Source organism: Hyaena hyaena, unplaced genomic scaffold (assembly GCF_003009895.1).
Source record: "Hyaena hyaena isolate Hyena2069 unplaced genomic scaffold, ASM300989v1 scaffold_1154, whole genome shotgun sequence".
Classification (NCBI taxonomy): domain Eukaryota; kingdom Metazoa; phylum Chordata; class Mammalia; order Carnivora; family Hyaenidae; genus Hyaena; species Hyaena hyaena.
The window spans coordinates 345,499-489,677 of NW_024081788.1; the positions used below are offsets into that span (position 1 = coordinate 345,499).

A 144,179-nucleotide genomic window follows, 5' to 3' on the forward strand; every position below is an offset into this window, starting at 1 on the left:
GCACCAACTTAAATTCCAACCAAGAGTGCACAAATGTTCCCTATTGGCTACATCATCACCAACACTTGTTACCCGTTATCTTTTTGATAAAAGCCATTCTAACAGATGTGAGGTCATATCTCATTGTGCTTTTCATTTACATTCCTCTGACAATTTCATGTACCTGTTGCTTACTTGTATGTCTTCTTTGGGAAACTGTCTATTCAGATCCTCTGCCTATTTTTTATTCAGATTGTTTTGTGCTGTGAAATTGTATGCGTTCTTTATATATTTTAGATATTAGCTACTTACCAAATATATGATTTGCAAATATTTCCTCCCACATTTAGGTTGTCTTTTCATCTTATTGATAGTCTTTGCTGTGCAGAAACATTTTAATATAATGTAGTCCTACCATTTATTTTTGCTTTTGCTTTGGGCATCAAATCCAAAAATTCCTTACCAAAACTTATGTCAAAGAGTTTGCTCTCTCTGTTTTCTTCTGGAGTTTTATGGTTTTAGGTGTTATGTTAAAGTCTTTAGTCCATTTTTAGTTGATTTTTGCTAATGGTTTAAGATAAAGATCCAGTTTCATTCTTTTTCATGTGGCGGATCAGTTTTCCCAGCACCATTTACTGAAGAAACTATCCTTTCCTCATTGTGTGTTTTTGGCTCATTTGTTGTAAATTAGTTGGCATAAATGCAGGGGCTTATTTATAGGCTCTTTATTTTGTCTCATTAATTTATGTATCTATTTTTATGCCAATACTATACAGTTTTGGTTACTAAAGTTTTGTAATATAGTTTGAAATCATAAAGTGCAATACTTCTAGCTTTGCTCTTCTTTATCAAGGTTACTTTGGCTATTTGAGGTCTTTTCTGGTTCCACGCAAACATTAGGATTGTTTTGCTTCTATTTCTGTGAAAAATGCCATTGAAATTTTAATATGCATTGCATTGACTCTCTAGATTGCTTTGGGTGGTAAGGACATTTTAACAATATTAATCCCTCCAATCATAAAAATGGAATATTTTTCCTTTTAGATTATATTCTTTAATTTATTTCATCAGTGTCATAGTTTTCAGAGTACAGTCCTTCACCTACATGGCTAAATTCATCCTAGGTGTTTTATTCTTTTCTATGCAGTTGTAACTAGAATCATTTTCTTAATTTCTCTTTCTAATACTCCATTGTTACTATATAGAAATGCAAAAGAAATTTTTTTAAATGCAATTGATGTTTGTACATTAATTTTGTATTCTGCAATTTTACTGAATTCATTTTTTAGTTCCAACATTTTTATTCTTTTGTAGAGCCTTTAGAGTCATATCATCTGCAAATAGAAAGTTTTCCTATTGCTTTCTGGTTTTGATGTCTTTTACTTCTTTTTCTTGCCAATTGCTCTGGCTAGGATTTCCACTATTATGTTGAATAAAAGTAATAAGAGTGGGTATCCTTGCCTTGTTCCTGATCTTAGAGGAAAAGCTTTCATCATTTTACTTTTGAAAATGATGTTAGCTGTGGATTTATCATAAAATGGCCTTTATCGTGTTGAGGCACTTTCCCTCTATACTCAGTTTTGTGAGAGTTTTTACTGTGCATGGATGTTGAATTTTATTAAATGCCTTTTCTGGACCTAAAATAAACATGTGATTTTTACCCTTCATTTCATCGATGTAGTGTATCACATTGATTGATATTTAAGTGATGGATTATTTTGTATTCCTGGAATAAATCTCACTTGATCACAGCATATAATCCTTTTAATGCATTGTTGAATTTGACTTGCTAATATTTTGTTGAAGGTTTTTTAAACTATGCTCATCAGGGATGTTGGTTTGTAGACTTTTTTGTTTTGGTTTGGTTTTTTTATTTTTTTTCTTATAATGTCTTTGTCTGGTTTTAGTACCAGTGTAACAGTGGTCTAATAAAATGAATTTGGAAAAAATCAAAAGACAAATCAAAAATATCTTGAGACAAATGAAAATGAAAATACAAACACCAAAACCTATAAAATGCAGCAAAAGCAGTTCTAAGAGAGAAGTTCATAGTAATAAACACTTATATTTAAAAACTTAAAAAAAGAGTTCAACTTAAAAAAAACTAACTTTATACCTCAAGGAGTTAGAAGAAGAAGAACAAATGAAGATCAAAGTTAGTAGAAAGGGGGAAATAATAAAAGTCATAGTGGAAATAATAGAAATAGCAACTAAAAAGACAACAACAAAAAACCCCAATAAAACTACGAGCTATAAAACACAGAGCCCGGTGCGGGGCTCGAATTCACTGACCAGGGGAAAGTGACCTGAGTGGAAGTCGGACGCTTAACCGACTGAACCACCCAGGCGCCCCATAGAGCTAGTTTAAAAAAAATTAATAAGTAAATAAACAAAATTCACAAAACTTTAGCTAGACTTACCAAGGGAAAAAAAAAAAAGAGGACTCAAACACATAAATTAGAAATGACAGAGGAGGGGCGCCTGGGTGGCTCAGTTGGTTAAGCGTGTGACTTCGGCTCAGGCCATGATCACAGGGTTCGTGGGTTTGAGCCCCACATCTGGCTCTGTGCTGACAGCTCAGAGCCTGGAGCCTGCTTCAGATTCTGTGTCTCCTTCTCTTTGACCCTCCCCTGCTCGCTCTCTCTATCTCTCTCTCTCTCTCCCTCCCTCTCTCTCTCTCAGAAATAAATAAAACATTAAAAAAAAAAAAAGAAATGACAGCAGAGACACTACAACTGAAAACACAGAAATAAAAGAAATCATAAGAGACTACTATGAGCAATTACAGTGCCAACAAAATGGACAACCTATAAGAAATGAAAAAATTCCTAAATTCATATAGGACAACCTATAAGAAATGAAAAATTCCTATAACCTATCAAGACTAAATCATGAAGAAATAGAAAATCTGACCAAATCAATTACCAGTAAGGAAATTGAATCAGTAATCAAAAACTTCGTAACAAAGAAAAGTCCAGAAACAGACATCTTTATTGGTAAATTCTACCACATTTAGGAAATAATTAATACCAATTAATCTGCAACTCTGACTAAGATCATTTGATGAGGATAGACCAAGAATAGATTCTTCAACCTCAAGAAAAGGTGGGTTCTAGTGTTGGTGACCTTATGGAACAAAAAACATAATTCAAAGCCCTTGCCTATGCCAGGGAAGGTACTATTGCTTCTCAATTGCTTCAGCTTTTACACATCATATTACAAAGCCAGAATCCCTCAAGGAATAGCTTCACATACTGCACAACTTTATTAGGGTGCACTGCTCTTGAGTGCAATAGACAGAAAAAATATGCATATTTGCTACTGTTCTTTTCTCTGTGAGCTTCTGTGAACACTGAAAGTGAACCCTGTTCTAGGCCTAATGTGTGTGTGCTGCATTGATAGTTGTCTTGTTTAATAAACATCTGACTCTGCTTAAAATTAGGCAGTCTTCTCACAAAATTTCCTGGGGTTGAAGAGAAGAATGTAATTTCTGATTTCAACCCTTACTATAAAGCTATAAACCTAGGTAAAGGGAGAGATCAACAAAACACAATTGATATACAAAAATAAACCCTCAAGTATATGTCAATTAATTTAAGACAAAGAACAAAACTGTTTCAATGGAGAATGTATAATCTTTTTCTAAAAAAGTGCTGGAATAATTGGATATATATATATGAAATAAATGAATATGTAATTAAGACCTCAATTCATATCTCTCTCAATATAGAATAATTCAAAATGAATCAGAGACATAGGTGTAAACCTAAAACTATAAATCATCTAGAAGAAGATATAGGAGAGATCTTCTAGACCTTAGATTAGGCAAAAATTTCTTAGCTTTCTTGATACCAAGAGCACAATCCATTTAAAACATATAAATTGGATTTCTTCTACTAAAAATCCTCAATTCTTTGGAAGACACCATTAAGAAAATAAAATATCAAGCCACAGATTGGGAAGAAATACTTGCAAAACATATTTAACAAAGAATTTTATCCAAAATATATAAAGAATTCAAAATTTAATAATAGGAAAACAACTAACCAATTAAAAAATAGGTTTGAGTACATGCAAAATGAAAGATGATATGTGGATGGAAAACACCACATGTAATAATGTTTAGCATTATTAGACATTAGCAAAAGTCATGTACATGTTAAGAACTGTATATGAATATTTATAGCTGATATATTCATAATTGCCAAAAAATTATGAACACCTCAAATATACTTTAACCTAGTGAATGGTTAAACAAACTGTGTACCTCATTCAATGGAATACTACTCAGCAATAAAAAAGAATAAACTATACACAACATCATGGACAGATCACAAATGCATTAAGCTAGGTGAAAGAAGCCAAACTTAAAAGACCTACATACTATCATTCTAGAAAAGACAAAACTATAGGAACAGAAAACAGATCAATGGTTTCCAGGGGCTGGAAGTAAGAGAGTAACTGACTATGAAGTGACAAGAGGAAATTCTTGGGGGTGTTGGCAATGTTTCATATCTTAATATGGTGGTAACATGGTAGTATGTGTTTATGAAAAGTCATAGAATTCCACACACAAAAAAGGATAAATTTCACAGTATAGTAATTATGCCTCAAGAAAAATAAAGCTGTAAGAGTTTGCCAACATAACAATTTGCCACCGAAGGACTGACCAAAAGAAATTCTTAAAGGTTTACTTCAGGCAGAAACAAAAGGGCTGATAGAAGAGTCTGAGCTGCAAGAAAAAACTGAAGATTTAGAAAGTTATATAATTGAAACTAAAATTAAATGAACATGACTGTATAACAATATATTTTGTGGGATTAAAGACTTCTAATGAAGGTGCATACCAACAATAATATAACATTTGAGACAAGTTAATGGAAAAGTCAACATAATCTTCTCAGGGAAGGGTAAGGAAGAAAATTTAGATTTTAACAACTTATGTATGTTTTAATTTCTATTCTACACACAAAAAGAATAATAAGAAATCTATAACTTCAGAACTTGTTAAAGAATCAAAATGACAAGAAAAATTATACAATCTGTTCAAAAGGAAAAAAATAGAAAAAGCAATACATAGAAGTAGAGGTTTACTTTTAGCAAAATATAGGATAACACAAATAATTGTTCCCACTGTAGCAAATAAACTAAATAGCAGGGGGCAGGAGGATGGGTAGGAAAATACAAAACTAAATGACTAGAATTTAGTAGCTATACCCTTCACTGTGAACACTGGATATTAATAAGCAGAGCAGAGAATTGATGTATAACGGGGCAAGCTGAATTACTCTGCTGAATCAAGGAATTACTAGCCAGAGTTTTTAATGACAGTATGAGTCAATAGAATGGACTGGAATTTGTAGAAACTGAAAATACACAGCCATTTCCACCATCCCACTGATTCTCCCCAGTAGAACTTTTACTAAGAGTGTGAGAAAAATTGAATGGAAAGAAAACATTAGATGTTTATAACAAGTAAATATTATTTTCCTGATTTTATATGGATATATTATGTTTTTATAGGGGAATATCCTTGTATAGAAAATACATACTAAAGTATTGGGGCATGATAGGAAGTCATGTGAGCAACATATTCTATAATGTCTTTTCGAAGTTCATTATTTTGTTCTTATCATTTTTTGTAAGGTTTAGATTGTACCAAAATAAAATTTAATATTTTTAATTCATTGGATGAGTTAAGAGCTGAAAAAAGCTCTAAGGTAGTTCAATAGAAATTATCCAAAAGGAATCACAAAAAGGAAAAAAGAATGAAAACTCAGAACACCAGAGATCAGTAGAACAATATAGAATGGTGTGATATAGAGACCCAGAAGAAAAAATAATGAGAATAAAACAGAAGAACTATCAGGAGAAATAACAGCTAAGTGTTTTCCAAAATTAATGAAAGCCATCAAGCTCCAAACCTTCAAGAAATTCCGCAAATCCGCTACAGGATTAAAAACACACATGTGGTCATTATTATAAAACTGCTGATAACCAAGATAAAGTGAAACAAAAAAAAAAAGACCTTACATTCAGAGAAGCAAAATTAAGATTAATAGTAAAAATAGTAGAAGGCAAAAGACAAGATAACAACATCATGAAAGTACTGGGGGGAAAAAGGCCCAAGCCAAAATTCAATGTCCAATAAAAAATATAATTTAGAAATAAACTGTAAAAACATAATGATAGTGATATGTCAATGGGACAAAGGAACCAAATGAAATCGTACCCAGTGACAAAAGCTAGAATAATTTCAGCAAAAAAATTAATGTTTGGGGTTATAAGCAAAGTATAAAATAAGTCCCTATGAGTCCATACTGATATAAATAAAGGGTTAAATAGGTAAACAGAAAAGACAAATCTTCCACATGGAAGTATTCTCCCATACAGAAGATTCCAAATAATTTGGAACATAGAACTGTTCCAAACTGTGACTTTGGTGAGGTACGAGAAAACTCTCTAATCCTTTATGTTCCTGTGCAGTTTTTGCCCTAATAGAAAACTTAGAAAAAGAAGGTTTTAAGAATGAACTTTGATTACTAGAGTTATGGAGATATACTTCAGACATATTCTTTCCTTCACTGTCATTCTAAATTTTCCTCCCCTTAGCTATTACATTGGCAGTTTTAGTTTACTTATCTGCAGGTAGAAAGCAAGCCTTCATTCCTGCAGGGTCTGAACCCTTGCAATCACATGCTTCTCTGGCCTAGGTTGCTACATGTATTTGGTCACAATGACAATGGGCCAAGGTGGTACCAAAAGACACTCACGTAGATCATCCAAGTAAGTGCACATGGATTCCTCTCTGTCCACAATGTATAAAAACAATCCTACCAACCTCTGTTGATCAGAGTCAATTACTCAAATCAGAATGGTGCCTCTTGTTGTCTGCTGTTCAGTACATACTAAAAGTCCAAAGTTCCCTGGGAAGCCACAGCTTGTGGATAAATGGTTACTTACATTTTCTGGGCAGTGTTCTCCTTAGGAACCAGTATGTTCAACCCTCAAAAGCCCAGAGTTGCAGGGATGAAAAACAAAAGGGGCCTGATCACTCTTACCTTTGATTGCAGCCCTATGTATTGGAATCACAGGATCATATTAGAAGCCTCTGATTCAATTCATGCACCACTTTCTAAAGGATAATACCCCATTCTCTAAAGGTGTTGCCTTCAGGTGATTTTTCAGGTGTGACTTTAAAAGGCTTTTCCAGAATTCTGTGAGGCCAGCTACTTCTGAATAGTGTGGTATAGTGTGGTATGTGATAATGACCAATGGAGCCTACGGTCATGGATCCACTCTTATACCTCCTTCAGTGTGAGTGGGTCCCCTGGTTGAGTGGTGTGCTCTATGGGATTACATACTTGTAGATTAAGCATTCCATGCACCCCAGATAACAGTGTTGGCTAATGCTTTGTGTAAGATGAGGGAAAGTCATACTTGACATATGGATCTATTCCTGAAAGGAAAAACTGCTCACCTTTCTAAGATAGAAGTGCCTCATATAGCCAACTTGTTCCAAGTGGTTGGTTCAACTTCCCTAGATATAGTGCTGTATCAGAGGCAGCCCTCGGGTTGAACAGTTAGAGGTTGATTAGCCTTGGCAAATGAAAATCTATGCTGTTGAATCCATAATCTCTAACTCTTCCACTGTGGCCCCTATGTTCATGTGCCCATAATGTCAGATACAGAGTAACTTGTAATAAACACTGGCTAAATTTAACAAACTCCATCATTCTGTTAACTAGTTCATTAAGTATCTCTCTTATAATATGTATACCTTATTAGAATGACATTAAGAGAAATTAATTTATATGTTAGATTTAGCTTATAAAATAAATATCATAATTTTGGAATAGAGAAATGATTTAAGTATATATTAAATGTTAATAACCTTATAGACAGAATCTTATGTTATTTTTATTTTTTACAGAATCATAATCTTGTTGTAAAAATAGGCAATGCATGTATGATTCACAGGTTCATTAGAGCTACATTTTTGAAAAAAGTATATTCTCTAATACTTACCTAAGATTTGCAAAATGTTTTGGGTTATTAAGTTAGTCTTATGCAGGTTATTAAAAGCAAAGATGAATATGATCATTACAGGCAACATTCAATACTGATAAGATACAGACGCATGCCTCATCTTGGCTAGCTCTGCTACTTATCTCATCCTGTGGTCACTCACTTTAGTACAAGTATTGTTCAAGTTGATAAGTGATCTTTGGAATCTGCTAAGAAGATTAAAGCAAAGATGGCTGCGGGTTTGGTCTTACACCAAACATTTATTTTGTTTTCAAAAAAAATTACACTTATTTGGCCAATTAATACACACAGATACATAAATCAAAGTGTGGCCATATGCTTTTGTGAATGGTACCATTCAGAGTTTTTTCATTAATAAACAACTTCCATAAAAGAGGATCACTTTGTTTTTGTTTGAATTGTAATTAAAACATATATATATATACACACACACACACATATATATATATATATACACTTTATTTTTCACTAATACTCTGTGTGACTTTTAAAATACACAAAGAAATATAAGGAATAATTTAACAACTTACATGAACTCACTAAATTATCTTAAAATATAAAATATTACAAATAAAGCCTTGTATATTCTACTCTAATCTCATTTTTCTCCTTCTCAATACATATAGAACTTCTTAATTTTTCTCATAACCTTATATTACTTTGTGATTTTACTACAACGCAAATATACTTAAGAATTTGTTGTAATGTTTGACTGAATGCTACTATTACATAAATTATATCATTGCATGTCATCTTCACATCTTCAACTTGCTTTCTTTTTTTTTACTTTGTATATACTAGTGATTTGGTTCATTCCTCTGCAATGTACTTTAATGTTCAGTTAACCATATTGCAATATATTTATTTTACTCATCTGGTAGATATTTATTTTATTTCCATTTTTTGAGATTACAAACATCAATGCTTTAAACATTCTTAAAAATACCTGTTTGAATAGTACAGTAGTCTTTCCATGGTATATGTCAAAGTCAGTCCTTCTTACGTCAAAGGATATGTGCACCTTCAAATTTATTAGTCTTTTCCAAATTTTACCAGGAGGGCATAAAAAATTTTTGTTGCTCTTTGTTTTCAACAACACTTGGTATTGAAAGAGATTTTAAACTGTAGCTAACCTGATGAATCTGAATGTAAACTGTTGTGGTTTAAATTTGCATTTCTCTGATTAGGATGGTGTAGTGCATTTTTTCACACTTTATGGCAATTTATGTATTTTCTTTAGTGACATATCAATAGTTATGTTTTCATAGTTTAATATTGTAATTTTGTATACAATGCATAAAATATTTGTCATACTTTTGTGTTGAAAACAATTGGCTTTCCAGTATAGTTTTGTTTGTTTAATTCTTAACAATGTCTTTTGATGAACATGAGTTTTTGGTTTTTTTTTTAATTTGAGAGAGAGAGCATGAGTGGGTGAGAAGAGCAGATGGAGAGAATCTTAAGCAGGCTCCATGCTCAGCACAGAGACCAATGCAGGGCTCAATCCCACGACCCTGAAATCATGACCTAAGCCAAAATCAAGAGTAAGACATTCAAATGACTGAGCCACCCAGGATACCAATGAATCTCTCTCTTTTTTTTTAATATATTAAGATTTATCAAATATTTACTTAAGGGTTTGTGCCTTTGTGTAATGTCCTTTCCCCATTCCAAGGCCATGAAGATAATTTCGTATAGTTTCTTATACAAGTCAAAAAGCTCTGTCACACTTAAACTTTAATCCATTAAGCACTGATTTTTTTTAATGTTTATTTTTGAGAGAGAAAAAGAGAAAGAGAGGAATGGGTAGATAGAGAGGGGTACAGAGGATCTGAAGTGGGCTCTGTACTGACAGCAAAGAGCCCCATGCAGGGCTCAGACTCAAAAACCATGAGATCATGACCTGAGCCTAAGTCAGATGCTTAACCAACTGAGCCACTCAGGCATCCCAAGAACTGATTTTTTTTCCACAAATATTATCCCAGTACTATTTATAGTAAGATTTGCCTTTTGTGTACCATGTGCAATGCTATCTCTGTTACATATTACATTTCCATATCTGCATAGGTCTATATCTAGGCTATCCTGCGTTATTGGATTGTCTATAACTGTATGAATAACACTCCTATATGTTTAAAACAGGTCTTGAAATCTTTGAAATAAATCCCATTTTATCTGACTCTCTATCTTGTTCTTTACTCTTCTACTAGAATCAGCATTAGAATTACTCATCATTAGAAATTTGACCACACACACAGACACATAGAAACATATGAATTTTAAATGAAATTGGTTAAATTTTTAGTTCCTTTTGGGCAAATTTGATATTTTAATGGGATCCAAGTCCACAAACATGGCATATTCTCACATTTAATTATGTCTCCTTGATTATCTTCTAATAAGAATTTTAAATTAACTCATTAAATATTTTATAAATTTTGTTAGGGTTATTCCTAAATATCTTATATTTTCCATGCTTATTATTAATAGTATATTTAAAATTTTAAATTTCAGGTTCTTTACTTCTTTCATACAGTAATGTCATAAATCTTTTATATTGTTCCTACTAATAAAAATAGTTAACAATTATATAATGCCTACTACATGCAGGTACAATTTTAGATTCTTTACTCAGATTAAATCATTTAAGTCTTAGCAACATTTATATCATTATTATCTACCTTTTTTAAAAAGTAAGCTCTATGCCTAACATGAAGTTTGAACTTATGACCCCAAGATCAAGAGTTGCATGCACTACTGCCTGAGCCAGCCAGTAGCTCATATCTATATTTTTAATTACAAACTTAAAATGGAGAATTTAAATAATTTCCCCAATGCCACCATTATACCTGTGTTGCCTTTCACCTCACAATCAGTAATTACAGTGAACTTATTTACTCTAATAATTTGTTAGTTTCTCTGGGTTTTATTTCAGATAATTATATTATATATTCATAACATTTTTCTTTCAAATCTTCATACCTTCTATTTATATCTTCTTGCCTTATGATATTTGTTTAGCACCTCTACTACAAAGTTAAATAAAAATGGTGACTGTAGATTTCCTTATCTCATTTTACATGTAAGTTTTCATTTTTTTGATGAAAGTTCATTTCTATTCCTAGTTGCTAAAATTTTGTTTTTAATCACTAAGCTTTAGTGATATTTTTGTATATTTAGAAAGTATTTTTAGAGGCAAATGAAAATGGAAATATATTTCAAAATCTATAGAATGTAGCAAAAGTGGTTTTAACAAGGTAGTTCATAACATTATAGGTGTACCTCAAGAAACAAGAAGAATATCAAACAAACTATTCAACTTTACACCTAAGAGAACTAGGAAAAAAACCCAACAAACAACAAACAAAGCCCAGAATTAGCAGAAAGAAGGAAATAATAAGATCAGAATGGAACTAAATAAAATAGAGATGAAAAATAAAAAGGATCAATGAAACTAAGAGTTGGTTCTTTGAAAAAAATAAAATTGGTAAATTTTTAGCTAAACTCACCAAGAAAAGGAAGGGGAGGGGCTAAAATAAATAAATTAAAAATGAAAGAGATGTTAGAACTGATACCACAGATATACAAAGGATCAAAAGAGACTACTAAGAACAATCATACACCAACAAACTGGACAAGCTAGAAGAAATGGACAAATTCCTAGAAAAAGAAACCTTCCAAGATTAAATCCTGAAAAAATAAGAAATTTGAATCAATCAATTAGTAGTAAGGAGACTGAATCTTCCTAACTCTTCCAACAAAGAAATTTCAGGACCAAATGGCTTCACTGGTGAATTCTACCAAACATATAAAGAAAAATATATGTATCCTTTCAAACCTTCTAAAATATACGTATCCTTCTCAAACCTTCTAAAAAAACTAAAAAGAAGGGAATGATTCCAAATTCGTTTTATGAGGCCAGCATTACCTTGATACCAAAACCAAACAAGGACATTAAAAGAAAATAAAACTACAGGTCAATATCCCTGATGAACATAGATATAAAAGTCCTCAACAAAATATTAACAAATCAAATTCAACAAAGCATTAAAAGGATCATACACCATGATCAAGTGGGATTATTCCAGGGATGCAAGAATTTTTCAACATTGACAAATCAATCAATGTGATACATCATATTAACAAAATGAAGGATAAAAATCATATAGTCATCTCAATATATGATGAAAAGGCATTTGACAAAATTCAACATCCATTCATGATAAAACCTCTCAAAATTTGGGTATAAAGGGAACATACCTTAACATAATAAAGACGATATATAGCAAGCTCACAGCTAACATCAGACTCAACAATGAAAAGCTGAATGTTTCGCTCTAAAATGAAAAACAATACAAGGATGCCCAATGTTACCACCTTTGCTCAACATGATATTAGAGGCCCTAAACAGAACAATTAGGCAAGAAAAAATAAATAAATGGCACCCAAATTGTTAAGGAATAAGTAAAACTGTAACTATTTAAAAATGACATGATTAGGGGCGCCTGGGTGGCTTAGTTGGTTAAGCGTCCGACTTTCGCTTAGGTCATGATCTCACGGTTCGTGGGTTCGAGCCCCGCGTCAGGCTCTGTGCTGACAGCAAAAAAAAAGCCTGGAGCCTGTTTCAGTCTGTGACTCCCTCTCTCTCTGACCCTCCCCTGCTCACGCTCTCTCTCTCTAGAAATAAATTTAAAAAACCTTAAAAAAAAATTAAAAAAAAAATAAAGATGACATGATTATATATATAATATATATAATATAATATAACATAATATATTTATATATATATAAAGACCACCTAAAATCTGTTAAAACTACAAAAGGCATTCAGTAAAGTTGCAGAGTACAAAATCAATATACAAAGATCAATTGCACTTCCACACACTAACAATATCACAAAGAGAACTTATGAAAACAATCCCACTTACAAATTGCCATATTTCTAGGGATAAAATACCTAGAAATAAATTTTACCAAGAAGGTGAAAGACCTGTACACTGAAAACTATAAGACACTGATGGAAGAAATTGAAGAGGACACAAGTAAATAGAATGATATCCCATGATTATGAAGTGGAAGAATTAATATTTTTGTAATTTCCATATTACTCACAACAAAATACAGATTCAATGCAATCTCTATCTAAATGTCAATGGCATTTTTAACAAAAATAGAATGAATAATTCCAAAATTTGTATGGAATCACAAAAGACCCTGAATAGACAAAGAAATCTTAAGGAAAAAAATCTGGAGACATCATGATCCCTTATTTCAAACTATATTATAAAGCTCTAGTAATCAAAACAGTATACGACTGGCACAGAAACAGCCACATAGATCAATAGAACAGAGAGCCCATAAATAAATCCATGCATATATATTTAATTAATTTATGACAAAGGAGGCAAAGAATATACAATGAGGAAAGGTCCTTCTCTTTCTTGGGAAAAACTGATAGTATTTGGAAAACTGGACAGCCACATGCAAAAGTATCAAACTACTTCCATATCTAACACCATACACAAAAACTAACTCAAAATGAATTAGACTTGAATCTACGACATGAAACCATAACATGCCTAGAATAAAACAGGGGGTAAGGTCCTTGACATCATTTTTGGCAATGATTTTTTTTATATGATTCCATAAGCAAAAGCAACAAAAACAAAAACAAACAAGTAGGAATGCATCTAATTAAAAAAACTTCTACACAGCAAAGGAAACATTAACAGAATGAAACAGCCACCTACTGACTGAGAAAAAAATATTGCAAATCACATATGCTATAAGTGGTAATGTCCAAATATATATTAAAAAAACAACAACTCAATAGCAAAAGAAAAAAAAATCTGATTAAAAGCTGAAGAGAAGAGGAATAGATATTTTTGCAAAGAAAATATACAGAAAGTCAATTAGGCACAGGAAAAACTGCTCAACATCACTTATGAGATGATGCCTTTCTCTCCTCTACTTCTAAAATTCTCATTATGCATATGTTGGCATGTTGATGGTATCCCACAGTTTCTTATGCTCTGTTCAATTTTCTCAATTCTTTTCTTTTTCTATATGCAGATTGGATAATTTCATTTGACCTATCTTCAAGTTCACTTTCTTCTACCTGTTCTTATCTGTTATTGACTCCACTAGTGAATTTTTTATTTCAGCTATTGTATTTTTTCATCTTCAGAATTTCTGATTCTTTTTTTATATAATTTTTCTGTCCTTATTTATATTCTTTATTGGTGAGATACCATTATCTTGATTTCATATAGTTCTTTTTTTCATGATATTTTTTAGCTTTCTTAGCAAATTTAAAACTGTTGTTTTAAAGTCCTAGTCTAGCACGTGCAATATCCATACTTCCTCTAGGACAATTTCTGTTCATTTTTTCTGATAATGGGCAATATGCTTTTTTTCTTTGCAAACTTAAAAAAGGCATGTTTTGTTGAAAACTGGGCTTTTAAATATTATCATGTACAAAAGTGAATTTAATTTAAAAAAGATAATGAATAGGTCATTGAAGCTCGACTCTGGGTTGGGGGGACTCTTTTAACACTTGGCCAAGCATTTGCAACTCTGTCTTGGCCTTCACTTCCTGAATGTGCTGAAACTCAAACAAAGCCAGCAATCCGTTTACAGTCTTTTTAAAGCATGCATCCCACCCTGGACATATGTATGACTTTCTAATTTCTCTGATATATTGAGCAAAACCCTTAGTCCCTAAAGATTCTTGCTATCCAAATTTTTCTACAGCTTTCAGTGCTCCCTAACTTATTTTGTGCCCACATGAAAGAAGCTTGTTCATTTGACTTCCAACGTTTCCACAGAACATCTGTGTAGTAGTAGTTATTCTATCTTTTTTTGCCCCTGAGAAAGTTCCAAATTAGTAAAAACAAAGGAAGGCTATGCCAGTCCTTCAGGGAACCCACAGACAGGACAAAACAGTCAAACATAACCCTTGGGTATAATGTCTGCTCTGCTTCCTCAAGGATGAAATACCTACACTGAGAATGTGAAATGCCATTTTTTTCTTTTTTTTTTTAATGTTTACTTATTTTGAAAGAGAGAAAGAGATCACACAGGTAGAGGAGAGACAGAGAGAGAGGAGAGAGAGAGAAAGAGAGAGAGAGAGAGAGAGAGAGAAAGAGAATCCCAAGGAGGCTCTGCATTGTCAGCACAGAGCCCATTGCTGGGCTCAAACTCACAAACTGTAAGTTCATGACTGAGCCAAATTGAGTCAGATGTTTAACCATCTGAGCCACCCAGGCACCCTGATGCCATTTTCAAGACTGTCACTGTTGTGACACTTAAGGACACCTTAAGTGTCCAGGTTAAACATTCACTTGATTGCTATAAATCTTTGTCTTTCAGAATTCTGATAGCGTTAAATCTCTACTGAATTGTTTCAAATAGTCTTTTTCCTTTACTAGTAAAACTTAACACTGCTTTTATCTTTCATCTGTTAATGTGGGAATTACATTGTTATATTGTTTTTCCTAATGCAAAACCATTCTTTTATTCCAAAGATACATTCAATTTGACCTCTCGAGTTTCCATTTTACTTACTGCTGATTACCTTATATATTCTTTTGCATAATGGGACCTACATTAATGATTAATTGTGGACTACATTTTTTTAGTTCTCATGCTCTTTGTATATAGTTGTGTAGCAAGGTAATATTGGGCTTGTAAAACACATGAAAGTGCTTCTACTTCTTAAATTCTGTGGAATTTAAAGCAATTTTTGGATTACATTGTATATTCTGAGTTTCTGGATTTTTTGATCTTCCTTTAATAATATTAAACTTTCTTAATCAGGCAGTTAATGAAAAGGCAATCTATTAAAAGGGAGAAGGTGTTTTTAGGTTAAGTATGACCCTTTCAAGATTAGTTTTTTAGCTTTGTTAGGGAGGGTGAAACATAGCTGCCTTTACAATTGGGCCAGTTTATCACTACTACAAAAGTTTGACCTTATGAAGGTTCAAAATGCACCTTCAGAAAGAAACAGAGTATTTTTCAGGGCTCAAATCATTTGTTTCCCTTTTTTCAAGAAGAAAAGTCTTTTGATATCTATTGCCCAATATCTGAAAACAATTGTCTCATATATTTTGTGTGATTTTCTAGTTTTCTTTTTTAATAGAAAGGTATATCTAGTGCCAATCACTCCAACATGCCAGAAGGAGAAATTCTCTGTTTTGTTTCATTTTTATTGTTGTTCTTTTTCTTTCTTCTATTCATTATATTTGTTGTGTTTTCTTTTTTTCTAATGGTAGATGCTTATCTTCTAGGTTTTGAATACTTTTTCCCATCCTACATATGCATTTAAGATTAATTATTTCCGTTGTTGTACTATTTTGGCTACATCCAAGTGTTCCAATAAGTGGATTTTCAATATACTTTTTGTTTTGCCAATACATAACAGAAATTATTTTTTTTTTACTTTAAATTCTTTTTTCAAATTCCAGTTAGTTAACATACAGTGCAATATTAGCTTCAGGTGTACAATATAAGTGGGGTGACACTTCCATACAACACCTGGTGCTCATCACAACAAGTGCACTCCTTAATCTCCTTCACCTATTTAACCCATCCCTACAACCACCACCCCTCTGGTAACCATCAGTTTGTTCCCTATAGTTAAGAGTCTATTTCTTGGTTTGCCTCTCTCTCCCCCTCCATGTTCTTTTGTTTTGTTTCTTAAATTCCACATACGAGTGAAATCATATGGAATTTTCTTTCTCTGACTTATTTCGCTTATTTAGCATAATATTCTCTAGCTCCAACCACTTTGTTGCAAATGGCAAGATTTCATTCTTTTTGAGGGTGAGTAATATTCCATTGTGTGTGTATATATATATATACCACATCTTTATCCATTCATCCATCAATCATTCACCATGACCAAGTGGGATTTATTCCTGGGTATCAAGGGTGGTTCAATATTTGAAATTAATCAACATTATATACCAGATTAATAAAAGAAAGGGAAAGAACCATATGATCATTTCAATATTCTTCTATGTTATCATGTGCATTAGAAATTCTTCTTTGCAATGTAAGGCATTTGGATATGTATTATCTTTAACATAGGAAGTTTCAATCAACTGAATTATAGTCAGAATACATCTGTATGGTTACTGGTTTTTGAAATTTTTGAGGCTTCACTTATGGCATATTAATCATTCAATTTGGTAAATATTTCATGAATACTTAAGAAGGATATGAGCTGTTCAAATTATAATTACACTGTATCTACTTTATCAAGCTTATTAATTTTGTTCTATATCCTTATTAATGTGTGCTTGACTCATCAATTATTTAGATAGGTATGTTGAAATCTCACATGATGATAGTTAATTTGCACACCAATGTTCATAGTTATTCGAATTTATTCTCAAATAATCTGAGATTATGCTATTATAAGCTTAATGTTCAGAAGTAAATTATGTTCATGGAAGCCTGAACCTGTTGAGATTGCAGTTTGACCTTTCCTTAATACCCTTTGCTATAAAACATATTTTATTTTTATATAGTGATACAAATATTATTTTAGTGATGAAAAACATAAAATATTAAGTAGTACTAACTTTTTCTCACCTACTCACCAGTTCAAGCCTTATATAAAGCCTGATTAGGAGAGACTATGACTGTATTATTTAAGAGTAGAAAGAGACTATTTTCCACTATAAATATTGTATCCTCAAATGTCAGACTCTTTTGTATCCTCCATCTTAGTATTGAACCAAGGAATATTTATGAAGAATTGACAGAAATGTATATACATAGAGTAAGAAACTCATCAAAACACCAATTAAAAATATCTTAAAAAAGCAAAAAAGGATCTATTTGTATTTCAGTTAAATATCAGAAAATATGTCACATCTGTGGTCAAATATTCAGTAGATTGGTATGTATTTGGTTATATTCAATAACACCCATGATCTGTTGATTATCTGCCATACATCAGACATTAAGCTATACATTATACATGTATGATCTCAGTAAGTGTGTACACTTCAGTAGGTTATTTGGCATTTATCTCTGGCCCTATTTCCTCATCTTTAAAAGAACACAGTAATATCAATTTGTTTTCAGGGTTGCTTTTTGGTATTAAAAATTCATTAAAAATACCATTTTCTGTGAGTTTTCCTGACGGGCAGAAGAGAAGCCTGTGTAACTTAAAACAAACAAACAAACAAACAAACCCTAAGTCCTGTAATACTGTACAAAAGGCACGTGAATCAATAAGGAGAAAAAGTAAGCCTTCAATAGGTAGATTTTTTCTTTAAAAAAAAATAGTCCATGCACGTACACAAACATACACATACACATACAGAGCTAACAATTTTCTCTTTAAAATTGTTTCCAAGTAATGAGCACACTGATAAAAGAGCAATTTAATAACAACAGTAACTGATGAGCTTCTAGCCAGAATTTTATTGATCTACTTGACTACAAAAGTAAATTTCCCTTCACGGTACTAGTCTGTTTATGTTTTATTACAGTACTTACAAAGTTTTTCTCCTTTCTAAATGTTTTTATATATAAATAATTAAATGTTTGCCTTTACTTAGTTCTAGATTTAAAACAGCCATGTAATTCATGAGGACTTTATAATATTAGAAATAGAATATAGCCTCTATTAAATAAAAATATAAGTATTAAGCTTACTGTTTTTCATTGTCTGTATCTTATGATTGTACAAAGTATAGCCTTTGAGTTTCACTTTTAATTAAGCTTTGTATATTTTTCAGACTCTTCAGTGAGGAAAGAAAGAGCAATCATACCACTGGTAAGAGTCAGCATATACAGCACACCAGGCTTGAAATTAGTGGTGACAAAGATAATTAACAGATAATGTCAATGCAATGAAGTGTTGTCACAAGATAATGGTCTCCTGCTGCTATATAAATGTTGAAGTGGAGCCAATTTTTCAAAAACAAATGTCAAAGTTGAGACAGGAATTTTTATCTCATAAAATAATAACCTTTAAACAATGTTTTATTACAATAATTTATTTTAGTTACATTATACCTTGCTCTAAAAACACTAGAAAAAGTAATTATTTTATAATAGGGATGCTATAATTGTGTCCTGACAGTTATTTATTATGTTCAATGTCATGGTTATTCAAAGTCTGACATCTTTATTTTTAACAATTTAGTAGTGTTTATTTCAGGTATTTCTCAGCACAACTATTTTACTTCTTACACAGTTACCCTGTATAAGCTCTCCTTGAAAAAAAAGATTTACACCTGCGAGTCTAAATAAAAAATTATGTACTAATTTATTATCAATAAACATGTTGTACTGATAATGTTTTCAAATTCATTGTTATGTTTTTATTTAAAACCTTCAGTTGAATATTATAATTTAATTGCCTATTTTTTAACTAACTTACATTTTTTCCTAAGGAATATACTTTCCAATTCTTACATGACTGGAAGTAATATCACAAACTCAAATCACAACTAAGTAATCACATATGAATTATTACATGACTCATGAATTAATAATGGAGGCTACTGCCAAAGTTAGAGACCTTTGTGTAACTTATTTGATCTAAACTTGGTTTGTTAAAATAATTTTGTGCCAATTAACAATTTATTTTTTCTCAGCTGAAAAATCTTTTTACTTCCTCCAATCGTGAAAGCAATGTGACCTTATAAACAGTGTCCTTTGCCAGGTTGCACATATTAAGCTTTGTTAGTGCTGAGTGCTGAAGGGACCCGGCAGAGGAACTGTCTTTTCTGGGCTTCAGGATGTTCCTCCTGGTAAACTCCTGCATGCACAACAGCCAACAGCACTTCTAGGGCAGTTTCCCCAGCAGGCAGTTTTCCAATTCACATCCTTGCAGGAGGATTACCAGTAAGTTCTATGGCCCAGGACCTTAGTGAACATTTTCACCATTGTATGAGCTACTGCTACACCCTCTCCAACAAGCTTCAAGGTCTCAGCATTGGGAAGAAGTTTCTTCCTTCAGGGCTGTCTCAGCCAAAAAGGTAGAGGCCCCTCCTTATGTCTGTTCTTCTATTCTTCAGACTTCTCCTTTCCCATTCGTAGCTAATCTGTTGTAATTCTTTATATGAAACCTTCCCTGCTAAAATTACTATGCAGTTTCTATCTTTTGACTAGACCCTGACTAGCACACCTTTCAGTTTTTTCTCATTTAAAAAAATAGGTACCATAATATAATGGATTTTTTATTTTCTTATTGAGGTGCAATTTATTTAATATGGAATTAACCATTTAAGAATATATCATTCAGTGCAGTTAATACATTCACAGTATTGCTCAAACACCACATACCTCTAGTTCCAAGATATTTTTATCAACCCCAAAAGAAAACTCTATTCTCATTAAGTGGTTACTCCCCATTTCCCCTTTGCCTCATTCCTAGAAAGAACCAATCTGCTTTCTGTTGTTATATAAGTTTACCTATGCTGATTATTTCATTTAAATGGAATATATGTGACCTTTTGCATCTAGCTTCATTCACATAATGTTTTCAAGCTTCAGCCACATAAAAGCATGTATTAGTACTTCATTCTTTTTCAAGCTAACATTTCATTTCATTCTGTGTATACACCACATTTGCTTATCCATACATCTACTGAAAGACATTTGTGTTAGTTGTACCTTTTAGCTATTGTAAATACTGCTACTATGAGTATTCATATGCAAGAATTGATATGAGTCTCTGTTTTTAATTATTTCAGATATATACCTACAGGTACAAATATTGACCATACGGTAATCCTCTATTTAAACTTTTTGACGAACCACCAAACTGTTTTCCATTGTGGCTGCACCATTTTATATTCCCACCAGAAATATACAGTGGTTCCAGTTTCTCCATATTCTTTCCATTTGTTGCTTTCACTTATGTTTAAATTTTTTCAATGTTTATTTATTTTTGAGAGAGAGAGACAGAGACAGAGTGAGAGAGAGAGAGACAGAGCATGAGTGGGGGAGGGGTAGAGAGAGAAAGAGACAAAGAATCCAAAGCAGGCTCCAGGCTCCAAGCTATCAGCACAGAGTCCAACATGGGGCTCAGACTCACAAACTGTGAGATAATGACCTGAGTTGAAGTCAAACACTAACCAACTGAGCCACCCAGGCACCCATTTTTCATTTTTTTTAAATTTATAGCCTTCCTAATCGGTGTTAAGCAGTATCTCATAGTGGCTCCAATTTGGATTTTCCTAATGATGTTGACCATCTTACATGTTTCTTGGCCATTATATATCTGTTCTGGAGAAATGTCTATTAAAGTCCTTTGCTCATTTGGTTTGAAGATTTCTTTTTATATTCTGGATAATAAACTTTCATCAGGTAAATGATTTACAAATATTTTCTCCTATTATGTAGGTTTTCTTCTTACTTTCTTGATAATGTCTTTTGGTGCACACAAGTTTTACATTTTTATGTAGTCCAATTTATCTAGTTTCTCCTGTGTTGCTTATGCTTCAGTGTCATACTGAAGAATCCATTGCCATATCCAACATCATGATTTTTCCCTGTTTTCTTGTAAGAGTCTTATAACTTTAGCTGTTATATTTACATAACTAATCCAGTTTGAGTTAACTTTTTGTGCACTGTGTGAAATCAGTATTAACTTCATTCTTTTTCATATAGATAATCAGTTGTGCCAGGACCATTTATTAAAAGGACTATTTCCTCATTGAATGGATTTGCCACACTTGTCAAAAATCAACAGCCTGGTTAGCTTAGTTGGTAGAGCCTGCAACCCTTGATATCAGGGTCCTGAGTTCAAGCCCCATGTTGGGCACAGAACTTACTTTAAAAAATCAATTGCACACAATTGTATGGGTTTAATTCAGGACTTTCAATTGTATTCCATCTATCAGTCTATTCTAATACTGGTACCACACTGCTTTGATTAACTGCAGTTTATACTAAGTTTTGAAATCAGAAAATATGAGCTCTAATTTTTTCCTTTTGCCTTGTTGTTTTGGCTAGTCAGAACTCCTTGCAATTCCAGATGAATTTGAGAATTGGCATTTCTAAATTCTGCAAAAAAGGATGTCAACTTTTTAGGGGTTGCCTTCAATCTGTAGACCACTTTGGGTAATAGAATGGTGTTGAATTTTGTCATATGCTTTCTCTGAGTCAACTGAGATAATCATCTTTTTTTTCTTTTTGTTCTATGACTGGGGTTTCTCATTTTGACTTTCTCATGTTGAACCACCCTTGCACCCTAGGATTAACCCCACTCTCATGGTGTATTGTCCTTTTCCATTTGCTTTTGGATTTGCTTTGCTAGTGTTCTATTGGCATTTTTGCATATTTATTCATAAGGGATGTTAATCTGTGGTTTTCTCTCTGGTGTCTTTGGCTTTGATAAGATAATGCTGGCTACATAGGTTACAAAATATTCCTCTCTCTTCTAGTTTTTGGAAGCATTTGAGAAGGACTGGTGTTAACTCTTCTTTAAATGTTTGGCAGAATTCACCAGTAAAGCCATCTGGTCCTGGCCCTTTTTTTTTTTTTTTTTTTTTTTTTTTTTTTTTTTTTTTTTTTTTTTTTTTTTTTTTTTTTTTTTTTTTTTTTTTTTTTTTTTTTTTTTTTTTTTTTTTTTTTTTTTTTTTTTTTTTTTTTTTTTTTTTTTTTTGGCAGGGAGGTTTTGACTACTGATTGAATCTCTTTATATTTTCCTGGATCTGTTCAGATTTGTTACTGCTTTTTCAGTCAGCGTTGATAATTTGTTATGTTTCTGGGTACTTGCCCATTTCGTCTTATCTAATTTGTTGATGTACAGTTGTTTATAGTATTCCCTTCTAACACTTTTAATTTCTGTAAGGTTAGTAGTAATGTCTACTCTTTCATTTCTGATTTTAGTTACTTTCAGGTTCTCTGTTTTTCTTCCCCTTAGTCAATCTAGCTAAAGTTTGATCAATCTTGTTATTCTTTTTCAAGGAACTTATTTTGTGTTTCATTGATTCTACTTTTTTTCTATTTAGTTGATTTCCACTTTAATTTTAGTTGATTTCCACTTTAATTTTTGTCCTTCCCATCTTGTTTGCTTTCTTTTTTCTAATGCCTTATGGTATAGAATTGGGTTGCTGATTTGAGGCCTTTATTGTTTTTTAAAGTACTCATTTAAATGTATAAATTTTCCGCAGAATACAGCTTTCACCGCATGCTATAAGTTTTGGTATATTGTGTTTTTGCTTTCATTCATCTCTAAATATTTTCTACTCTCTCTCATGATTCCTTCTTTGACTAATTAGTGAAGAGTGTATTTCCAGATATTTACAAATGTTTTAGTGTTCCTTCTATTTGATTTCTAGTTTCATTCCATACAGTCAGAGAAGATACTTTGTATGATTTCAATCTTTTAAATTTGTTAAAACATGTTTGGTAGCCTTTTATATAATATATCCTAGACAGTGTTCTATATACCCTTGAGAAGAATATGTACTCTGATGTTTTTAGATAAAGTGTTCTATTTGTCTGGTAAGGCTAGTTGTTTTATAGTACTGTTCAAGTCCTACACTTTCTTATTATTCTTCCATCTAAATGTTATATCCATTACTAAAAGTGGAGTTTTGAAATTTCCAATAATTATTGTACAATTGCCTATTTTTCCCTTCAATTCTGCCAGTGTTTGCTTCATATATTTTAAGGCTCTGTTGTTTGGTATATATTTATAATTTTTATATCTTCTTTATTAATTTTGACATAAACTCTCCTTTTCTCATAATAGCTACCTTGGCTCTGTTGTTGTTCCTATTTGCATCCTTTTTCCATCCCTTACCTATGAGTCTATTTGTGTCTTTGAATCTAAAGTGAGTTTCCTGGGTCATGTTTTGGTTTTTGGATCTATTCTGTCAATCTCTATCTTGAATTGGTAAATTTAATCCATTTACATTTGAAGTGATTAGTGATGATAAGTAAGAACTTCTCTATTTTGAAATACGTTTTCTGTATGTCTTAATATTTATTGTTTTATAATTTCTCTAATACTACTTTCTTTTCTGTTTGATTATTTCTGGTGTTATCATTTTGATTTCCTCCTCATTTTATTTTCTGTATACTCTCAGTAATTTTCTTAATGATTTCCTTGGAAATTATGATTAGCAACATAAGTTAGAAGAGTCTACTCTGAATTAATTCCAACTCAGCTTCAGTAGCATTGACAAACTGTTTCTATTTAGCTCCATGCCTCCTTTATGTTATTATTATCAAAAATTACATCTTTGTACATTGTCTGTCTCTGTTAAAGATTATAATGACTGTTTTATAAATTTATCTTTCAAATCATATGTGAAAAGAAAGAGGTGTTACAAACTAAGAATACCATAATACCTACTTTATATCAACCTGTGTAGTTACCTTTAATGGAGTACTTTATTTCTGTGTATGCCTTCAAGTTATTTTCTACTATCTTTTCATTTCACCATAAAGATAGAAATGTCTATCTTGGGGCGCCTGGGTGGCTTAGTCGGTTAAGCGTCCAACTTTCGCTTGGGTCATGATCTCGCGGTTCGTGGATTCGAGCCCCGCGTCGGGCTCTGTGCTGACTGCCAGCTCAGAGCCTGGAGCCTGTTTCAGTCTGTGACTCCCTCTCTCTCTGATCCTCCCCTGCTCACGCTGTCTCTCTCTCTCTCTCTCCTAGAAATAAATAAAACATTAAAAAAAAAAATAAAAAAAAAAAGTCTATCTTAACTTAGATATGTCACCCGTTGTCTGCTGGACTCTATGATTTCTAATGGTAATTCAGTTATTAATCTTATTCAGGATCACTTGTAGATGATAAGTCATTTCTCTCTTGCTGCTTACAAGATTCTGTCTTTGGTTTTTGATAGTTTTATTATAATGTGTCTCAATGTTAATATCTGAGTTCATTCTATTGAAGTTTGTTGTATTTGTAGATTCACTTCTTTCATCAAATTTGTGAGGTTTTTAGCCATTATTTCCTCATATATTCTCCTTAACTCTCTCTTCTTCCTGGGCTCCCATGATGCTGTGCCCTAAAGATTTCTTAGGCCCTGTTCATTTTACTTTTTTTTTTTCCCTCACAGTGGATAATTTCTATTGTCCTATATTTGAGTTTAATGATTTTTTTCGTCTACCTACTCAAATATATTATACCCTTCTAGTGAATCTTTTATTTCAGATATTATAATTTTTTCTGCTCCAAAATTTCTATCTGATCCCTTTCTTATAATTTGTATGTCCTTATTGATATTATCTATTTCACGAGACATCAGCCTTCAGGATTCATTTAATTCTTTCAATGGCTTCTTTTAGCTCTTTGAGAAAATTAAGACAGTTGATTTAAAGTATTGTCTTATAAGTCCAATGTCTAGGCTTGTTCAGTTATGGTTTTTGACTCCTCTCTCCTTTTTTCCAGGAAAAGACCATACTCTCCTGCTTCTTTGTTTGCTTTGAATTTTGTTTGCTGAAAAGTTGACATTTTGAATATTCTAATGTGTGAACCCCAGAAATCATATTTTTCTCCTTTCTCTCTCCCCTACCCCCAAGGTTTGTTGTTGTTGCTTGTTGAGGGCTGCACCTGTCCACTCATTTAATGACTTTCCCCAGCCATTTTTCCAAAAATTATTTTCTTTGTTGTGTATAGTCACTCATTCTCTGTTCCATTATCTAAAGGGTTAGTCAGTGACCTGACAGAGATTTCTTTAAATGCTTAAATTTAGTAGCATTTTTCTTCATTAAGACTTCCCTGATTGATGTACATTTTTCATAAATTTCTAGATTTCTAAAAAGTTTATTCTGTTTTTGACAGCTTAATGAGTTTCAGTAGAGTGAGCTCCGTACGCTTTTCCATATTGACACTTTTATTAAAATGTATTTTTATGTTTACCCAAAAAAATGACAAACTACTTAGAATTCATGAATTACAAATGTAAATTATTATCTTACTTGAATTCATAACTTACTTATGAACATATTCTCTATAGGACCTAGATAATTGACAAGTTTTGCTAAATCTTTGAATCCTATATTTTTCTATGCTTGCTATATTGACGGTAGCCATTATGGCTTCTGAAGATCTTATTAGTAGAATTTAAAAGTAGTAACATTTCTTGAGCAGGTGTATTTTAAAGAGATCTTATTCCAAGTAATTTTATCAGAATTCAAGGATACAGTATTATATAACATTTAAAAATTATAATTACATAAATATTGCAAGAATATTTTAAAGGAGGTCGCCATTTTCTATGCTTTTAATATAATGATGAATATAAATTTTTCCCTGGTGGGACCAAGACCACATATCTTAAATATCTGGTGATTGTAAACATCTGAATTCTCCCCTAAAGAATCATGCTGCATCCCAAAAATGAGAAATGCACCTAAAGAACAATAATGTCACACTGCTAAGACTAATATGCCAGGTAGTTTTTTCCTCTACACTTAATTTCACTTAAAATGAGAAATAAGCTCAAGAAGAGAACTTATAATAAATTTTAAAATCTTAATTCCATTTTTGTCTATACTGTTCTTCAAATATTAATTAGAAAATTGCACATATACAGCAAACACAATTTTGTCCATTTACCAACATTCACATTACAAATTTTAAAAAAGAGAGACATGTTTGAATATTATACACAACAAAATAAAAAGGCAATGCAAAAATAATTATATACGTGTATAAAATGAGAATATTAGAATGGGTGTGCTTCTTGAATTTGACTCTGCACAGCTGATTTTTCAATGCTCTTCCAAAATTCAGCTAATGGAAAATCAGCCATTTGTATTTGTTCTCAAAATGCTGTTTGTTTTTTTCCTCCAAGGAAGCAAGCAAACAAATTGATTCAAGGAAAAAATCTAGATACTAACACATTTGTATGCATATAATATGAGTGAACACTTTATTAAAATAATTTTTAAAACAAAATATATTCACCAAACCAGAAATGATTTATGCCAGAGCTTTTACAAAGTTCTTAAGCAAAGTAATCCTTTAAGAATCAAAGAAAATATTCCCATCACTCTGGAAGAGTGGAGTTATATAGAAAGTCCAAAATTAAATTGGTGGCAAAGTGAACCTACTAAAACTGAATAGGAATGTATGTGTAGGGGTGCCTGGGTGGCTCATCTGGTTAAGCCTCCAACTTCAGTTTAAGGTCATAATCTCACAGTTAGTGGGTTCAAGCCATGCATCAGGCTCTCTGCTGTCAGCATGGAGTCCACTTCAGATTCTCTGTCCCCCTTTCTCTCTCCCCCTTGATGTGCCCACATGCTAGTTCTCTCTCTCATTCTCTCCCCTTCTCTCTCTCAGAAATAAACATTAAGAAAAAAGGAATGTGTATGTAGAATGGGAAATTAGGCTCATAAGAGGGAGCTGGGTAGAAAATCAAGTGATTTAATTAATTAACTGATGCAAAGTTTAAAGTTTCTCTTTTCTGACCTCTGTAGTTTTTAACACTAGATCAAAGCCACCTGTAGCAATTTGTAAAAATGCAGGTTTCTCAAATCCCCCTCTAAGATTTAACTCATGAGTCTGTGGTATAACCCAGGCATAAGTATTTTAGGAAGCCCTGGAGGCAACTCTGATGAATAGCCAGAGGTGCATATTGCTAATTTATCCTGTAGATGTTTAATGAAAAAATATATATTTAATATCTTTACTTTTATATATCTGTGCCCCATTTTATTAGGGAAAAGTCTAGTCTCTACTCATTGAAACTCCATAATGGTAATATATGCATGAATTTAAATAAATTTATTTCGTGGTCTACTTAAATTTTATTCAATGATCAAATAAAAGTAGTAACCGGGAGACATTTTATAGCCCTACAGAAGAGTAAATGCATCTCTTCAAGCCCTAAAATTCAGTAACTACTCAATGTAAACTACCAAGTTTGCCCTAACCTCAGAGTCTTTGCCCAGAAAGTCAAATAAAACTTATGGGTATTTAATTCATTTCCAATTATGTCTGACATGTAAGCAGAAATGTCTATGGCCTTTCTCATGGCCTGTTGTGGCCACTTAGTACAATGTCATCACAAGCACCAGGATTTTTGTTTCTTCTGATACCAAACAAGATTATAAATGTGAAAGAAAAATTGAGTTTTGACTCTGTTAACAGCTTGAGTGTAGCCACTTTGTATATAAAAAGGCGACCTTAATTCTAGGCCTGAAAGAATAGTCGGATAGTAAGGTAATAACCAGTCTCTCTTAGTACATTGTGACTGTAAGTCTTAGGCTGTCTCACCCAAGAAAAGATTTTCAAGGAAATGCTACCCATATCTATCACTGTTAAAAAACTGAACTATTGTTCACGTAGTGAAAACTTCACATACTTTAGCATCTGAATAAACTACATTTAAATTCTAGCCCCACTAGGTCCTAGCTGGGTAAGCATCTGGAGTATCCAATGGCAATATCTGCATTTCTATAGCCATGGAGTGCCATGGGCTATCAGGGTTCTCTTTACTTCTCAAAACAGTCATTAACACCTTTAAATCTAACGAAATTACAGAATCAATTCCAGAACACTCAGAACCAATTTTAAAAATTCATCCTAAAATTCTCTTTTTCTAGAACCACTCTTAGTACCAAAAACTGTATTAATCAGGATTCCAACAGACAAATAGTACTAGTAAGATAGATAGGTAGGTAGGTAGATAGATAGATGATAGATAAATAAGAAGGGGGAAGACAAAAAGATTTGTTTCATAGAATTAGCTTACACAATTGTAGGGACTAGCAAGTCTAAAGTTAATCAATTAAATTAAATTAAAAGCAAAATAAATAAATAAATAATTTAAATTAAACCTAAGTACTACAGCCTAATCATGTTGACATGAAAAACTAACCATAACAGACCCCTCTCCTTGGAAATAACAATAGCAACTTCTGGGTAACCAAGAATGTCTTCATGAAGCTCATATCTTCTTTACAATGTAATATTACATAATTTGTTGCATATAATTATCATTCTGTTGAAATCATCTTTTATGTTACATCTATGTATAATTAATGTTTACATCTTTGTTTCCATAGTTATATTTTATAAAAAAAAAAAAAACACCTTAGAACAATGTCATCAGCAGGTACATTGATATTTCAATAAGGATAGGCACAGAGTGATAGTGATTTCTATCACTTTCTAAAATACTCTACTCACTTTCTAAAAATAAAATATTTCTATCACTTTCTAAAATACTCTAACCATTGAAGTCATGGCTATCTTCAATGAAATTCTGATGTAAAATTATAGGAAAACATGCTTCTACAAGTTCCTAGGTTATGTTAAGATTCATCCTGAATGTAAGGAGTATATTCCATCTCTTTAGTGACAACTTGTGCTATGCTACAATTCTTCATGTAATATTGTAGGAAGAAGAATCCTACTTCTACATAATAATACACTAAGTGTAACATTCAGTAATGATTTCATTTAGTTAAACCTTTGCTCAAACATAGAGCATGGTCTTTCAATTTCAATAAGCATGTATTTAAAAAATGGTTATCTCTGTGAACACAGATTTATACTTTTTGATACCCACAGTATCCCCAGATCATGAGATATCACCTGCCATAAAGAGGATTCACAATTAACTTTTCAGTTTTTTAAATATAACAGCTTTATAAGAAATAATTCACACACCATAATATTCACCCTTTTAAAGGTGATAATTCAGTGTTTTTGAGTATAATCACATAGTTGTGCAAACATCACCACTATATAATTTTCTAAGATTTTAATCACCCCAAAAGAAACCCCATATCCATTAACAATTCTTTCTCATTCCCTCATTTTTGTCTCTTACAAGGCTCTGACAGTCAGTTATCTACTTTCTGTCCCTATGGATTCATGTACTCTGAACATTTCATATAAATGGAATCATACAACATGTGGCTTTTTGTGACTGGCTTCTTCCACTTAGCACAATATTACAAGGTTCATCCATACTGTGCTATGTATCAATACTTCATTTTTATTACCCAATATAATCCAGTATAAGGATATACCACATGAATTTATCCATTCATGACCTGATGGATGTTGCCACTTTTTGGCTATTAGGAATAATGATGCTATGAATATTAATGTACACTTTTTTGTGGGTGTACATGTTTTCAGTTCTTTTGGGCTGATTCCTAAGAGTGGAATTTCTGGTCATATTGGTAACCCTGTGTTGAACATTTTGAGGAACTTCCAAACTGTTCTCCAAAATGGCTTCTCCATTTACATTCCTCACTTATTTTGTTCATTGCTGTATCTCCAGCACTTAGAAGATTGGCTAGAAGGTCTCATACCTATATATATTGAATGAATGAACATAATTTTCCTACTTATTCACAAGTTCTCAGCATAGCAAGCTAGTGCCCATCACTTATTTAAAAGAAGTAGTTGTAAAGAGGCATTCCTGATCTCTTGTTATTAGTTAAGGCAGAAAGGAATATCAGATAGTTACCTACAACTCAGGAGCACATTGTCTCAAGGATTAATCCTCCTGAACATTATTTTTCTCAAGAATATAGGAATTACACATTCAAAGTAATTTATAGATATATATCATGATTTATTCATAATTAAAACAGCAAGTCAGCTCAGTTGGTTGGTATATATGCCAATAAAACCATGTTGATAAGTTTGAACCCCATAAAAGGTAGTTTTCTGTTTGTTTATGTACTGGCCACATATTGCATTCCTTTCCCTTGGCAACTCAACATTGCCAAAGAATAAGTTGAAGGCAATTACATCAGCAGAAAACATTAGCTTTATTAAAGAGGTGTTTTCAGTTTGTTGACAGTTTCAAAAGATCTATCTGTAATCACACAAGATTCAGATGTAAATATTCAATATTCAAAGGTAATATATACCCTATCTACTGTGGATACTTGAGTTAAAACAAATCAGAAGTATGTATTTATTTTAAATTCCTAGTAAATTCATCGTGTGCCCTCATTTGCTATATTAACCGTACAAGGAGTTATGGATGTAGATCCACGAGGCATAGACTCCTTAGTTATTAGACATTGATGTGTTGCTGTATTTTGAACACCAGGCTGGCACTTGTTTCAAGTTGAAACAATCAGCAAGCTTAAAAAATACCAAAATCGCTTAAATATAAAATAGAATTTATTTTCTTAAGTAATGTCAAGTGTAAAATACAAGCTCATGTGGAAAAATGTTTCATTTAATATTTTCATGATTTTACTTTCATCTAATTTAAATATGATTAGGACATTTATCTAAATTTATGTTGAGGTAGTAAATGAATATAATGAAATGCAGTTCAAAGCAAAGCATTTAAGGAAGATATGCATGGATGTTCTTATGATCAAGATAGAGAAATGTGAACCATGAAAGTTTAAAGGCTACCATTTATCAAATTCTGAACTACACAACAGCAAAATGGATGTCCCAAGAGAAGCTTCTTAGCAATCACGTTACAAGTGGCCCAACAGTGGGATGCTTGATGATGCTACAGCAAAAAAAAAAAAAAAGAAAAAAAAAATCAAATGCTTCTCTGACTCAGAGAATGCCAAGAGTAATAGAACTATATAGCTTCTGCCTCACCTGTAACTTTGAGATATCCTGCAATGAAACGGTCTTCATGGATGTTGATTAGACACAGAACCCAAGCTGCAGTGGAGTTTAAGAAATGGAATTTCTACCTTTTTTGTCTTTACAACATAGGAAAACCTCTGAGAAGAGGTGGGAAGAGATGCTGAGTGCCAGCCATCATAACCACCAAGCCTAACATTTGATACAACCACTGTGAGCATTTTGTTACTTTTCTTGCTATTTATAATACCTCTGTATCTACTTCTTTAAAATCGGATTTTTATATTGAATACCTGAATGGTGTTCAATTTTATGGATATATACAATTGATCTGATAAATGTTCCATTTTGAAAATGTAGATTGTTATAACAATGTAACATGTTTTAATATTAAAATGTTACAGTGTTTCAATAAATATTTTTGTGGCTAGGAGCACACAACTGCCAGTGATTTATAACTGAGCAACTGACTGGCTCAGTAGGTTAAGTATCAGACTCCTGATTTCGGATCAGTCATGATCTCATGGTTGGTGAGACTGAGCCCAGCATATTTAAAATTAAACTAAGTCCATTGTGACAAATCAGCATGTTTATAAAATATAACAGCTTTGTTGAGATCTAATTCTCATACCAGAATAGTCATACTTTAAAGTATATAATACAGTGGGTTTTAGTATATTCAGAGAATCGTGCAAACATTGCCACTATATAATTTTAAACCACTTTCAAATGAAAATGGAGAAATCTCATCTCTATTAGCAGCCACTCTCCATTCTCTTGTTCTCTCCACCCACCCACACCCTAGAAACCACTAATCTACCTTTTATTCTATGTATCTTTCCATTAGTCCACTCTCTCAAATGCAGGTTTGTCTTTTTATCTTACCTAATTTGAAGTGGTTTATTATTGTGGTTTTAATTTTCATTTCCCTAATGGCTAATGATGTTGAGCATCTTTTCATAGGCTTATTGACAACTGGTATATCTTCTCTGGAAAAATATCTTTTCAAATCCTTTGACTATGTTTTAATTGGGTTATCTGTCTTTTTATCATTGACTTATAAGAATTCTTTATATTTTCTGGATAAAAATCCCTTATTATATATGTTTTACAGGATTTTCAAACATGTCAGCTGCCTTTCACTATCTTGATAATTTCCTTTGAAGCACAAGTTTTAATTTTCATTAAGTTCAATTTATCTATTTTTTTTTTCATTTGTTGATTGAGGTTTTGGTGTTATACCCAAAAATCTTTGTCTAACCTAAGGACACAAAAATCTACTCCTTCATTTTCTTCTAAAATGTTTATAATGTTAGCTCCTATATTTAGGCCTATGATCCACTATGAGTTAATTATTGTGTATGATGTGTGAAAGAGGTCCAACTTCATCCTCTCACATGTGGATACCACTTATCCCAGCCCATTTGTGAAAAAGACTATCCTTTCCCTATTGGGGCTTTCAAGTCTATTCCACTGATCTATACAACTATCTCACTGTCTGAATTGCTATAAAGCTTTTTTTTTTTTAATGTTTTATTTATTTCTAGGAGAGAGAGAGAGAGACAGCGTGAGCAGGGGAGGGTCAGAGAGAGAGAGAGTCACAGACTGAAACAGGCTCCAGGCTCTGAGCTGGCAGTCAGCACAGAGCCCGACGCGGGGCTCGAACCCACGAAACACGAGATCATGACCTAAGCGAAAGTCGGAGGCTTAACCGACTAAGCCACCCAGGCACCCCTGCTATAGAGCTTTTAGTTAAGTTTGAAAATGAGAAGTGTGGGTCCCCTAATTTTCTTCTTTTTTAAGATTGTTTTGATTATTCTGAGTGTATTATATTTCCATACAAATTTAAGATCATTCCAACAATTTATGCAAAAAAAGACAGCTACAATTTTTCTATAGATAGGATTAAATCTGTAGGTCAAATTTTTTTTAATGTTTTATTTATTTCTGAGAGAGAGAGAGAGAGAGAGAGAGGCAGTGTGAGCAGGGGAGGGTCAGAGAGAGAAGGAGACAAAGAATTCGAAGCAGGCTCCAGGCTCTGAGCTAGCTGTCAGCACAACCCAACACAGGGCTCGAACCCACGACTGTAAGATCATGACCTGAGCCGAAGTCAGACACTCACCTGACTGAGCCACTCAGGCGCCCCATGTAGGTCAAATATTTTGACTCATGAACAGGGGATAGTTTTCATTTATTAAAGTCTTCTTTGTAATTTTCAGGATTCATGTCTTGTGCTTCTTTCATTAACTTTATTCTTAAACATTTTATTCTGTTGATGCTACTATAAATGAAAGTATTTATTTGGAGTGTTCATTGCTAGTGTATAGCAAAACAATCTTTTAAATTATTGGTCCTGTATCCTGAAACCTTGCAGAATTCATTTATTAGCTGTGATAGTTTTGATACAGATTCCTTAGGATTTTCTACATATAAGATCATGTTCTCTGCATATATAGTATTATTTCTCCATTTTCAATCTGGATGCCTTTTATTTCATTTTCTTGCCTAATTTCTCTGGCTAGAACCTCTAGTTAAATATTGAATAAATATGGCAAGAGTAGATATCCTTATCATTTCATGATCTTAGAAGGAAAGCTTTCAGACTTTCACTGTTAGCTGGAGTTTTCAATAGACGCTTTTTATCAGCTTTTGGCAGTCTTCTTCTATTCCTAGTTTGTTGAATGTTTTTATTATGGAAGAATCTTGGATCTAATATTTTTAAGTCAACAGTAAACAGCCAGTATTCAACACCGATAAATAAAACATTTAATCACATTACATGAGTACAATTTAGGTTTAAAAATTAGCGTTATCCCAAAGTTTTCTAGTTTTCTAGGTAAAATGTGAATTGAGTTTGAAGTCAGTTCAAAAAGAAATAATCCCAAAATATTGTGAGTAAATGAAATATTATGAAAATTAGTGATAATTCTATAGAAACAACTATTCAGAAAAACAAGACAATCCTTATTTTATAAGCAGATTCTATGTTCTAGCACTTACTCTATAATGTTTGGAGCCAAGAAGGCTACAATTGCTTCTGCAGAAAAGCTTATTCCACAAGTTAAAACTGAAATATTATGAGAACAATCATAATCATCAAAAAGTTGTTTTTAATATTCAGCCAAATTTATCTTTCTGGAATTTACACCATTTACCCTACTTCTGCTTCCAAGTTATGCTTTGTCATTTCTTCAGCTGGGAAAAGTATACTTAACATTAAGAGAAATGGTTATTGTGTACCAAATTAGAACTGCTTTTATTTGTTGCTGTTGTTGTTAGGTAATCTTTCTTCCAAGAATATGTCTTGGAATAAAAAATTGCTAAAAACTTACAATTTTATGTTACAAAAAACTTACAATGTTAATTTTATAATTTATAAATTGCATGAGTATTTGTTCAATGAACGAATAAATTGTAATCATGGTGACTTACAAAACATTGAATCACTATATCCTCCCTCTGGAATTTCCTAAATAACAAATCATGTTCCAACTTTCTGATACTTAAGAATTGGCATAGTACATTCTAAGTGACTATTTCAAACTTGTCAGTCACATAAACCTACTTAAAAGCTTCTGTACAGTTTCATTCAGTTCCTAAAAACGAAATTATTTCATTACTACTCTGTCCACAATTGTTCTCAGTTTTGGGGATGTAGTGGGTGAAAAAGTCAAAGACATCTAGTTCTCATGGAATATGTACTCTACTACAGGGAAGACAGATTATGAACACATAAACAAGCAAGATAATTTCAGAGAGGGGCTATTGCTAGACATGATAGAATATTCTGATATGATTTGGAAAAATTGGAACCTCCTCAGTGAGTGGAAATTAGAGGAGAATATTATCTAAGAAGGAATTTTAGGAAGGTCAATGATGTGTTTGTGAGGTAATACCTCACTTATCTCTTAAACGTGCACTTTTTAAGGATTCTGTGGGTCTCCCTTGTTTTACCTAGGAATGAGATGTCAAATTGAGAAAAGCCTTGACAAGGAGTGATACCTAGTAACCAGTTCACATATCAAATAATCCTAATCCAAAGAATGATGATGATAACGTGTAATTACATAGCATTTGATAGCTTTTTTAGTATTTTCACATTTCTTGCCTCCATTGAGCCTCAGGACACCCTTTGATGAAAGTAAAACAGGGTATTATTTTAAAAAGAAAAACTAAGTTCAAAGAGATTGAGCAAGCTATATATCACATAGTTGGCAAATGATGGAATTTAGACTAGAACTAAGCTTTTCTACCTAATTGAACTAATAATGTCAATTTTTGTTATTTTATTTTTATTTTTAAATATTTTTATTTATTTCTAGGAGAGAGAGAGAGAGACAGCGTGAGCAGGGGAGGGTCAGAGAGAGAGGGAGACACAGACTCTGAAACAGGCTCCAGGCTCTAAGCTGGCAGTCAGCACAGAGCCCAACGCGGGGCTCGAACCCACGAACCGCGAGATCATGACCTAAGCGAAAGTCAGATGCTTAATCTACTAAGCCACACAGGCACCCCAATTTTTGTTATTTTAGATTGGTACTTTGAATTGACCAGGTATGATTACTGGGGAACTTACTTTTCGTGTAAAGTATTAGGAATACTTCTTGATTTTAAAGAGGCCAGTAGAACAATGATTCTCAGGATGTGGTCCCGGGACAAGCAGGATTGTTGCATGGGAACTTGTGAAAGTGCAAATTCTCAGACCCCCATCTCAGACCTACTGAATTGGAAACTCTGAGAGTGGGCCCCAACTATATGTGGTTTAGCAAACCTTCGAGGTGATTCTGATACTTGCTATGATTTGAGATTACTAATTTAAAAGATAAGAAATGGCTATCCCCAGGGCACCTGGTTAGCTCAGTTGGTCCAACTTCAGCACAGGTCATCTCACAGGTGGTAGGTTCGAGCCCACTTTGGGGCTTTGTGCTGAGAGCTCAGAGACTGGAGTCTGCTTCAGATTCTGTGTCTCCCTCTCTCTCTCTCTCTCTCTGCCCCTCCCCGGCTCATGCTCTCTCTCAAAAATAAACAAACAAAAAGAAATAGCTATCCCCATATTCTTGTTGTTGTTTTTTTAATTGGCAATACAGTAAAACATTGGTTTGCAAGCATAATTCATTCTGGAAACACACTTTTAATCCAAAGCACTTGTATATCAAAGCAAAATTTCCCTATAAGAAATAATAGAAACTAACATGATTTGTTCCACAACTCAAAAATATTTACATAAAAGTTATTACAATATAATAAAAAATAATAAATAAAACACAAAATATAAAAAAATAAACAAGTTAAGTTGCAGTTACCTTTGAAAACCTTCATAGCTGGTGTGAGGGAGACAAGAAAGAGGAGGGTTATTGTGTAGGACTGTGTAGTACAACTTTCACTATCACTAACAGAATCACTGCTGTCTATTGGCTTAATGAAGTCTTTTTATTTTCATGCAATTTTATCAAGGAACCTATCCAATGACTTAGAATGAAGCAAAGCATGCTTAAGCTTACTCTTGTATGGAAAAGGAAAAGACTGTCCATAAGTGCTTTGAAAAGTGATAGAAAATACACTAGTGCCAGGTGTGGGAAACTTCTCACGTTCTAAAACATCACTGATTTCTGCCAAACATCACAACCTGAGACCAAGCATCCGAGTATGGGAGAAGATTACCCACAATCCCCCAGCAAGAGAGAAAGAGACAGACAGACAGACAGAAGAACCACTGGCTCAGTTGTGATCATTGATGTTTGGCATCACGTATTACTAGTATTATAAGACATCACTCATTTGTCAAGTTAAAATTTATTAGAAATGCTTGCTTGTCTTTCCAAATACACATAGAACAAGTTACTTGCAATCCAAGGTTTTACTATAAATATGTAAAAATTTTAATTTTAACTTAATTTATATACATATATAAAATTAGTATATAGATAAAAATATGACCATTTAATTCATGATTTTTAGTGAAGTCTGAAATATTTCACACAAAATAGTAGCAAGAATTTGTAACATCTATTTTTGTAAGCAAGCGATCAAAAAATTATATTGTATATATTTCTAGTAGAACTGTGATTTCGTATATCAGAATTCTCTTCCTTGGGAATCTAGATCAAATAAATAAAATCCTCAGTATGTAAGTAAATATTACAAGGCAGTTTAATACAACGTGCAGTATAGACTACTACAATATATACTACACTCTGTACAGAGATCCACAGTGGTAAATAACTAAAAGTGAAGTAGACTCCTATCAGTGGGGAAATAGTTGAATAAATCATTGGTATATATTGAATAATTAATAGCCACTTAAAATAATTAGTTAAGGCTACCCAAGTGAACTAGAGAGATTGTCATTACAATTGGGTAAAAACTGCACCTTTTTGGAAAATAGAGAATGACAGAATAGCATCTATATATACACATGTCTGTCTATATGCTTATTTAATTATATGAGAGAGATGAAGAATATGACAAAATGCATTATAACCTCTTAAATGGCATAACTATTGGGGCAGGGACTGATCATTAATGTGAAATAAATAAAGATCATAATTTTATAATTATATACTTTTATCAATTACACCTGTCTGACTGAAAAGCCCTTTAATCACATTCTGCCTACCCTACAAACATGTCAGGAGGATAGATAAGAAGCATACTACAATAGCTAAGAACCTAAATTCTGCAACCTTAAGGCTTTAGTCCATATCCAGGCTCTACTACAAACAGCTCTATAGCCTAAGAAAGTCTACTTAACCACTCTGTGGCTCATTTTTTTTTCAAGTTTATTTACATTTCTTAGACAGAAAGAGAGAGAATGCAAGTAGGGGAATGGCAAAGAGAGAGGGAGAGAGAGAATCCCAAGCAGGCTCTGTACTGTCAGCACAGAGCCCCACACAGGGCTCAATCCAACAAACCTCGAGATCATGACCTAAGCCAAAATCAAGAGTCGGACACTTAACCAACTGAGACTCTCAGGCACCCCCATGGGTTAAGTTTTCTTACCTATTAAATGAGAACATAATCGTACCTATCTCACAAGTTTGTTATAAGATTTAAGTAAGTTAATGTATGTACGAAGCTAAGTACTATACCTATCACTGTTCTAAATGAGTTAACCTAAGAGTTACCATAACAATCAGCTTACAAAGTATTTCATTTTATACAGCTTACATATCAAACAAAAACTATCACTGTAATTACTAAGCCATAAATATAATATATAAAACAGACCGGGCACAAAGTAGGTATTCAAGAGTTAGTGTCTGTTCCTAAGGTACAAATGACCATCTTCTTCCTTCTTGAAGGACTACTACCACTCACTCTTCCTTCTCCTCCCTCTTCCCCCAACTCCTTTGGGAATGGAAATTTATCATTTTCTACTATACCCCGGTATTTCTTCAGGGTAATAAAAGTAAATAAAGGCTTTTATTTCTGATAACTAGAGAGAAAGAGGGTTAACAAAAGACATACATTAATTTATTCAGCAAATATTATTGAGTGACTATTACTGGTGGCAGAGTGAAGGCTCTTAGAAAAGAGCAGTAAAGAAGGAGGGAAGGCTCTCTACCTACCAGTTTATATCAAATTAATTATTTAAATTATGTTATGTGCTACAAAGGAGAAACAGAATGAAAACAAAGGATGAGTCAAAGAATTCAGAGAAGAACAAAGAAACTAGGCAGAGGCCAGGCCACGTAGAGCTCTAGGCAGAGGCCAGGCCACATAGAGCTCTAGGCAGAGGCCAGGACACATTCAAGGTAGTCAATGTATCTGAAGCACAAGGGGGAAGGCACTGGAAGGGACCCAAATCAGAATTGCCTTTTTAAACATTTACACATGATGGAGACTTCTGGGTGGCTCAGTTGGTTAAGCTTCAGACTATTAATTTCAGCTCAGGTAATAATCTCACAGTTTGTGGGACTGAGCCCCGTGTTGGGCTCTGCACTGACGGCATGGAGCCTGCTTGGGATTCTCTCTGCCCCTCTATTTCTCCCTCTGCCTTCATTTCTCTCTCTCTCTCTCTCTCTCTCACTCAAAATTAAAAATAAACATGTAAAACAATCTTTAAATAGATGTGTTCCTGCCACTCCTGAAAAGACACTGAAATGATAATATTGGAATAAAAAGCTATAAGTGCAAAAGGACAGAAGGAATAAGAAAGGACACAGGAGATGATGCAAGGGCAGAAGATGTAAAGGGTTCACCAGATGGAAGCGGTGAAGGAGTAGTAACGGCCTTACTGAGCAGAGGAAGCTGAAACATCCAGAGACAGAGAGCAAGGAGTAGCTGGAGCCTCACCTCAGAAGAACTCAGAAATGGAGTCATGTTGTACTGATTCCAAAGAAGATGGCATTAAGATTGAAAGCCAAAAAAAGAGCGAGTGTCACTCTTTTTTTTTTTTTTAAATGTATTTGAGTTTGAGAGAGAAAGAGAGAGAATAAGCATGGAGGGGCAGAGAAAAAGAGAGAGGGAGACACACAACCTGAAGCAGGCTCCAGGTTCCGAGCTGTCAGCACAGAATCTGATGTCAGGCTCAAACCCACGAACTGTGAGATCATGACCTAAGCCGAAGTCAGATGTTTAATTAACCGAGCAACCCAGATACCCTAGGAGTGTCACTCTTAAGTGTCTCAAGGCTCAAGTCTCCATCCACACAGCTCTTGTGGTCAGGTGATTACTCTTCCCCAAACTGGCAAATAGTTTTTCCCTAGAGATAGGAAAGTCTCCAGACCTCAGGCCCCAGAACTATAAGAGGGCAGAACCCTGAGAGGCCCCAGATTGGAAAATAAAAGCATGTAGACTTTAACTATTGTCCTGCACCCCTAGTAAAAGATTAGATAGTCCCTCTCTGATATTTGGGGGTGCTCCAGTTCAAAATACCTTGAATCACCCAGCAGTGAAAACTCTGTTTTGAAGCCTTACTAATTATACCAGGAGCTTCAACTCCATATCTTATTGGTGAGTATTTAAATGTAATTATTCAGATAAGCAAACATCTAAGAAAATCTTAAGACATGAAAAACAACAACAACAAGTTATTTGGAGAAAAAAGACACAAAACAGAAGCAGGGGTGGGAGAGTTAAAATATATATAATTAATATGGTCAGATAAATAAGCATAGATTATAGTATGCATGAAATAAGAAACAAGAATAATTAATAAGCAAAAAAGTATGCATATCTTTAAACTACAACAGTTGAAAATGTGATTTGACAGAAGGCTCAGAAGAGAAAGTCCAGGAAATCTCCTAAAAATGTTAGAGCACAAGAAGTAGGGGGCAGTAGAGATGGAGTATTGAAGAGAAAGGAAAATTAGAGATTCAATCTTGGTGACCAAAAATTCAACAAAAAAGAGTTCCAGAGAGGGACTACACAGAAAAACAGAAGCAAGAGAATTATAGAAGAAATAAATCAATAGAATTTCTCAAAATTGAAGGATTCAAAACTGAGTCTGTTTGAAGTGCTCACTGAGTATCCATCAGGATGAATGAACAAAGTGCACACAGCGGAAAGAGAGAAGGCACCAAACCTTCCGGAGAGATGAACCAGGCTGATCAAAGGATCTGGAGTCAGAATAGAAATAGACTTCTCAGTAGCAATACCCATCCATGCAAAGCAGAATCTTGGGGTCATATTTCCAGTTGGGAGTGAGTTGTGATGCCTCTCTTCAACTTAAGGAATATAGGAGCCCAACGATGTACAGGCGATGAGAATTGGGCTCATATGATGGGAGTTGTAGAACACAGAAAAAAGTAAGGTAGGAGAGCTTTAGGTAAGTTACAATTTCATAATTGTCTCTGATCTTCATTCAGACTGGGCTCAGCTGTTCTGACTTTTCCTCATTTATCCACCTTCTTAGTGCCTTTCATGGGGGTCAAGTAATATTTGAAATTCTAGTTGCAGGAATGATTACCAGATTCCCCTCACTTAAAAATATTTTTAATGTTTATTTATTTCTGAGAGACAGAGAACAAATGGGGAAGGGGCAGAGAGAGAGGGAGACACAGAATCTGAAGCAGGCTCCAGGCTCTGAGCTGTCAGCACAGAGCCTGACATGGAGCTTGAACTCAAGAACTGTCTGACGCTTAACTGATGCTTGAAAGTCTGACACTTAACTGAGCCACTCAGGCGCCCCCTAGATTCTCCTTACTTAGGGAGATCTCTACCTGAGAAGATAACTCCCTCCCCTCCAGATTTTGAAAGCCATGGGAAAGGAGAAAAGAAAGAAATGGAAGAGGCTTGAACAAGCTGATAAATCACAGTATTGACCCTCCAGAATTACCCCTGAAAGAGGATGGCTTAAGCCCCGAGCGTTCCTGTTCACCTCTACACCAATTCCTCCTTGTCTTAATGCAGTGATCCTTCAGAAGGAAGCTGTATCAGAGACCTGCCTGTATTTTTTGAGTACCAATGCCTATATATCGCTTAGTATAGCAACTGGTGCTTCGTAAAATCAATCTAACTTGCTCTCCCCTCCTTTACTGTTCAGCAACTCCCTCAGAGTATGGGTGAGGAACTAAATACAAATCTGTATTGCTTGGTTTACGTGATGGGTAAGCTCTTGTCGGTTGAAATAGTTGGCAAAAAGTTTTTAAAGATTGTGAATTGAAATTCTTGTCATCTTATCCTTCAGCATTGAAAATAATGACCTTGAATGCAGTGTCTACATTCCCCACACTTCTTAAGGGAGCTGTTAATAAGTGACAAGAAAAAAACTGGTTTGATTCATCTGCTAATGAGCTGTCTCAGATGGTCTAAAGATCAAAGAAAAAAAGCAAAACCTTAGGATATTTAGATGAAAGCAAAGATATTTCAGACAAATAAATTGAGAAAAATGAACACATGGCGAACTTCACTCTGCCTGTTGTGGAAATACCGTGAAGAGTACCAACAGGCCAGGAACAGGATAAACAAATACAGGGAAAGTTCTTTTCAGAGTTTGTTTACCTAATAATATTGAGCACTGAAATCAAACAGAAGAGGGTCATGAGAGAGATCTGCTTTACTCCACTCACACTATTAGAGTGTGTGAGTACTATAGAGCTAAATTACTCATTTGGACTCCCACATAACAGTTTGTTCATACAGTAAATATGAACACACAGCAGTGCATTGCAGGTAGTTTTATAGGAGTCTGTCTAGACTGTGGAGGGCTGAGAGGCAAGGACAACTGAAAGGAGCCTTATTAAAGTGTGTTTACATTGCTTCAATCATACGGTAGATATTCAATATTTTTTGACAGTGAAATTATTTTGAAATAGTCAGTCTTATCTGAAAACCATCCAAATCAATGTGCATAAAAACAAAAAGCAAATGAGACCTTCAGATTTTAGTTTGTCTTGATTCATGATAAAAATACTGCTAGCTATACCAATTGTCCTATGAATCAGGTCAGAATGATTCAACTAATGAATGCTTATCTACTGGGATTCTACGCCTAGTATTTATAGTAAATTCACCGTAGTGTCCTTACGCAGGAAATGATTTACCATAAACTGTCTAGTAGTTTAAAGTAAGATTACTTATTCTGAAGTATAAATATGGTAACAAGGTCAGGATATTCCACTTCAAAAATAAAGAATCCTCACCTGATAAAGGTTAAATCAATCTTCAGGTTATATCTGAAATCAACTCTGCCTCAAAACAATGAAACCCATTTATAGTAAATGTAAACCCATTTACTATAACTTGTGGCACATACTTATTAACACTATTTTGTAGTTGTAGCTCCGTGAGTGATTTTCACCCGTTTGCGTTAGAGAAGGGTTACAACAGAAGAGCCGCAAGCTTTCATTTTACAGATTGAAAGACGGATCTGAAAGCAATTTCTTCAAGGTTAAGCACAGGTGTGTGTGACAGATTTGAACTTAACCCCTCTCCCCTTTTAAATCCACGTCTTGTTGTTTTCAGGATTTCAGTGCAGAAGCGATAAAGAAGTTGTGAATTCTCGATTGCCAATTATGAATTCATCGACAGTGAATATTAATAAAATAACATTTCGTTTTGTGAAATACCTAAGAGAATTAGAAAAAAAAAATCAAAGGCAGTAAATTGAAATCTGCCTATTCATAGTATTTATGCATAAAGAAAAACCGAATTGGGTAGATAGGAAATGCATCTCACGGTGAATTTCAGTAACAGCAATAAAAAGAACGCTCGAATTAAATTTCGTATCTAAACCATCATCATTAGAGATCATTTTAAACATGCTTTCCAGGCATACTTCCTTTTCTTTATAGACGTCTGGCTTGATTATTCACTTATTCATTTTTCAAATGTAACTTTTTTTAAGTTTGTCTTCAGTTGTAACGACTTTTCAGAAAAGTGAAACCAGATGGAGCACCGAGAGCTGCACACATGGAGTCAAGTTGGTCAGGAGACTGAGGTGCGGGCGGGGGCGGACGGATAAAAACCGAGACTTCTCTATCCCTCGCCCCGTTGCATCGTGCACCTCCAGCCTAAACCGGGGTCCGGGCAGGGCCGCGGGGCCGCGCCCCTCCTCGGGCCCCCGCGGACCCCCGACTGCGCGCGGGGGGGGGGGCGCCGCGGGCGCCTCCACGGGTCGCCCGAGCGCGCGCCGGGCTGCGATTGGATGCGCAGCCGCCAGCCACCGGCCAAAACACTAAAGCGCTGGGGGGGGAGAGTTCTAGCGAGTCGAGGGCTTTGGCTTTTTTACGTCTCCCCCACCCCGCCCCTCCCTCCCCGCGCTCCATGCCGGGTCCCCGTCTGCAGCGCGCCGCGTCTGGCTGGCGCCCGCCGCAGGACACCCGGCGCAAACCCAGCCGCCGCCGCCGCGTCGCGCGGGCTCCAGCCCCGGCCTCCCCGCGTCCCCGCGCCCTCCGCTCGCGCCATGGGGCCAACCTGCGGCTCCTAAGAGTGGTCGCCTCCGAGCGGCGCGCTCGCCCGCCCGTTCCCCCCTCCCCCGCGGCGGGCGATGGCTTAGGGCGCCAGAGGGGCCGCCCCGAGGTAACGCGAAGGGAAAGGGCGGCTGCCGGGGGCGAAAGAGGCCAGACGATGAGTTTCCACAAGGAAGACGGAGTGAGCAGCCTGTGCCAGAAGGCGCTGCACATCGTCACCGAGCTGTGCTTCGCGGGCCAGGTGGAGTGGGAGAAGTGCTCGGGCATCTTCCCCCCGGACCGCGGCGGCCAGGGCGCAAGCAGCACAGGTAACCGGGGAGGGGGTCTCGCGCCCGCGCGCTCGGCCGGGACCCCGCGCGGCGCCAGGGCGCCCGTGGGACGCCGCGCCTTCCTACCTTGCTCCTTCTCCCCTCGCAGCTCCTGGACGCTTGCCGCGTGGGCCCCTCGCGTTCTGCCCGCCCCACTCCACCTGCCCGGCTTCTTCCGCGGCCCCGGCGCGCTCCCCGGCTCGCGCACCCCGTCGCCGCCGCTCTCCCACGCCTGCGGGCTCCCCTCCGGGGTGGCGAGGCGAGCGCGGGCGGCGGCGCCGCGGGCTCGAGCTGCCCTCTCCCGTCTCCCGTCTGGCGCGTCGCGGGTCGCGAGCTTGGGGAAGGGGCCCCGCCGCGGAGTCCCTGCTCGGACGCGAAAACAGCCTTGCAGTTAGGGTCGCCTTGGCCTCGGGGCGCAGCAAGGTTCCCGGGTGGGGTAACTCGCGCCTGCGACCTGTCGAGCTTTTGATAGTGTCCAAGCTCCTCATTAAATGTGATTTTGGAGGGTTTCCTGACAACGTTGGCGAAACAGGGATTATTATTATTTTTCTTTCTTTCTTTTTTTTTTTTGAGTCGACAACTAAGGCTCCGGCCACATATAAAGTGGAAAGAGAGAAAAGATCCTAAATCCTTGCTGCACACATGCGCTCAGACAGACACACCCCAACGCACAGGCATCCTCTCTCTCCGTTTAGGAAACTTGGGAAGAAATGGGGTGGGAAGGAGAAGGACCGCGACCCTCAGAAATCTGGACGTGGAAAGAAGCCTCGGGTGGCAGGTTTTTCTCGGAGGGTGGGGTAAACCGTGTCGGAACTCGTGTTTGGTCCCTCTTGCGGAGAGGGTTTAACCACCTGCGCAGTGTCTGGTTAGTGCAGCCCGTCGTCCGTTCACACGAGCGACACGGACTCCAGACTTGCGGGCCGCGTGGTTTCGAGAGTCCCCGGTGACGGTCACTTGTTGCTTTGGGAGACCAGCAAACGCTGCTTTCGGGATCTTCGGCAACGGGCTGGAAGCCTGCCCTCTCTTGTGTAGGTCGTGTTTCTTTCCCTTTGCTTTCCCGTCATGCTGTCCTCGCGACGGGGCTTCGTGGCTTGGGGGCAGCCAGGGCAACAGGTGAGATGCCCGCAGCCCTGCGCGCTGGGAAGGAGGCCAGGAAGGCGCACTGAGTGAATCTCCCACCCACCACGACCAAAGAAAAGGGAGAGGAAAAGGAGATGGGGATAGATGTGCTTTAGCTTTTCCCTACCAGTATTTAAACGCACTGCCTGCAGGGTTTTCAGATTCTCTGATGGTGGCAACAGGAACCGAGAGAGGCTGCTTTTCTGCCTGCGGTGGGCAGAACCTGAGAGATGCTGCTACTTGGACCCTGGAGCGGTATGGCGGTATGACACACGGTTGGTGCTGTCCCCATGCTGGACGCTGCGACATTTTGTGCACATACAAACAACAGTCTTTTTCACGTGTTCAGTAGGTGTTAAATTCCGACGAGTGTATCAAACAAGTATTAGCGGAAGGAAACTGGGTGAACATGGTGTATATGCGTGTCACGTGTGTGGTTGCTAAGCATGAGGTAAAGACCCAAAATAGTGTGACCTTAAAAGTCCTCTGTGGTGATACTGGATAAACTCTCCTGACACGTCTTTAGCGATAGACATGGGAAAGATAAAGGCAGAGAAGGGGGTATAGTGGAAGAAATTATAGTATTTAAAGACCTATAATTTGGCCATTTAACTGTTGATGCTGCGATCATCTGTTTGTGATCATACACCAAGGGGTGGTCCCCTGGTTCTCAGATTGACTAGAAATGAGGAAAAGTTGTGCAGCTGGAAAACAATTACTAGCTTATAAATCTTTCTAAATACACAACCATATAAACTTAAGGTAAATCACAATATATGAATTACAGAAAGGGTTTTGAGCGTCTCCTAAGCACACAAGAGGTAGTCATAGTTCCCATTCCTTTTGGCCTTTCCCTTAGAAAGAAAAATTGGGGAAAAATTAGTCTAAAACAATTACATGGATATTTTCTCCTGTTAAGGGAAAATATATACTATTCAGGTGCAATATTTTCTTTGACATATGAATATATTTTGAGTGGCTACCACTAAAGAAAACATTCTGTTAGGTTGTATATGAGATCTAAAGATGCACAAGATTTCTTTACATTTTCCTTTTGTAAATCTATGCAACAACTAGAAATAAAATACTTTAAGCCACAGATAAACTCCCAATATCAATAGATATCTGTGAAGTGGATTCAAATATTACTCACTGAATCTTTATATCAATTAGCCACTCAGCTTCACATTGTTCTTTAAAGTCGATTTTCATTTAACTTAGCACCTGTGCCCTTTATTCTAGGCCCCGAAATAAAAACACTTCTAGTAGGTGATCCTTCTACTCAATGTTTGTTGACTAGGCAACACATTATTGGTAGGAGGACATTGACATTGAATGGTACAGTGGTTATTTACTTTAATGTTAATCAGCACTGCCCATATGGTGTCAGTTATTCAAAGGGTGCAGTGACAATTACAGGCTTCCAGATTGTGTATATTTTTAGATTCCTTCACATAGGAGTAGAGGGGGAGAAATTCCGGTAATCCAAATTAAAGTCCTTCTACATTAAAGAACTTATGAATCACACATATAAATAAGATACTCTCCTACCGGTGTTTTAAGTTCCAATAAAGAGCAGCCTTCACCATCCTCTTTAACAGCAGTAGCAGAAGTGTCAGCAGTGCTATTAAGGATCTACCAATCAAGTTCACTAATCCCATATTTTCGTAAAATTGGTGAAGAGTTAGACTGAATCTGCCAACCCTAATTAATTTACTTTTTTGGAATATTATTAGAGACACTATTGATGTCAACGTTACTAGTACACTAAAAAGTTCATCATGTGTAACTTTTAGAAAATCAAATGTTTGACCTCTCTTTACCACTGATTCTCCCCACCCCCAAAAGACATGTCACCAACTAAATTCATCTTCATTCACAATATGATTTAATACTTAGGGAAAATACAAAAAAATTTCAGCCTAAAATGTTATTTTTCAGATATACCATGGCAATACACTTAATGGTTTTCAAACTGCATTTGGGTTCATTTCTGATCAGTCCTTAATTGCTGCTCCATATCCAAATGCTTATGAAGTTTTAGGGAAGTATGTTGCTTAAAAGGCAGACCTTATAAACAGAGCTAATCAAATCCACTGAAGCACACAGTCACACCACAATTGTATAGACCTAACCTTAATTTAAATATTTTCAACAAACTTTTAATTCATCATTGTTTTAATTTTGCATTTTAGTACTTTTAATTTGGGACTAACAATTCTAAAATAAAAGTTTAAACTTTTTTTTTTTCTAAATTTCTGTGTGTGTTCCTCAATTTCGTAGATGTGGGGATCAGTAGGTACATAGCAAAGAATTTCTTTGAAGTTACTTGACTAATAAAAGAGATCACTAAGTGGGATTTTTAAAATTACAGTGTGATTCTCCTCTGAGATGGTAAGTCTATGAAAAGGGCTTAAAATGAATAAGAGTGTTTCAAAGGTTTTTCTGTACAGACACAAACCAAATGATTACTTAATTAATTTATAATTCTGGTATAACTACACACTGAGTTTTACACATTCTAATGATTGTATAAAGAGTAACAATTTAGAAGTATAGTGGAAATTTTTCCCAAGACTTGAAGGTCTGAGAAAGTAATTGAACCACAATGAATTCAGATAGGCCCATATATGAAGAAGGATGCAGGAAAGGACGTTTTTCCTTCTTCCACATTGTCCTTCCAATAAGAATGTCACTCCGATCAAGAAAGTCTCATGATCGTCAATACATATTATGCTTGGTCTCATTTGCTCCAAAGGGAAAAGAACAACTACCTTCAAAGGCCAAGTCAGTTTCAGCAAACATTTATTTTTCTTAATTTTGAGATATCAGTATTTTGACAATATTGATGTGATTTGTTTTGCTTTAATCTTTTTTCTTAAGACAAATTAAAATCTATATTTCCTCTTTCCTAAAAAATGTTTAAGTTTATTTATTTTGAGAGAGAGGGAGAGAGGTGGGGAGGAGCAGAAGGAGAGAGAGAGAGAGAGAGAGAGGTGGGGAGGGGCAGAGAGAGAGAGAGACGGACAGAAAATCCCAAGCAGGTTGAGCACCGCCAGCACAGAGTCCAATGCAAGGTTCAAACTCACCAACCATGAGATCATGACCTGAGCCGAAACCAAGAGTAAGACACTTAACCGACTGAGCCACCCAGGGACCCCTATATTTCCTCTTTATATGAACTGTGAATCTCTGAAATCCAATTCTTACAAGTATGATTTTATATACAAGATCTATAGCTGTCAAGTTCATTCAAATCCCATTTTCTTTAAAACTTAATCATCATTTTGTGAAAAAAAATAGTCATTATATGGAATGCATCTACATTCATTTAAAAGATTTCTTTTTTACAAAATTCTGGCATAAGAGAAACATTATCACAAATGTTTATTGGAATCTCTAATGCCAATTAAAATTATCTATATTTTGAAAATACACTTGTGTTCTTCCTGATGCGTACATTAAGTCAGTAGAATATAAGCTCTTTGAGAGCAGTGGTTTGTTTCCTGTTTATTCTCAGTGCCTAGAAAAATCTGTGGCTCCTGTTGGAGTCTTAATAAATATTTGTCGAATCAATGAAAGAATGAATTAATGAATTCATCCTCAAGAAGCCAGTTTCCTTATTTGTAAAATGATGAGTGTTATTTAATAATTTCCAAATCCCTTTGAAACTAAATTATATTTATTTGTATCTGTGTGTCTCCAGTATCCAACTAAATTATATTTATTTGTATCTTTGTATTTCCTTATTTGTAAAATGATGAGTGCTATTTAATACTTTCCAAATCCCTTTGAAACTAAATTGTATTTATTTGTATCTGTGTGTCTCCAGTATCCAGTATGTTGATAGGCATGCAAATTATGTTATGATAATAGCAGAAATTAGAGCATTTGAGACATTTAAAACCTAGAATCTGAGCAAAATACTCATGAAAAAGCAACTGAACATCATATGGATATCTGTTGACTTCCCACAGAGTGTTCAGGTAGAGCTATGATCCAGTGGCTAAATTTGTTAAGTGTTGTGTGATAAATGTATTAAGTTTATGGAAGTTCTAGAAAAGTGGGAATATCTACTTAAAATATAAATTTATAATAGTAAAAGAAAGCCTGTTTGCTTAAGTAGAAACTAGCATGGGGAAGATAATCGTATCTTTTTTTCAAATGCCTATTAATCATACCAGTTAGAACTAGAAGTCATTATTTTGCAGTGTTGAAAACAAAGGCAGGGGAAGTTGCTAACTTTCCCTCAAATCACAGCTAGTTAATGAAACAGCTAGGATAAAGCCCAGGGTTCCTTAGGTTCAATAAAAAGTAAGCATAGGAAGATTTCTGGGGGGCATCCTTGGTGCCATGGGGCACTGTAACAAATGTTTGTAAAAATAGTCTTTTAACTGTCATTATATTATTGACTATAATTAATATATTGGAAGGTATTAATAAGATTTCTCAGTGTGTAATTATGACCCAGATTCCAAAATTTCTTTTTATTAGATATAGTCATACAAGACACAACATTCTTTATTTTTCTTACTCGAGTACATGCATGCAAATAATTAAGTGTACATGAGTGTTAATTCATGAATGCTTAGCTAAATGTAATTGATTTATTTGAAAAGTAAAATCCTGTAAAAGATTTTATAGTGTGTTTGAAATGCACAACTTAAAAAAGAAATAAATGCACAACTTTGAACTAATATAATTAAAAATATAGCTCCTTCTATATATCTGTAAATAACCCTATAATGAAAACAGATATTAAATTTCTGGATAAATTATTTTTGTTACTTTGTAATTAGAAAAATAATACATTAAAACTTAGTTTTGCTTTATTTTCCTACCATATTTTGGATACGTAAATTTAATAATCGATATGTATCATTATTAAAATTCAGTGCTATGATGTCAAAGAAAACTAGACCTCCTAATAGGAAGTGTTATTATTAAAGGTCAATAAATTATGTTGCTTGTTTCTAATTTGCACAATACTGACTTTCTCTGTTGATGGAATATCCAGCACTGGCCAAGTTTAGAAACAATCCCTGACTGAAGGGATGGCTTCTTGTTATTGTCTAATAGTTTTCTTTCTCCTTATCATTTTAAATATCCTAATTAACCACTGACACTGTAAAAGCTGACATCAAGATGGCTTAGGTAGACTGTCAGAAGATAAAGCTATACACACACACACACACACAAGTAATGTATATGTATACATAAAATCAAAAAGTTGTGCAGTGATGCCTCAGAGCTAGAAGGGTAGAATGATGAAGGTGGGAGGGACTGATAGTAACTTTATTTTTCATCCAGGTGGATCTTGAAATGTGTTATGATCTACTGTTTTAACATTCTATTATCGAATAGAGAACATTACAGTCAATTTAAAAAACCTTATAAATGACAATTTGTTCATACTGCAAAATTATTTTAATTAAACAGTGAGGATGCCAGTTTACAGTTTTTATTATTCCTTTAATTCTGTTTCAATAGTCATAGATTTATAGGGATAATGGACAAAACAATATTATGCTATTATCATTTCTAATATGTTACAATATGAATTGTAACTGTATCTGAGAGGTGGTTTTAGCATTCTGCTTTTATTCCACAGATATTTATTGAACACTCAGGTAAAAGCCACTGGGCCAGACATTAAAATGTATTCATAGTATGGGGCCTGGATGGCTCCTTCAGTTAAGTGCCTCACCCTTGATTTTGGCTCAGGCCAAGATCTCACAAAACATGAGTCCCGCATCAGACTCTGCACTGGCAGGGCCAAGCCTGTTTGGGATCCTCTCTCTCTGCCTCTCCCCTGCTGGTGCATGTGCACACATGTGCACTCCCTCTCTCAAAATAAATAAAGTTAAAAAAATAAAATGTCCTTGTACCATTAATTAAATGCTGTGCATAGTTCAAATTCATGTACATGTAGAATTAATAATCACAGATCATAAATTATGTACTCAATTATGGACATATGCAAAGATTTTTTTATAAGTTTGGATAATTTTATACCATATTGAATACCATATGTGATTGAACCTGAGATGCTATTGATTATAAGATGCACCATTATTAAGAAAATGTTGCTAGTTAAATTATAACTTGATACTTTATCACAGACATAAATTGTTAAAATCATATGCTACTCTTGCACAAACAGAAAAAGTAAACTAAAAGACATAAATGGATTAAAATAAGTTTAAAGTTGAGCATGATTCTTCTGAATGGCTTTTTGATCTTTCAGAATTGGTGATACCATGGTCTTCCCACTCATTATTGGGCTCTGTGCCATCAAAAGTGCTGTCAGAGGTGTTAATGGTTAATTTTTTTTCCTTAAAATAATTCATAAAAAATATAAAGGCCATTTGGTGTTGTGCTCTAAGCTACCTGTACAATGTGCAATGTTAGTTGGAAAACTCACTGACTCACTCCCTTCTCCACCTATCCCCCAAAAAAGTTTGTCTTGTAAGGATTATTGCTAGGTTTTACTGTTTTCTCCACTGTTTTCTTTCAAGCCACTTGGACTCATTCTATTGCTTTCTATATTGATGCCTTTGCTTTTGTATATGCACAGAGAAAATTATGACATACTTACTTCCTGACTATTAGTGATTTTAATAGGCCATTTATACAAAAATATATTCTGATTTTAGAAAATGTAAATGTTTTAAAATATGCTTTTTTTAATCAATTAAATATAGTATTAATATGAAGTTTTTAATCATTTACTGAAATTCAAGAAAACAAATCAGTACTGTTAAAATGGAAATTATAAGAGGCTTTGTTTAAAGGATAATGTTGATTGATTATGTATTGGATTTATAGATTAAGAGACTGCTAGTTGTTTCCAAGTATTCATTCATTTCCCTCCTTTTATTTCACAGTATCAGAATCCTTTATTTTTATTTAGGTATGTAGCAGCATTAAAATAATTTAATTTTTTTAAATTTAAAAATAACAACTTTTCTCAGCTTTCTTTATGATTTGCTGCAGCCACATGACTAAATCTGACCATCAGAGTGTTAGTGGCAGTGATGTGTACTACTTCTAGGCTGTACCCTTAAAATTAAAGGACAAACTCTCATCTTGCCTTTCCCCTTGGTATTCTGCCACCCAACTGCCTGGGACATGGACGTGGTAGCTTGCCATCTTGACATTAAGGAGAAGGCAAAAACCTTTGAATAGCAAAGCACAAAATATAAAAAAACGAGGACTCTAGACAATTTGAAACTGATGTGTATGCCCTGGCCTGCTTATGCTGGGATAGTTAAACCACATGAGAGAGAAATAAACTTCTTCCTTGTTTAAGTCATTGTTAATTTAGCCTCTTTTTATAGAAATCAGACTTATGCCCTAGTATAGTAGCACAGTGACCCTTGAACAACACAGGATTCAACTGTGTAGATCTAGTTATATGCATATTTTTCATAGTACAGTACTCTAAATGTATTTTCTCTTTTTTATAATTTACTTAATAACATGTTACTTTTCCAACTTTATTGTAAGAATATTAAGTTTGGGGGGAGTCAAAAGTTATATGGCAGTTTCAAATGGATAAAGGTTGTGCCTCTAACCCCCTTGTTGTTTAAGGGTTAACCATAATACCATCTGAATAGGATAAAATGGTTAACTTAAAAGAGAATTCCAAATTTTTATCTTAGAAACAGTTTTCCTCAGCTTTCTTTGAATAAGAGTTGTTGATTTGGGGCACCTGAGTGGCTCAGTCAGTTAAGCATCAGACCTCAGCTTAGGTCTCATGGTTCATGGGTTTGAGTCCCACATTGGGCTCTGTGCGTGTGGAGCCTGCTTGGGATTCTCTCTCGCTTTCCCTATCACTCTGTTCCTCCTCTACTTGTGCTTTCTCTCTCTCTCAAAATAAACAAACTTAAAAAAAAGTGTTGCTGATTTGTATTTTATTCCCCTTCTTTCTCTATGGAATGATACCATAAACGTGGTCTATGTTCAGGCAGTAATGCAAAGAAACCAAAGAAACAAAACGCTTGAAATATCAATGAACTAAATTATAAGTTTGATTAATTACAAAAAATCATACTTTTGTACATTTTGAAAATTAAAGAACTAGAATTTTAAAATTTTAAAAAATTTAAAAAATACAGAAGCCACAGATAAGAATATCAGTTAAGGCAGCGGTGATGGGAGTGGAGAGCATGCCAGTTGGTCTGTGCTTTTCAGTGTGATCATACCCATCTGCATAGGTAGTAGACAATTAGACCGAACACTTTTTACAAGCCTCAGTGAATAGGACCATGCAAATGTTATTATGGTCTGGTTATACAGACTTTAGCAGAGTCCTGCTTTACTCAGAGTTTCTGAGGAATTAGCATTTTTGGGCTTACTCTTTTCTGATGAGAGTTGTCTTTTCTAAGTTTTTCAGAACTGGGTCACTCTATTTTGAGATATTAAGACACAACAAAAGAATAAGATCTTTATAGCAAAAGTGAGTCAGAGATACTTCGATAGATAAGTAAAGCAATGGTTATGCATATATACGTAATCAAACCAGAGTTTGGGCAGTTTTAAACCTGATTATCTGGCACCTAATCTAATATCTAAATTTAAGTAACTCTTGGTCTTACCAAAATATAATGAGTGTCACATAATGGATTCTGCTTAACTAACTATACAGAGACGTTGAAAATTTGAGATAGATCCTACTCATCAAGTTTGCCCATTGCAAGGGTAACTTCAAAGACCCTGCAGAGAAGGCAAGCAAAGCCATTTATATTCATCACCCGGGCCTCCCAGGGGTTGACCCTTTCCTCCAGTGTTCCTTTCTCTACCTAACCTTCCCAGTCCCCAACCACATCCTATGCCTTCATCTTTTTCACTTGGAAACTCCAGTCCTTTCACCCTTCTACTTCTCTGAATTCTCTGTCAATAGATATGGCGCCATACTTAATGATGCATCATTTTGTCATTGCAGTGGCCTTCTCCTTTGACGTGTATTATATCTCCCTGTGCTGTGGGGAAGGGAGACCTCATTCATGGATAAATTCATCTGCTTCTCGATCCCTACACCACAGCAACTGAATATTTAGGAGGTTTTAAAACCAGGCAGGCTAGTATCACTCTATTAGCTTCCAATTTCAAAAGAACCCTCAATTCTGAACAGAAATCCTATGTTTTCCTATTAATTTTCTCCTGTTCTCTACAGTTCCTATTTTCAAACTTACCCTACTATATCTAAATATTCCAAGCTATTCCCAAATATACCAAAGTAGCTGGCAGTTGACCCTAACTCCTACTTGGGAGAGAAAATATTACTTATAAATAAGAATCCACTTGACTTTCTGCCCAAAGACCTAAAAACTTCCCTGATTCCAGAATCATCCTCTTTTACTTATAAAGGAAAAGGTGAGGCAATTCTTTCAGCTTTGCTTCAGACCCCATTCATCCATCGTCACCATTTATGGGACGTCACCATTTAATTATTCATTCTGCTTAACTTCCTTTGTCCTTTTGTCTACTGATTCCTTCCCTTAAGATTTAAAACATGCTTGAGTATAGCACATCCTTATAAAACACTTCCATCACCTCCACGTGCTACTCAAGCTATTGCTCTCTTTCTCCTCCTTTTCTACATCCAGTTTCCTGAAGGAATTATCTGTTCTCATAGAATCCACTTCCTCACTTCTATTCATTTATTTAACCATATTAATCTATGTAATATAGCCTCTGTTTCACTGACCTCATTGAATTCACTAAAACCTACTTATGTTAGTAGTTACTTGTTCTAATTGAACTTATTTTAACATTGTCACACTGTTGATTACTTCTTAAAATATTCTCCTCCAGGGGCATCAGTTAAGTGGCTGACTCTTGATTTTGGCTCAAGTCAAGATTTGACAGTTGTAAAATGGTGCCCTGAGTCAGGCGCCATGCTGAGCATAGAGCCTGCTTACAATTCTCTTTCCCTTTGCCCCTCCCCACTGCTCATGCTCTTGCTCACTCCTTCTCTCTCAAATGTATAATGAAAACACATTGACCTGACTCTTTTTTTCAATATTTCTGTTTCTTAGGTTTCTATGCACATAGCTCTCTGTTCCTTCAAGTTCTTTTTCTTTAAATATTGATGTACTCAGGTTTCTATCAAATTTTGTCTTCTCTTGCATGGATTCAGATTCTAACTATTTAAAGAAGTCTTTTAATTTCATCTTTAGTTGCAGTCAAGCATGACCAACAGCTTCCTCAAACTTTATACTTGCATAACCACCAGTACTTCAAACTCAGTACCACCAAAGCTGAAGACATGGTCTTCCTTACTTCATCATCCCGTTTGTCTCCCACTAATTCACATCCTTATCCTCCAGTCTTCACACTCAGCTGGAGCTTTCAAGTCCCAGTTATCTCAATCTGCTTTTCTCCTCATTTCAGCAGCCCTCATTCAGAACCACTATAATCCTTCTAAGAATGACTATTATAATCCATTAACTAGTTTATCTTCTAGTCTGACCGCCACTCTTATCTTCTCCCTAGCCAGAATGTTATTTCTGAAATGTATATCTGACCATTTCAATATCTTTATTTAAAAATGTTTCTGAGGCTACTTATTTTTCTTTGAACTAGGACCAGACTCTTAACATTTTTCATTCCAGGGTTAAATGTTGAGTCACAATCATAAAAAAAAAAAATCATTTAAAACATTTTAATTACTATATAAGGTCTCCCAGATTCTTCCTTAATATTTTGATAGTCAGATACTTTTATTTTGCTAAACAAATTTCGTTGAAAAAAATGTATGTCATAAAGTCCTATGTATTAAACAGTTTTTATTTTTAAAATAAAATCACTTTTACTGATTAGTTATAATTACAATAGCAAGCAATGTAAAAATCTATAAAATACAATAAGCTTGTTTTCATAAATTCATTGTTTCAGGATAAAATTCTAATTATCCCAACTTCTTTCACTTTTTGCTATTGAGAGTAAATATCTTTTCCCCTTTGCTCTGTTTTTAAATGAAAGGAGCTTTAAGATAGGAATCCTGGCCCATCCCCATCTCTGAGAAATGACTTACCAGTTTCCTCCTTCTTTGAGATATAAGCTTCATATCCTCAGGAAACAAATATTCTCTACTTCTCCATGTAGTAAATTTTACAGGGTCCAGTCCTCATGGGGAATACCAGTGATGGTCCAGCCAGGCTTGTGACTGTATGGACAAGTCTAATTAAATTCACAGTGGCATGTTAGCAAGTTCACTTTCTGATAGACCTAAGCTGATAGCCGCTAGTATTTTAAATGCTACCTGTTTGAACATGTGTCCGTCTCTCAGTTGTTCTGAGCACATATGGATAGGAAAATGGAATGTTATTTGTTAGCTTCTTGAAACATTAATATTTAGTTAGAAATGTTGGTGTTCATTTTAAATAAATTCACTCCTTTTGGTACCAGTTGTCATCAGATGAGTCTCCCCTCTTCTTACTAATCTGTGAATCACCATTCAGTCCATACTCAATCCATAACTATGCCTCTTTTCTCCTAAGTACTCTTGTTTAAAGAAAAATAAAGAGTTGATAATGATAGAACCCATCACTGCACTTACTTGGTAACTTACAATGCTAAATACTTTATATACATTTACTTAAACCTCACAACATCCTATGAAATAAATATAAATACTTCTATTTTTCTGAGGCTCTTGAAATCTAAACTACTTGTCCAAAGTCTCTGTGGTAGAGTTGACATTTAAACCCAGACGTAAACTGTACCAGGGTACAAACTATATTATTTTATTTTCTGGGTAGAAGGAGTTCTACCATATTCATTTCTGCATATTCCTTCTAAATCACTCAAGGTTTAGTCATCCAGCCACCTTGAAATCCACAGACATTTGAGTTCCTTTTCAGATAATTCCCAAAATATGTATTCAGTAGCTCCATAAACATTTTTTGACCATGTGATAAATACCAGACACTAAACTAGGTGAATAAATTTGGTTTCTGCTCTGAAGGATCGAAGACTGAGTGTATTTGTAGGATGGCAACATTTGGAGAAGAAAAAATAAGCATAAATACACAATCCCTTATCCACAATTTAAAAAAAATTTTTTTTTTAATTTCTAAGAGAGAGAGAGAGACAGCGTGAGCAGGGGAGGGTCAGAGAGAAAGGGAGTCACAGACTGAAACAGGCTCCAGGCTCCGAGCTGGCAGTCAGCACAGAGCCCGAAGTGGGGCTCGAACCCACGAACCGCGAGATCATGACCCAAGCAAAAGTCGGACACTTAACCGACTAAGCCACCCAGGTGCCCCTAAAAAAAATTATTTTAATGTTTATTCATTTTTGAGAGAGAGAGACACACACTCAGAGTGTGAGCAGGAAGAGGGCCAGATAGATAGATAGGGAGACACAGAAGAGGAAGCAGGCTCCAGGCTCTGAGCTGTCAGCACAGAGCCCGATGTGGGGCTCGAACTCAGAAACAGTGAGATCAGACCTGAGCCGAAGTCGGATGCTTAACCAACTGAGCCACCCAGGCGCCCCCCCTTATCCACAATTACAAAACCTCAACACCTTGAAAACAAAATAATTTTGTAAATTGTAGCATTTTGATATCGATGCCCTACCTGAATTGGCATTAAGCTACTTATAATCTTCAGTGATCCCACTCAGTGTGATTCATACATTTCATTTTAGATATATCAATGTGTTTGGTTACTCAGTGTTATCCCAGATAATGTGTACTTTCTAATTGCCTTTCTAATATTCAAAAGAAAATAATTTTTGAAACACATTATGTCCCAGGAGCTTTGGGTAAAGGATTATAAGTCAATCAGTTCTTATGATAGCATTGTTACAGTGATTAGGTACGCTTTCAAAGCCCTTAGGAAAGGAAGAGGCAGGGAGTGTCAAGAAAGAGGTACTATTGGATCTGATTGCTGAATACAGATTTGCAGGGAGCCAAATAGAGGAAGATAAATGCATTGGAACTGCACACAACAGCCTGAACAAAATCATGAGAGAATAATGAGTGGTCAGGGGAAGGAGTACAGGTGGGAAAGTGATAGACGAATAAACCTGACCAATACCCAGGGGTCAAATCACAAAGGTCCTGGGGAATGCCTTACAAAGTTTGGATTTGTCCCAGATGGCTAAGAGGTGACGTGGAAGAATGTTAGGCTGAGAGGTAAGGTGACCATACATCTCAATAGCCAGGACATGACTTGGTTTCCTCCTGCTACCCTGGCAATACCGATAACACAATTTTTCACTTTCACAAGTAATTTAGTTTGGGTGAAATATTTTATGGTCCTCTAAATGGTAGAACCAGGTACTGACTTTAGAAAGAAAATTATCAGTAGTAGGGAAAATAGAAATAGGGTCAGAGATTTCCACAGGACTTTTTCCTACAATGAGAACAACTTTATGAATGCCAAATCCTAGCACATAGGAAAAATGGCATAGAAGAATGTCATCACATTTTTGTGGGTAGAGTAGAAGTTTTCTAATGCCCGTAAGTAAGAAGGGAGGCATTTTCAGTTATGGACTGAAAACCAACCCCATCCTTTCTTCTTCCTCACATTGCCCTGTGGTTTCCTTATATCTTGGCTCTTGGCTCTAGCTGGGTTGAAGAAATTAACTGAGTTAAAATATCCAGAAAAATATAATGTAAATGGAGGTGAAAATACATAGAGATGATGAATCCATAATTGTAGTAAAATGCCTCCATTTAAAATAATTAGGAATCAAGGGGTACCTGGGTGGCTCAGTCGGTTAAGCATCCGACTTTAGCTCAGATCATGATCTTGTGGTTCAAGGATTTGGGCCCCACATCATCAAGCTCTGTGCTAACAGCTCAGAGCCTGCTTTGGATTCTGTATCTCCCTGTCTCTGCCCCTCCCCACATGCATGAGTTCTTTCTCTCTCTCTCTCTCTTTCTCTCTCTCTCTCTCAAAAATAAACATTACAAAAAATAGTAAGTATATTTATATATTTTTTTGTTTTCCTCAAGTTATGGAGCTAATGAACAAATTAATAAGTGGAAATAAACTACAAAATATATGATCACACATTCTTCATCAATTGAATATAAATGGGAAATATATTTAATGGTTGCTTTAATAAGCAACTAGAAAATGAAGGAAAATATTAATATCTATGTATCACAGCATGTCAAATTAATTTTTATTCTTATAATTAAGTAGCATTAAAAATCTGGAATTATTTCAATTTCTGAATAGGTTTCCATTAGCTACAAATTGGGAGTTTCAATAGAACCATTTTATCTTACTAATCAGGAAAATGTAAATTAAAACAAAGTATCATTTCCCCATCATATCAGTGAAAATTAAAGTATAACAGCTTTCTCTGAGATTGTAGGAACTGATAAACTCTTAGGATGTTTTTATTAGAGACACTCCGGGGTTCTTATGGAAGAATCTAATAAAATTAAATACGTGCATAACCTATGACCTTGCAATTCTATTTCTAGGTATTCAGCTTAGAGAAATATTCAGAATATATATGAGAAGAAGGGGGCAAGGGTCCTCATTATAGCTATGTGGTAATAGTAAAACACTGGGCATAATCTATCCCATAATATCCATCATGGGGAAGTATTTTGGAATGCTGTGTGAGATGAAGTTACACCCCAAGGATCAGTGAGTAAAAAAGTAAAGCAAATTGAAGAAAGAAATATGCATAAGCCACTTATATATTTTTAAGTATATAAACAATTCTATATTCGTATGGGTCTTTAAGAGATACCTTTTTATTAGTGCTTGGGCTAGATAGATACACACCAAACTGGGATCAATGGTTGCTTCTAGGGAAGGGTAGGAAATCCTGAATTTCCAGTAGTGGTTAAAGGAAATTAGATTTATTCTTTATTAGTTTTCTAGGCCTTTCATAATGAAGTACCACAGACTGGTAGCTTAAACAACAGAAACTTACTCCTTTACAGTTGTGAAAACTAGATGTCTGAGATCAAGGTATCAGGAGGGTTGATTTTTTTTTTTTTCTGAGGCCTCTTCCCATTGGCTTGTAGGTGGCCACCTTCTCCCTATGTCCTCACATGGTCTTTCTCTGTGAGTACCTTTGTCCTAATCTCCTCTTATAAGGACACCAGTCATACTGGAATAGTGCCTATTCATAATGACTTCATTTTGCCTTTATGACTAATTTAAAGGCCTTATCTCCAAATACAGCCACATTCTGAGGAACTGGGGGTGATGATTTCAACATAAGAAAATGAAAAGGATTATGGGACAGACACAATTCAGCCTATAACATATTCCTAACATTTTTATTTTAAACAAAAGAAATTGGATTCATATTTACATTGAGTCTAAGCAATGTTATAGAAGAAAATTACAAGATTATTTACATCTAGACAAATTTTTCTTTACAGGAAATCTGTTTAATTTCTAAGGGTGCTGTAACACCAGACTGCCAACATTGATTATCTTAGGAAGGTGAAAATGGAAGTGGGTAGGACGTATCATCAACTCTTTTAAAAACAGACTTTACCGTTTAGAATAGCTTTAGATTTACATAAAAATTGGGAAGATAGTACAGAGTTCACATACATCCCACACCCAGTTTCTCCTGTTATTAATATTTTATATTAATATGGGATGTTTGTTTAATTAATGAAACACTATTGATACACTGCTACTTAAAGTCCATACTTTATTCACATTTCTTAAGTTTTTACCTAAATATCCTTTTTCTATCCCAGGACGCCATCTAGGATACCACATTATGTTTGGTTATCATGCCTCCATAATCTCCTCTTGGCTATGAGAGTTTTTCAGACTGTCTTTTTATTTGACAGCCTTGGCAGTGTTGAAGAGTGCTGGTCAGATATTTTGTAGAATGGCCTCCTATTGGAATTTGTCATATAGATTTCTAATGATTAGTCTTGGGTTATGGGTTTGGGAAAGAAGACCACAGAGGTAGAGTGCCATATTAAAGATGCATACTATTAACATGATTCATTATTGTCAATAGTCACCTTGATCACCTGGTGAGGTCTCTCCACTATAAAGTTGCCCTTTTTACCCCTTTCCATACTGTCTTCTTTAGAAGGAAGTTGTTATGTGCAGCCCACACTTGAGGAGTAGGGAGCTGTGATCCACCTTCTTTAGAGCAGAGTATTTATGTATATTGCTTGGAATTCTTCTGCACAGATTTGTTTCTTTTCTCTCATTCATTCATTCATTCATTCATTTATTTACTCAATCCTACTAACTTTTTTTTTTACTATATTTCTTTGGATCATTTTACATAATGAGCATATATTAATTTGTGGTTGTTTTGAAATAAGGATATTTTAGAGATACTTAGATAACACATCATTAATTTGGGACATGAGAAAGTAGGAACATATAAAGTTATCAGAAAGGACCTAGGGAGGTTAAAAATATAGCTGCTAGTGTACCTCTTCTCTGTTAGTAACATGTTATCCTTATTTAGACTACAGAAAGTGTCTTATACAAATATTTGACATGATTCCCTGCTTAGAAACTGAGAAATTTACATCTTTTGATAAAAGATGAAACAAACAGAAGCTTTCCTTATTGTGTGCATTTTCCAAGTTTCTTAAGTTTCGTAAATTCACAGCAGTTTACAAGTTACCACCTTTCATTCTGCAAACTCTTGGACCCCTTGTAGTGTTCTTGGAAGTAATATGCATATATCATGCCTTTTCTAAATACAATTGGAATTTTTCATATAGCTCCTCTGAGAATTTCTAGGAGTAATTATTAATCTTCCCTCCCTTCAAAGATAACTTAAAAGTAAATTTTGAAACTCTAAAAAAGAAAGCTATTGATAATAACCATAATGTAAATTATCTCACCATTTCCACTCTTTTATGGACACTATCGATGGATTAATATTTCTTCACATTGTAATTTTTTTCCAGATATTTCAGTCAGCTTGTTAGCGGTGGTTGTCAGCTTCTGTGGCCTGGCTTTGTTGGTTGTCTCACTTTTTGTCTTCTGGAAGTTGTGCTGGCCTTGCTGGAAAAGCAAACCTGTGACTTCCAACATCAGTACCCTTCCACAGAGCATTTCAAGTGCTCCTACTGAAGTCTTTGAGACCGAAGAGAAAAAAGAAGTTAAAGAAAATGAAAAGCCAGCTCTAAAAACTGTAGAGCCTGCTATAAAAATCAGCCACACTTCCCCTGATATCCCAGCGGAAGTCCAAAACGCTTTAAAAGAACATTTAATTAAACATGCACGTGTGCAAAGACAAATTACTGAGCCTACATCCTCATCCCGGTAAGAAAACATCATATACATAAAACTGTGCGTGCATATATGTGTGGCTTGTGTGTGTGTGTGTGCGTGTGTGTGCGAGTGTGATTTTGTAAGAGAAAAACGGAGTTGACAAAGGAGAAAAAAACAGGAGAAATGAGAAGGCCATAATAAACAGATAAGGAATAAAGAGGAATAGGGCAGGACAGGGGCACCTACGTGGCTCGGTCAGTTAAACATCCAATCTTGATTTCAACTCAGGTCATGATCTTGTGGTTCATGAGTTCGAGTCCTGTATCAGGCTCTGAGCTGACTGCATGGAGACTGCTTGGGATTCTCAATCAGTCTCGCTCTCTCTCTCTCTCTCTCTTGCACACATGTGCTCTCTCTCAAAATGAAGAAACATTAAAAATTTAAATAAATAAGTAAATAAATAAACATTAAAAAAAAAAAAAGAGGAAAAGGGCAGCACAGAGGAAGTAAGGATGAGAGAAACTGAGGACAAAGGACCCAGACAGGGAGCAGTACCGTGAAAGGGTTTTAGTAGAATGTTAGGTCTCAGTAAAATAATGTAACTACAGACTATTATTTATTTACTCTTTCCCTTGAAATATCATTGCTTGATAGTTGCTACTTGCAGTTTCAGTGTAGTTTAAGTCAACCAAAAAATATTGAGAAAACTTGCAATGTCTGTCGTGAAATCATCTGGAGGTTCATAATCAAAACTGAGTAACAGAGACTAATGTTTAGTTTACAATTGTTTAGTAACTATATCATCCACATGGAACTACTGGAAAATGCTATTTGAACACATACAGGCCAAGGTCATATTGGGTAGACTGTGGTAAGCACCACACGAGTTTGGTGACTATCATGTGCACACTGAAGAGTGTACACAAAAGGATGGAAATGAGAGACTTTTTCATGGAGACATATTTTTAACTCCACTTGGAAAAATCCGTAAAAGATCACTTGAATGAAAATAATTTGCTGAAATATATTTCAAATTGTGTTAACTATAAAGGAAAAATAGATTCTTGTGAAGAGTAATTTTTTCTCCTAAGGATGGGCTTCAATCCTTAAAATGAATGACAACATGATGGTACTAGTTTTTCTCTGGTTCTCAGAAATAACGACTAGTTTTACCCAAGGGCAGAGTAAAATCAGTGGTTTGGGGAGGTGAGGTGGTTTCCTGACTCCCTAATCTTTCCTTTCTACCTCTCTCATTCTAAGTGTCATCTATGCTTTCTGACATGACATAATTTTGTAGCTTCGGAAACCTATGAAATTGAAGTGCATGGATTGTGTTTGCCACTAGGATTGAAAGAATATTCAGTGTATCTCTTGTGAAATAGAAAAGAATTTAATTAATAAATAATACCACCTCTTTCTGAAATACATTTTTAGAGAGACAAGTAGGAATAATTGTTACTTTGGGGATAAGGAACTTTAGAATAAGGAGGATGGATGGAGATGTCTTTTCCCCCTCCTTACGCTTTTCTGTGCTCTTTAAAATTTATAACCAATGAATGCCTCATAGTTTTTCTGAGCAGTGGCATTTAGGGTAATTTTTAATTTTTATGATTTCTATATAATACAAATATATGTTAATTTAAATTTATTTATTGTGGATATTTAGCTGAAATAATTATCCCCTATGCTACTTTTTTTTTTTTTAACAAATAGTTTATTGTCAAATTAGTTTCCACTCCCCTATGCTAGTTTTAAAATTATTTAGAAGAGGGGCACCTGGATGGCTTAGTCAGTTAAGCGTCCGACTTTGGCTCAGGTCATGATCTCGTGGTCCATGAGTTCGAGCCCCGTGTTGGGCTCTGTGCTGACAGCTCAGAGCCTGGAGCCTGCTTCAGATTCTGTGTCTTCCCGTCTCTCTGCCCCTCCCATTCTCATGCTCTGTTTCTCTCTGTCTCTCAATAATAAATAAATATTTTTTAAAATGTTAATAAAAATTAAATACACATATTTATAAGAAAAACTGCTTTAAAATTAATCTCATGATTACGTGATTATCACTACTATCATCACTGGCAGCAGTGGCCAAATACAGTATTTAATAAAGCCTTAAAGACACTCAGGAGTTTTAGGGTAAAAATGTTAATTTACAACACATTTTTATTTTTTTAGAAAATATTTTTAAAATATTAACAGTAGTGTCTACATTAGTCAGCTTAGTATTCAGGGTCATTAAGCTCTTTTAGTTGTTAAGTGCACCCTACATATGGACACTTTGTCCCCCAATCTTAAAAAAAATCAAGATTGAATTATATATATCTCATATTCTATGAGAAAAAGTAGAATACAAGTTCATACTTTTGCTAGTACTTTGATATCCTTTCATCTGTCTCTTTGAATTTCCTTGTTTATATGAGTGGCTGTGGAAGAAAGATTTATTTTTGACCACTTGCGATTTGGTCACTATGCAGGCACCCTTCCTGCTAATTCTGCTGACCTGTGAAGTATTATTAATTATTCCCATTACTTGTGAGTTAACTCAAGACCCAGAGAGATTTATAATTTTGCCTAAAGTCATGCAGATGGTGAAAGTTAGAATTCAAATGTATCCAGATTGATGGTTTCACATTTTAAGCATTAAAGCCAAGGTGATATAGTTTTTTATAATCAAAGATGTTGGCTACAAAGTCTGCTGAGGACAGATAGTTTGGAGGTTGAAGAATGACGGCATTTTCCTGCTCATTCTGCCCGGAAATCTAAAATTGTAAGTGGTTATTATGAATGACTAGAGTCATGATTTTAATCTCTTTGGCTTTGAGATTAATTCCTTGCCTAAAACTTGATTATATTTGCTTCTCGAAACCTCTCATCTACATTAATTCCTTCATCATACTGGAAACTACCCTTACATGGAAGGAGGAGGAAATTGCTGAGTTCATTATGCAGTCCACTTGGACACATAGATTGAGGGCACATTATCATAAATCAGATTATTCTGCTCAAATATTAACTTTTCAGTGAAATGTAGGAAAATCAAACCACACACACAATGTACAATGAATTTAACTTTAACACTTGGAACTGGTTAGGCTATACCAGTTCCAGTCTGCCATTGGGACTCCCTTTTACTCGGCTCAGACAGTAGCTGACAAACATCTTACCCTTTCAAGTCTTATTTGTCTCTATAACTTAATAACGTTTTGATTGGTTCAAAAGTTAACAGCATTGCTGGAAACTGGAACATTTTCTAAGTTCTTCCTTTTCAAGTTCCTAGACATTTGGCCCCATCAGCCTGCCAGAAGCCAAATGACCCAGGAGGCAATTCTATATTTCTTAGTTACTAACATTATTCTAGCATGTATCTTGATTGACTGTACGTTCATCCAGTAGTCTTATTCAGTAGATATTTACTAATGGATATCATCAGTGTCTTATGCACACTCTGTCCACTCTGCAAACTTAAGGGAGCAGGAAAAAAATTACAACATAATGGAAAGATAAGACATGAAAGACCAACTTCAATATAAGGAATTACACAAGTATAAACTCTGGTGGAGAATGTGGAATTCTGAGAACAGAAAAATTATTTCTAGCATGAGGCTTAGAAAAGGGCCTTTAGGCAAAAGCTAAAGGAAACAAAGAATTCACATAAATGGCAATTGGGAGAAAGTCTGCAACCCAGATAGAAACATTTTATGTGAAAAGACCTAGAATAGGAAATGTTGCCATGAAAGTAGATGAGTTACTTGATCAGAAAAGAGAGTTCAGTGGAGGAGTAAAAGAAGAGAAAGTTGGCTGGACTCAAACTATAAGGAGGCCTTGAAATCATGCCCAGGACATTCAAGGTCCATCCTGTCAAAAATATTTGCAGGAGAAGAGTCCCTTGGATAAAGAACTGCATTCTAAGAAAATTAATTTGGCCACAGTTTATAGGACAGACTAAAGAAAAAGACATCTATTTGATAAACTAATATAGTAGGTCAGAGATGATAAAAATCAAATGCAAAACAATAACCAAAAGACAAAATAACCTGAGGGAAGTTGTAAAGGAAGAATCTAAGATCTCTTATATATATATGAACACTGTGACACCTTAGTCATTATAAATATAGCCTATACCTTTTAAAAGCCTGTCATTCAAACTATAACAATCTGATGATACCAAGCTACTGCTATTCAAGCATTGTGGTTCCATATTCCTCCACACATAGAGCTCAATGCTGCTTTCTTAGGGAGAAAATCTGCCGAATTCATTTGTGTATTGCTCTTGACACCTAGACAGAGTACTGTAGGAATTCAGGTTATATTTGTTAGTCTAAAAAAAAAATAAATGAATTTGATGACCTCATCTTATCGATCCAAATGGATATTTCATGATTGCCAACTAGAGGAGTGCTTGGTCTCTTTACTATCCCCACCTCTCAGTGCATCTGTATTTTTGCTTTTGTGCTTCCCTCATCTGGGATGGTGACCTCTTTTTTATCTACGTAAGATGTTTAAGGAAAATGCATCTGAGAGCCTACATTCTCTGCCCAATTATGAGCTATTACCCTTTATTATTTGAAGCCATAGTTACAATCTGGCAATTATTTATTGTCCTAATATTTAGCTCTAGCTATTTGCCATACTCTGTCCTAAGCTCTCAGAGAACAAGGCTGTTCCTTTTTTTTTTTTTTTAATGTTTTATTTATTTCTGAGAGAGAGAGAGAGAGGGTCAGTGAGAGAGGGAGACACAGAATCCGAAGCAGCCTCCAGGCTCTGAGCTAGCTGTCAGCACAGAGCCCGACGCGGGGCTCGAACCCATGAACCGTGAGATCATGACCTGAGCCAAAGTTGGACACCTAACCGACTGAGCCACCCAGGCGCTCCGTGGGCTTTTCTGTTTTTAACCTACTTTTATGTATTCCTAGTTTCTGTCACTATGTAGGTACAGAATAAGCATCGAGTGATGCTTTTGGTTGATTAGTCGTCTCTCCACTTCACATTGCTCTTTTAACAACAGCATCAGGTGGTGAGATAAACTGCCCATATTAGAAAGAGGTTAATGATGGCATACTCCCAGGGATGAGTATGAGGGTCAATTTTCTGTGCATTCATTAATGGTGTAGAGGAGAGGTGAATATTAAGTGGCAAAATAATTTGTTGAGGATAAAGAATTAAATAGGTTAGGCACTATTAGGATTCTAAGTACCTACTGAAAAATAATTAGGAAACCTAATGGCAGAGCTAAGTGAACATGAACAAAAGCAGGAAAATGTGCATGGGAAGAAATCATTGACTTATATGGACTTACAATCAGCTATGTATGGTTGCTTACAAAGGTAATTTTTAAAATCATTACATAAGAAATCAAAGAATTGTATAAAAATACATAAAAGTTATATAGTTTTCTTTAAGAGATTTTTTTTTAAGTTAAATTCCTCCCAAAAGATAGCAGAAATTGCAATTATCCATTCCAGGGCACTGTAAGTAATGGAAAGCAAGATGTTATACAAAGGGAGAATATAAAAGATATATACCTGACTAGGATGTCAAGAAGCAGTACTTGCCCAAAACTGTGAGACGACCTGAGAAATATCTCTTTGAAGTAAAATTTCATGAAACATGCTGTGCAGAGGCTTGAGGTGGTTAAATAATCCTTTTTATCAAACATGTATTTGATTACTGCACTTACTTCATTCTGAAGTGGGATGGCTCTTTGTAGCAAGGTCAGAGACAAAAACCTTATAAAATAAATTCAAACTTGGAGAGTTTGTTTTCTGGCACTGACAATTACTCTTGATAAGCTCTTTATAAGCACTATTTATGAATTGATTGTACCCTCCTTTATAATACAGAATATTCTTGGAAAGTTTGATTTCATGAGGCACAGGAATATTAGAGTAAATTGTTTTAATACAAACTCCAGTTAACATTTCCTGAATCCCAGCGTATGTTACTATGGAATTCGTGAAAAGGTGAATAATACTTAGTCTCTGCTGTTATAAAGACTATGGTCTAGCAAAAGGGTTGAGGAATAGAAGAAAGATGTGAAAACAAGTAATTTCAATACACTGCAGACATCAGGAACACCATAATACACTGAGAAGTGGAGACTTGTAAAGTAGGAGAAAAGCCAAGAGGTATAACTCAGAAGCCAAGTGAACACAGTATGTAAATAACCAGGAATGATTAACTGTTAAGTGACCCTAATGAGGTCAGCTGGGATGAAGACCGTGAATTGCCTGTGAGCTTAGCAAAGTGGGGAAGACATTGTTCACATTTCTAAGAGTGGTTATGGTGGAGTTGGGCATATGTAAAGCTAACTGGAGTATGTTTGAATAGAAGGAAACAAATTGGACAGTAAACAGACTGTCCTCAACTCTTTCAAGGAGTTTTGCTCCAAATGTGTCAGAAAAACAGTAGAACAGGGAGAGGAAGTAGCATAAAGAGAAGTTTCTTTTAAGATAGAAGAAACAACAGTGTATTTTTATACTGATAGGTAGTGATTCAACAGAGAGGGAGCATTAATGCAATAAGCAGAGGGAATATTCTTGAAGGTGCAGTGAGACAAAATGGGATTTAGTATATAAGTGGAGGGATTGGCTTTAAGGCAAAATATATAGGTACAAATGCCAATAAGAGTGCTGATAAGATAGTGGGAGTCTGTGGAAGGCTTTGGCTCTTTGCTTCAGTTTTTCTGAGTGTATTGGAAACTTAGGTCATTAATGTAGACTGAGAATGAAGAAGGTGATGGAGGTTTCTAGAAAGGTGAGAAGGTATGAAATAGACTTCTTGTGAATCTAGGAGGTTGAGAGGAAGAAGGAATTGGTGTGCTACATTAGAGTTTGCGTGAGGAATGTGGTCGTGGATTTAAAGTGGAGCAGTGAGGGGCACCTGGGTGGCTCAGTTGATGAAGCATCCAACTTTTGATCTCGGTTCGGTTCGTGAGATCAAGCCACATGAGAGGCTCTACACTGAGAGCAGGGAGCCTGCTTGAGATTCTCTCTTTCCCCCTCTCTGCGCTTCTCCAATCAAGTGCATGAATGCACACACTTGTATTCTCTTTTTCTTTCTCTCTCTCTAAATGAAAAATAAAGTAGAGCAGTGAGGATTGTTTTATGTATTTCTCCAATTGCATTCACTTGCGCTTGTGCAGGTGTAGCGATGATGGAGACTTGAATTCAACCAGAGCCGCAGTTTTGTGCTAAGGAGGTAGAGAGCAACAGGTAATAGGGAAGGTGTGCATGAGAGTGATTACTAATTAGCCATGAAATTAAAACTAGGTAAAGAGAGGGAAATGATATCAGGGAAGAAGGGACTATGAAATGGTGGTACAGTCAATGGATTGTAAGTTCTGGTGAGTTGGAAAGATTGTCTGGGTTGGAGTATAAGATGGTCTGAGCTAGAAAGGTAATAGGTGTTGATCAGGGAGAGGCATGCATGACCCTGGGATTCTAGAGAGTTTGCAGCTAATGATGACAAAACCTCAGTAAGTAAAGAGCATCATTCCAGGAGGAGAGTTCAGGGAACCCAAAGGCCACAAGGTGGGAAGAAATATATGCATTGCTAGCAGCTAAAACAAAACCATTGTCAAAGCGGTGTTTTAGTGGACCAGGAAGTAAAAATAATGAAGACTTAAACGGGAGTGAGGTAGTAATCAACAGATGACTAACAATAAGTAGTAATGGGATTATGACTTACTGGCTTGAGCTCCAGCACTGGGAGAGGTGGGTGAAGGGAGGATGGTATCAAAGTGACAATGGGGAACAAGAGGAATGTACGATGGCCTGGCCTCCAGGCCAGTAGAACAGGACTGTGGGGAAAATATCAGCCACCACATGAGAGGGGGCACACAGGAAACCTGACCTTGGAGAAAAGTCATGTTTCTATTGAGCAGTAAGGTGAGAAGAACATTCAAAGAAGAGATTAAGGATATAGAGGATTTTGCTGAGGTGCAATTTTTATTTTTTTTAAGTTTATTTATTTATTTTGAGAGAGAGAGTGTGAGCAGGGTGGAAGGGGATGGTTAGAGATGGGGTGGGAAGAGAGAGAATCCCAAGCAGGTTCCACACTGTCAGCACAGAGCCTGACATGGGACTCAAACTCACAAACCGTAAGATCATGACCTGAACCAAAATCAAAAGTTGGACGCTAACCGACTGAGCCACCCAAGCACCCTTCCAATTTTTATTTTAAAAGTTCATCGTGACATATTATACAACTTAGTTGGCTTTCATATAGGTAGTGCTCTGCCTGTTATTTTTGTGGGTGTATTAATGAACCCTTGTTTCAAATTGAATAGAATAGGGAACAAATAAAGATGAAAACTTAGTTTACCAAAAACTTGATTTAGCCTTACTAGTCAAGACTTATTGGGGCGCCTGGGTGGCTCAGTTGGTTAAGCATCCGACTCTGGCTCATGATCTCACAGTTTGTGGGTTCAAGCCCCACGTCGGGCTCTGTGCTGACAGCTCAGAGCCTGGAGCCTGTTTCGGATTCTGTATCTCCCTCTCTCTCTGACCCTCCCCTGCTCATCTGTCTCTCTCTCTCAGAAATGAATAAAACATTAAAAAAAAATTTTAAAAAGACTTATTAACTATGAAATGGGGCAAATAACATGTAACATATGCTGATAGTTTCTGATACAAACTCTAGTACCAACAAAAACAAGGAAAGATGAATTTCTTATAAACATGTTGAATAAGTCAATAAAGTGTTGCTAAATATATTTTTGTTTTTCCTCGCTGCTTTCTGCCTCAGGTAGACTGAACAGACGGTAAAGTCACCACAGTTAAGAGTAGGAAGATAAAGGTTTCCCACTTAAGGAAAGAGAACTGGTAGTTGCTAGAAGTGAGTTCATCCGTCCGTGTTGTCCAGGGCGGTGGCTGAAGGACAAACACACAGGAATGACTCTGTGCCATCTGCACACCCCGAAACAGCCGTCCTTGACTTGAGATGGTCAGAACCAGAGAGTTCCGTATGGTATTTGCACTTTAGCTCCTTGTATCCTGAATTGTAATGATATTATCAATATGAGAAATTATAGTTTTCAAAGTCATCTAATATCTCACTGGATCCTTACTGTGTAAAAGGACTGTTTTATAGGAAAGGAGAGGAAACCCCAAACAAATTCAGTGACTTGCCCAAAGTTGCTCTTACTTTATAGGGAAGCTGGGAACAAACTGTCTGATTCCAGTCCAACACTCTACCCACCTCATCTCAGTGTTATGATCTTCAGGCACCTTCTCCTGGGTAGTAGGGAAAAGTTGGCTTGGTTTCCCGTGGGATTCCAGGACTCTACCCACACGTCAACCAGAGTAGCTCTGACTTTACATATTCAATTTCTTTTTTTTTTTTTAATTTTTTAATGTTTTATTTATTTCTAGGAGAGAGAGAGAGAGACAGCGTGAGCAGGGGAGGGTCAGAGAGAGAGGGAGTCACAGACTGAAACAGGCTCCAGGCTCCGAGCTGGCAGTCAGCACAGAGCCCGACGCGGGGCTCGAACCCACGAACTGCGAGATCATGACCTAAGCGAAAGTCGGACGCTCAACCGACTAAGCCACCCAGGCGCCCCACATATTCAATTTCTAGCTTCCAATTTTTTTTTTAAGGAAAAGATCTGTTGGTAATAAATATTTGAAAATCACCACGGTAATGCATGTTACTCCTATGGCATTAAGTAATTTTGATCTATCTAGCTACTGTCAGGTATTCTAGGTACGGTAGGGAAAGTTTTTCCTTCTCTATCTGGAGAAATACTTGGGTGGTGCCATCCTAGGGTTGAAGGGTAAGAATGGCATCAGTAATAGTCAAATGGCCTATATTTTGATTGGTTGGATATTTGTGTGAGACTAGCCACTTACCATGTCATTTTAAAAGAGAAGAAAAGGGAAGAAAGAAGAAGTTCTGTTTTGTCATGGCAGTTAGTTTAACATTGTAATAATTAAAGCTTCTCTTCACTGACTAGCTAAACTATGACTTAGAATATACACTATTTACCCTATAATTAGGGCACTGGCTTACTAGAACAAAAACATTACTAATCTTTGATTCTTGCTGGAGAGGCTTTATAGCTGTACAATTATATTCACAGACATAAAGAAATTGCTGATTCTTAGGAGAGGTTAGAAGATTAAAATTTTGTTATATTGAAAAGTATGAGTGTGAAATTATGGAATCAATCTATAAGAAACAAGGAATTAACTTTTGAGAGAATTTTGCTTATAAAATTTTTCTATAAATATCATTACAGGGGTGCCTGGGTGGCTCAGTCAATTGAGCCTCTGACTCTTGCTTTTGGTGCAGGTCATGATCTCATGGTTCATGGGATCGAGCCCTCCATCAGGCTCCATACTGGCAGCCTGGGGCCCACTTAGGATTCTATCTCTCTCTCCCTCTGCTTCTCCCCTGTTCATGTGCATGCTCTATAAATAAATAAATAAATAAATAAATAAATAAATAAATAAATAAGTAAAAAATAAAAATCTTTACAGAAATGAAAGTGATTTAGGCAGAAATATTATTTATTTAATAATCTAAATCTCTTAAGAACACTGAATATATAACTTAATTATACTATACCCCCTTTAATAATTCAGAACATTTACTACTTGTATTCTTTTTAAAATCATTCTTATTTTCATAAATGCTCTCCAGTGGTGACCTGACCCTAATTTAAGCCCCCATTTCTGTATAAGGAATAGATACAGAAGCTTAAGCTTTAAGAAGCAATGATATTCCAATATCAGATTAGCACTAAACAATATCAAGAATTAGAATGGGATTAGCTGTGCCATTTTTATGGTATTTAAATAGTTGTTTAGTATTTCAGTCCTGAAAATAGAAAATAAGCTAATTAAATGTAAGAGAGCAAATTTGGAACAACTGATTATAATTCTGATTAACATAATTTACATAATAAAATTCCATTTTATTAATATATATAATGATATCATGAATAGAATTATTAAAGAATCATAGAATGCCAGAGAGTCATAGAAATTAAGTGTTAGAAAACAGAAGTCTAGCATCTCACCTGAGGCAGAAATCTTTTTCTTCAACATCTAATCTTTGTTTCTGTACTTTGTGTTCGCCACTTTGGACAGCTCTGGATATTTTTAAATGTTCCCTTATATTAAGCCAAAGTCCATCTTTACTTGCAACTTCCATAGATGCTTAATAATTCTGCCATGACAGTCCTTCAGAAATTAGAAGACGGATTCCTATCCTTTCTAGGCTCAACATCCTCAGCTCCTCAAATTACAGCTCAAATGGTAACATGGCTAGGAGCTTACTTCTGGGTATCCACTCATTTTTTTTTTTTATCCCTCTTAAATCAGTCCTTATGTGTGCATCAATGAATCAAGTATTAGTTAAACACGTCCTCAGTATTACTTAGTGCTTGCTGTAAAAAATGTAGACCTGTAATAGACAACAGAAGTGAGTATAGGATTTTAAAGTCAAGTACTAGATAGATATTAAGTGTAAGAGAGACATGAAAGAAGAAGAGTTGGGCAAAGACCAGTATAGAAAGCAAAACAGAAGTCAATGAGGATCTGGACTGAGGAGATGGAACAGAATGGACAAGTATATGGAATGTTTCAAAGCAAACATCAACTGCATTTAGAAAATTGAGTAAATCTCATGAATAAAGGAAAAGGTGATTCAAAGCCTACTGCAGGTTCCCAAGCACAAGTGGTTGGTAAAAATGTTAGAGCTATTGTCTGACACTGGAATGGAGAACTAGTTTGAGAGCAAAAGGCAGAAAATGATTTTGCTTGTGTTTGGGGAAAAATAAAGATATCCATTTAGAAAACTCTTTTAGAGATGAAGAAATATGGAACCAGAAGTTTACATATCTGAGATATATGCAGGGAACCATCAGATTTAAGATGACAGTTATAGTTCAAAAATTAATGATTAGTCTATTGGAGAGACTGAGGAGAATAAAAACAAAAGACCTGGGACTAAGCCTTGAGGAGACACATAAGTTGGCACAGCTTATGCCAGAAATCACAGATGAAGTAGAAGAGAAGCTGATCTTAATGCAAGCCACATTTATAAGACACTGGTAAGTTGATATAGCTAATGTTCCAGGAATGTTGACTAGATGAATGGTAATAGTGATAATAGGAAAGTCAGTTTGAATTGTAGAAAACTCTGTTTATGAGGTTGGCCCCAAATTCTAAAAGTCTACATTTTTAATCCTTAGAATTTCTGAAGCCCACTCCATGTTGGAAAAAGGAAAATGTACTAATTTTGGCTGTCACCACTATATATTTTTTTCACAAGTAAATATTCATTTAGTTATCTTAAGTATTAGGAATAATTAACACAGTATAAGAATAGGTGGACTTATGTTTCTTATTCTAATGGGGTAGTCACTAAAACACGAAATTCACGAGATGCAAATATCTAGATATAAAGAAACCAGCCTCCTGAATGATTTGCCTACACAGGACTTACAGCAAGATATAACCAGGTGATTGATGATTCATGGTATTTTGTGGAATACTGAACTTTGTTGGTATTTGTGTTTCCTCACAATTCTGTATAACTACGTGCTTAGGATTGGGAGTATAAAATTCTAAAAGCTCATAAAAACGTATTAGAATGTTTCAGATGTTTCTATAATTTTAGAAGTCATTTCCTTTGAATATTACATTTCTGGTTTTTCAAAAGTAGCTGTGTGTGTGTGTGTGTGTGTGTGTGTGTGTGTGTCCCCATCTGTCTGTCTATTTATACAAATGAAATGCTTTCATCATGTGGGGGTGGGGGAGTATTTATATGCCACTGTATACTGCTGTCATCAGAATGATCTACCTAAATGATCTTGTGTGTACGTGTGTGTATATACAGCCACAATTCCTTCAGGAGACACCTGCCGAGGCAAATGCAGGTTTCCAGTGTGGATTTCAGCATGGGCACAGAACCCGCTTTACAAAGAGGAGAAACAACAACCAGCATTGGGAGGATAAAACCAGAGCTCTACAAACAGAAATCAGTCGACTCTGAGGGCAACAGGGAAGATGTCAAAACCTGTGGGAAACTTAACTTCACCCTCCAGTATGACTATGAAAATGAACTTCTAGTTGTTAAAATTATCAAAGCCTTAGATCTCCCTGCTAAGGATTTCACAGGCACTTCTGACCCTTACGTGAAGATGTATCTTCTTCCAGATAGGAAAAAGAAATTTCAGACCCGTGTGCACAGAAAGACTTTAAATCCTCTATTTGATGAAACGTTTCAGTTTCCTGTAGCATATGATCAACTAAGCAACCGAAAACTACATTTCAGTATATATGATTTTGACAGATTTTCTAGACATGACATGATTGGGGAAGTGATTCTTGATAATTTGTTTGAAGTCTCTGATCTCTCCAGGGAAGCTACAGTGTGGAAAGATATTCATTGTGCTACCACAGTAAGTAATAATTCCACCAAACTATTGTTTTTCACCTGTAGTGATATATAAAACTAATTATCACTTAACTTATTGGAATGTGTTTACAAAGTTACAGAATTTACATACTAAAAGCCTGCAAAGGTAGGATTTGATTACATATGTAATAATAATGTAGGCAGTTCATACAATATTAGTGATTATATAATTTAAAAACATCTCTTATAAGTTAACAAAACTAGTAAACAAAACTTTTCTCTTATAAAATGTTTTTTATCACCTATTCCCAGCACTCAGTTTCCTTATAGTTAATATTGAGTGACTTTCATTATTTCATATTTTTTTTCCTCAGATCAAACCTAAAATGTACTTTCATATTATTTGAAAAGCCCTTGGTTTAGTCTAAAATAGCCCATTCCTTCAGAAGGTTTCATGGAATAGACACAATTACAGAATTTTAAATGTTTAATGAACAGAAGTGATTGCTTATATTAGAATTTTTGTTTTACGTTACAGAATTCTTTCTCTTAACATAAAATAATAACTGTAATATTGAAAATTTGGAAAACAGTAAAAAACATAATACAAAATTAAAATATTCAATAATGTTACCAATTACATATAATATCATGGCATATTGCTTTCTAAATTTTTTCTATATATGTTTTAAAATTATTAAGTTCAAACTAAGTTTCAGGGCACCTGGGTGGCTCAGTTGGTTGAGCATCCAACTCTTGATTTATGCTCAGGTCATGATGTCATGGTTCATGAGTTCAAGCTCTGTACTGGGTTCTGTGCTGACAGTACTGAACCTGCTTGGGATTCTCTCTGTCCCTCCCTCTCTGTCTTTCTCTCTCCCTCCCTCCACTCTAGATAGATAGATAGATAGATAGATAGATAGATAGATAGATAGATAAATAGATAGATAGATAGATGATAGATAGATCAAACCAAGTTTAAATTTTTTCATACTGGTTTTCTCTTATGCTACATTTGTTTTAGTGTATGATGTTTAAACATGTGATCTATTTACCTAACTATTCTTTTATTGTTGAACATTTGAGATAGGCATAAATTTTTTATACTAAAAATTATTTTTTATACAAATCTGTTTTATTTAAGATTATGTGTCTAGGATAGAATTATAGAATTGAAATTAGAAAACTGGTCACTTATGTTAGATTGCAGAATTGTTTTGACTTGTTAGTTTTTAAATGAATACATTTAATTTTTTACCACCAACTTGTCTTTAATTTTTTATTATAGACATCCTTTGTCCAAATTTTACCAAAGTTTATAAACTTAAAATGTAGAGGTCCTTAATAGAGATAAGGGGTAATTTTAAAAATACAAAAATTTTAAAAATATATAAAAAATAAAAATAGGAAATTATATTTTAATTCAGAATAGCTCCTGTTTTTTAATTGGTTAGAGAGCATATGTGACTGGGAGAAAGGGGCAAAGGGGGAGGGAGACAGAGAGAGAGAGAGAGAGAGAAAGAGAGAGAAACAAAGAGAGGGAAAGTATCTTAAGCAGGCTCGACAACGCTCAGTGCAGAGCCCAACTCGGGACTCATTCCTACTACACTGGGATCATGACCTGAGCTGAAATCCAGAGTCAGATGCTCAACTGACTGAGCCACTTAGGTGCCCCAAGAGTAATTCTTTTATGTTTTTCCCCCATCAATGTTTTACTAATTAAGATGAGCATTTGGGGTCATTATATTTTCTCTAAGAATGATACAGATAATTTAAAATTTTATACTTCCAGTTTGTTGAATTGCATCATCATAGCATTCTCAATTGTTGGGTTTTATTTCTTGGTTTCCACTGTGATATTTATTAGGGAACAAAGAAGAAATTTTGAAACTGGATCATATTTCAAAGATACATTGGAGCTCTTTTTTAAAAAAATTTTTTAATGTTTTTTATTTATTTCTGAGAGAGAGAGAGACAGTGTGAGCAGGGGAGGGGCACAGAGAGAGGGAGACACAGAATCTGAAACAGGCTCCAGGCTCTGAGCCAGCTGTCGGGGTGAGATCATGACCTGAGCTGAAGTTGGACGCTTAACCGACTGAGCCACCCAGGTGCCCCATTGGTTGTTATTCACTTTATTACTTATATTCCTATGGTGGAAAATCTGCAAATGCAGATAATAATTATTTGTTAGGTTATTACTTTCTTGATACCTCAATCTCATCCCTTCTTTTTTATGCATTCAATAAATATTTGCTAAGTGTCTAGTATGGGTGTGGCATGTTCTAAATATTTAAGGATGCAAAAAATTGTTATAAAGTGTGTTCTTGGGCCCATGTGGGAAATCAAGGATAATTTCCCCATCTCAAGATTCATAATCTTAATCATATCTGCAAAGTCCTTTTGCCACATAGGTAACATTTTCATAGATCCCAGAAATTAGGATGTGGCCATCTTTGGGGGTACCTTTATTCTGATTATCACCTCTATACACACATTTTCATTTCAGTACTCTGGATCCAGAAAGAAGTAGGTAATAATAAAATATATTATTAAATTATTCTAGCCAGATGACATTTCTTTGTAACTGGAACATTGAGGCACATATTGTTCTAGATACTACTTGCAGGTTTTCTTTAGGAAGATAATAATGAAACCTACATTTCTTGACTATGGGGCCCAAGTTCACAATATGTGCTAGTATCATGTTTTTGGGTAGTGTGGTGTTTAATTAAAGCTTCTCTTTAGCTTTTGGAAAATCATTAAGCAATTTTACATTTCAGATGAATAAAATGAAAAAAATATGGGTTTGGAAATTGCTTAAGTGACTATCTTTTCTTACACGTTTTTAACTTCAAATAATTTCATACAGAAATATAGAGTTTTCTACAAAGCAGGAGAAGAAAGGAAAGAGATAGAAATGTAGTCATATGCCCACACTCACCCAAGTTCTGTAGAAACCTGCAAAGGTAATCCAACTATGTGCACATAGATATAAAAGAACTTAAGTAACAGGCATAACATATATTTGAATTAAAATATTAGCTATGTTTATATTAGAAGATACTAATGACAAATATAGATAAATATCTAGTTAAACATATATCTTGAAAAACATTCTTATAATTTAAGGTTCTCATACTGAAATAATCATGTGTGAGTATTTTCCAGAGTGCCTTTATATACTGCAAACCTCCAACTTAAAAATTCTAAAACTTAGTAAAAAAAAATTTTGTCACCAACTTGAAATAGTTGATATATCTTCAATGTTTAATGAATCTCTTTAGTCTTGATTTATTAATATCATATTGATGTAAATGCCATGGACCTCTTTCCTTCTTCAGGCCAATGACATAATTATTAGTATAGAACCCTATGGAAATAAGAGTTGCAGCTTTTTTGTGATTGTTGTTTTTAATTGTTTTACGTATCTTATTCCAACAAGTTTTCGTCATAGAGTATGTGTTACAATTTTTTTCCATATATCCAGAGGCCTGTCCAAGGCTTTCTCCAAAAGTTTCTCCAAGGCTTTCTTACTAAGCCAGTTCATTAAATGAAATTGATTTCTTTTTCTACAGCATTAGATTCAAATAACTTCAGTTTGATTACATAAGAATTTACTGAGAACCTCCTATGTACAAAGTTTATACTTTAGTAAAATACAAATTTTGTTAAATTTGTATTTGTATTTGATCAAGAACATTAGTCTAATAGAAGAAACAAGTAAACAAAGAAATAAAGCACATGCTAATATATAAATAATGCTATATAATATTTTCCTGAAAACTTCCACAAATGTGGTCTGGTCCATACACACATCCTCTCCCTCTCTCCTCTCATGCAGATTATGTCTAATATGAAAATGGTTTATAAGATCACCATATGAGGATGATAGAATTCTGAATAAAGGAGAGGAAACAGCATGAGGAAAAGGAAATAAAGCAAAACAAGTACATTTTCAGGGGGAAAATAGTAGACTTGTATGGATTATGTCCCTTATGAGAAGAAGGGCTAAAGAAAACCAAAAGTAGAACGTTCTATTTAAACTACAATCAGTAAGCCCCTTAATGCTGTGGGATTTATAACTGTTTTTATCAGGAGAATAGAACTCTTGGAGCCATCATCTTATATGGCATCAGTGTGTACAGTGGGTAGGAGTAGAGGCTCATGGAATGTAGGGGGCCAGGTAGGAGTCTAGATTAAATGAAATAAAGACTGGCTGAGGCTGGTAGCCATGGAAATGGAAAGAAGCTAATATCTGTCAGTGGAAGCACTGTCTGTTGCACATATTTATACCTCCTCCGAGTACATGTCTCATGTCTTTCCCTTCCCTCTGAGCCAGAAGACAGAAATCACCCTGTATACCTACCTGTACACCTGTACACCTCTTATATTCTTCGCAGTGTATATGAGCACTTAGTGATTAATCAGTAAATACTTGTTGAATAAATTAACGTAGCCAATTTTCACAGAAGGTCAAGTGTGAGAATCTTTGTAAGTATAAATCTGCTACTACCAGGGGGAAAAAACAATGCAGAGATGTGCCCTATTGATTACAAATTAATAAATATTTTCTTAGTTCTATTTGTTAACATCAACTACTTTCTTCTGTAAGAAAAAAATGAAAAACTTAGTGTGTGGCATAAATTCATATGTAAAATAAAACAGGAATATTTTATTGTCAAAATTCCATCAGGTTGAAACATATTTTGTACTCACAATTTCATTACTAATTATTTCTATATAAGAAATAACATTTTTATCAGGAATTAGGTTTTTTTTAAATTTAAGATTGAATGGCAAAGGGTATAAAAAAAGGTATGCCTTCATCTTTATAAAAATTAATTTTTACTTTAGGGATCATCTGCTATATACCAGAAATATGGCAAGCCAGTCATCTCTTGCACTAATATAGAAATATCTCCAACAGAGAGAAAAATCACATTGAAGAATAGTGTGTACCCTATGCCACTATTTTTGTAATGGGAAAGAGAACTATCTATTCATAGATACATATATTAGAAAAGCCTACATAAAGATACACAAGAACCTAATAGTAGTAGTTAGCTATTGGCAAAAATGGTAGAATATGTTTGCAACATATGCTTCATATACATTTATTTTTAAGCTATGTAAAAGTATATTTGTCAAACTTTTAATTCACTTATTTCCAAAAGGCAATCAACATAAAGACTAATGTATTTTGAATATTTAAATGTCCACACTCAAGAAGCCACTGAAAGTATAGGTAAAGAAAAGCTTGTCTTTTTTTGACAAGAACTAACTTTATCTTACATATTTATTTATTTACTCATCTCTTCAATGAACATTTTCTTTGAGCCCCAACCATGTTCTAGACAGGAATTCTCACAGGAAAGGAGGGTATATGCACATAACCACACTGACCTAGTTTAGAGCTATAAAGTGCTTGAATCTATTATCTTTTAACTAAGGATCTGTCAAGTTTGAAAGAGTAGAGCTTAACATGACAAATACAAAGAAACTATTGTGTTCATTGTACCAACCAGAGTACTAAATGTACTAGCTGAGCTTGAGCTTAAAGTAATGTATTTTAATATCCGTGACTAAAATTTCTTTAAGTGTTTTAAAAAAATTGTTTTTTGTTTTCTTATTTCTAGTGATATATTTTTATTTTCCCCTAAGCATCTTGGATCTATCCCAGGATCAAAATAATAATGGTTTTTGTTTTGTTTTGTTTTGTTGCATTTAGTTATCAATTCGCTTTTAAAGTTCATTAACTATGGAATAATGGGTTAGCCAATAACATTTTAAAGAACAGCAAAATTCCAAACTTCTAAAAAAAAAAAAGAGTGGTGAAAGGCGAGGCAAGAGAGAGTAAACCTTTTTGGTCCGGAGCTGCCCTGCTAAGTCTCTGGAGTGTAGCAGGAAGGATTATAGTCGTAGGCCTGCAGACTGGACAATGAATCCATATCTGCTCCTCCTTAAGCATTCGTAATTTTCTATTTCATCTCTGCAGTGTCACAGGTACCACATCTGCTAGAGGGCAGAGTTAATTTATTATTAACTCACATGATGCAAATAAATTCTATAAACCTATCTATCAGATCTTCTGGTCATTTTGCAAGAATTTATAGGAAGTATCTGTGTTGTAATATAAAATCAAATTAAAATCAAATTCAAAATAATAGAGTCTATCACAGACTATCAAAAGATTATGAGAGTTCCCAAACATTGGCTCTTCTTGGTCTTAACACCTGCTCAACTCTGTCAGATTGTTAAAGGACTTTGACTTAAGGAAACAAAGCAGGAACAGACCCGTAAAAACACAACAAACTGGTGGTTGCCACAGGGGAGGGGAGTAGAGGGATGGACAAAATGAAAAAAAAAAATGAAATGAAGAAAAAGAAATAAAAATAAGGAAATTTGTCTCATGAATATTTGGTATCCAATAAATCACTATAGTTGTTTATATTATTTTGACAGTTAAATCACATCTCTGTACATTTAGAGGGCCAGGCTTCAGTGTTTGGTCTGTTTGGACTACCTTTGCATTTTACGTAAAACATACTAGGCAAATTGGCTTTAAAATAGCCCACAACAATTATATTGGCCTTTCTTTATCAGTTTCAGCAGTAGATTCCCATAATATTGATTTTAGTGTTTTGTTTCACACAACAAAAATGTTAATTCATATCTAATGCTTAAATTTATGCCACCAGTTTTCGTCTTCATTCAACACTGAAGCTACACTTGCTAAACAAATACAGAATTGTTGGGTGAGCACAGTAAGATATTTTGAGTCACTGAAAGAATATCAGTCAAAAGTTGGTAGCCAAAGCTGACCATATTTTAGTCATAACATTTGGGGTTGATCTTTTTTTTTTTGCCTAAATTCACTGCATCCACATAATTTCCAATTTAAATTCCTACCTTGCTCGACTTGTAAAGATTATAATGCTGTCTAACTTCTTTATCATCCGTGGGTCTCTCCCTCTCTCCCCTGTCTCCTCCGTCTCCTGCTTCCCCTCCTTCTCCCTTTTTACTGCTCCTCCTCCCCATCCGACTCCCTTCTTGCCCTCTCTCTCTCTGGCTCTTATCGGAAGCAGTGTAGTCTAATCATTGAAGAATTTAGGCTCTGGGACAAGCTTTGCATCCCTGCAATGTCACTTATGACTTTCAACAAGTCTATGGCTTTGAGCAAGTTACAAAATCTAAGCCTTAATTACCTTATCTATAAAATGGAGATTATGAGAAGGCAAACCACAGTTTGTTGAATAAATAAGTGCTTAGCACAGAGCCAGGCATTTGTAAATGCTCACTGTACATTACCTGTCAGCAAGTATAACAGAATAATATCAGGATGTGGTTTGGTTGTTGATGTCACTTACATATTAAATAGGAATAGACATCTTGGTGCTAAAACATGGTTATGTCTTAATGTTATGGTAGGAGATAGTTTTAGGTGGTATGCTTTTCTATTTAGGGTGGAAAGTTTTGTGTAAGAGTTAATTTAAATCTTTTTAGTTACTGTATGGTGTGATTCAGTGAGTATAGGATTTTTTCATGAAGTATATACTTATAATGTCACATTGCATGCCTCTCATCTGCACCCTAACTTGAGTCTTCCTTTTACACCAGGCACTTCTCCTCTTTGTTCCTTCACCAACTTGTACATGCGCCTATTAAAAAGTGCATCTTATAAAACTTCAGTGTTGGGAGCCATTCTGAACTCACTAGTTGAGAATACTCCTTGTGAAGTTAAGGCAGGTTTGCAAGGTCTCCTGCAGTCAGATGATAACGGATATCTGCCCGTACTTAATTGTTTCTGCTTGAGCACCGATCCCTGAAGCACCTTGTTGATTGGTATCGGGAGTAACTTATCCCCTTATTCTGGCCCTGGTTTGATGACTGCACCTTGTGAAGGAACTTATAGGAACTTCATCTTTTGTGGTTATGGAAGCAGACATTGTGTTTCCTGAGGATCCTGTTTTTCTTGATACTTCCCATTAAGCGATAAACAGGCTATTGACCCCTGCTTATAAAGAACTGACCTTTGCCTTTACCTTTGCCTATTATCTTGTTTGTATTTAAATGCTAAAGATACCTTCCTTCCCCATATGATAAGCATGAGTACTCTACATCAACCACTAAAAATAAGGTTGTGCATATCAATGCTCTGGAAAATTTTTACTGACCAAAGAATTTATCATCAGAATGCCACTTCTGTGTTGTCCCCCATACACTTAATCATAAATAAAGCTGAGACTCAGTCAGTGCAGAGATGCCTGCCTGATGATCAGAAAGAATCTCGGGGCTCTCCCACTCTCTCGACGACACCATCCATCCTTCAGGGAACCCTGGACTGGCTGAAGTGGGACTCCGGCACTTCAGGACCTAAAGATGCTAGATGTAGTCCATGTGTCCCTTGAGATTCACTCTCTACTATGCTCCACCCTGTCCAGTACTTCAGGGGGCTGGCCTGTTCGGTCCACTGGCACTGTTCTCAGCATTGTGACAAGAGACGTTAGGGAAGGAGAAGAATGTCATTTGGATATGGATTCTCTCCTCTTTCTCTTGAGAGATTGCCTCAGGCTGGCCTTGTCCCTCACCTGAGGGCACAATTCCTCTCAAAGCAGCCTTTGCTTTTCACCACTTTTTCCTTTTGCGTTCAGGTAACTGTTCTCCCACCCTGTCCTTCCAGACCTAGAGGTAGGTCATCCCGGCCTCCCCTGTTCCCAGTACCTGTGTGTGGTACCATCTCTGGCGGCTTTCTACCCCACTCACATCTCTGTAGATAGCGCATTCATTTAGTCCTCTAGAATTAGTTTGATTTGTGTGTGCCATCTGTTTCCTCCTGGATCCCTGACTGATAACCTGAAGGAAAAAAAAAAAAAAAAGATTCCTGATTACAAACAAATTAATTTCTTATAACCTTGGACTTTGCCATATGGCTGAGCTTTTCTATGTGTTCATTGCCTTTAGTCCTTTAAAAGCTTGCTAATAAGACAAGGCCCTCAACTGCAGAAAGTGAGAAAGAACCATGGCCATGCTAACATCCCGTAATCTTTATACACAGAGAATTTGCAAACGAACTCCTTAAAATGGAATTTCACGTTTCATCACCATTGAAAAAGTCAGAATTTCTGCTTCTTAAAAATCAAGATTTCAGACAGAAGTAATACATTATTTATTAAAAATAATCTGAAAAAGAACTCTATGTTAATATAGGTTTCAAAACATATTTATGTGCCCAATTTCCCACCTGAAAATATTTAAATAGAAACATTTATAAAACATTATGCATGTCCCTGGTTTCTTAAGTAAAATCTACTGAATAACCTTTCTTAACAGTTGTGATCTTTATGACCATCAGTTGTCATAATAAATTTAAAAAGCGAATTTTGATTTCTGTCCATTGCTCTTCCATTACACTGTTTTGTCTCCATTATCAGTTTACATGCTCCCTGCATTCCTTACCTTTCCAATGTGTTGCATTTGGGTTTCTAATAAATATTTACATTGAGAGAATTGTGTACAAATAAAATCAGAGTCTTAAATGATGACCTGAGATCTTTTTCTCGGAGTAAAGTGCTTGAAATAGGTCAATAAGTCAGAAGACTTTTCATTTTAACTTAAAAATTCTGGAGTATGTTTGGAGTAGGAGTTTGAGGACACTCATGTCTAGAACATGTGATCATATTTTATAATTGCTAGAGAGTTCAATTTAATCCTTTAACTTTATAGTTTAGTAAATGAAGGCCAAGGGATGTTAAAAAAAAAATTACTTACATTCACCCAGCTGATTAATCGGAGATCCAGAACTATATTTTAAATCTTTAATCAACTCTTAGTTCAGTGTTCCTTGTCTTGAATTATATTGGAGTATTACTGTTCTTGGAATATACTAAAAAGAAATAAAAAGAATTAAATTTCTTTTTAATATGGGAGTTCAACATTTGGCTTACAGAGTTGAAATCTCAAAATATTTACATAGTCGAATTAAAGAAATTTTTAATATGATACTTAGGACAAAAATATGCCTACGGCTTTTAAAATTTATAATCCTGTCTTTTTAACAACTTTTATTAAAATGCATGAAGAGCTAAACTGACTCTCTTGGCCTTATTTAAAAAGAACAGTTGCAATCAATGTTCTTTCATGAAATTTCTAGGCAATTTTTCTTCTCTTAGATGTAACTAGTGAAAACATCCCTATTTGGGGCATAATTGAATTTTGTCATTTGTGTCTTGCTGTATTTTAATGTTTGGAAGTTGCAAGAGAAAAGGAGAAACTTTTCAGGGGCTTTTGGGTGGCTCAGTCAGTTGAGCATCCAACTCTCGATTTTGGCTCAAGTCATACTCATAATTTGCGAGTTCAAGCCCTGCATTGGGCTTTGTGCTGACAGCTCAGAATTCTAAGCAGACACTTAGAATTCTCTTTCTCCCTCTCTCTGCCCCTCCCCTGCTCATTTTCTCTGTTTCTCTCAAAAACATAAACTTTAAAAAAAAAAAAAAAAGAAGTTTTTCGGCCCCATGACATTCTAGCAACATGCTTGCATCTGTTGCAAGTTTTAGGAATTCATTACAGTTCTAAAGGTATCACTGAGTTAAATATGTTCCTTTCTTGCACTTTACTAATTTAATTATCATCAACACACTCTTATATAGTGAAGAGAATATGCAGTTGACTTTTAAATGTGAATGTTTAAAATATACTCCTCCTTCTCTATAATAGACTGAATTACACAGCTTCCTATAAATCAGGTAACTGATTTTCTAATTTCTGAAGATTTTTTTCAAAGAAATATAGTTCTTCATCTTTTAGCTTTGAAATCTAATGCCATGAAAACAATTTGAAGTCTGTTGTCCTGGATAGTAAAATTGGAAGCATTGTTTCAGCTGGGGAAGGTTAAGAGGGAAACAGTTCCTTCTACAGGAATTGAAGTGGGTGTAGTTTCCTTAGAAGCCTGGCTCTGCTGCCTTCTGGCTGCATTACTTTGGGTAAGTTGCTTAACATTTCTGAACTCATTTCCTTGTCCATAAAAAAAGGCATATAATAATATCAACCCCACAGGAATATTTTGAAAATAGAGTAAGATAATAAATGTGAACTTCTTGTAAAACTTAAAGTTACCAAGTGTCATTTATCTCAACACGCTGTTATCCTCTTGATTGCTAAGAACGCAGTTTCTTCCGAATCTTAAATTTCTTACCCTAATAATTAAATTTCCTAAATGAATCACCTTCATTTAAAAAAAGTGAATGAGATACTTTTGCTTTACTCTTTTCTTCAATCTTAAACTTGAATAAAATAGGACAATTTTATAAAAGATTATAACCATAGTATATATTGCATTCAGTCTTTCTATAAACCTAATTCACTAAACCAGAGATCTTACTGAGTACCAGTTTTATTTATGTCTTTAGAGTGCTTTTAAAATTTTAAATACTCTCTGCACAGTCCCACACCCCATGGTAAGTAAAGGATGCTTTACAAGTACAGGTACTTATCAAATACCAGTCTACAAAAGAGTCGATAACCAGAAGCAGAAAATTATGCCCAGTCTGGCTTTTGTCAGAGCAGGTAGGCTGCAGATGTTTAACTTCTAGTCTCACTATATACAGAGTAGCAAATATAATGTATTACACATCCAGAGAAAAATAATTGGTAAAAGAACATTTTGTGATAGAGGTCAGTTACCTACTCTGTCCATTTATAGAACAGGGATCTTAAATCTACCATTTCATCCAACTCTGTTGAATTCTCCTATTTATCAGGAATTCTTCTGAATGTTTCAGAGCATAATCTGTCCCCACTATATAGGGCTACTTTCTAGAAAAGGGAGGCAGGTAATAATGGAACTACGTAATATGTCCAATGAATGAAATGCTTTGTGAAACAGAAGCAGAGTAAAAGACAGTAAGTGGCAGGGGGCAGAGTTGCTCTGCATAGAGTAGTCAGAAAGGGCCTCTCCGATGAGTGTGTTAGATGATGAGATCAAAGTAGCAGGAGGGTCAGATCCTCTAGAGCCCTCAGGCCAAGGAAAGAGCTTTTAGTTTTACTGATTGAATTGTGAGACCATCAATGGCTTTTGATCAGAAGTGAGCCATGGTGTCACTTAATATAAATGATTTCTGACTACTATGTGGAGAGCAGACAAGGGGGAGCTGAGGTTGTTTTTTTGTTGTTGTTGTTTGCAGCAAATTATGCTGAGACTGAGAGTGTCTTTGCCAATAATTTGCTTAATATAGGTTCACTGTGAGGTTTATAATTTATAATAATAGTTCACAAACCAATAGTGTGCCAGATAACATCTCTTAATATGCCAATAAAGAGATAGCAAGCCAATGATAGATTAATTACAATATTGTTCCAGGCAAAGAGGAGATGAATGAAATAAAATCCTCATTTAGCTGAGGTATTCCTTTCTTCGAGTTTGCTCTTAGTAGAGTCAATCCTTCCAACTAAAATTGGTATCAGTTGCTGGCCTAGGAGGAGCTAGGACCATGTAGCTAGCAGGAGATAGCACTGGTATTGCAGACAAGATGGGCTGCTATGAAGTCGTTACTCAGGGGACACAGGTTACACCACTGCCTCTGGCAAGAAGCCTTGTCAAGTCAGAAATACCTGTCCCTTCTCTTTCTGATGCTGCTGCACAGTTTAATGGCACTGCCAACCAAGAGTATCCTGGCCATGGCAGGAGCAGGTGTCTCAAAATCTACAGACAGCTATTTAGATTAGCAAAGAGTAGCCCAAACCAAACACTCTTGAGTTACTGGTCAAACCTTGGTTTCTAAGTTTAAAAGTCCATCACATGATGGACATCCCTGCCATTACTTCACTATCAGTGATGTAATGGTTCTCTACTCCATGTGCAAGAGTTTGGTAAGAAAATCTTAATATATAACTGCAGAACAATTTCATCGAAGCAAGTTATTCAAAACAAGTTCAAACTACAAACAGTGTTGTCGAAAACAAGCTTTCAGGGTGCCTGGGTGGTTTGGTCTCTTGATCTCAGCTCAGGTCTTGACCTCAGACTGGTGATTTTAAACCCCACATTGGGCTCCACACTGGGCATGGAGCCTACCTTAAAAAAAAAAAAGAAAGAAAAGAAAAACAAGCTTTCAAAACATTGGTTTGAAATCACAAGTCAATACACAACTGGGGGTGAAACCATGTAAACTAATTTAAGGCAGTATCTAAAATAATGAAGCCAAGTTCATCCAGTCCAAGCATCTATGTACAACAATACTGAGAGAATTGTCTTAAACTAGGGATTTTATGAAGGTGTTTAAAAGCTTCAAACACTCCAAGGAGAACTGCATAGTTTGTTACATAAGTTTCTATGCCACTGTCTATAAACAGTCATCAAGGTTTGAGAATAAGTCTCCAGTTCCTCTCACCAAACTTTAAGGTATCTCTTAACCAGTGTTATAAAGGTCAGAGTTCTTAACAGAGTTGCATCCTCCACGTTGCTCTTGTCCCGGTGTCTACAACATGCTGTCTCCTCTTTGGTTCCGGCTGCTCATTATACTGATAGTTATGATTTGATTTGTTAAATCGGGGAAAGGCCGTTTTAAGGTCTCAGCTCTTTCCTGCAAGCTGAGCACTTTGTGGCTTCTAGTAGCTAAGTCCAAGGCTGTGTTGGATAAGATAAGAGCTAAACCACTGTGGCAGCCAGAGGTACTTCCCACCCAGATTGGGAGCTGACAATGGTTCTCCCACTGAGCAGAAACATGGCTCTATTAAATAGCATCCCTGGCAACAGGAGCACTGGATGGGGACTGCTGATCACTACTGCTCCCATCTCTAACACTGCCATGCTCTCTGCCCCTTTCTGCCCTGACTTCAGGAAAGTTTCACCGGGACTTTGTGCCCTGGCCAAGCAAAACGCTTAATATGATATTGTATTATTGAAACGTGTGTTTCTTTCTGCAGAAATACGAGCAAGTCCAGCTAGAGGGCATCTGGTGGGCATTTTCCCTGTCTCTCAGTGGAGATGGTGGGAAAGAATCAATAATGAAAATGTATGTAAAAATCCAGGAGTCTAACCAGGTGCTATGGCAGAACCCTCCTTTGCCTGTTCCTCATTGAACATGGTGAAATCTGGTTTAATTACAATCACTGGGAGAAGGAGGCAGGGCAAGAAGGAAGTGTTGTGTGAAAATTGTGGTTCTCTGAACGAAAAGGAGGGAAGTGGGCTAGAAGCTGGAGAAGATGTATAATGTTAATTACATTTCCTAATTGTATCTATCAAACAACTTCCTCCTCCTCCTTTGCCTCCCGCAGGCACGAGACTGCTTGTGCTGGCAGGTTGGAGGAGATGGCCAGATGTGCAAGGAATAAACACAATTTTTACACCTTAAAGATACATTTGAGTCTCAAACTCCAATGCATGATAGGACTGTAAGCAAACATAATCCCAGATCACTCTAGAGGGATCTTTGAAGAAATAATGTTTTTTTCTTAAATGTTTTTATTTATTTTTAAGAGAGAAAGTACAAGCAGAGGAAGGGCAGAGAGGGGTTGGGGACAGAGGATCTGAAGCAGGCTCTGTGCTGACAGCTCAATGCAGGGCTCAAACTCACAAACCGTGAGATATGCCCTAAGCCAAAGCCGGACCCTTAACAGACTAAGCCACCCAAGTACCCCAAGAAATAAAGTTCAATAAAACCGATAGATAAGTATCCTCTAGCTTTACCTCCCCAAGCCCTTAGTGTATCTTTAGATGGCTCAAAACTATTATGACTATTTCTGGTACTTCCAGAGCCACCATATGAACATGCTTGTGCACAGTTCCTGGGGGCCCCTCACAGAGTCCACAACACCCAAAAACTGTGTCTTTACTCACTTGTTCCCTGGTTACTGAGTAGCTTTCACTCCCTCAAACGGTAGATGACCCTACTGTCACTGAACTCCTAACCCAGCCTGATGCTCTTATGATTTATTCATTCAATAAGTTTTTTACTGAGCATCAACCTTATTCCAGTCACTGACCCTAGAAACATTGTTATAAACATGAAAAGAAACAGTATTTTTTTTCCAACATCTACTATGTGTCAGACTACAAACTGGGCCCCTAATATATATTAGCTCTGAATATTATCCCTTTAAAACTTAAATGCAACTCTTCCAGGTAATTGGTATTAGTCATGAAAGTGGATCTCATCCTGACTGCAGAAAAAAATCAGGGTTGATTTAAGTATTCCTGAGGAGAGGTCATTTAGAATAAGGCCAGCGTGTTGCCATTTAAATTTTCCTGCGGCCTTGCCAGAGCCAGTGGTCTCTGTTCACCTTCTGATCCTGGCTGACACTTCACTTCTCACCTCATGGCCTCTTTATATGCCGCTCCCTCTGTTTTTAATTCTCTTTACCTTTAGTCATTCTTCAAAGTTCAGATTAAAAGTCACCTACCTCTGAAGTTCTCCTAACTTCAGAGAATGGGAAGAATCAGATACATTCATTATCCAGTATGGTCTTTCCTCATGAATCCCCAACCAGATCAACCCTGATCTTGTTCCTGAACTTGAAATCAAGCTGGTAGCACTAGTTGATCCTTTGTGGTCTTTCTAATGAGGTCCTGCTGGGTCTATAGCAAACAGGGGCTAAAAGGGCCTATTCATACATTCTTGAACATGCCTGAATTATATATACTACTTAGCCCTCATTTTACTCGTGCTTAAAATTATAAAATTTTTGAGCTGGAAAATAAACTAGTTCATCATATTGAACACCCTCTCAGGCTATACCAAAGAAACCAAGGTCAAGTGAGTTTAGGTGGATTGCTCATGGTTGGGTTCCATGATTTTCTCAGGTGCATGGATTGTATGGGTCAGAGAGAAATATAGATTTTACAGTAGCTGGAATGCAGCAGCCCCACTCTGGTTCTGCATCGCACTGCAGCTTCATTTTATGAGCAGGTGGATGAAAGACTGGTAATTTAATGAAGAAGCTCATTTTGATCATTTAACCGTGTGAGGAAAACCATCCGTTTTCTTACCAACTAGGAAATGTGGAAGACAGGCTGCATTTAGAATGCTAAGTGGATGTGAGGATTGCTGTCACCATGGCAACCAATTGTTTGTTTAAAATTTTCTATTCAATAAGTCCTAATGATTCTTACTTTCTAATAGATCTCTGAATCCAAACCTTTCTTCAGCCAACACCTTCACACACCTGTTTACTTCAATGGCTCCTCTTTTTCATCCTAATCTACCTGTTTGCAACAAAGAGATGTTTTTCAAATGTTATTCGTATTACTGTCCTTATTTTTTGATTGTCTGTTTATGCCAGGCACTTTACATGCATGATACCTACCTTTGTGAGGTGGATGTTATTATCCCCATTTTGTAATTAAACTGAAGTTCAAAGAGGTCATATATTTTTGACATGTAGGAATTAGTACATGGAAGATGTAGGATTTTAACTCTGGTTTTTCTGATCTGGTAACTTACACACCCTTTTCATTCTGCCAAACTCCCATTCTTTCTTGTTACCAGTACCATAGGAGCCACAGAATAAGCTACCTGTAGCCTTACACCACCTCCAACATGTCACCAAACTCCTTATTTCTCAGCAGAAGCTGCTCATTCTTATTTGTAAATATTAATCATAGTACTCACATACAACACTATTCCTCTTGTTCTGTGCCAAATACCATCCCTTTAGACTCTCAAACCCCAATGTGATGTTCACTTCCCTCCAGGAGTGCTTCCCTTAGTTATGACATAGTGTAGTTATCAAGCCTTGAATCTGCCTCCTCTCCATCTCTGTACTCAGTAACTATAGTTTGACCTTATGTAGCTCAGTCCTGGAAAAGGATGTGCAATGCAACTATTTGTATATCAACTTATCTTGCTAATAACTTTTGTTTTTATATTGAAGAGGTGGTACATGGAAAGAAACTTTATAACTGTGCTCTGTTTATGAGGTTAATGATAGCCAATTATTAGAAAATGATCTTTATCTACCCAGCCCTATGTTTGTGGAACTGAGATGAAGAAATCAAATGGACAGTCCCTGACCCAGCCTGAGTGTTAGCCTTTTTCATAAGCCCTTCTTCCAAGTACAGAATCAAAAGATGGTCACTGTGAATGTCCCACCAAATACATTAGTGTGTATAAGGATGGTCTTCTTACCTGAAAGGAATTTCATGGAACACTATCCTAGACTTAAAGGAGGTTTTCAAATGATTATTTGCCCAGAGATACAATAGCTTTTCAAAGATTAATATGGCAAGTTCATGTTTATGTAGAATTGGAATAAATGAGGTTACCCACAAATAAAGTTTTCAGAAACTCAAAGCCTTTCTCATTTTAAGAAACTAAAACCCAAAATTACCACTTCAAACACTTTAAGGAATTTGGATAAAAAATAACTAAAAATTAGTATATACTTCTCTACCTTCTTAAACAGAACATATGGAATATTTTTTCTTAGCTTAATGACTCAAGAGTCACCATTTTGAATACTCATTACTGTTGAAGTTTATAATAAAAGGCCGTTTTTAAGTTACTAAGGCATTATTAGTGTTAGCTCTCCTTGATACAAGATGATTCCAGATTGTTATCATTATTAGAATGTCTCCTCCTTTCTTGTACGAATATTGTCTTTTCCAGGCATCATTTATTGCTTCCTTCACCAGACCAACTGCTGTTTCCCCATCTCCACATTTCACATGTGAGTTTTGACCTGCTCTAGATTGATATCCCAAGTAAACATTGTTAGAATTTTGTCTAAAATAACAGTGAATGGGTACTGAATAAAAAATGAGGTAGTATCCTTATTTAGGGGAATTTCATCATATAACTGTGTTATATTTATGCTGTGTATTCAGAGACCTTTCAACTCTTTTCCTGATTCTTTGCTGGACACAAGAGGGTTCAGACTGTTGGGGCTGAGTATGGCCTTATAAACTCCAGTGATCTGGGGTAGAGAAGAAGCAGGAATTAAAACAAACTCCTCTCCCTGGAGCAAGGCCATCAACACAGGGACAGACTCTGTCAGGATACCGAGAATTAGTGCACACTAGTTCACAGGAGTGCAGCCAAAATCTGGGTTCTGCTGTTACATTTGTTACAGGACCTTTTTGAAGGTCATATGGCCATTTACCTTCATTAAGTTCATTTCTCATAATTATCTCTTAGATCATTTCCAGATACAAGAAGTTCTAGAATATTGGTATTTACCTTAGAGAATATTCTGCCTTTTTCAGTGTGTGAGCAGTTTCAGTTCTTTTACATTCATATTTCCTGAAGGGAAAATCTATTCTAATGAAGAATCTAACTTTTGTGCAGTTGCTATGCATGCATATTATACATTAAGCATTACCACCCAGTCCATTCCAGTCTCCTGACCTGATAGAGTTTAAATACTTCAGGAGATTTCTTACTACTACAGTAGGCAAAAAGCCCACATGCTTGTCATGCCGACTTGCCTGGAGATGTTCTTTAATCATGCTCTTTGCTTTTGATTGATTTAGGCTAGTACCGTGGTCAGCTCCTCAGTTTAACCTCTTTATGTTTACCAGTACCTGTTAATAACAGTCAAAACTATGTTCCAGCTGGCTCCATAGAAAGGACTTTTAAGAGATGGGACCGAATATGATAAATTTTCTTTGTTCCAACCAGTAAGCACGTGATATAATCTAGAAAAGTAGACAGATTACTTCCACAGGTTGTTGTAAAAGTGAAACCATATCAGTCACCACACATGAGACTATGTTTTATTAATCCCTTTGATTTCTCTGTTTGTTTGTGGTACATTCCCTGTTGGACTCTAAGCATTTCATCTCTGACATCATGTCTCCTATCACCTTCCAGCTTCTCCATCATCAGTTAATTCCTGGAAGGAGAAATACACAGTGAGAGAAAGGGGGTTGGCTTCCAGTAGAAAAATGTCAGGGAAAACTCTACTGACTTGGGGGCTCCTGGGTGGCTCAGTCAGTTAAGCACCTGACTCTTGATCTCAGCTCAGGTCTTGATCTCAGGGTTGTTAGTTCAAACCCCACATTGGGCTCCACGCTGGTCATGAAGTCTACTTAAAAAAAAAGAAGAAAGAGGGGCGCCTGGGTGGCTTAGTCGGTTAAGCGTCCGACTTTCGCTTAGGTCATGATCTCGCGGTTTGTGGGTTCGAGCCCCGCGTCGGGCTCTGTGCTGACTGCCAGCTCAGAGCCTGGAGCCTGTTTCGGATTCTGTGTCTCCCTCTCTCTCTGACCCTCCCCTGCTCATGCTGTCTCTCTCTCTCTCTCCTAGAAATAAAACATTAAAAAAAATTTTTTTAAAAAAAGAAGAAAGAAAAGAAATACTTGGGGAAAGAGATAGAAAGAGAAACAGGAAGAAAATAATCAGATAAAATAGGATCAGACTTAATTTCTTGACTTTCAGAGCCTACTGTTTTCCTTCTCAACTGAGATCTCCAAGGACAGAATCATGTCACATCTACTTGACATCTACGGCACCTACCAGTGCACCTAGCAAATAATATTCATTAATTTCTTGGTGGTGAAAAGAATGAATCCTTTGTAGGAGGTTGTATTCTTCCTGTTTTTTGTCAGGCCCCTCCTATTGGATCTTGCTCATTATTTTGGGTCTGTAGCAATCCAACAGCCCAGAGAAGATCCAATTGGATATATCTTTTGTTTTAAAATACATAGTTTTTACTATTGTTCTTAAAAAAAAATAATAACTGCTTTTCTTAATTTTTTTCATTTATCTACTACTTACTGAGCTCCTCATATGTGTAAGGCACTGATCTATGTGATAGCAATACTACCATGAACAAAAGAGAATCTTTTATCATATGCCAAACACTAGGTTGAATACTTTGGACTTTATTTACATTATCTCATTTGATGATTAACAACACTGTTGAGTGGGTATTTTTTCTCAATTTGAAAATGAAGTTTCAGAGATTCAAAGTTCAATTAAATTTCCTGGATCTTACAGCTAGGAAGTAGAAAACAGGAGTTAAACACAAGTTTAACTGACTGTAAAGTTTATGTTCCTAATTACCAAGCTCTACTACTTCTAGACCCTGGATAAAGAAACGGAAATTATATAAATCAGAACCTAAGCTTTAAGAATAAGTCCAATAAATGTGAATAGTTTGTCATGAAGAATTTTTAGGAACCAATTTCTCTGGGCCTGGGTATATAAGCAACTTATTTCCCACCAAATTAAATCTACTACATATTGTCTTACTAGGAATGATTTAATTAAATCCTGTAAACAGCTCTTTTGGAAGCATCCTAAATGTACATTTTTCACACTCATTTCCATTTGTCTACCATCTATGCAGCCATGGAGAGGAAATATATCTGTATCAGGGTACCATGGACAGTTCAGATTCATGTTTAATACAAAGCAGATCAATTTTTGTCCACATTAACTAATAATCTTTTCATTCCTTCCAAAAAATGCACTGAGAGCCAGCTATGTACTATGTACTTCAGTAGGAAGTAGCAATAAGACAGACAAGAACGCTACTGTCCTATACCTTAATAGGGGAATCGGGGAAACAAAAAGTGAATTTAAAAGATAATTTCTGATGATGATAGGTGCGATGAAAAAAATGTAAAGGGTCTGTGAATAGGTGAGCATAGGATAGGAAGAGGAAAGGACTCGCTAAGGAGATGCTGTTTGAGCTGATTCCTGCATAGTGCCAAGGAGTCATTAATGGAAAGATATAAGAGAAAAAAAGAAAATACAATAGGCAAAAGCGAGAACAAACTGCATTTGTTTGAATAACAGGGAAAAAAAGGCTTCTGAGTCTGCATCAGAGTAAGATGAAAAGAGAGGCAAGAAATAAAATTTGAAAAATAGGTAGGATCCCTATCACACAGGGCCTTATATCTGTGACCTTGTAATGCATTGTCCAAACCAAAGACATTAGTAACTGAAGAGGATGAAAGGGGCTCCTTAAGTGGCTGATTCTCGATCTCAGCTCAGGTCATGATCTCACAGTTCAGGAGTTCAAGCTCCATGTCAGCTTCTGCTCTGGTGGCTCAGAGCCTGCTTGGGATTCTTCCTCTCTCTGCCCCTTCCCCAGTTCATGTGCATGTGCTCTCTCTCTCTCTCTCTCTCTCTGTTCCTCTCTGTCTCTCAAAATTTAAAAAAAAGAAAAAAATAATTGAAGGGGGTGTTCTTAATAATTACATCAGGACAGTTAAGTACAAACCCAGAATTTCCCAGATATACTAAGATTTATAGTTACCCCACTTATATACAAGGAGCTGGAATTTTATTCCAATATAATTGTGAGTCCTTAGATGGTTTTAAGTGAGAGTAAAATAATTTGATTTGCCTTTCATAAGTGATCACTTTGGCCTCTTCTGAGATAGATCAATTTTAGAGACTGATAAAGTAATTCTGATATTGCCTGATACTCATAGAGCTGACAAGAAAGTCAATTTGTATATACTTTGTAGATAGTGTAGACAAGACATGGATCGGATGTGTAGGGACGAGGGAAAGAAAGAGGAAAAGTGACTGCTGGGCTTTTGGCTCTAGCCTCTGGTTGAATTATGACATCATTTGCTGATTTTGGAAAGACTGACAGGAAGTGGGTTCAGAAAATGAATGGGAATGAATGGAATCAGCAGTCTGGTTTTGACTATATTGTATGAGATTCCTGTTAAAAACACAAGTGGAGATGTGAAAGGAGTGGCTGGACTCTACTCCCTTTCCTTACTCTGTTTAGAACAGCTTTCTGGCAATGTCATGTATATCCTTAATAAAATAATTTAGAATGGCATTCAGATATTCTATTAAAGTGATGTTTCACTCAACATCTTCAATTATATTTGGTTTTCACTATCTGGTGCTTGAAATTGCTAATACTACCAATTGCCTTTCTAGGAAAGTATAGATCTGGGTGAAATCATGTTCTCCCTTTGTTATTTGCCAACCGCTGGACGTATGACGTTGACGGTCATCAAGTGCAGAAATCTGAAGGCTATGGATATCACTGGGTCATCAGGTATGTACGCGATTGGCCTGTGGGTCAAGGGTACATTCCCGAATTCCAAATAAATCACTTCATGTATACAGAACTATATACGGCTATTGAATTATTGAGTTCATTTGTCTATAGTTCATTTGGATAAGTACTCCAAATCACCTCTTTTGTTTACATCATCATTTCAAAAAATTTTAAAAGATGTTATCAAATAGATTGACTACAAACTTGGATTTTTATTTTTACTCTTTCTCTACTGATCTAGTTCTTTCTCAGAAATTCATAATTTACCCATCACTGCCCTACTTCTAACCAGTCAGTTGCTTATAAAAGAAGATTCTTGGACTTCAAGCTTGTATTACCCTACAAGTATGAAAACACATTTAGGCTGAATTTATCTCCCTCATCTGATCTCCAAAGAAATAACAAGTTTCCAGGACCACCATGTGCACTTGCTTTCTTACCACTTTTCTAAATAAGATTTGGGGCAACAGTGGGGACTGAAAAAAACATGCAAGTGAAGAAATGCTTCTTGAAGTTTCTTAAAGATGTTCTTGGAGGAAATTTCTCTTGTGCCAATGTTGATAAAGAGGTAAAGCCACACCATTCTCCTTTATCCCTTCATTTAAATCACAACAGCCTGGAGGGTTATTTTTTCTAATTTTTTAATGTTTATTTATTATTTTTGAGAAAGAGACAGAGTGCAAGTGGGGGAGGGGCAGACAGAGCAGGAGACACAGAATCTGAAGCAGGCTCCAGGCTCCGAGCTGTCAATACAAAGCCCAATGCAGGGCTCGAACCCCAAACTGTAAGATCATGACCTGAACCAAAGGCAAAGTTGGACACTCAACTGACTGAGCCACCCAGGTGCCCCTGGAGGGTTATATTTTAACTTACTATGTGAACTTTGGCACAGCTCTATGAAAGGAAAAATGGTAAGGACAGAGGAGGGAGGTCAGTAAGCAGGTGTTGCGTTAAACAAATAAAAAATGGTAGTGGAGATATAGGAAAGGATGACCTAAGGGAAGGAATCTATAACTTTATGGTTCTACAAGACAAAAAATAAACTAAATTTGAAAAAGCAAAATTCTACACTAAGTTCTAGTTTAGAAAGAGCTCCAGGATATACTAAGTGAATAAAAAAAGTGAGGTGCAAAAATAAATATGAAAAGTGTGCTTCTTTCTGAGTAAGAATAGGGAACATTACAACATATATTTATGTTGTTAACATTTACAAAAAGAAATAGCAAAGGGTTAGAGAGAGAAGTATGGGAACAGATGGGAGGGAGACTTCCCATTGTACATTTTTCTCTATCATCTTCACTTTTAAACTACTTTATGAATTATGCTTTCATTTTTTTTTTTAATTTGCAACACATAGTTGATATATAGAGGTAGAAATAAAGTACGTAAAGTTCACATTAATTTTGGTGAAAAAGTCTTGGGTCAGTAAATGTTGAAGAACTCTGCAAATTATTGTTTATTCTACTCTTTCCCCCATTTATCAAAAGAGATCAAATTTTGAGACAAGCAGACAGCATCAAAGTTGTAATTAAGTGCAAGATTACTTTTTGTTTATATGAAGCTTTTCATTGGGGGAGTGCACGCTCTGAGAACACCACCTCATTAATTCTCACAAGAGGCTTGTGAGTCCACTAAGGACCCAGTAAATTATCCTTGTTACTAGTAAAGAAATGTGGCCAGAGACATGATGGGGTTGGCAGAGGATAAATCATGCCTTGTGCCCATTGTTAACCTGGGGCTCGTAGACCAAAGAGTATCAGAGAAGTAAGTTTCTTCCTTAGAGCACACTTCCTATTAAAAAATTGAAAAATAAATGGGAAACAGTCATTGAACATTACCATTTTACTTTGTTTTCCTTTGCATACTCTATTTCTAGCCAGAAAGTATATTTTGTCCCTAGATGGAAATGTTTATGAAATATACGATACATTTTTCGAGTGCTTAAAAGGCGTTCATTTGCTCAAATAAATTTATACGGCCATGGTTTTGACTTATTCTAAGGAAATGAGATGTATTACACCATTGGTGGAAAGAATAAAAGAGAGAGTGGTGCTACAGTTGGAGAGTGGCCAGAATAAGGGAGAAAAAACAAGAATGAATGTAGAGCAGTCACTGAGTGTTTTCACCAGCTAGTGTTCTCACCCCAGTGCCAGTACCCCTTCCCAAAGCCAACACCCTCTCCCAAAGCCACACCTGCTTCTCATAAAAAGGTACAAAAGTAAGGCTTTTATAGAAACTTTCACATCGTCCTGGATAATTTTCTATAATACTGGAACACTTTATCTACTTAACATGGCAGAACTAAAACTAGAGATGAGTCAGTGGGGGCAGAACTTGTTATGATTTATTTGACCCCTTTGGCCCATAAAAATATACTGCAACTAAATTTTTCTCTTCTGTGGACCCTGGGTGGCTCAGTTAGTTGGTGAAGCATCCGACTTCGGCTCAAGTCATGATCTCAGGGTTTGTGAGTTAGAGCCCCATGTCGGGCTTTGTGCTGACAGCTCGGAGCCTGGAGCCTGCTTCAAATTCTGTGTCTCTCCCTCTCTCTGCCCTTCCCATGCCCATACTCTATGTCTGTCTCTCAATAATAAATAAATGTTAAAAAATTTTTTTAAGAAAAGTAAAATTTTTCTCTTCCAAGTTGACATCATATAATGTCATATCAATAGCTTTCCTTGAGAACATCTTTAAACCAAATATTACCTTTTTATTGTATACTATTGTATAAATAGTAAATACACTGTAAATAGGTATAAATACAGTGTATTTATGGGGCGCCTGGGTGGTTCAGTCTGTTAAGCATCCAACTTTAGCACAGGTCATGACCTCAACAGTTCGTGGGTTCCAGCCCCGCGTCGGGCTCTGTGCTGACTGCCAGCTCAGAGCCTGGAGCCTGTTTCGGATTCTGTGTCTCCCTCTCTCTCTGACCCTCCCCCTGTTAACGCTGTCTCTCTCCCTCTCTCAGAAATAAATTTTTCTTAAAAACATAAAAAAATATATTTGTAGTGTTCACTTCTTCAATCTGAGCTCCTTAATCACGCACCATGACTATAAAATGAAACTTCTAATTTTAGTACCTTTCCAACAACTGAGGAAAATTCTAACTAATGCAGTTTTTGCTTTCTAATTTCTACTCATTGTGTCATATATGTGTCTGTGTATATATATATGATACAATATTGCTCTTTCAAAAACTTTCCTCTTCTTATCCTAAATCATTTTTAAAAAATTAACTTTAATGCAATTATTCTTACCTGTTAGGATTACGTTCCCTAGAAATCACTTCTAACAAAATGTGTCCTCAAATAGCTGTGACTAAAAGACACATTCTAATTCCAGACTGGCTCTTTATAGACTAGTAGGTTTTCTCTGTTGTATTAAAAACAAATGAAATTAATTATTTTCTGATTCATTCAGGATAAATTCTTACATTTAAAGTAAGAAGTCTTAGTCTATTGTTCCCAAATAAGTCATTTGAATTTAAAACCAATAATATTACAAGGCTTAATGTACCACCCTTCTTATTTAGTAACAGTTAACTACAGTTTGATTTATGCTTTGTACTATTACTTTCATTTTAATGAAATTTCCTTACTACTCCTAGATCCTTATGTCAAAGTGTCTCTGATGTGTGAAGGTCGAAGACTGAAAAAGAGGAAAACAACTACAAAGAAAAATACTCTAAACCCTGTGTACAACGAGGCTATTATTTTCGATATCCCTCCAGAGAATGTGGACCAGGTCAGCCTCTCCATTGCGGTCATGGATTATGACAGGTATGTGTATTTCTCACTCACTGAAGAACAGCCCTGTATGACCAGATGTAGAGCAAATACAACTTTTCCAGTAATTTACTGCTATAACAATTTTAATTTAAATTGGAAGAGGAAAAACTTACTCATTCAAAATTTATTTTTCCCTGTTATAATATTTTTCTCTTTTCCAAAAAAAGTCATTCTTTTTTTAAAATTTTTTAATGTTTTATTTATATCTGAGAGAGAGAGAGAGAGAGACAGTGTGAGCAGGGGAGGGTCAGAGAGAGAGGGAGACACAGAATCCAAAGCAGGCTCCAGGCTCTGAGCCGGCTGTCAGCACAGAGCCAAACGCGGGGCTCGAACCCACAAACCGTGAGATCCTGACCTGAGCTGAAGTCGGACGCTTAATCGATTGAGCCACCCAGGCGCCCCCCAAAAGAAGTCATTCTTAAGTTGCAAGAATGGACAGCTGGGGCTGGTGTAAGGGCGGTGCAGAAGCCATATGGAACCCATTACAGAAAGCACTGTTGTGACGTCCTTTTACAATAACAATAGAAATTACAACCAATCGAGTTTGCTTTCCCAGTCGGGCTGCAATATGAATCTAATCATTCTTAACCAGGCTCTGTCATCAACTAGCTGTGTGAAAGAGCTAGTTATGTAATCTCTTTGGGATTCACTTTTCCCATCTGTCAGGCATTAGCATAATACAGAACTATTAACAATGAGCATTAAGAGTAGAAGGTGAATAGCGACCATAGGAAGACAGCCTTGATGCCTTCACATCAATTTTAAGACATGTTTTGTGGATAATTCTTCCAGCTCACACACTTTGAGTCACTTCTCTCATAAAATAAATTGCAAACTCCCAAGTGTGCCTCTGAAGTTTCTTCCTGCTTCAGTCCCACTTCATTCTCCCATTCTTGCCTTGTCTGAAATGTTACCCGGCTCTGTGTGTCTCATCCCAGCCCTGCTTTACAGCCCTGCTCAAGTCACCCCTTCTGATTCCTTCTCAGCTAACCAACCTCTTCATCTTTGAATCTCTTGTCCCAATAAACATTCATATCTCTTATTTGGCCCTTGCTATATATACTTCTTTTTATGCTTTTGGTATATATCCTTTAGAAAAGAATACTGTATGTTAACCTACAAAATTACCAGCATATAGAGAGTGTCTTCCTACATTTATTTTGTTCTAATGTATTCAAAAACAGTTCTCCATTTTATGGTATCATGAAAAGAGTAGTAACCAGAACCCTGTAACGTAGAGAACCTGATATGGGCTATCCTCTGGCTCAGAGAAAATGAAGCACTAGAAAATGAAGCACTAAAACGATAAAATGTTTTATGCCATCTATTTGCAATTAGTTTATATCACAGTTTATGGAAAAAAACTCATTATTTAGAGAGAGAGAAATCTTGAATTAGTTAAGATTTCAAACTCTAAAAGTGTTGCAATCCTTTCATCAGAAGCCCTAGTTCTGTTTTACCAAAAAATTACTCCTATTGATTTAGCACAGCAGTGACTACAGGTAGATACAAGTGAGCATTTGTCAAACTGACAATTTTAGGGAAATGGATCCTAACAATATAAAAAAAAAAGGAAGATTTGAAAACTTATTCCTAAAAATATGCTTGTTTGGGAAACTTCATATAGAAGAAACATGATACTAAGCATTCATATCTACATCAATGACAGGAAGAAAGTAATGAAAGTTCTGAAAATTATCTCAAAAGTCTCCTTAGAGATGTCTGTCAAAATAACCCCATAGGAATGCCTTTAAATTACATTCCATTCTAATGTAACGGAGCACCAGGGTGGCTCAGTCGGTTAACCATGTGGCTTTTGATTTGGGCTCAGGTCATGATCTCACAGTTTGTGGGTTTCATCCCTGCCTCAGGCTCTGCGCAAAACAGCACAGAGCCTGCTTGGGATCCTCTCCCTCTCTCTCTGCCCACCCCCTCAAATAAATGAACATTAAAATTAATTAATTAGTTGCTTTTCGTTCTTAATTAGCTTAGCACATGCACACTTGAGTCAACTGTCTTGATTCATATCCTGCCTCTGCCTCTTACTAAGTGTGTAGAGGTGGGTCCCTTAACTTCTGGGTGTTTACTTTATCTGTAAAATGAGATGATGATAATGATACTCATGGTCATGGTGTGAGAATTAAGTGAGCTAGTACATTTCAATTACTTATAACAGTGTCTGGTACGCAATAAGCTCTCAGAAATATTAGCTATCATTGTTATTTTGATTTGTTGCTGTGAAAACAGGACAGGAATAGGAAACAGGAATGTTGTTCAGTATGCTCAGAATGCTCCTATGCAATAATAAATCAAATGCTGTAGTAGCCCTGCCCCATTTAATTGTAGTACAAGACTACCATATGCTGATATATCACTTAGAGTCAATTAAATATGGTCATTTATACAAGAAAGTGGGTACTGAGCTCTTGGTAAGAAATCCAAGCATCATTATAAAACATTAAGCGTTGTGGGGGAAAAATGAGATCTGATTTATATCACTTAAACTTAATAGTACTGCTTCTAAATTCAACAATACAGGTAAGGAGCAGCCAGCGATTCTCATTCTGTTTTATTATGAAATGTGCTCAAGTTAGAGAGAACTAAAATGGTCTATGTGTGCTCCTTTTGCAAATTCATATTTGAATGCTGATCCTGTGTAGTAAATTTTGTTTACTTAAGGTTTTTAATTTGATCTAAAGTAGTTTAATCTACAGAATCATTTAGGACGTATCACAAAATCTATTGTTTATATCATATGTTTCAAATTCTGCTAAGATGTGTGAAACTCCATTTATCTTTGAATGTTGGAATGAAAGTGTGATATCCTCTGAATCACAGGGTCGGACACAATGAAGTCATCGGAGTGTGTAGAACAGGACTGGACGCTGAGGGTCTTGGGCGAGACCACTGGAACGAAATGCTGGCCTATCACCGAAAGCCAATAACACACTGGCACCCCTTGCTGGAGGTATGCTGTGATTCCCTGACATCTACTCTCTCTTTCTCTCTCTTTTTTTTTTTTTTATCTCTTTTGTTTAAATATTCCTTATCTGCCAAAATTTGTCTAACATTGTATATATTCATCTGTTTATTTAAGACAGACATTGCTCTTCTGTCCCACATATTCTATCATCCAGGTTTCAGAGTTCTGTGTGCCTTGTTGGAATTTAGAAACCACTAAACTTTCCGGGTTTGATATTCCTTTGGACAGTAAGATCATGAAAATTACAAGTCTGTCATTTTCTTTACATAGCCTGGAAACTTCTATCAATGAATGATAGAGCTATCAAGTAAATTTATTACCAACTGGAAACCGAATTTTGCTGCTTCTCTTTTGTGAAAACAGCCACCTCACCTAAACTTCCTAAGGATCCTTAAATAGAAGTACTGTCTCCTAATACAACTCATCTGTGTAAAGAGACAGGTATTTCTCCCAATACTCTGGTCAGAAAGTAAAAGTGCTCACACATTTTTAGAATGTTGAGGCATCAGCGTGCCTGAGTTCAAAGCCTGGCTCTGCTGTATGACTATATGTTAGAGAACTTTGGACATGTTACTATAACCCCTCTACATTTCTGCTGCTACTCTGTAATAGCAGTAAACTCAAAAAGTAAAACTAAATAAAATGCCAAATACTAAGTGCTTAGCAGTTTGACATAATGCTAGCTCTGATTACAACTAACGTTAATAGTTATATTAACCAGAAGTATCAACAGCAGTTTCTATCAGGATTTTTAGGCTTTAAGGTTACTTGTCAGTCTACTTGATACACTGAATGTTGCTAGATGGAATGACTTTCTTTCCAAAGATGATTGCTGGAGCCTCTTGAAGAGTCACAAAGTACGTCTTTTATGTGACCTGAGAGATAACGCAAGTTGACAAAAAGTTGTGTGGTAGGTGATGGAATTCATGCAGTTCGATAAAAAGAACAGTTATGATAGCCACATAGTAAATGAAAAATACATTGTCCTCTGTTTATGGGTAAGATCTGTTTCTCTGGCACTAAGCACTGAGTTGAATGGGAAAGGCAGTACAGTGTAATTAACTAAATGTCAGAGGGTCCAGGTTCCTTTCATTTTAGTCACAAAATTGTGACCCTGGCTGTTATTCAGGATGTTACAGGGAACATCTGATGCACACTATATGAACAGTACATGCTCAGGCAACAGAGATGAACTATTATCATAGATAAGATATCTGCTTTTATATATATACACATAAGTGCTCTTCATCTTCACCTCATTTCATTTAATATAAATCATAAAAGACACACATATACAAACACAAATGTACATATACGCAGCACTTTCCCCTTGCGTGTTTCAGAAGTACAGTCTTGGGAAAGTTGTGTTTCATGTCAACAGTGTGTATTGTCTAAAGTATACCATACTTTTTATTATTTAATCACTACCCATTTTCCTACTTCTCACCTTGTTTGTACTTAAAATTTGAAAAGTGAATATTAATTCTAAGAATCTAGACATGAGAGTAGAGTTTGCTGGGCAGGGAACCACACTGGAAAGTGATGTGGGTTCTAATCCTTGCTTCTCTGGCTGTCCAATCCTGAGCAAATCACTTGTTCTGTGTACAGCCGCATTCTTCCATATGTAATGAAAATAGAAATGCATGCCCCTTCAGACGTCACAGGACTTGTGTAAGGAGAAAAGAGATAATGTGAGCAAAAACTTTTCACTGATGAAAGGACAGGGCTTGTGTGACCCAAGGTGTATTATAATTACTTGTGAGTGTTTGATAAGCAGCTTGACATTTTTCTGGTGAAGGGGAGCTATGGAATAGGCATATGTTTGTGTCTCAGGACATGTGAACACTTTTCAGTCATTGTAGGACATACAGGAAGAACAAGCTACAATCTGGGCATCAGAAGAAGATCCCTGATATTTTTCTAGCAGCTGAGTATCAAGGACAAATGGGACTAAAAGACTATGTAAATGTACTTTCTCCAGCAAGTAGCTCCTTTTTTTCCAACTCCTGCACCTACATTCATTGGTCAAACAGAACAAATGGACTAGAGACCTAAGAACTGGCTGGATTTTGCATTTTGGGAAAGTGGTGAGTGTATAATTATGTGTTTTATTGCCAGAGGAGTAATTAAAATAAGAAGGGAACAATTATTTGAAAACAGGGTAAGTCGGTGGGACTGAGACTAAAGCATCATTTAGAAAATCTGATTACTTCTACTTAAATAATCAAAAGTTTATCCTGTTGTAATTGAACTTTTTAAATACACTTAATATTTGAGAACCATGAGAAAGTATTCTTCAACACCCTGGGCTCTCATTTGCCAAAGTCAGTCCCCATTGTTTCGTTAATGAACCCTATGAACATCACCTCCTGCCTTAGAGCAAGTGCAATGTGGTCTCTTGTGCCTTGAGCCTTCTCCCCCTTACCTAACAAGTGTCCCCTGCTATCACAAATCATTAATTATTTTGCAGTGAGAACTAAAAACCTATCTTAGAATGTGAAATGAATACATAGTCTTGAATAGTTGTGTGTATAGTGTTGGTCCGCATGCCATTTTGTACCATGCTGTGTCTACATCTCTGTGAGATGCCTGTGCCCCATCTTGCTGCCCGAGAAGGTGAGTTCTGGAGGGCAGGGGCAGTTATGTGTATCTTCTCCTCAGAGATGGCATATCATCGGTGAATATTCACTATTAAAAGGTAACAACAAGGGGGCTCAGTGGGTTGAGCATCTGACTCTTGATTTCGGCTAAAGTCATGGTCTCACGCTTGGTAGGTTTGAGCCCCACATCAGGCTCTGTTCTGACAGTGCAGAGCCTGCTTGGGATTTTCTGTCTCCCTCTCTCTCTGCCCTCTCCCCACTCATGCTCTCTCTCACTCAAATAAACATTTATTTTAAAAGGCAGCAACAACTACCCACTTTATTATTTTTTTGCACTAGGTCATGCATTATGAAATTATTGTCTTTCAGTTACCTGGCCGGGCAACCAGTTTTGATAGTCAAGGATCCTGTCCATCTCCCAAACCACCTTCCACACCATAATGCCTCCAAAATAAAGACCATTTTAATAAGGACCCAGGACCATGTGCTCATCAGATCAGAAAAAGAGTGGAAGGTTTGATCTCCTCATTTAAAATATATCCTGATAATGAACAAACTTGATGTACAATTTTTCATTTACTTTTTTTCTTTATCCGTTCTTTAACTTTGGACATCTTGATATATTTTACTTGAATACAAATAGTCCTTACTTTCATAAGGCATTTTATTCTTCATTTCATATGCCTATTAGCACAAAGGTGTTTTAACAAGTTGCAATTCTTTGCATAAATAAAGAAATACATTCTTTTAAAAGAATCCATACTTACCTAAAATCAGATATAGTTTATGCTGCTATTGTGTAACATAGCACATGTCACGTATGTATGGTTTTTGATTTTGTTACAACGATGTTCATCTCTAGTCGCACAGATGGTTCCATATAGACTTTAATGGAAATTTTGAACTTAACTTACATAGCATTAAATCCTTGAATAATCAGATTAATGTTACTTATCTGATGAGATATTCTTTCATTCTCAGAAAATTACTTCCTTAGTGAGGTTTGGCTCTGCTAAACTCAAAACTTTGTCTCTCAAGGTCGTTCTTTAAAAGCTGTAATTTAAAGAACAATTTTGAATTAAATTTAAGGGAGTAATATTTAGTAGCTGGAAAATGGAGGCTGAGCCATTTGGGCTACCATTTTATACTGTCTTAATGTTACAGTAGTTCAAACATCTGTTGAACTGTTTAACTGATATTTTAAAAATTCTAATAATCTTTATCTCAAATGTAGCATTAGTATTCCTAAGTGAATAGAATCAGAAGTCATTCATTTTATAAGTGTTTGTAAAGTTCTCAAGTACTGTGACCTGTATATTTTATGACATAAAGCTATTACATAGATCCTGTATTTCTGATAGAACATACTACACCAAAGGTACAATAAACATCCGTGCTCATTGTCAATTAGATTGTACATAGTAATGGTGACTTTTAAACCCAATCAGAAACTAATCACTAGAACTGGGTATTTTCCTAAAGAATGGATGACTTATTTTTCAGAAACTTCTATACATATGTCATAAATAACATAACTTCCACATTTAATAGAAATAAAAGTAATTCTAAAGGCCCAGACCCACAGTCCTTTCATGAAAGGTATTTGCTTTCATAAGGATCAAGGATCAGGCCAGGAATCGTAAAAACTATGCAAATGTTTTTACATGACAAAACTTTCTTTTAAATCAGGTCAACTTTTTATTGTCTCATTTCTGGACCCTCTCTGAAAGTATTCATATTGAACGATCCCAACTGCATTTTTGAGACATAGGCAATGGATAGTGCATATTTCAAGGTTATCTCATGACAGGAGGTTAAAAGAACCAAAAAAAGCAAGAAAATCTGTACTTAGAATATAAAAACATATTCATCAGAATGAGAAAAATTTATCAGTAGTTATAAAATTTTCATTTTAGAAAAATCCCTTATTTCTAAATGTTAAAAAAAAGTTTCAAAACTGTGAAATTTTGATCCTGGCGTCTCTCATCTGATGGCATTACTGTTAATTAAGATGTAAATATTTTACACATTAACATTTTAAAGGCAAACACAATTCCCTATAATTTTTCAAAAATGCCTGTATCTTCCTAACAAAAGCAATTATTTCTAGCTAACATTAGCTGATAAAAAAAAATAATAGAAGGAACCTGTTTGAAAATAACTGTCTACCTTATAAAGCTTAGAAGAAACATTTGCTATAGACAGAATGACTGAAGATGATACTTCAATTTTGGAAATCTTTGTTTTACTAGGAAATACAAATTGTCAAATGGGAAGACAAGTGATAATAAAATGATTTTTTTGCGGACAGATGTTTTATTAGTAGATATAGCTGCAGCTTACACTTAATTAGCAACTATATTTCCTGTGTGTAATAATTATTTTCATCTGAAAACATAGTTTAAGGACTTTTTTATGCATTCTTAGACGAAGCTCCTGCTTTTCTTTGCCTCCTATGGAGAAAAAGCCAATGCTTGTGATGAAAAAAACAAACAAACAAACCACAAACAACCAGCCAAACAGGAGACTTTACTATGGGGATTATAGATAAAATCTGTTTTTAAGGAAGTTTTTAAAAACTGTTTCCTAGGGATTAGAGTAAACTCATCATACCAACTGTTTGTTAATCCTGTGAGACAGATGAAAAGAAACTTCACCACAACTCATCTTTCATGCAATGCATGAGGGAGGCTTACCCTCCTATTCATAAAGCGTAATCATTTAAAATAACACTTGATGGTGTAAAAACATAATCCTACCACTTTCAATACAACACACCCTGACCCTACACAGCCACACACCCATTCAAACTTATCCTCCTTCTGCTTGTGATTGAAGATGGAATGTTTTGAATTTCAGTATTTAAAATAAGGTTACAGATACCCTCCACTGATTTGTGAGAGACACATTTTAATGACAGCACCGACACATTATGAAGTGGCAATTTGGGTATATAATGAACACCGAATTTCAGGGACTTATTCAGGGACTCATCAAACATAAGTCTAGGAAAAGGGAACAAGTGTTGATTCATTATGTAACAGTGATGCTCTTTTTGTTTTTTTTAACTTATTTTATTTATTTACTTGTGTATTTTACCTGATTCTCTAAGTAATTACGGGAATGAGGAAATTGAATCTGAAAAGAACATTGTTTGTGGAGTCTACAGTCTTTTCACAAAAATCTGAACATAGGATGACTTTTTTTTACACTGTTTTCTTAATATTCTTCTTGACAATTTTAATTTTCTTTTAATTTTCTTCTTTGTCAGGCTAGCCCTGTTTCTGGTACATTGTTTTACATGTAAAAACTCATGATACGAATGCATTCATAGTTCAGTAAAATCTATCATTACAACTATGTCAGGGAACTAGAGACAGGAACACAGAGCTGAGCATCCACTTTCTTATGCAGTTTTGGCAAATATGCGTGTGTTCTAGTTACTGCAGGGAGATCACAACTGATCAATACTGACTCAGGTTTCAGATAAAAGCAAATATATTTGAACCTATTTGGTTGTGATACTTATTTGTCATTTCCACCTTGTTTATTCTCCTTTAATTTTTATTATCTTAAGATTTTGCAGGCTCAATGAAGAACTAACAGTCTTATAAGACTTTAATTCCTTACTAAGGAATTGCTTTAAAAATGAAAAAACTAAACTTTCACTCCTTTCTCAACTTTCACTATCCATAAAACAAGATATAACTTACTTCAGAACGAGTCATCAAAAGAGCTGAAGGCTATGACAAACAGATACAAAATCTTAACTTTGAACAGATAGTCATTTCTTTACCTCTTTAAGGAGTACCTGATGTTATCTAAGTACAGTACGTATATTTTCATGGAATGGCATTCCGGCTGATTATTTTTTGCCACCTTAATTGTGATTATTTCCAGGTAACTTAACTACCTGATAATTTAAACAAAAAACAAAATAGACTTGATAAGGATTTCAGAGAGTCATTCAACCTCTACTACATCTAAAGACAATGTAGAGATCTGTTTTCTTCATAACTTGTTCTTGGAGCAGCTCTGGTTATTCTGATATACTTCAATTGATCTAAACTTCTGTAGTTTTTAGGCTAAGAATTTATTGCTGTCAATAAAAGATGATGCAAAAGTATGGAAAATAAAATAATTTAAAGTTAAAATCTACATAACTAAATGGTAGTTAAACACAGTTGTTAAAGCACATGGAAATAAAGATTTTGAATGCAAAGCCAAATCTTCTTTGTACTTTTAACTTTGGGTAGAAGGTAAATCTTCTAATACTGTCTAAAAAAATTCCATGACGCAGAATTTTAATAGTTCCTCAGTGACATGGCTCAGGATATGATTCATCTGAACCTACTAAGACCCATTCTTTAAAAGAAAATAGTGAGTTTATATTTTACATGAGAAACAGAGCCGATTAAACTAAATTCTGTTTCCAATGTATTACTTAGTGATGCTCCTGAAGGTAAGAATTTTCTGTTTCATTAAAAGACTTTTCCTATATTAACTCAATTTTATGTTAATTAAAGTGAATAATAATTTAACAAAAAATGCATTGATAATACTTGTCATCCACCATTAACAGTTAACCAAAAAGATGTGAACTTGAACAGTGGCAGTAATTTAATATCAGTTCAAGTGTTTTCTCATCAAAGTAAACAGGTGTTTTCATCTTCACCCTGCTCATCATGAAGGTGGGTAAGTGGGGTTTGATTTGATGGCATGGCAATATCATGCTATAGAAACTTTAAAAAGAAAGAACTAAATTAAGGACTGAGGTGGGGTTTAAGTTATTGAATGCAAACATTTTGAATACCAGAAATGGTGTTTGAAAAAATAAATAGATGTTTAAGAGAAAAAGATAGGCTTCTTTATGCTTGAAATGATTTAAATACACTCCTACAATGAGGAATTGATTAGAGTAATTCTATTTTTATCTATACTGAAATACTGGAAATGATTTGCTATTGATAGATCTAGAGATACAGATAGTACTTAACATGGAAATGTTTTCATCTCCAACTGACAATAATTTCTTCTAAGCTCACCTGGGTCAGGAGAACTCTCTCCAAAGAGCAAACTGTGCCTGATCTTATGAAAGGGGGAAAAAAAAAATAGGTCATTTCTTCAGCAATTTTGTTGTGATTTACATCGACTGTGCATAGAATCCCTATTTACTGTACAGGGTGGTGGATTTCAATTATTCAATTTCATATTTTTGTTCCCTTGAAGACAATTTAATGGATGATGAGGCATATTATAAAAATGAATGAAAAATTCCTAGAGAAGTAAGTCTCCATGTTGGAAGGTGAATGCATCGGATTTTTGTTTTTGTTATCTGTTTCAAAATTGGTTTGTTTTGTTTTTTTAATTTTCCCACTCTGAACATCAATACACAGCTTGGCTATGATTTTGCTGCGGAATAAAGTTTGTGAACCAAAAACAACAGAACACTATAATCCCTAAAGCTAGCTACAGACTGGTTTTCTATAAAAAGTCAATGATTTATTCTATTTTGCATCTATATAGATCATTTTGTGGGTTTATTCTTTTCCTTAAAAAGACATTTTAATCTTTCCACTTATTTTTTTAATTTATATTCAAATTAGTTGGCATGCAGTGTAGTCTTGGCTTCAGGAGTAGTACCCAGTGGGGCACCTGGGTGGCTCAGTTGCTTAAGCATCCAACTTTGGCTCAGGTCATTATTAATATCCTGATCTGGTCCATGAGTTTGAGCCCCATGTCAGGCTCTCTGCTAACAGCTCCGGGCCTGGAACCTGCTTTGGATTCTGTGTCTTCCTTTCTCTCTGCCCCTCCCTCCCCACCTCTCTCTCTAAAAAACTAGATAAACATTTTTTTAAAGGCATTTAAAAAAAGGAGTAGAACTCAGTGATTCATCTGTTACATAACACCCAGTGCTCATCCAGAAAAGTGCCCTTCTTAAGGCCCATCACCCATTTAACTCATCCTTCCCACCCACCCCCTAAGTTTCCATTTAAAAGACACAGTAATCTCCAGTAGGAATAGCTTCATAAATTCTACCACTATGTAAGAAAAAAGCAGATAAACCAACTTTAATATACAAAATATTTGCATGTATAGTTTTTCACAGAATGTCCAACATAGTTCATGTCATTTGTGCCAACTTCTTACTGACCCTTCCAGCTGAGAGAAGTGATGGGGTTCATCTGTAAAATATGGAGAAGTTATGGAACACAGTGAAGTGAGACTGTCTTTCAGAATGAAGAATCAAAAGGTCTAAATAGAAAAGAACCACCTCACATTTTAAATGTGATGATTCCACTAATGAATAGTCCAAGATATTTGTCAATTATTCTCAACTGCCAGAAAACACAATTTTTTTCCACTGCACACATGATATTGAATAATTTAGATCCATCATATTTGATCTTTTTTTTTTGGTATCCTTCAGTCGTTGTTCATAAGATGACTTTTTAACTGAAGTTTGTGATGTAATAACGTAGCCATTGTTCAAATCAGTATCCTTGACTTCTGCATTATAGAACAGAAATTTTAAAATCTTTTGAAACTCGTGTTTCAGGTTTTTGTACATGGTAACCAGCCAATTGTGAAACTTGACCGCATATAATTGTATTACTTAGAACAAATGTTTTGCAACCACCTTTAAAAGATGTTACATAGTTCAGTATTTTTACAATGTCTTCTTTAGAATGTGTGACTATTTGTCAGGTTCAGATGAATTATGTAACAATGAAACCTCAAAGCTGTTATGAAGTGTACAGTTTATGATTACTTTTGTAAAAGAAAATGGAAAAGCACTTGAAATATAATTTTACTGTTTCCTATGTATTTTGAAAAATAAATAAAGTGATTATAAATTAAACTTATTTGTCTTTGAAGAAAATGCCTTTTTCAGATTTCATTTTGAGACCTTTCCTTTGCTAAATTTTTCTTTAGCAGTCATTATTTTTGGCACTCCTAAGAAAGCAGTATAATTTACTTATCAATAATTCACTGTCAAGCAACTAAATATATCTTAAAAATCTCAATACACACAAATGTTTCTTTCACAAAACCATTAATGTATGGTCCTAGATTATTTCCATTGAGGAGTAATGAAATAATCATTAGTCAAGTGTTAAAGAGGTAAATACTACTTATACATAGTAGCTACATTTGTTTCATATGCAAAAAAAAATTCCCCATAAATAGAAAGTGATCCAGCTGCTGGAATATACCCATTTTGTTTGTTTGCTTCTTTTTTCCTCAGATTTTCAAAAATATTTTCATAAGGAACGTAGGTATTGCAACCAGTTTTAGGTGGTCAACAGATCACTTGACTCAAAGGAAATCATGATCATTGATAAAACAGATGTTCCATTCTAGAGTTATTGTTCAAAAAAAGAACCAGCTCAAAAGAAGCAAATAAATCAATTTCGCCTGTGGACAGAATGTAGATAAAGAGTTAGTGATGTGACCTGTCTGGCCTTGCTTAATTTTCTATACCTAGAAAGTGTGTGGAGCCCAAATGAAATCTAAGTTGCTTCCAAAAAGAGCAGTCAAATGGCTTTTTCTTTGTTAGTATTTCCAAATATTTCCCCAACAAATGTTTAGAATTCTATTCACACTGATTTAAAATTTACATTTCCACTAATAATATATGATAGTTTCCAAGTACTCTAGTCAGTACTTGCAGTGTTATTATTAGAATCTTTGCCAATTTGAACATGACAAAAATGACATCTCTTCAATGTTTTCTCATTTCTTTTTTTTTTTCGTTGTATTGATCCCTTTTCATAGATATTATTTGGAAATTTGGATTTCATTATTTAAGATTTTCCCCATGCTTCTATTAAAATTTCTTTTTAATAAATTATTGATTTTTAGAGATTGCTATCCCATTTTTAAAAATGTTTTTAATTTTAATTTTATTTATTTAGGGGAGAGAGAGAGGGCACGAGTGAGCAAGGGAAAGAGGGAGAGAGAGAATCCCATGCAGGCTCTCACTGTCAGTGTGGAGCCAAAAGTGGGGTTCAAGCTCACCCAACACGAGGCTTGAACGCACCAACTGTGACATCATGACCTGAGCTGAAGTCGGACCCTTAACCAACTGAGCCACCCAGTTGCCCCATTATCCCATTTTTTTAAAGCCGACAAATTCTTCATATGATCACATCTTAAACATACTTCCATTCTGCTAACCACAAGGCATAATAATTAGGTTATAATCAGAAAAGCAATTTATACAATATATATGATTAAAAATATACATTAAAAATATATGTAAGAAACATAAAGCAAAGTGCAATCAAAAGTTCTATCTCTTCAAAAGTATGGGTTGTTATTTGACAATCTGGGCTGTCACCACCAGTGTATCTGAAAGAATTTAAAAGCATCCAATTCATGAATAAGCAATTTGAAATTCCTTTGTGTGCTAGGTTTGAATAGTTTTGATTCTATCCACTCATAAAATAATACAATACAATAGGAATATATATCCATTAATGTCTACAGAGACTAAAACCAAAAATCTGAACAGTAACCACAAATAGGACACCTGACAATTTCTGTTTTTTTAACCCACTTTTCTTGCAAATGGAAAAAAATCACCAAAAGTTCCAAATAGAAGTATAAATGATGTGAACAGAATCGATTCCCACTGTGAATGCACTTAGTGAATCTAATTGTTAGTTTGTATGCACTTTCATGAGTATTTTTTTTTTTTTAATTTCAGGACAAATATGACAGAAAATTTTATCCTAAATGGGAAGCTGTGCCTGAGTCAGTGACAGGAAATCAAACCAGAAAGTAAAGGATCTAATACATAACGAATCATACTGAGAACACAAACAAACGGGCCACCCGACGGCACAGCTCCTGAGGGCACTGATCACACTGAAGTCTATGGATGTGGTGCCTCTTGGAGCGCACAAATCAAACCAACTCAGTGAACAGTCATGGAGAAGCAGGACTAAACTGTAATCGAAAGCCAGGATCAAGGGTTAAGGGAGAGTGTTTTTGGTTTTGTCTTGTTTTAAACTGGGAATATTGCCTAAAACATATACCTTATGTATGATGCACCAAGAACTGTGCTCATGACATATCTTAGCCCTAATCTATACAAAACCCCTAGGAAGTATTACTATGACCACTTTTGAATGGAGAAATTGACGTTCAGATCAATTATGTAGAAATACATATATTGAATGGTAGAGCTTCAGCTTTGAACACGATTAAATCATTTCAAAGTCTGCTAAAAAGAAGGGAGTATATACCAAATTGACCCTGACCTTACAAAAAAGGGCAAAGAAGGAAAGAGAAGCATGATCCATAGGCTCAAGTCCTAGAGTCTTGATATTCATATCTCAGTTTTAAACCATTTTTCCATTGCCACCATTTCAGTTCAGGCCATGAAACCTCTTACTTGAATTTTGCAAATCTTGCTAATTGGTTTAAAAACTCTCTCTAAAATAAACATAAAAAATATTTTTGAAAACCTACTTTATATCATACATTAAAAGTAATTTCAGACATATCCCACCTAATTGTAAACCTTAATTAAGCCTATATAGCTTCTGAAAGACCAAGCAGGATAGCTTCATGACCTTGGGGTAGGCGCCCCTGGCTAAGACTTTCTAGTTTCTTAGAAATAGCCCAAGACAATTACAGAAAATCTTAACATGGAAAGACTTAAATTTCCTCCAAATTGATCTAAAGCTAGTGAAAATTCCAAAGCCAGTCTAATCAGAACCCAAATGAGGGTTTTTTTTTTTTTAATTTTATTTGAATAGAATTTGATGGGCTGATTCCTAAACGTGTGTAGAAAAGTAAAGGTCTATGAACAACCAGACTGCTGAAATAAAAGGATGAAAAGGAAGAGGTGAGACTTACCCTCAAAATATCATGGCTTATTCTGAAGCTATAGTGATTAAAACAGTGTGGTACTAGTGCAAGTTTAGACGAATAAACAAAACAAATGGAGCAAAACCTTGTCAGACAGCTATGGAAACTAGATATATGACAGAGAGAAGACATACTAGATTGTGGAACTATTTATTAATAATTGCACTTGTAAGAATGATTATTCATAGAGGAAAATACAGTCCACATACTAAATTCAATTTCCAATAGCATTAAATGTCAAAAACTTTAAAAATTCTCTTGTAGAGTATAAATTTTTTAGAGACAAAGAATGGCTTCTTAAGACACAAAATATGCTAGATATTTTTTTAAAAGACCAATGAATTGTTTTACATTAAATAATTTGGCACCAAAAACAAAGGCAACAAAAGCAAAACTAAACAGGTGGGACTACACTAACTAAAAGCTTCTGCACAGCAAGGGAAACCATCAACCAAATGAAAAGGCAACCAAATGAATAAGAGAAAATATTTGCAGATCATAAATCTAATAAGAGGTTAATATCCAAAACGCATAAAGAATTCATCTGATTCAATGGCAATAAAACAAACGACTCAATAACATTGGGCAGAGGAACTGAACATTTTTCCAAAGAGGACATCAAAATAACCAATAGGCACCTGAAAAGATGTTCAACATCACTAATCATCAGGGAACTGCAAATCAAAGCCATAATGATATATCACCTCATATTGTTGGAATGGCTATTATACAAAAGATAAGAAATAACAAGTATTGGTAAGGATGTGGAGAAAAGGGAACTCTCCAGCACCATTGATGGGAATGTAAATTGGCGCAGCCACTGTGGAAAACAGTGTGGAGGTTCCTCAAATGCTAAAAATAGAATAACCATATGATGCAGCATTTCCATTTCTGGGAATTTATCCAAAGAAAACGAAACACTAACTTGCAAAGGAATTTACACCCACCCTCTGCCAGGTTCACTTCAGCATTATTTACAATTGCCAAGATATGAAAACAACCTAAGTGTCTGTCATCAACATATGAATGGATAAAGAACATGTAACATATATATACAATGGAATACTACTCAGTCATTAAAAAATGAAACCTGCCATTAATAACAATATGAATGGACCTTGAGGGCATTATGTGAAATGAGTAAGTCAGACAGAGAAAGACAAATACCATATAATTTCGTTGTATGTGGAATCTTAAACAAACAACAACTACAAAGCTCATAGATACAGAGAACAGACTGGTGGCTGGCAGAGGTGATGGAGACGGGGGTGGGGAGGATGAAATTGGTGAAAAGATAAAAACTTCTAGTTATGAATTAAATGAATCATGGGATGTAATATACAGCATGGAATGACAGTTATTAATACTGTATTGAGTATTTGAAAGTCTTTAAGAGAGTAGGTCTTAAAAGTTCTCATCACAAGAACAAAAAATCCTATAACAATGTATGGTAAAAGATGTTAACTACACACAGTGTGGTGATTATTTTAAAAAGGCCAAGTCATTATGCTGTACACCTGAAACTAATATATGTCAATTATACCTCAAAACTTAAATAACGTGTCATTATCAAAGAAACACCTTTAAAAAGTGAATAGGAAGCTTAAATTGGGGATATTTATAACACATATGGCTAGCAAAGGGTTAGCAGCAAGTTATATTTTTTAAAACTCTTAACAAATCAGTAAGAGCTTAAATAATCTAATTTAAAATGGACAAAAACATGAAAACCATGAGAGGTATTTTAATGAGGAATAAATGCATATGGGCAATAAACATATAAAAAAATCCTCCACCTTATTAGTCAAGGAAATACAAATCAATCCTGTAATGAAATAGCGATATATTATATAGCATTACTTGACAAACTCACAAAGTCTAACAACACCAACTCTGTGAAGTAGTGGTGACTAATGGGACTCCTAATATATTTGATAGGAGACTAGTATTAAGAAAACTGTTTGGAAATATCTATGAAACGCCTCCATACCCAGGATAGAGCAATTCCACCCTTGAGTATACACCCAGAGAAACCTTCATTCATGTGCATTGAGTAAATAGTACAAGAATCTTCATAGAAACACTGTACAAAATAGGAGGTATAAAAGTGGGAAATGACCCACATGCCTATAGAAAGGGTGCTGGATAAAGAAAGTATGGCATATTCAACAATAAATTCTTAGATAGCAGTGAAATAATTAAACTATTTCTACCTACAGCATGGATAAATTTTAGTAATAAAACATTGAAGAAACACACTAAGCCTCTGAAGAATTTACATATATTTTTACATATGTAAAATTAAAAATTTACATAATTTTCAATCTCTAAAGCATATTGTATCATTACAAATGGAAACTATGCATAAGCTAACTTAGAGCAAGAGAATAAAAACTGTGACAACTGAATAAGAATATATTATAGATCAGAATTATTCTATATTATAGAATTTGGAGTTTAGAAATGAACCCTCATATTTATGATGAACCAATTTTTGAAAATTTTGCCAGAACAATTCAAAGAGGAAGCAATAGTTTTCTCAACAAAAAGTTCTAGGACTATCTGATATCCACACCCAAGCAAAGTTGGGCCCCTCCCTCATGCAATATACAAAAAACTAACTCAAAGTGGATCAAATACCTACATGTAAGAGCAAAAATGATAAAATTCTTAAAAGAAAACATAGGCATGAATTTCCATGACCTTGGATTTAGCAATAGTTTCTTAAGTGTGAAAACAAAAGCAATAGCAATTAAAGAAATAAACAAAATGAACTTCATGAAAATTAAAAATGTTTATGCTTCAAAGGATACCATGAAGAAAGTGAAAAGACAGACTACTGAATGGGAGAAATATATGCAACTTATATATCTTTATAAAAGCCTTATAAAGAACTCTTTTTTTTTTTTAATTTATTTCTAGGAGAGAGAGAGACAGTGTGAGCAGGGGAGGGTCAGAGAGAGAGGGAGACACAGACTCCGAAACAGGCTCCAGGCTCTGAGCTGGCAGTCAGCACAGAGCCCGACGCGGGGCTCGAACCCACGAACCGCGAGATCATGACCTAAGCGAAAGTCGGACGCTTAACCGACTAAGCCACCCAGGCGCCCCTATAAAGAACTCTTATAACTCAATAATAAAAAGATAGAGAACTCAATTTAAAAAGGGGCAAGGGATCTTAAAAGACATTTCTCTAAAAAGATATACATATGACCAATAAGCACTGAAAAAGATGATCAGCATCATCAGTTATCAGGGAAATGGAAATCAAGACCACAATGAGATACTACTTCACATCCATTAAAATGTCTATAGTTTAAAGTTTATTTATTTTGAGAGAGAAAGAGTATGAGCAGGGGAAGGGCAGACAGAGAGGGAGAGAGAAAATCGCACAAATGTGAGATCGTGACCTGAGCCAAAATCAAGAGTCAGACGTTTAACCAACTGAACCATCCAGGCTACCCTAAAATGCCTATAACTTAAAAGATAGATAATAACAAGCATCACAAAAATTATAAAATATTAAATGGAACCCTAAATGGTTAATAGAAATGCAAAATGGTGCAATCACTTTGGAACAATTTCCTGGCAGCTCCTCAAAGTTGTACACATAAAGTTATCACATGACCAAGCAATTCTACTCCTACAGGTATCTTCAAGAAATATAAAAACCTATGTCCACTAAAAACCCTGTACATAGATGTTCAGAGCAATATCACTCACAATAGCCCAAAAGAGAGGAAACAACCCAAATGCCCATCAACTGATGAAGAGAAAAATAAAATGTGGTATATCCACACAGTGGAATATTATTTGGCAATAAATAAGAATGAAACACCAGTACATGCTACAACATGGTGCCCCTTGGAACATTATGCTAAGTGAAAGAAGCCAGTCACAAAAGACACCAATAGATATGACAATTCCATTTGAATGAAATGTCCAGCATAGGCAAATATATAGAGGCAGAAAGTAGATTGGTGGTGGTTGGGGTGCCTGGGTGGCTCAGTCGGTTAAGTGTCCGACTTTGGCTCAGGTCATGATCTCACGGTTCGTGGGTTCAAGCCCTTGGGCTCTGTGCTGACAGCTAGCTCAGAGCCTGGAGCCTGCTTCAGATTCTGTGTCTCCCTCTCTCTCTGCTTCTCCCCTGTTCTCTCTCTCTCTCTCAAAAATAAATAAAACATTTTAAAAAATTAATTTGTTAACATCTATCCTCTATATTCTATAAATCACATCCCCAGTTCAGAAAACTAGATTAGTAAATCAAATGTGATTAGTTGAATCTGTTAAACAGAGATAAAAATTTAACTTTATGACCTAAAATAATAAATGCCAGAATGAGTAGGCACTGATCTCTTTCAATCTCTCTTCTACCAGGATCAATAATTAACATCTGTGTTCATTCTCCCATAGTCCCCATTTCCCTCATGTCAGCACTCCCTTTGGGATACATTTGTTTCATTCTATTTACCAGCACAGCCTCAGTCATTTTACAGACTCTAAAGAAGTGAAAGCAAGAGTAGGGATAGTAAGCAGTGCGGGCCAAAGGGCCCATAGAAAACTGACGATGCAGTAGGGATTGCGGAGAGTGCTCTTACATTATAAAACGTGGTTTCTAACTAGTCCTAAAACATGTTTAATCTAAAAATGTGTTTTGTTATTTACAACTTTGAAACATCAATTTTGATGTTTGCTATTTTGTTTTCTTGATTTGGGGATTTTCGCCTGTGCATAATTCTTCTTTACCCTCCTCCAGGGTTTAGTTATTCTTTAATGCTTCTGCTTTTGAAAAGGAAGTGTGGAATGGCTGTTCTCTTACTTAGCACCCTTAGAGCAAAAGCCCCAGCTCTTAACATGTGACGCAGGTTAGATGAAAACATCAAATGCGAATCTGGAAGCCAGTTTCAGCAAATCCTCCAATTATTAGGCAAGTTATATTTTTGAAACAATGTTTCATGTAACCCATGATGAGATACAATTCAATGTGTTTTCCACAAACTGTATCATTTCTTACAAGCTATGCTTTTGCCTTTTTCATACACATTTTTGGAAAGTTCATACTTCATATGAATATGAAATATGGCATATTTGAGATTCATAGTGTCATATAATTTTTTTTAATTCTGAGCACTTTGGAATTCTCTTATTCCATACAAGGCCTCATCATTGTTCAATCTAAAAGGTGAATTTTCTACATCACTAAAATTCAAATTTATGTAGATAGTATAAACATTAGCACCGATCTTACTTAAATTAATTTTGATTTATTTAATATTCATTAAAATAACTTCTTTCAGTTTTTCCAGCTGTCTCTTCAATACTAATAAAATTTAAGAACATCTTTTTAAACAAATTTTGATATTGAAGCCAGCTAACTTACGTGAACTGACAGCTGTCATTTATTTGTACATCAATATTTCCACCAGAAATGACTAAGTAAGCCCAAAAGAATCTAGCTACCAATGTCATACAGCCTTCCAGTCCTTATGATTCTATTTTAAATTTGCATAATTTTGTAGTAATGTTATCTTATGAACTATAACATTGGAATAATTCTCCTTCTACAGATTATATCCACAATGAAATAGACTATCTTTCTTAAATATAGGCATAGTTGTCTAAGTAAATATAATACCTAGTTGTGCATTCTAGTTTTTTAATCTGTTGGGAGTGATTAGGTAATTTAATTATAATTATAATTATGTAATTATAATTCTCAGCAATAGTTTTACCATGAAATTGGCATTCAGTCCTTTACTGCATTATTTTCTGAAAATTTTCAATGCTGTTGTTCATTGTTGTCACTGTCCTTGTGTTGTTAAATTAGAATATTTTGTATCATAAATATCTATTTTTCACGGGTCCATTTTTATTGTTAAAACAAATGACACAATCAAGGGAATTCTATCTCCTACTAATAAAATGGGCGAGAAAAATCTGAACCAAGATGTTTTAAGATTTCAGATCTTGATTTAAACTTTTCCTGCTTTAAAGATAATTTGGTTGATATGATTTCTCCTTTGTTTTCAACCTTATATTAGAACCTCAATCTATTCTCATCATTTTGGTACCATACGGAAGCTTCTTTATAATATTTGCTTCACATTCTAAATTTGTAGCTGAGTGCATAGAAATTGTTATTAAAATGCTAGTAGAAGCTTTTATATGGCTTAAAAGTCCTTAAAAGGTATCAAGAAATAAATTTCACCCAACCACAGCTGAGATTTAGGGGATTTTGTATGTCGTACATGAAAACAGTGTGCAGTATCCTCAAAAACAAGCAAATATACTTAACCAGGCAGGTAGGCAGGACAGAGGTGGTGAAACGGAAGTACCAGAATCAGTGGTGTTATTTCCATTTGCTTTCTGGCTGAAAATATTCCAGTGTTCACTTCGGCACACAGCAGACAAAACATGATTTATCTCTTACATGGCTTTTTACCTACACTGTTGAATATTTTACCACATTTTAACAGTGGCACATTCTTACCCCCTTAAATTGTGGGTGTGATTCAGGATATATATCCCCAAACTTCACTGAACTTATTCTTAAGATCAGAAAGTAGAACAGTATTCTGTGAGTTTTGCAGAGAGAAAAAAAGTGATAACATAATCTGTACAAGACTAAATGTGCATTCCATTATAAAGACAAGAAAAGGTATTTTTAAATGTTCTAGCAACCAGAAAGTACAGTATACACACACACTCAATACAACATATTGAAGAAGTAATTCAACAAAATGAGAAGAACAAAAATCTTAAGAACAGAGAAGTCATGGTATAAAGGAATTGTCTGTAAGAAACAAAAGTATGTAAATAAAATATAATAAATATTAAATCATTATAAAACTTAATATACTATAAATGCCTTGAAAAAGAAGACATGATATAAAAATATGAATTAATAGCAGACTTAAATTTCAGTTTAATGAACAAAAGCTGGAAATGAGAAAAGGATGGAAGAAGAAAGGAAAGTTGAATTTATTACAAAATGTGGAGGTTTTTAATACATGCTTAGGTGCAAACATTCAAGGAAAATAACAGTTATATTATAGTATCTAAAAACAGATATTCCCAAAATAAAAACAAAGTATATGCCTTCTAAATTGAGACAAGAAAACGAAGTAGTCAATAAAGCAAGAAAAAAAAGAAGGAAAACAATCAGAAGCCATTAAAAACAATAAATTATATAACAAGATAACATAAGACCAAATATTAGTTGCGATAAAGCAAATAGGAAGCTTTGCCTATTTATAGCAAATACTGTCAGATTAAGTAAATAGTATATATGTCCGACAACAGAACTTTGACAATATAAGTTCTATCACATACTGCATTAAGAAATACCACACTCCGGAAGTGCCTGGGTAGCTCAGTCATTTAAGCATCAGAATCTTGATCTTGGCTCAAGTCATGATATATTAGTTTCAACATAAAGAACGAGACAGAGCTAACTTGTTTCTGCAAGATTAAGGAAAGAAGAATTTGAATTTAACCAGAGGCAAGTGATAGACTGAAGCCAACAAGACTGGGAATTATAGGAGAAAGTGTCATAGAGAAACTTTCAATGATAGCAAGGCCTAGAAGGAGCACCAGAGAACAGACATGTCTGATGAGATTTTAAGATTCGGCTATGACCCCCTTAACATTCTTCCATCTGTAAAGGGAAGAGGGGGCTTGTATAGGTGCTGAGTCCCATGCCAGAGTGATGTGGGAACACAGGGTTAAACATAAAGCTTTCTGGAAGGAAGGTGCACAGGCAGTTCATGTATCAATTGCTGCCAGAGCTTTTAGCTACTGGTGTTGGTAGGTTTGACAGTGTGATACAAGGATCTGAGGAAGTTCTCCTTTGAACACTTCAGGGCTCTCAGTGGAAAAGGAAGCAAGGGTGTCAGCTGAAAGCAAGGCCAAGGTGGAGGCATATATTCAAGAGAGGCATATACTCAAGTCTGAGAGAGGAAGAGATGAGAAAATCTTACAGGAGAGTAGAGCGAAAGCAGCCCAGGGAAATGTATGATGATTGCAGAGCATAATTAAGGGTCTACTTTCAGGTTCATGGCCCTGAATTTGAAGTAGGAGCAGTCAATGTAGTCACATGCTTTTCTCCAGTCATGTTAAGTTTCAGGAATATAGGCAAAAATTTTTGATAGAGTAGGAATAATTAAGGAAATGAGCTGGAATGATAGAAGACAGTGATCCAAGAAAAGAGTACATGGAACTGTGTCCTTATTTGTCTTCTATAAGGAAAGAAAATCAGACCACTGTAAGTCACAACAAATATGGTTTGTAAAAATGTAGTAAATAATTTGATTTAAAGTCATTTATTCTCTTTTATGCATGGATGTTATTGAGAATCTGTATGAGTGAACAAAATGGACCCAGCCCATACCTTAATGGAGCTGAATTTGAGGGTAGGAAAGATGTATTAAGCAATAATTCTAATTAAGATATGCAACTCTTTTATCCTGTGTAGCAGGAAGTCCTAGCCTAGCCTATTAGAGAACTTAGTTGATGGAAACTTCATTGGAAGAAGGGATACTTTAAGTGGTGACACGAAGAATAGGCAGTTGTAAGGTGAGTGTGATGGAGAACAGAAGACTGCCTATGCCAAGGTCCTTAATACATTAGAAGAAATAAAAGATGCTGATTATGGGCGGAACACATACTGGCAGAGTAAGGAGCAATACACGGTGACACTAGGTAGGAGCCAGCCCGCGCAGTAGTATCGAGACTTTTAAATAGTGGAATGCTTGCCTATAGACAGTAAAGTTCCAGGTTTACATTTTTTTTTTTTTTTAATATTGAGAGAAGAAATCATGCACGAGTGAAACAAAGACAAAGAACACTGAAGGTAGGGGATTTCTGATGGAGTAGGATGATTCAAAAATATTTTTCCACATACTGAATTCGAGGTGACTGAAATGTCTAAACGTCTATGTCAAGTAATCTAAATCATTTGCTAATGGTAAGAAGGAAGCAAGGTCTTTAAGGATAGAAAGGAACGTTCTGAAAGAGTTACTAAACAGCGGGAGAGAGCCACGTGAGTTACTGCCGATGCTGAAGGTCTGAAGCATCAAAATAAAACAATTATGCCACAAAATACCTTGAGGGCATTATGCTAAGTGAAATAAGTCAGACAGAGAAAGACAAACACTGTATGATCTCACTTATATGTGGGATGTAAAAACAATAACTAACAGAACAGATAGTAGACTGGTAGTTGCCAAGGGCAGAGGGCTGGGGAAGATGGGAGATGTTGGTCAAAATGTACAAATTCCTGGGGAGAAGATGACTGATTTCCAGGGATCTAATGTGCAGCTTGGTGACTATAGTTAACAATACTATCCTGTATACTTGAAATTTGCTATAAGGGTAGAGCTTAAGGCATGCCTGGGAGGCTCAGTCAGTTAAGCGTCCAACCAACTATTGATTTCAGCTCAGGTCATAATCTCATGGTTGGTGAGTTTAAGACCCACGCCAGGCTCCATGTTGACAATGTGGAGCCTTCTTAGGGTTCTTTCTCTCCCTTTCTTTCTCTCCCTCCCTGGTGCAAGCTCGCACTCTCTCTCTCAAAATAAATAAATAAACTTAGTAAATAAACTTAAAAATAGAATAGAGCTTCAGTGTTCTCAACATGACAAAATGACAGTTAAGTGAGGTAAAGGGTGTGTTAACCAACCTTACCGTGATAAACATTCTGCAATATATACATATATCAAACCATCACGTTCTACACCTTATATTTACACAATGGTGTATGTCATTTATATCTTAATTAAGCAGGAAATAACCCCAGTTAAGCCAAAGGCTATATAAACTGACAAGAAGTATAAGACGCTGTGGCTTTACAGTGGGATGTCTGAATTGTGACGATAAGGAGGGCAGACTGGGGTAGTAAGGGGTATAGGATACACACATAGAAAGGAGAATCTCAGATGGTTGGGAAAACACCATTTCAGGCAGGGGGATGAGGTATTAGTAGTCAGATGGTCTGACCCAGAGCTGAGTGGGGTGTGAGCACACGAGCAACAGCTGCTTGAGCAATGCTGCAGGAGGAAGTTAGGTTAAGGCAAACATGTGGAAGACACTGAGGCTATCTGAGAGTTCACACATCATGGATCGGGAATAGCAAATGGCACAGTTAGAGTGTATAGAGGAGTCTAAAGAAGTGAGAGACCAGATCAGTGGAGAGGAACCACAGAAGCATTAGGAGAATGTGAACTTGGGAGTAGTGGGATGACCAGAGTGTCTGAGGGCAGTAGGAACGCCACACAGTGGATGCCACTTGAGCACTCCCTGGAGAGTGCTGGACACTCTGGTTCCCAGGGTTGCTGAAATCTGGAAAAGATGCAATTGTGATGGGGTGGAGGGCAAGCTCTCTTGATCTCTTTGGGTAACACCTCCTAAAGAATGTTTCTTTTATTAAACTGCATTATTCAATAGCTCAAGTTTACTTCAATTCTCTGAAAAAGTTAACAGTTTACCCACAAAGAAGAAAGATTGATAGCTTTTGGTGAGGGATGGAGTTATGAGTCATTCTGTCCCCAAGGACCACTCACATGCCCTGTGGGCTGATCTAGAAAGCAAGCTCTCTAATGTAAAGTATGTATTCTCATCTGCTGTTTGACGGCACCTAGGTTTGGATGAAGTGGTCTGTACTTCTACCATAAATGGAGACTCTGCAACTGAGGTATCACACAGTCTTCAATTAACTGATTCTCTTATTCTAAGTTGTTTTTGACAAAAGTCAACTTATGCAACCCATTTTGGCTAAATGAATCATTCTCATGCTCTTATAAATTGCATCTATATCATGAAAGCAATGACTAAAGCACTTCAAAATCTCTTTACATAATGTGATTTGTTCACTCTGGGTAAGGAAGGTTTTATGAGTTCAGGCTGCTCACTAACTGCCACGTGGAGGGTGTCTTACATAGGATCTATTCCAAGCTACTTAAGGGAAGCAGCACCAAAAGAAAGTTTCAACCAAATGTTTATCATTTAGGCGGCTGTCTTGAATCTCTGCCTCATTAGTACTATAGTGAGTAGTTAAGGACAATTTAGGAATAAAAAAGAGGTTTGCTTTAAGCTGCCTTTTTTTAAACCAAAAGTAATAGCAGGCCCTCAGGAGATAAGTGACACTTCCCTATCATTGTTTCTAATTTCCTACATTTCAACCCTTCTCAAATAGCAAGTATTCCCTTCATTAATTGAGAGAAAGCCTGAGAGCAAGAGCCCACCAAAACCTCAATGTGAAAAGGTACCACGTCTAAAATTTCAAATGACCATGAACCTTCCTTTGCTTTCTGAATTTAGTAATCCCATTTCTGTTCTTAGGAAAGCTATTAATATTAGTAATTCTAACAGACACTGAGTGCTTACTCAGAGCCATTTATCAGTTAACTGGTTATGTTCTTGGTAGGTGCAATTACAACTCTACTGACAAATGAAGAAACTGAGTCACGGAAACTTTCAGTAGCCTTCCCCGAATCACACAATTTGTAAGTCGTAGGGCCAGGTTTTGTTCAAGAAGCTTAACTCAAAGACTTATAACTCAAAAACTGCACTCTGCCACCTTAACGAGGCTGAAGAGTGGGCAGAGGGAAATGGCAGTCAGCTACCTTTCCATCCAGGGTGTTAAGAGTTTATTCTATCACCTCTCAATCTCTATGTTCAATACAGTGGTCCTAAACCCTAGCAGATCCAATGTTTCTTTTTAACAAAAGTTTTGTAACACTTCATGTTCTGAAATAAAATTCATAGCATGATATGAAGAATTAACTCAACAGGCCTGGGTTGTTCAAACCCTGCTTCTTCCAGAAGTTGGCCCTTGGCCAACTTCTGGAAGGTAACCTCTAAGGTTTGGAAATACCTTGCCTGAAAAGAGTGTCTTTGTTTACCTAGGGTTTGGGGCCACAACAAGTAGTTTCTGCTAATAAAGTAACTTATGGTGGAGGCTTTGGGCCACATAGTGTCAGTTTAATCTCAGAGGAACTGGAGACTGAGTAAGATCAGCCATGTGGGCACTCCACAGTTACGTGACTGACCCCCTAATTAAAACCCTGGACAATACGACCTAAGTGAACTTCCCTAGTTAGCAATACTTTATACATGCTGTCACATATCCTTGCTGGGAGAATGAAGCACTGTCCACATGACTCCTAGAGAGCTTATGCCTGATCTCTTCCAATGCTGCCCTATGCATACAAGATGTTTACTAAAATATAAAAGAATATATGGAAGGCAAATTATTTGCTAAAGAACAATAGCTATTTAAATATGACATTTTTGTGCATGACTGTAATATGCAATGTAGTCAGATGCTTGAACTTAGGTCTAAAACCAACTGGCAGCATGAATCTTTGGAGGCACAATTTTTCCAAATGGTTAACAACTCTTGGTAAATTCCCAGAGTAAAGTATAACCCTCCCTCAATAGCACCCTTCCTGGAAGATTAAATATATTTCAACACTATGCCAAAAATACTTTGTGTTTGCATGTTTTTACAGGTAAGTTTAGGTTCAGATAATTATGGGTAGATATTCATCTACCTGGATGTTCTGTGTGGACTAATTAAAAAAGCCTTGCAGGATGCTAGACAGTTCTTTCTTTTGGAAGGTTGTCCTGATTGTTGCAGGACTTCCAGCCTCATTAAATGAGACAGAATTGTGACACCCCAAAACACCTACCTGGGAGCAGTGTCATTCCTATTGATCACCACTGCTCTAATAATATTCTTTTTTTCTCCATGGTTTAAGTCTCTGTGACATTCTCAACTCATCCCTACTGGTCACCGATTCCCTGAATTCCTTCTTAAGGCTCTAGGGAGTGGGGGTCTCACAATAACTTATATGCATACGTGCATACAGCTAGTGGCATAACAAGCACAGTTGGATAATATTTTTAGATATTTACCACTGCTGTTACTTTTTCTTTTTTCCTCCTTGGAGCTTTCTTCCACAACTTTCTTCTGTTTTCCACAGTCAAAGCAGCTAGATTTTTTGGATCAGCTTTTCAAGGGAGAAATATGACAAAGGGGGGGAAAAAGATTTTCTTCCTGGCTTTTTTGTGTCAAAAGCCTCATTGGGGCATGGAGAAGACTTAGTCAAACTGAGGCAAAGCTTTCCTCCACTTCAACTCTTATGAGACTAGAACAAGTTTCTATCGACTGGGTGGTGGGAAGCTGAGCCAGGATGAGAAAGCCTAACCTGAGTGACTCAGGGACAGGAATGAAGGATTTTAAAGTAAAGAAAGGATCACTCTGAAAGAGCATTTAACTCAAGGACCTGGTGTCTGGGGGAAAGGTGACCTTACTCAGTTCCACTGGGGAGCACTGCTCATCACTCATACCCAGTGGTTAAGCTTGCTATTGGTGAGGGCCTTCCCTTGGAGCACAGTCCCCTCTAATCTGAATGCCTCCTAGCAGGGGGTGATGTCTACCTACGCAATAATACTTTGGACACTTCCTGATATTTTCCAACTATCACTGACTCCCTTGGATCTGTTGGCAATGTCTCAGTATAGAAGAAGGGGTAGAGATTAGATGTGTTATAGAATTGAATTCAGGGAAAGTCACTGCAATTGTTTTGGGGTGGGGTTGCCGCTCAAGATCTCTTTGAGCTAATGTATCGGCTAATACATATCCATTATGCTGGCAGAATTGGAGCCAACCCAAGAGCGGTGTCACCTCAAACTCAGATAAAAACAAAGATGTTCACCTCATTTCTCTTTATAGCAGAGAAAACAATTTGGCTATTCAAGGACAAAAGTTTGTTTGTTTGTTTGTTTGTTTGGTATGAGAAGGAAAGGGGTATGGGAAGAAGTACTGATTGGGTGTTTAGTTTAACTTTGTATTTATTGTTTAGTTTGGCTCGGGAAGCACATCAATATTGACAGCAGATGACTCAGCTCATTTCTATAGCTGTGGGTACTTTGTGGGGACCTCCCTGAATGTGGAAGGCTGTGCAAATAGACCACTGGTCTATTGTCTTCTGAAGGACAATAGACTGGTTATGGGCAGACAGTGTGCACTTGGCCCTTCACTCCCCTTCACTCTTACTGTCCCACCTTTCTCCTGTTTCCCAGTCTTCATCTTTAAGAATTTTTTTGACATACTAAGAAGTACAAGATTAAAAATGCTGCTCCTGCTCCAGGTGGAACTTCTTTCGATGTAACTTTGCCATCAGACACCTACCCTGGACACATCAGTATGGGTGTATGGGTGCCTCTCTGGGGTCTTCAAAGACCCCATGTCAGAACACATGGGACATATGCTGAGTGAGCCACTGCCAGATAACCACATAAAGAGACGAAACCAACTCGTAAGCATTACGTTGGGCAACTGGATTATACGATGTAATGGAAGATTGGAATAACTTAATACATATTGGGGTAACTTTTTACTAATACTATGTTTGTGATTTTAAAATCTTCCTAAGGCTCAGTCATACTGATCTGTCTAATGCAATGATGCAACAAGGGGTGCCTGGACGGCTCAGTCAATTAGGTGTCCAACTTTGGCTCACGTCACGATCTTACAGTTGTTGAGTGTGAGCCCCACTGGGGTTCTGTGCTGACAGCTGGGAGCCTGGAGCTGCTTCAGATTGTGTTCCCTCTCTTTTGCCCCAACCCATTTGCAGTCTGTCTCTCTGTCTCTCTCTCTCAAATACGAATACACATTTGAAAACAAATTTTTTTAAGGAAAACAAACAGGATTTTTTAAGGCTGTATCAACATTTGGAAGTTGACAAGTCTGGCTGCTGGCCCCATGCTGCTAGTGCCCCACCCCAGCCAAAGGCTGATGCTGTCCAGACCTCAGATTAGGACACTGTTCTCTGGGATTTCCAGCCCCATGACTCAGACAGGGTAGAGCCAGGTAACCCGGTGTCCAAAATTATCTATGCATGCTCCTGCTGCATTTTTAGTTTGGGGGTTTTGCTTTGAGAAGAGAGGTAAGTGGTCATGTTTTGTATTCAAATTTTTATGCCCCTCCAGCAGGCAGAAGCAGAAGCATACACATTTAATAGAGACACCTCCAGCTGCTTCTGCAGTTTGCTCCCCAGCTTGAAATTCTGAGGTGTACCTGCTGAGAATTATATAGAGAACAGAAAGGGGGTGCAGCTGCCACTCTCCAGGCTATACCCCCATCCTCTCTTCCTAACTACTGTTTACCCCTTTTTGTGACTCTCATAGGTATTGTTTCTCATTATGGACACTGCTTCCGGTTCTTCTTAGCACACTGCTTCTCTACTGGCATATTGAGTGTATCAGTCTGCTCAGGCTACCATAATAAAGTACAGTGGACTGGGTGGGTTAAACAATACACTTATTTTCTCCTAGTTTTGGAGGCTGGAAGTCTAAGATTAAGATGCCAGCAGGGTTGGTTTCTGGTTAGGATCTCTTCCTGGCTTGAAGATGGATGGCCACTTTCTCAGGGTATCTCAACACAGCCTTTGTGCATACACTGAGACAGAGAAAGAGAGATTTCCGGTGTCTCTTCTTTACAACCAGTCCTCTTGGATTAGGGTCCTTCTCTATGACCTCACTTAACCTTAATTATCTCTGTAAAGGTCGTATCTCCAAATATAGTCATATTGGGAATTAGGGTTTCAACATAAGCATTTTGGAGGAACACGATTCGGCTTATAACGCTGAGTACTAGGTTAAAGGAAGGAGCTGATAACCCATATTCTGTTCATTATCTACTCCTCATCCATTGGCTGTATTATCTCTGTTTCCCTGTCTCTGTCTCTCTATCACAGTATTCTCTTTGTACTTCTCCATTTCTGTTTTTCCATTTATTTCACATCTGCGCTCTAACCCTGGAGAGGATCTATATTTCCTGAATTTTGGTAAAAAGAGAAAAAATTCCAAGTTAAACAAAGTCTGACCAGTTTTCCTAACTGCCTGGAAGTTACTGAATTTTTAATATTTCCACTAATATTAAAGATCCCCCCCTCTTTGCAGCTATATGAAGTCTGATGCCTCTCATATACAGACAGTACCAGTAACACATGTTAATTCTTGTCTGTGACATCTTTCACCAAATTGTTTTGTTGTTTTTCTCCAACATAAAAATATATTTCAGATTCCAGTAACTGAGAACAGTCTTGGTCACATGTCCAACTGTATTTTATTATCTGGTTCAGAACATTTTGTCTTTCTATTCTGAATCACAAAGTGACCTTATCAATTAACCTCTTGTTATTAAAATAAAATCTAAATAACTCTCAGAGCGATGGCTGTCTCTAAACACATCTGGCAACACTGAACAACACTGAACTTGTTCTAATTCACTTGGTGTAAGCCACTTCAACAAGCCCATCCATCTCTGTGAACAGCGAGAAATCTGGAAATCCTGCAGTCCTAAAGAAAACACCGTACGTATTGCAGAGAGTTAGGTGAATGAAATTTCAGGTTAGACAAAAATTTAGTCTGAAGGAAGATTACACATCCTTTGATGGACACTGACCTCTTTTCTCTGCACTCATCCATGAATTTAATTTTTACACTCTGTGTAAGGGCAATCAAAATTCCACACCCTTCAATTAGTGTCTTCTTAAGATCCTAACATGCAGATTTTTTTAGTCTCTAAGCATTCATGCTATAAAACTAGAACTTGATGATGTAACTATTGCATTTCTCTTTCCTCATCAAAATTATAAAATTTGTAGCAGCAAAGGCCATGTATTCCTTTATAGTGCAGAACATAGAACTAGGCACGTAACAGGATCTTAAGAGATGCTTTTTGCTTTGATTTGATATGGTCAATTTGTAATTTCATTAAGAATACCCCTCTGATTTCTTAATTACTAAACAATCCTTGGCTTATTAAAAAAATTTTTTAAATGCTGAGGAATATGATCATATTAGCATAATCAATACACTATACGGTATATCCTTGTTTTAATTGTCTGAATCATTGTATTTTCTGTTTAGTCTTGAAAATAAAAACCCAGACAAAAATATTCTGTGTATATCAAAGACATTATTTTTATTACTATAAATATGAATTGTCAAACTGGATTCTTGCTCTGTAGCTTATTACCACTACTCTATTTCTCCCGGAGAGAGCTAATGAAAGGGCATTCCCTTGAATTTATAATGGTAAATTACAGCAACAAAAAAAAATGTTATGCTGTATATTTTTCCCCCTCCAGAGAATATTCAATGCTCTCTCTAGCAAAGAATTTGGATGTAAGAAACCATGAAATTTTAATCACAGAAATAACCCTCTCAGCTTGATGTCCGCACTTTCATAGGGAATAGAGATTTGCTAAAACTAGAAATCAAAAGTAACCGGTAATGAAGTGAAGGTAGATACTTTGAGATAAGACACCACTGGTGTTTGGTCTCAGTTTAGATGAGATCCCCTATGGGACTTGTATTGGACAATGCTGGAAGTATAAATAAGTACAGTACTGACATTTCTGTGGACCTAAGAAAATTAGAATCAAGAGGGCTAAGTCAATAGGAGGTGAGATGACTATAGTATAAATCACCAAAAGAACCATAATCAAAATAAGGACACTTGAAAACTTTAATGCTCTATTTCTAAATAAGACTCAAAATTCAAAGTGAATTATATAAACATAATGACATCTAGTATTTTTCATTTGGAGTTATTCGTAAGAGAAATTCAACACATGATATAGTGACTTAAGACATGTAAATCACAATAAAAGTGGACCAATATAGAAAACCAATCTTTCTTATATACCTGGCTGCATGTCCAAATGGCGATATAAACTGAAGTAAAAACAAAAATCTAGGACAGTGATGAGGAACACAATTGCTGAAGGGTCTAAAAAGACAGAGAGCCAAGAAGGGGCCTGCCTGACTGTATGTTGGGTTCCATGACCTCAGGACAGCAAATCTCACCACTACAATTGGGGATCTCCGCTGACTCGGTCCTGAGTGGATACACAGCAGGCATGGATTCCTAAGTTTCTTCTTCCTTCCGCTCTGACTGCACTTACAAATGGAATATGCCTACATTCACAGAGGAGGTTGAATAGTCTCAGATTTAGTGCTTAGTGAAAGGTAAAGGTGAGAGTTCCAAGAGCTAGTACATTATCTGAGAGTCAAGTTGGTTAGGTTTTTTAACAAAATAAATTTGATGCTTGAATTGTAGAATAAAAACTGCAAGTGTAATTAATCTCAAAGTTAAAATATGTTGTTGTATATTAAAACTCATTTGATAATCATATTGTTCAGTAAGACAGTAATGACCCTTCTCAAATAAATGTACTTCAAATTAAATTGCCTTGACACAATCTTATCCATAAAGTTTACCCTCAGGCTATCAAACTTAGCACCTTCAAAAGGAATCACAGAAGAAGACTCATATCAGGAATAGGAGTGTATATCACTAATGCTTCATATTTTAAGAAAATTAAATAAATACTTAATTAGAGTAAATTGTACTCTTTTTCAACACTTTGGTACTCTCAGCTTAGCTTATATATATAATGAAAATGATTAATGTAATGTGCTTCAATAATAAATTTGTTTCCAGACAGTGGAGGCAGAAATATCAAAGTAACAAAACAGAGTCAACAGATGGTACACATTCATTCTATTATCTTTGAGCCAGACTCTGCTTGTGTGCTGGGACTATATCAGTGAAAAGACACACCACATTGCTGTGGCCATATCTGAGGTTGAGAGATGGGCAATAATAATAAATGAATAAAAAGATACTGCTAGACTATAACAAATGCTAACATAAAAACCTTATTGGTAACATAATGAAGAGTACACGGAGTGAATCTACTTTGAACAAGATAATCAGAGAAGACCTTGTAGAAGATGGCACATTTAAGCTGAAACCTAAAAGATGAGAAAAGAACAAGTCAAGAGATGAGTGAAGACAAAGCAGCCAGCCAGCAAATGCCTCTCCCCGGGGCAACAGAGAGACTGATGTACAAGAGGAACCTGAGGGGCATGCTCTGTGCTCCCTGGCCTTTCAGGGCAAACTATTACCTTGAAATGGCCTGCCTTTAATATTCCAAGCCTTTCATATGGACGTCTAAAACCTGAAGGAGACTCATAGGTGTGTGCTTGAAGCAAAGTGAACATGATAAAGTAACAGAAGTTTATACTGGAGCTACAATAAGGGAGGGTGAGGAGCAGTGACAACATCTAATAAGGAAGGAGTTTAGAGATTACTCAATAGGAACCCAAAGAATGGTGTTAATCAAGATCATGACATGAAGCCATTTATATATTTTTTTATTTTTATTTTTATTTTTATTTATTTCTAGGAGAGAGAGACAGCGTGAGCAGGGGAGGGTCAGAGAGAGAGGGAGACACAGACTCTGAAATAGGCTCCAGGCCCTGAGCTGGCAGTCAGCACAGAGCCCGACGCGGGGCTCGAACCCACGAACCCTGAGATCATGACCTAAGCGAAAGTCGGCGCTTAACTGACTGAGCCACCCAGGCGCCCCAGCCATTTATATTTTTGAGTAACAATGGACTCTGTGTTTCCTCCTTGCCTCTTTGGCCCGGTTCTTTGGAAATACCAATCCAAAAAGCACTGAGAAGATGGAAGCGTTGCCCGCTGGGTGAACACTGTAAGGTCCAGAGACTGCTCTTGGCCCTGGTGTCTTGTGTGAACTGTGCCTAAGTGACAGAATTGCCTCCTCTGCCACAGCCATCGGTCCCTCAGGTTGAAAGGATTGCAAATTTCACACTAGCACTGCTGTGTTCCCAGAGGTTTATAAAATTAGGGTATCACAATGATTCTTGAGAAATTCGGTCAATCACTCATTTTTCACCAAAACATCGCCACACAACAGGGAACAAAGTATAAGAGCCACAGTGGAAACACTCTGGGTTCTATGTGTCCTTTGAGGGCAATTATCACCTTGACATGGCCCTGTTCTCCACCTCCTGAAACAAGCTGCTTCCAAGCCTTTCATGCAGATGCCAGAAACCCGAATGCTTAAAGGAGTCAGGCAGGAAATACAAAGGATTGAAACAGAGTCTGATGGGGACTTGGTAAAGTCCAAATCATAAACACCATCTAACAAGGTCAGCAGCTACTCAGCTACAATGGACTGTTGCCTTATAAATCCATATTTTAAAGAGAACCGTCCTTAAATAGAAGCCAAAATTTCTATGTAAAATACTGATAATTCATTAAATATTGTTTAAATCACTATATGGGGCAAAATTTTTAAAAAGAAAAAAAAAATCTCAGTCTTGCCACTTATATCTGACTGTCAGTAACGAGTTTGCAATTTCTCCCTTTAGGTACCTTTGGAAGCTCACACCAATTTAAATCTGTCCAGACCCCTACTGTTTCCCAAACCACCAACAGTGTCTACTAAAATTTCAACAAACTTCTCAGAAGATCCAGCAAACATATATTGGTGGACCAAGGAATATTAATATTAAGTATTTTACTTGAAGACTACAGTATGCATTAAAAAAGGGAAAATAGAGACACTTAGGTGGCTCAGTTGGTTAAGCATCCGACTTTGGTTCAGGTCATGATCTCACAGATCGTGGGTTCGAGCCCCGCATCAGGCTCTGCGCTGATGGCTCAGAGCCTGCTTGACATTCTCTTCCTCCCTCTCTGCCCCTCCTCTCTCTCATTCTTCCTCTCTCTCTCTCTCTCTCTCAAAAAAAAATGTTTTTTAAAAAAGGAAAAATAAAAGAGAATAAAAGAAACTCAAAATTAGAACTGCGGGATGCCTGGGTGGCTCAGTCAGTTAAGCATCCGACTCTTGACTTCAGCTCAGGTCATGATCTCATGGTGTGAGATCGAGCCCCACATCAGGCTTTGCGCTGACAGTGTGTAGCCTGCTTGGGATTCTCTCCCCTCCTCGCTCTCCCTCCCCCACTCATGCTCTGTCTCAAGAAGTAAATAAGCATAGAAAAGCTTATAAAAATTAGAACCAAAATGAAAAACAATGTGAGGGGAATAAGCAACAAGATCGTGGGAAGCAGAAATAAATAAAATGTAACAATATAATTATAATATAAAGAAAGATATTATTGAAATTAATTCATGAGAAATGTAGGGAGGATAGAACTCACAGAAGATCCTAGTGAACCCTTGCAGGAGAGAGAGAAGGAAGCGGAAGGAGATTTCCCATTAACACAAAGATCTTACCTGTGAAACTGAAAAGCAGGCCCATAAGAATACAATAGAGGTGCCGATGGGAGGGAGTGGTAGGTGTGAGTAAGTGAATACTGTGGTGATCACTTGTTGCGAATACCTAAATGAGACTATATCTCTGCTAGAAGGACTGGAGACTTGAAGGGAACCGCTGTCACTGTTGATGCTGTATTAGAAAAATGTTTTGTGAACTATTTTCAAAGTCGACTTATCCAAGTAGCATATCTGAAAGAATACGATGAACATGAAGGTGTACACTCTTGCACATGGGGATTGTAGGGGGAGCAGGGAGGAAGCTCCCAGACGTGTGCTCAGTGTATGGTTCTGCAATAATGACCAGGGGGCATCTGAGAAAGGAAATGATTAATAAATAGCCCTCAGGGAAACAACAGCAACTGTCTGATTCGGAATCTCCCCACACCCTCTCTAAAAACCCACACAATCAAGAGAGTAATTAAAATATTGAGATTTTCTTTTATAACAGAATACACATTAAGATATTTAGGAGTAAAGGGCTATGATATATACAACTTACCCTTAAATTGCTCAGAGGAGAAAAACTTTCTGGTTTTCCTAATGTAGTCATTTACATACCCGTTCATTGTTCATTCACTCAACAAGCATCATCTGTTATATATGCCTTATTCAACATGACCTCTCCAAGTAGAATGCCTGCTATTTGTTATGTGCTTAATAGGTACAGCACACATAAAACTAGCATATTTTATCATATTCACAAGATGTAGAAGTCCAGCTCCATAAAACATTGAGGATACTGCCAGCCTTTACTGCAATTCACTTGGAAATGGACTGGAATTACTTTCCACATTAGACAGTAAAACCTTCCAAACTCCCCCTCAGTTTCACTCTAAATAGCAGTTACTCACATCTCTTAAATCATTCCTATTTGCAGAATTTAACAAGTCTCTGACTTTCTTCTTACTTCTCCTTTCCCACTTTGGCCGAGCACCTCTCTAAATTTCTTTCTGCCATTTCCTGTATCAGTGATCATCAGAGCCTATCAATCTCTTCCAGCACCTACTCCTACGCCCAGCAATTTTAGGCTCTGTAGGCATGGCAGAGACTTGTACATGACCAAGCTACAGGCATCCTCCTTCGAAACTTGGGGCACAGGGGAGAAGATGTTTGAGAGGAAGACACACGTGAAAAGCAAATGGAAAGACTTACTAATAATTATATTTCTCCTTTATTCCTGTCAAATAGATGTATGTAGAATAAACAAAATAGACTATTCTGCTATTTCTTCAAAATGAAATATAGTGTCTTTCCTTGAGAAACTCCCAATCTGATTTCCAGTCTAGACTCCAGATAAGGAAACAAGTAAAATAGTAGTAGGAGCAAAGTAATAATAATATTTTAATGAGGGAGTGTGGGGTGGGCTGAGGACAAAATACAAGCTGGCATACTCCCCCTCCCCAGTAGGATATGTGTGACATTCCTCGGGCACTCCTGGCTGCCCAAGAACAAAGGAAAGAAAAGAAAAGAAATGGTTAAATGAGAGAGATCACAGTCATATGGGACAGGGGTCGCCATCAGTTTGCAAATATCTTAGTAAATTATAAGAAAAAGGCAATCTTATCAAGAGCCTAATCCCCAGAAAACTATAGACTCAGTTTCCTGGAGCCTCAACATCACACCTGCATAGCGCTATGTAGAACAAAGGCAAGAAGGAAATGGCAATAAAATTAAATTCCCTTATAACCTGCAGCCCATTGACAAATACTTGAGGCAAATACAGAGTCTAACATTTCTCCAGGAACCCCCTGCTGACTTAATGTTAATACCTTACTAGAGGGAAAACAATCTTAGCATGACAATAGCAAGGCCTCAAGTAACTTAGTAGTCCTCTTTAGCATATCAAAGTCCCTCTGCAGGCCTCCCTTTTGACTTAACCTCCCCCAACTTCCTAGTATATAAGGAGCCACTCTTTACAACCCCAGTGCAGCTCTTCCTGCCTGTAGATCCTGTCCCTTTGCTTTAATAAAATTATCTTTTTGCACTAAAGATGTCTTCGAGAATTCTTTCTTGGCTGCCGGCTCTGGACCCCATGAACACCCCGCCATCACCCCCCAACCTCATCAATTTGACTCATATAATAACAGAACCAAGCATAATATAAGAATGTCTCTTGAGTGGTGACCACACATGCCCTGAGAAAGCACTGGTTTATGATTGTGTTCATTAACGGTGTGCCTTTCACTCCTCAGTTGTCTCAATTTGGATGTGAAATTCTGTTTCCCATACCCACCAGCAAAGTAGAATGAGGTCTAACTTTAATATGAAAAAAGTTCCTTTTCAAAGACAGAGTTGGTCTATATTTATAGGAACTCATATTTAATGCTGCTATTAAAAGGAGCTTCCTTTAAATTATAATAGTTAGGACTCCTAAGAAAACTGCATATACCCTAACCTGCTCACTCACCAAAATCCTGCAATACTCTTGAGTTTCAGACCAGTCAGTCGCAGAGTGTTTGTGCTGGGCCTTTTCTGACCCCCGGGAAACTAGGTCTGGAGACAATGTGTGGTAGAGCCCCTCCCTAAGGAATGTGATGAAAACCTCAAGACAAGGGAAGGCAACCTGGCTACGTGCCCGTACAGGACATTCCTCGTGACTCTGTAACGGTCTGTAACACAGACTGCCCAATTAGACTGTATGTCTGTATGTTGCCATGTATGGGAGACAAAGAAGTAGAAATTGTATAAAAGGCTATATACCGTGCTGCATTTGGGGCTCAGTTTGTCCGTAAGAACCCACGAGCACGACAAATAAAGTGCTGCCTGGACAAAGAAAGCCTCGGGTGTCCCATCTCCCCGTGTGAGATTCCTGCTATAAATGAATGGCAAGATTTCAGTTCTGATCCTCTCCAGCTTTAAGGGCTAATTTTGATAATTACAATGATGTCAAATTGTTATCTTAACAGAATGGTCAAACAAATCAATGGTCAATTCTGGAAGGAAATTAAGAAAGGATTCACAGATATCTAGAGATTGGTACAGATCGAACCTTTTGACAGCAAAGGTTCCAAATCTGAAAAAAAACAAAACAAAAAACATACGGTAACCCATTTATATAATAGGTGGGCATTTTAAAAAAATATTTTTTTTTACAGAGCTGAATATTGGTAACTTTTGGAATAAGAGAATAAACAGAAATTTTTAAAAGTTTTAGAACTCCCTTTACTGTCCTTTCACCTCTGGCTCAGGGGTTTCCTGCCTCAGATATCAGCGTTAGGCAAATAATTGAATGAGTTAACATTTCTCTTTGAGAATCCGAAAGCCTCAATGATCTGACCGATTGGAATGTGTGTAGTAAAGATTCTTAGTTATCCTTTTCTTCTGAATGGTGTAAACCTAAATTGATCACTGACAAAATTAGCATGCAAAGAACACAGGCCTTTTAAAGATATATGATCGTTAGGATGCATTTACTCCATTAAAATTTTTTAAACGTCTTTATTTTTGAGATTGAAATAGAGAGACAGAGGGTAAGTGGAGGAGGGGCAGAGAGAGAGAGAGAGAGAGGAAAAACAGAATCTGAAGCAGGCTCCAGACTCTGAGCTATCAGTACAGAGCTCGACATGGGGCTCGAACTCATGAACCTCAAGATCATAACCTGAGCCAAAGTCAGATGCTTAACTGACTGAGCCACTCAGGCACCCCTACCCCATTTTAAAAAAAAAGTCTCCCCAAAGTGGTACTTTACCCTCTCAAAACAAACACAATCTGAAAATAACTAGACACCAAACAGCATCTATACATGTTGCTGATAGATCCTGTTAAATGTACTGATCCTGTTAAATCCCCTAATAAAGTTTGAAGCACTATACTTCAAAGAGTTCCATGTCTTATAATTCACAATCACCTTAATCTTCAAAATAAGTCATCTGGATAAAGTAAGTCCCATCCAAATGTGAATATGTTCTAAATAAATTTACATAGGGGAGATATCATTCAAATTCAATAAACAATTTATGAGCACTTGTTATGTACCAAGTAGTATTAGGTACAAAGATGAAAGTGATCCAACTTAGTCCTTCAAAAACTCAGGATCTAGTGAAAGAGAAAAAAAAAAAAAACATAAACTATGCAAGACAGACTATATAAGGCATATAACAAAACAAAGTCTCACCTGAAAAGAGTTAGCAGTTCCTGGCAGGGAAGAACATTCTACCGGTGCTGATACTAAAGAATGTCCTAGGAGGCTTATTAGAAGCACAAAGTGCAATCATGTCAGGTACAGTTTAAAAGCTTCCCTTATTTGCCAGTCTCTATGTATGACTCTAGTGTATTCATTAGCTCATTTCAAGAAAGGGGGACATTAATTTGAGGGGAAATGAAAGATTTGAAAGTTATCTAGGTCTTGACTGGTAGAGATCAAGCAAGAGCAAAAGTTTGTAACTCTGGCTCTCCAGCCTGTTCTGGCAGAGCCCTGCTAGGCTGTAGCACCTCGGCACCCTGTGTAATGCAGTCATCCCGGTGACGGGGGCAACAGCCATTACCTGGACCATTGTGGACTATTTCAACCCATCTACCCCAAAATTATGGGAATCAGATTGCTAAGAAGGGAGAGCCAGGCAAAAATTTTGTGATCTCAAATATATTTTCCGGTTCTAAAAAATTGATTATTCTCTGTTTCTTGTCTTGCATAAGGGAAGGTTCATGGCAAATGTCTTAACATTTGGCTTCAATTGGTCATGCTTGTTTCTTCTTTAGCTAGTTACCAATATAAAACAATGCAAAATATATACCTTAGTATCTAAAGATGAGAAGGGCAAAGACCAACGAAGAGGTATATTTTAGAAACTCTTGACTCATATTTGTTGTTGTATTAGTATCCTATCAGTAAAATTTACTTGTGAAAATATAGCAATTGGATTTTAATGATTTCTAATTTGTGGCTTATTGCTTAAGATACTGACATCTCCTTATACTTGTATCATATAGCCAAAATTTACTATGTCAAGCATATTCTATGTATCACTCATTTATTCATCTATGGAATACATTTCCCAGGAGAATGAATTGATTCTCTGATTTTTAAATTATAGACAAAAAATATTTTGCCTATAGCTGTGTTAGTCTTCTCTTTATGAATTTTTAACACAGAAAACTACAAAGGTCATTCCTAGTGAACAGATAAGTCATATATTGAGCATTCTTTATCTAATTATGGCAAAGTACACATTCTTCTGAGACAACTGCCAAAAATCAAGGCTGGCTGTATGTAAATAGTGATGGCAGAATCAAAACGTGACCAGAAATTGATCCGGTTCATTAAAAACTGATGTTGTGGGTCCGTGTGTGTGTGTGTGTGTGTGTGTGTGTGTGTGTGCATATCTATAATCTCTACAAATTGACAGGGGTGAATTTGGCAGGGTAGGGGAGAAAATGACCTTTTTTCTATCTACCCTTCTAAATTCTTAGGTGAAGCCCCTGTAACAAAAAA

General features: G+C 35.9%; 1 protein-coding gene across 1 annotated transcript; it reads left to right on the top strand.

Moving 5' to 3' along the window:
* Positions 1–44,554: 44,554 nt before the first annotated feature.
* Positions 44,555–108,147, top strand: SYT10 (synaptotagmin 10). The gene is made up of 7 exons (XM_039222553.1): positions 44,555–44,705; positions 62,710–63,067; positions 75,854–76,418; positions 98,212–98,332; positions 101,943–102,114; positions 104,962–105,091; positions 108,076–108,147. The coding sequence occupies exons 1-7, from the start codon at positions 44,555–44,557 to the stop codon at positions 108,145–108,147; spliced, it is 1,569 nt and encodes a 522-aa protein (XP_039078484.1).
* The last annotated feature ends 36,032 nt before the right edge of the window (positions 108,148–144,179 follow it).

What these genes read in the sequence shown, in the direction of transcription:
- SYT10 (XM_039222553.1), top strand. Translation starts at nt 44,555, where the DNA reads ATGAGTTTCCACAAGGAAGACGGAGTGAGCAGCCTGTGCCAGAAGGCG. An exon ending in CCAGGGCGCAAGCAGCACAG is followed by an intron (nt 44,706 to 62,709) that starts GTAACCGGGGAG and finishes ATTTTTTTCCAG; the next exon opens with ATATTTCAGTCAGCTTGTTA. An exon ending in ACTGGCACCCCTTGCTGGAG is followed by an intron (nt 105,092 to 108,075) that starts GTATGCTGTGAT and finishes ATTGTCTTTCAG; the next exon opens with TTACCTGGCCGGGCAACCAG.